Raw genomic sequence first — 140,157 nt, 5'->3', positions numbered from 1 at the left:
TCCACCTTTTGTGAATCGTTAAAAAATAATAATAAATTTAATTGTATAAGATAAAGAAGTAATAAAATAATCGATATTTCTTTCCAGCCATGTGTTGATCTTCATTCTCATTCATTCATTTTGTACAAAAAGGTAAAAAAGTACAAGTATAGAATTAATTATACCTACAATAGTCCACTTAGATTAGGAAACCTTTATTACAATAATGTTTATTAAAAAAAAAAGGTATTTCCAAATCAACTCAATACACGTTCTTTTAGTAAAATAAACTTTTTTTCCTTTTGAGTATCGTGTATATATATTTAGTAAAAATTTCAACAGGAATGATGTTGTCTAATGGAATCCTAGGCATTTCAAAATTAATATTCAACATAAGTGGTTGGAAATGAGAAAATCATATGCTATTTTAATAGAAAAATACAAATTTAATTGAATGGATGAGGTTTTGGATGTAGTTGATTACATATTTAAGCAACTACACAAATAGAAGTGACAGGTTGTAAAAATATTGGTTCTGAAGATATGAAAACAAAAAAAGGATTCAAAGAAGAGCTTTATTTTTTGCAGTACCTGTTTGCCCAATTAACTACGCCTGAATGAGCTTAATGTCTAAGGCCGACTTTGCTGCCAGCATGAACACTTTAATACCTTCCTCGACAGTATCATCTTAATTAGTTCCACTAACTCTTAACTCTTATTTCAGAATGTAAAATATATATTCCAAATTATTACTATATTCATTTCCTAACTCGTTTTATTTTTTTTATTATTCTTTAATTTAGAAGTAGTGTTAGATCTGTTTTTTTTTTAATCTTTACAAGATTCTGTATTTTCTCCGTTGTGTTCACTTGGGAGTAATTATTGGTTTGGGTTTCTTTCAAAAAAGGACTCCAGACTCATGGAGTACTTTCAAGATTGTCAAACTAATCACTTCCCTAAATCCTTGATTTGAGATAGATACTTCGATCGAAATTCCGGCCGTACTTCTAAATTAAACAATTATAAAATAAAAGATAAAGAGAGTTGGGAAATAATGATGGAGGCCGAAATATCAATATAGTAATAATTTGGAATATATATTTATGTTTGTGAAATAATGCAGTTTGCCTGTAGAAAGGAAAATATATAAGTATTCATACTAGAAGCAAAAGCAGAAGAGCAGCCTTTGAGAATAAACTCATCTCAAATGTTATTTGGCAAACCGGTGCTGCAAAATAAGGCTTCTTTTGAATCTTTCTTTTTTTTTCCATATCATCAAAACCAATATTTTACGACATATCACTTTTGTGTGTATAGTTTTTTAAGTATATAATTCTGCTATACTCAGAATTGAATTGAATTGAACCGATTTTTGTACAAAATTAAAAAAAAATGCAGTTTGTTTTGATCTCAAATAGTTCAAAACGGTTTTATTTTTATCTTGAAAACAGCTTTTAAAATCAAACCAAACCGAACTGTTTTTAAAAAAATAAAATCCAGAAGTTGCTACGGAGGGCAGGCAGGAGGTTAGTACTGAAATTACTGAAATTTGAAAGATTTACAGAATAGGGCTGGGTATAGTCTTCCTGAAAATTTGAAAGTTCTTTTAGAACTGGGTTAAGCGTTTTTAGACCCAGTTTAAGGTAAATTAATTCCTCTGCGTCCTCTTTATCTTTGATACATTCACAGTTGCACACAAGAATAGGCTGGTTAAAAAACTTTGAGAGAGAGAAAAAAAAAATCAAAGATGATAATAACGATAAAGTAGATTCTAGAGAAAAAATTTGAAATTTAAATAAACAATAACAATAGAAATAATCGTGCAGGTGAAATGCATAATGATTCATTTGAAAATTCTCCCTTTCCCATGTTTCACAGAGTTCTTGGCATTATCATCTACATAAGGTTTCTATAATTTTGGAAAAAAAAAAAAAGCCAATTTCGAAATCTGGTTCGGTTCGAGCAGCACAGTCGTTGTGGTTTGGTTTTGTATACAATTTGTAAAAAAATTTCAGCCTGACGGAACCAAACCGTATCTACCCCTACCTCTCATGTCTGAGTATTAATTTTGTTCAGTAATACTCTTCTAAGTTGTTTTGTAATTGAAGTGCATTATTGTAGGTATAATTCTATATTTATTTTCATGAAACCTAAGGATGAAGATGGAAATATTACAATTTTACAAAATTTGTTTTGTAAATATATATTTTGGGAGCAAATCTCTCCTCCCCAATTGAAGTCGCCACCGACTGATTTAAGAAAAATCAAGATCACTCGGCTGAATAAAAAGATCAGTTTTTTTCCTTCTTCTTTTATCTTATTTAAGCTTTTATACGAACAATTCTCAAATCAAAGGTGGATAGGAATTAGTCTTGGATAATTATATATATATATATATATATATATATATATATATATATATATATATTATATATATATATATATATCTTCATTATTCATGAAACTTTTTGCTAACAAATTGGAGGCATTGGATCTTCACATTTCTCTTTGGACAAATTGAAACCTCTGTGATATAAATGAGACCAATAATTGAAGTTGGATGAGTTATAAAATAGAGCTTTTTCTCACGAGAGACCTCTATATTTTTCAATAATAAAAAAATAAAGTTTGTCACATATATTAAAATGTTGTGAATTATTATTTATGGGTTTGAAAATGGTAAAAATTGAAGAGAGGTTTCAAATAAGGTCAAAAACTGCAAACACCAATGCAAATAAGGTCATTAGCATTTTCAAAAGCTTATTCTTCTCCAGACATTCAACATTCGAGCAAGTCGGTTTGATTGCTCTGTTCAGAAAACATTCTATCTTTCCGGTGTGTTTTTTTTCTTATCTAAAATTAAAGGGGGCATATATGGGATCAAAAGTAATGCATGTTGTATATATTGAATGATTAAACCTCTAGTTTGAAGTTTGTATATATTGAAGTCTTGATTTAGTGTTTAAACAACCAATTTTAAGTGCAGATTCTCTCTTATAAATATATATATTTATTTAAACCATTATTCTCTCTTATAAATATATATCTTTTTCGTCCAATCAAAATCAACCATCTCTCTCTTCATGGATTATTTTCTTTTTCAAATAAATATAATTATATTCCATAATATAATTAACTACACTTTTCCAAATTATTAATTAAATATATATATCCATATATATATACTCAATTAATTACAATTCCACCAAAACTAACTTTTCCCTCCAAAATCTCAAATTAACTTAAGTCCTCAATTAATTTAATCAATCAAATCTTTTCCAATAAATCACTTATAACTTCCAACATGAATTATCTTAACTCAACCATAACAACTTCACTCCATAAACAATATTTATCTTTCTACATAATAATTAATTATCTTCCACAATAACTAATTATTATTTATCTTTCTCCAAAGTAATTATCCTTTTACAAAATAATCGTATTTTTCCAAAATATAACTATTTTACTTTTTCTTCTTACTAAATATTCTTTCTCCAAAATACAATTATCTTTTCCTTAAATAATTATACTCCAACAAATATAATTATCTTTTCCTTTAACATAATAATTATATATATATATATATATATATTTCCACATATACATATAATTATTAAATCTCCAACAAACTTTTCACCCCGCAATTTAATTAAATAACATCTATAATTATTTAATTAAATTCAACTTCAACAACACTAAAAATCCACAACTTTACTTAATTCTCTTAACTTACCATCTAATCAAAATCTCAACAAACAACACATGCTAAAAGCTCTAATTAATTAAATATTCATCCAAGAAATATTTAATTAATTTCAATTCCCACATAAATCAAATAATTATCATTAAATGGATTCAAAATAAGCCCAATAACTTATCTAAATTTTTGGGGCGTTACACTCCAGAAGCAAAAATGACAAAAAACAACAAAGGAAAACAATTTAAAACAGTAAGTATATGTTATATTTACTGATGTATATATTTTATATGATATATGCTGATGATTTAATTATATTTGTTTGTAGATTAATGAAGGAGAAACATTGTATGATGTACCACTAAACTTCTCATCGGAGTCTGATGATATTTATTTATGATCTGTACAAATTGAAAAATGCTTTTTGTACAAATGATATTTAATTTTATATATGACTAGAAACTAACGTTAATGATAATCGACTATCTGCAGGACAATGTACCAATAGCCAAAAGGAGATTATTCGAACTTGTGTTGAAGGGAAAAGCGAAGGAAACTCAAACTAAAAATATACGTATATATGAAATGTAGGTATATAAGAAACTATCGTTACATTGCTATAAGCTTTTTATTATACCACAATACCTTGGTGTAGGGTCCAATACCTTCATTTTCATTCATTCACTTTGTAAAAAAAGGAAAAAAAAATAAAATAAAATAAAATTGTACCAATAGTGCACTTAATTACATTTGGAAACATTTATTACAACCTTGTTTAGGAAAAAATAATAAGTATTTCCTATCAACTTAATAGGCTTTCTTCTTTTTTCAGTAAAATAAACTTTTTTTCTTTTTTTAGTTTCATATATTTAGTAAAAACCTAACAAAATAATATTCTACAAGCACGTATAATATACCAACTTAGTCAAATCACCAACCGCTCAACAAAAATAAATGTATAGCTTACTATTAATAATTTATTTATTTTATTCCACGAATCCTGTGAAGTTCTAAATACTAAATTGTATTATATATAGTGTGTGGAAATTATATTATGTTATACTATATTAATTTTGAATTTAGTTTGACTCTTCCATCGGATGGATGCTTATGGAGCGGACGTTAACTTCACGTCAACAACTATTGGTGTTGCCGCTTTCAATTGTTGTTCCACCTCTACATTTCTTCTTTGTGGTTTTACTAATTACTCTAAAAAGTTACTGAGAGATCCACTTTTTAAAGCAAAAAAAAAAAAAAAAATCTGCTAATGTCTTAAGTTTAGAAGAGGACATAAATGAACTGATATTTTATATATGAATGTGATTGATCTTGAGAAAATGAAAGCAAGTTAAAAAAGACTTTAAAAAAAATAGTAGTTAGTACTTGTACTAACAAGATGCACCTCCTATAAATATTTTTATGATGTTTGTCGTAGATAGCACATATTTTACGTAATACTTTGATTTTTAAATAATGTAAATATATTTTTGTGGTTAAAAATTAGAAATGTGATCAGAAATTTACATGAAATTTATTGAAAAATATATATTGAAAAAAGATCTATTTTTGTATGAAATTTACGTGAAAGGGCAAATTACACGGCTGATCAGCCTCCTAACATGGACCCAACATCCTAACATCCAACAATGTTAATAATGGATGATCTCGGCAAAAAAAGCCATATAAATGATACTAGCTTGGACGGACACATTATATTAAATTAAAAGAAAAAAAAGAAAGATAAAGACAACCAAATGTATTATTAAAGTTAAAACTGTTACCCAATTGCATTTTATTTATTTTGTTATTGTTGTTTTTTTAGAAAGAAAACAATGGAGATCTTTAGAGCTACCTCAGCAAAGAGCCTTGGTAACTCTAAAGTATGCATCCAACCCATAATTTATTCATATAAAAAGGGGCATCAAGAGTTACAAATTAAAAAGAAGGCTTAGGATAAGCCAATTAAGAACTAAAAATAGCTTTTAGATTTAAAGCTATTGTAGAAGAAGAGTAGCTTTTGAACATCTTATCTTTTGCAAGCTAAGTAGCTGTTTGGTTACAGATAGAGTCCCATATGGAGTCTGTCTTTGTCGTTGATTCCTTGAAAATCCTTCTATTTCTTTCCAACCAAATAAACCATATGAGAGCCACCAAAAATATTGGAAGACCTCTATATTTTTCAATAATAAAAATAAATTAAATGATGAGGGTATTTGGAAGAGAAAGGATGGAGATGAAAAGGTTGGAGGGAAAGTTTTAATAAAACAATTTATTTTAATAAATTTGTTTATTAAAATAATTTTTAATAAGTTTATTTTAATAAATTTATCTAATGAAAGGATGGAAATAAATAGTATTTTTATACTTTTTATTTTTTATATTTGATCTTTCGAAACATTTTTAAATAAAAATGTTAACTATACTTGACGTCATTTTCATGTCAAGTAAATATTAACCATACTTGACGCGAACACAACGTCAAGTAAACTCTGCACTATACTTGATGTTAATAAACCGTCAAGTAAAATCTCTATTATACTTGACGCGAAATAAAACGTCAAGTAAAGCTAATGTAAAATAATTCGATAATTTTATTTTTCTTCAAAACTATACTTGACGCGTTTTTCGCATCAAGTAAATGTCCATTATACTTAACACGAATAAAAAATCAAGTTAAAGCCAACGTAAAATAATTCAAAAATTTTCGTGAAAACTTCACTTTTTTTAGACTATACTTGACGTTTTTCTTCTAAAATGGTCAATACTTATCTAATAAATCACGTAATAGAAGTAGATTAAACAATGGTATATAAATGTATATATTGTTCATGAAAACTTTAGTAAACAAAAATATGAATAAGGCGATTGGAACATGCTGTAATTATTGAATATACGCAATAATATATAAATTGAGTAAGAAAAAATTACAAAACATGAGAAAAAAATCTGTATTATTGAATATATGCAGTATTATATATGTAACAAATCACAAAACATAAATGTATTATTCAGTAGCATATGTATAGATTAAAATATGAGGAAAACTACTGGAATATATGCTACGAAATGGAAGAAGAAAGAATAATTTTTTAAAGAAAGAAATATATGCTACGAACGGAAGAAGAAAGAACAAAATTTTTAAAGAAAAGAAATATATGCTACGAAATGGAAGAATAAATAACATAGGAAAAAAAAAGACTAGCCGTATCACAAGAAGCAAACCGGAAGGGAAGAAGAAAGAACATTTTTTTTTTTTTTTTTTTTGTAATAGAAATCGAAGAAGAATGTCTGCCCCGAAATTGATGATCGTGAGAAAATAATTTTTGGTTGGACATGAAATTCAAAGTATTTATTTTGTAGGATAATTAAAAATATTATTACTGTTATGAATATTCAATATTAAAGTCAAATATTATTAAATGTCCATAATCTCCTTAGGTTACAAATTCATCCAATAACCTCCCCATCAATATCCATAACTTTCTTGTCTCCTATTTATGTTTGGTTTTGTAACCATTGTTCTCACAACCCTATAAATAGAGGTTGTAGAGATCATTTGTATACACACCACAATTGAATTCAATTGTCTTCTCTTCTCCCTCTCTTCTCTATTCTTCTTTTGTGTTCTTATCTAGTTTTTGGTTCTTTATTTCATAACACGTTATCAGCACGAGTCTCTACTAATTTGAAGGTTTTCTAGCAATTGATTTTGATTCTTGTTAAAGACCGACTAGAATTATTTTCATAGTTTTTGAGGTATTTAGAATTTCGTCCAAATATGGTGAGTATTTTGATTTTGATGATTTTGTCATATATGTATGTATTTGGTGTATTCATCATTGATCTTTTCATCACCATCATTCATATTTCTTGATAACTAAGTATGAAATATATGTTAATTGTGAAATTGTTTGCTAGGATACATTTGTTATTAGTTTTATAATTTGATTTGATCGAATCGAAAAACTTTATTCATATTTTCATATGTTCGACAAAAATTGCATGTACTTTATCCTCATACTTTGGTAGAATGACTAAATAAAAAAAAATTGCGATTGCATAGATTTAATGAAAAACTATCCTTAATTTGGTTTCAAGTTATGTATGACATTTCATGGTAAAATTTTGTGATATTACATTTTGGGTGCATGAGATATGTATATCATGACATATGTGTTGAATAAGTATATATTCAAACTTAAATTCTATTTGAAGTATATACATGTGTGTGTGTGTGGTTACTATTTTAGACCATAAATAATTTTCATATTTGTTGAGGAATAAAATTTATGTTTGAGAAACTTAAATAACATTGTTTTTAGTGATCCAAAAATAGAAAAGATATTGAATAATCAAGTATTTCTTGACTTTAATTTTTTGGTTAAAACTTATAGATTTGTCAAATATGTTATATCATTTTAGATTTATGTTATAAATGTTATATGTTATATCATTTTAGATTTATGTTATAAATGTTCTAATGTTATTTAGATTAAGGTGGTAAATCATGCCTTATGTTTAAATATAATTCTTATATTTGAAATATTTGATTGAGATGTTTTTCTAATTAATTTATATAAAAGTTTAAATTAGAATATTTTATTTTCCTAATTGGATTTCATTTTACTTGACAAATATTTTGGTAATATTTATCTTCTATATATATACGTTAAGATTATATAATGTTAATGTTGTTTTTCAAATATGAGAATAAATTCTCAATGTTGTCTTTGAAACTTATTTGATTGTTAATATTTAAATTATTCTTATGAAAGCTATGTATAATAGCTAATTACTTCTTAAACTTAATGTTGATTTAATGCACCTGAAGTTGCATAAATCAATTAGTGCTCATTGTTTTTGTCGTACACCAGTAGTTGCACATATCAAAACATTTTTGCTCTTACAATAACAATTTGATAGAGAAAGTGTAACGACCCAACTTTCCGGACTAAGCTGAGGTCACTACCAAACACCAAAACTCGACCATTCAACATAAAATTTAAAACGGACCAGTTACGATTCATTAAAACATTAAAAATCTTACAAAAGAAAGTTTCGGGCCCTATTTTAAATAATCAAAAAGTCACAAAATAAAATATCAAGTCACCAGTACAAAATCACAAGTCAAAATATTCTGACAAAATACATAGCGGAAGCGATAAGAAAACCAGACGCGTCCATATGGCCTTCACGCATCCTTCCTGCCTCTCGTCGGTCTGCCCCTCGCTGTACCCCTACCTGAAAAGTTAAAGAAGAGAAAGGGTGAGTATAAACATACCCAGTAAGGGACCCACTACTGGGCCCGTTAGGGGACAACAGTTAACTTCCTATTCGGGGGTACCCTACATAACAGTCTAGTGCTCCCGAAAAATGCACATATCAGTCTAGTGCTCCCGAAGGATGCACACATCAGTCTAGTGCTCCCGAAGGATGCACACATCAGTCTAGTGCTCCCGAAGGATGCACACATCAGTCTAGTGCTCCCGAAGGACGCACAGATCAGTCTAGTGCTCCCGAAGGACGCACATATCAGTCTAGTGCTCCCGAACGACGCACATATCAGTCTAGTGCTCCCGAAGGACGCACATATCAGTCTAGTGCTCCCGAAGGGCGCACATATCCGTAAGGCACACTACCCCATAGATGAAGCTAACCGTTACCCCTCAGTCCAAACTAAACTGTCTACATCAGTCACATCCCAACGGCATTCATATCACAGTCCTGCCATAGGCTTTGTCAGTCAGATAGTATAGGTTTAAACATCTACACCCTCAGTTGCTATATGCATTACCGATTCGCACACCAATAGGGAAAACCCTAGGTCCAATCGACTAACCAACCAAAACCGGACTCACTGTCCATCCCCGTCCAAATTCCATGAACCACATCCAGACCAGTGTTTTACTACATACTGAACCGTAACTTCAAGGTCCCTCAACATAAAATCTCAATCCACAATTAACAGTCACAGTATATTTACATCAGACAAAATATAATATCAGTACTTAACAGTCAACACGCATACAGTTATTCAGTACAGTCACTAACGTGTAATCCCCTGTGGATTACTACGTTTTCAGCCTGGACTCGGGTCCAGTAGTAGGAAAACCCTTACCTGATACTCGGTTATGCCCCTCGATCGAAATCCACGCTCGACAGATCCACCTAACGAAACACGAAAGTTTTAGTTGATGACTTTAGTAGAAGTCGTTTAAAAAAAGGTCGGAAGCGACATCCGTTGACTTACCCAAGGAAAGGAAGCTATCTCCAACCAGGCCTGCCGCGGAACCCGAGAACTTAAGCGTCAACTCTGTACTATCTTCAAGGGAGAAAAGTAGGGCCATAACTTAATCCAACATTCAAACTCGAATCGGACGAGGTAACATTAGGGAATTCATCAAAACAATCCTTACCGAAGACTCACCGTGAACCGAAGTGGAGGAAGGAAGGCTTAGGTGGCTCGGCTCGGCTCGGCTTGGACTCGGCTCGGCTCGGCTCGGCTCGGCTCGGCTTAACTCGGCTTGGTTCTCGGCTCGGCTCGGCTCGGCTCGGCTCGGCTTGGTTCGGCTCGCGGCTCGGCTCACTCGGCTCGCGGCTCGGCTCACTCGGCTCGCGGCTCGGCTCGCTCGGCTAACTCGGCTCGGCTCACGCGGCTCGCCCGGCTCGGACTGGAAACGGATTATGGGTCGGGTCAGCTTGGAACCGGGTCGGGTCAGCTTCACCTCACGGCTCGTGTATCCTTTTTCCCTTCCGGCGACGACGGCGCTTCCCTCTGTGCTCTGTCGGCGTCGGAAACACGAGCTGATGACGGAGAGGAAGCCGGCGGTGGTAGAAACGAAGAGAGAGAGGTGGAGAAGCGTCGGCTGATGGAAGCGAAACGGAAATGGTTGGAGGCCGCGGCGAACGTCCGGCGGCGAGGCTACGCACACCGACGGAGATGGAGATAGGGCAGAGGACGGAGACGGAGATGATGGTGATGGTGGCGGTGCAGAGACGAGGAAGGAAGGGATGGAGGAAGAAGAGGAGATGGATGGGGCTCGGGGCGGTGGCGCGGCGTGAGGAAGGAGGAAACGGAAGAGAAGAAGAAAATTTGGATGGGGGGGGGCGGCGCGAATTAGGGTTTTAAAAAAAAAATTTATTATATGTATATATATATATATATAATTCTTAATAATTACATAAAATTAATAATTTAAATTAAATAATAATATATATATTAAATATAAATAATAATGATAATAATAAAGTAATAATAATAATATATTAATAATATTAATATTAAATAAATAATAATTTATTATTATGTAATAATAATGTTTATTGTTTTAGAAATAATAATATTTCTATAATATTAATTAATAATAATTATTATAATATTAATATTATAACAAATAAAATAAATATTAATAATAATAATATAATTAATATTATATTATTATTATATCAACTTGCACTTTACATAAAACGAGAAAAATTTTACCTTAAATTTTCGGAGCGTTACATTCTTCCCTCCTTAGGGAACTTTCGTCCTCGAAAGTTTTATTTCTCGAACAGTTCGGGATAACGGGATCTCATGTCGTCTTCACGCTCCCATGTAGCCTCTTCTACCCGGTGATTCCGCCATAAGACTTTAACTAGGGGAATTTGTTTATTTCTCAACGTCTTCACCTCTCTAGCAAGCACCTCAACAGGTTGTTCAACATAGCTCAAGTTTTCATCAATCTCTAGTGGCTCGTAATCCACTACATGGGATGGATCTGGCACGTACTTCCTCAACATGGAAACGTGAAACACATCATGGACTGTCGAGAGTGATGGAGGCAACGCCAAGCGATAAGCTACAGGGCCAATCCGCTCCAGAATCTCAAACGGCCCAACAAAACGGGGACTCAATTTTCCCCTCCTTTCAAAACGCAAGACACCTCTCATAGGTGCTACCTTTAAGAACACTTTATCCCCTACCTCAAACTCAAGGTCCTTCCGCCTCACATCTGCATAACTCTTCTGTCTACTCTGAGCGGTATGCATGCGTGATCTAATCTTCTGAATCGCTTCGTTAGTAGACTGAACTAACTCAGGACCCATCAATCTCTGCTCACCTACCTCACCCCAGCAAACCGGGGATCTACAACATTTGCCGTACAGGGCCTCAAACGGTGCCATGCCAATAGTAGCCTGATAACTGTTATTATAAGCAAATTCCATCAAATGTAAGTGGGAGTCCCAGCTACCTGGAAATTCCAATGCACACGCTCGCAACATATCCTCTAAAACCTGGTTCAGACGCTCAGTCTGACCGTCAGTCTGTGGATGGAAAGCCGTACTAAAGTCCAACCTCGTGCCCATAGCAGTCTGCAAACCCTTCCAAAATTTGGAAGTGAAACGGGCATCTCTATCAGAAACAATCGACATTGGCACTCCGTGTAATCTCACTATCTCAGACATGTACAACTGTGCCCACTTACTAGCAGTATAAGTGGATTTACCCGGAACGAAGTGCGCTGATTTAGTAAGTCTGTCCACCACAACCCAAATCACTGTAAATCCCCTCAGAGTTCTCGGTAGCCCTGTAATGAAATCCATGGACACGTTCTCCCACTTCCATTCCGGTATGCTCAAGGGTTGTAATAAACCCGCTGGTTTCTGCCTTGGGGCCTTAACCTGCTGACACACCAGGCATTTACTAACAAATTCTGCTACTTCCCTCTTCATGTTACGCCACCAATAAACCCGCTTCAGGTCCTGATACATCTTCGTACTACCTGGGTGCATGGAAAATGGGGAACTGTGCGCCTCAGATAATAATTCTGTCTTAACCGCACTATCTGACGGAACACAGAGGCGTCTCTCAAACAACAGTCCACCATCAGAGGATAACGAGAACTCAGTCGTTTGCCCTGCCTCTGCTAGGCCACGTTTCTCAACCAGATAAGGATCGTTACTCTGAGCATCAATGATCCTCTGCCTCAAAGTCGGCTGTACCGTCAACTGGGCTAACTGCATAGTAACTGCCCCCACTGACACTGCAATCTCAGCCCGCTCGAGATCCCGATGCAAAGGGGCCTGCCGGGTAATAAGTGCTGCTGAATGTGACACCTTCCTACTAAGAGCATCAGCTACCACATTTGCCTTGCCTGGATGATACAGTATCTCACAATCGTAATCCTTCACTAACTCAAGCCACCTTCGCTGTCTCATATTCAATTCTTTCTGAGTAAAGAAGTATTTCAAGCTCTTATGATCTGTGAATATCTGTATCTTTTCACCACATAAATAATGCCTCCATATTTTCAAAGCAAAAACCACTGCTGCCAACTCTAGATCATGTGTACGGTAGTTCTGCTCATGACTCTTCAACTGACGAGACGCATAAGCGACCACCTTATCCTGCTGCATCAAAACACAACCCAGACCCTTCTTGGAAGCATCACTATAAATCACGAAACTGCCAGAACCATCAGGTACAGTAAGAACCGGCGCGGTAACTAGCTTCTGTTTAAGGTTCTGGAAACTGTCCTCACATGCCTTTCTCCAAACAAAAGGAACTCCCTTTCTGGTCAACTGAGTAAGAGGAGTAGCTATACGAGAAAAGTTCTCCTCAAACCGTCGATAATAACCTGCTAAACCCAGAAAGCTACGAACCTCACTGACTGTGGAAGGTCGGGTCCAACCGGTGACTGCCTCTATCTTAGCTGGATCCACAGAGACTCCGGCCTTAGAAACCACGTGGCCCAGAAAGGACACCTGCTTCAGCCAAAACTCGCATTTCGAGAACTTTGCATATAACTTATTATCCCGAAGTGTTTGCAAAACCATACGTAAATGCTCCTCGTGTTCGGCCTCCGTCTTGGAGTATATCAAGATATCGTCGATAAACACAATCACAAAAGTATCTAGGAACTCCCTAAACACTCTGTTCATCAAGTCCATAAATACTGCCGGAGCATTCGTCAAACCAAAAGACATCACAATAAACTCGTAGTGTCCATATCTGGAGCGAAATGCTGTCTTCGGAACATCCTCTTCCTTAATTCTCACCTGATGGTATCCCGACCGAAGATCAACCTTAGAGAACACTGTGGCTCCCTGTAACTGGTCAAATAGATCGTCAATCCTGGGCAAGGGATATCTTTTCTTTACGGTTACTTTGTTCAACTCCCTATAGTCAATGCACAGACGCATCGATCCGTTCTTCTTCTTAACGAATAAGACTGGCGCACCCCAAGGTGACACGCTCGGTCGAATGAATCCCTTATTAAGCAATTCCTGTAACTGTACCTTCAGTTCTTTCAATTCTGCGGGGGCCATTCTGTAAGGGGCTCTGGATATAGGAACCGTGCCCGGTTCCAACTCTATGGCAAACTCAACCTCTCTGTGCGGAGGTAACCCTGGAAGTTCCTCAGGAAAAACGTCCGGATAGTCCCTCACTACTGGTTCTGATGACAGTGATACATCGACCTCTCTAGTATCCACCACGCTTGCCAAGATACCCCAAGTACCCTGACTGAGCAGTTTACTGGCCCTGATGGCTGAGATTACCTGAGGCAACGACTTTGACCCTCCTCCCTTAAATTTAAAACTGGCCATCAAGGGAGGGTTAAACGTTACCTCCTTACGTGAACAATCTATGCTGGCGTGGTTAGCGGCCAACCAATCCATACCCAGGATTACATCAAAGTCCAGCATATCCAGAACTATCAGCATTACTTCAATCACATGGCCTGCTATCTCAATCTGACATGCCTTCACCTTTTCCTTCGACAACATACATTCCCCGGAAGGAGTAGATACTGACAGAACATGGTGTAAGGGCTCTACCTCTAAGCGGGCATGCGACACAAATGCGGACGAGATAAAAGAATGCGACGAACCCGAATCAAACAAAACTAAGGCGTAATGCCCCAACACTGGGAGCGTACCTGTCACTACTGTGCCTGCCTTCTCAGCCTCAGTCCTGTTGGTAGCAAAGACTCTACCCTGATGTGGAGCACCTGCTCCCTGATTCTGCGCGATCCCCGTGAGTCTCAACGGGCATCTATCAGCTGTATGACCCTCTTGCCTGCACTTAAAGCAGGTCCTGGTCCCGAATAAGCAACGGCCCAGATGGTGCTTCCCACAAGTGGTACACAACGGCTTTCCTCTGGCAGCCTCCCCTGCCTCAAAAGGTTTCTGCTGGAAGCTGCGAAACTCATCACCTGATCTGAAATTCCGCTGTGGTACTGGAACAGGCTGCTGCTCAGCCTTCCTTTTCTGTCCCGACGTCGAACCTCTACCAGCGGTCTTAGACGAGTTGGCCCTCTCCTGTAAACTGAGATCCACTGCCAGGCGCAGTGCATCGGCATGAGTAGCGGGTCTGAAAGCTCGGACCAAGCCCTGAATGTCCAGTCTGAGGCCTCTAACAAACTTATCAGCTCTAGCCGCCTCGGTCGCTATCATCTCGGGAGCGAAGCGGGATAACATGTCAAACTCCGCATCATACTGCTCCACTGTCATGTCACCCTGCTCTAAGTTCAGGAACTCCTGCCGCTTGGCATCTCTCAAACTGGCAGAGAAGAATTTCGCATAGAAACTCTCCTTGAACTGCTGCCACGTGATCTGACTCACATCACCACCTAGCATTCTCTCTGTAGTCTCCCACCATGCAGTACCTCTGTCAGTCAACATAAAAACAGCACACTGAACCTTCTGATCCTCAGGGCATTTCATGTAACGGAATATGGTCTCCAAGGAAGATAACCACATCTGAGCCCTGGTGGGGTCCTCCAAGGACCCATCGAACGTCGTGGGATTATACTTCCTGAAATCCCTCAGATGCTTAGCCTCTGCTGACAACTGATCCGGCACAAACTGGGGTGCAACTGGTACCGGATCCGGAGCTGGAGCAGGAACTGGTGCTGGAGCTGGCGCCGGAGTTGGCGAGGCAGGCTTCTGCTGCTCCCGCATCTGCATAATCAAATCTCTAAACCTCTGCTCCATAGCGGCTAGGTCCGCATGAGTAACTGGCGCAGCCGGGTCAGGGGCTTGGGCTACAGGCTGCACCTCAGGCTGAACGCGTCCTGCTCCCCTTCCTCGGCCTCCTCGGCCACCCCTACGTGCACCTCTCCTTGGTGGCATTCCCCTAACAACCACCAAACGATTCCTTTAGTCATAAATGGTAATTGAATTTGCAGTTTAACTTAGGTAAGGTAATGCGTGTAGAGTTATACATATACTTTCATGAGAGCGTACCTGACGAGCGGCAAGGATCGTTTCAGCCATAGGGACACAAAACACAGACTCACATTATAAGTCAGTCTACAGAACCTAAAACTTAGGCTCTGATACCAACTGTAACGACCCAACTTTCCGGACTAAGCTGAGGTCACTACCAAACACCAAAACTCGACCATTCAACATAAAATTTAAAACGGACCAGTTACGATTCATTAAAACATTAAAAATATTACAAAAGAAAGTTTCGGGCCCTATTTTAAATAATCAAAAAGTCACAAAATAAAATATCAAGTCACCAGTACAAAATCACAAGTCAAAATATTCTGACAAAATACATAGCAGAAGCGATAAGAAAACCAGACGCGTCCATATGGCCTTCACGCATCCTTCCTGCCTCTCGTCGGTCTGCCCCTCGCTGTACCCCTACCTGAAAAGTTAAAGAAGAGAAAGGGTGAGTATAAACATACCCAGTAAGGGACCCACTACTGGGCCCGTTAGGGGACAACAGTTAACTTCCTATTCGGGGGTACCCTACATAACAGTCTAGTGCTCCCGAAGGATGCACATATCAGTCTAGTGCTCCCGAAGGGTGCACACATCAGTCTAGTGCTCCCGAAGGATGCACACATCAGTCTAGTGCTCCCGAAGGACGCACAGATCAGTCTAGTGCTCCCGAAGGACGCACATATCAGTCTAGTGCTCCCGAAGGACGCACATATCAGTCTAGTGCTCCCGAAGGACGCACATATCAGTCTAGTGCTCCCGAAGGACGCACATATCAGTCTAGTGCTCCCGAAGGACGCACATATCAGTCTAGTGCTCCCGAAGGACGCACATATCAGTCTAGTGCTCCCGAAGGGCGCACATATCCGTAAGGCACACTACCCCATAGATGAAGCTAACCGTTACCCCTCAGTCCAAACTAAACTGTCTACATCAGTCACATCCCAACGGCATTCATATCACAGTCCCGCCATAGGCTTTGTCAGTCAGATAGTATAGGTTTAAACATCTACACCCTCAGTTGCTATATGCATTACCGATTCGCACACCAATAGGGAAAACCCTAGGTCCAATCGACTAACCAACCAAAACCGGACTCACTGTCCATCCCCGTCCAAATTCCATGAACCACATCCAGACCAGTGTTTTACTACATACTGAACCGTAACTTCAAGGTCCCTCAACATAAAATCTCAATCCACAATTAACAGTCACAGTATATTTACATCAGACAAAATATAATATCAGTACTTAACAGTCAACACGCATACAGTTATTCAGTACAGTCACTAACGTGTAATCCCCTGTGGATTACTACGTTTTCAGCCTGGACTCGGGTCCAGTAGTAGGAAAACCCTTACCTGATACTCGGTTATGCCCCTCGATCGAAATCCACGCTCGACAGATCCACCTAACGAAACACGAAAGTTTTAGTTGATGACTTTAGTAGAAGTCGTTTAAAAAAAGGTCGGAAGCGACATCCGTTGACTTACCCAAGGAAAGGAAGCTATCTCCAACCAGGCTTGCCGCGGAACCCGAGAACTTAAGCGTCAACTCTGTACTATCTTCAAGGGAGAAAAGTAGGGCCATAACTTAATCCAACATTCAAACTCGAATCGGACGAGGTAACATTAGGGAATTCATCAAAACAATCCTTACCGAAGACTCACCGTGAACCGAAGTGGAGGAAGGAAGGCTTAGGTGGCTCGGCTCGGCTCGGCTCGGCTTAACTCGGCTTGGTTCTCGGCTCGGCTCGGCTCGGCTCGGCTCGGCTTGGTTCGGCTCGCGGCTCGGCTCACTCGGCTCGCGGCTCGGCTCACTCGGCTCGCGGCTCGGCTCGCTCGGCTAACTCGGCTCGGCTCACTCGGCTCGGCTCACGCGGCTCGCCCGGCTCGGACTGGAAACGGATTATGGGTCGGGTCAGCTTGGAACCGGGTCGGGTCAGCTTCACCTCACGGCTCGTGTATCCTTTTTCCCTTCCGGCGACGACGGCGCTTCCCTCTGTGCTCTGTCGGCGTCGGAAACACGAGCTGATGACGGAGAGGAAGCCGGCGGTGGTAGAAACGAAGAGAGAGAGGTGGAGAAGCGTCGGCTGATGGAAGCGAAACGGAAATGGTTGGAGGCCGCGGCGAACGTCCGGCGGCGAGGCTACGCACACCGACGGAGATGGAGATAGGGCAGAGGACGGAGACGGAGATGATGGTGATGGTGGCGGTGCAGAGACGAGGAAGGAAGGGATGGAGGAAGAAGAGGAGATGGATGGGGCTCGGGGCGGTGGCGCGGCGTGAGGAAGGAGGAAACGGAAGAGAAGAAGAAAATTTGGATGGGGGGGGGCGGCGCGAATTAGGGTTTTAAAAAAAAAATTTATTATATGTATATATATATATATATATATATAATTCTTAATAATTACATAATATTAATAATTTAAATTAAATAATAATATATATATTAAATATAAATAATAATGATAATAATAAAGTAATAATAATAATATATTAATAATATTAATATTAAATAAATAATAATTTATTATTATGTAATAATAATGTTTATTGTTTTAGAAATAATAATATTTCTATAATATTAATTAATAATAATAATTATAATATTAATATTATAACAAATAAAATAAATATTAATAATAATAATATAATTATTATTATATTATTATTATATCAACTTGCACTTTACATAAAACGAGAAAAATTTTACCTTAAATTTTCGAAGCGTTACAGAAAGTTTGAAACATTATATATTGAGCATATGTTTCTATAAAAAAAATGGTAAATTTTGATCAAATAATTTAATAGCATTCCCTGAAGTGAATGTTACAATATTTAGTAAGATCGAAATTATGTTAATAGAGAATAAGGGTTTATTTGATTAGAACCATATGAGAATTTTATTTTCCAAATATGTTTGGAAAAGATACAATAATCTTGTACTTGTCGTACATTAAGAGTCTATTTGAAAAATTAAAATCCTTAACGATGAAAAGGAGAACGATGTATGAAAGCAAACTTTGATAAATTATTTGTATCTCTCGAAGAGATCATAGCTTTTATTTTAACCTTATAAATATGATATTATTCGGATATCACAGATTACTTACAATCTCTTGAAGAGATGATTATTCTTTTTGCCCCTTTATATATGAATGAAATATTTAGATTTCCTTTTAATCTCTTGGAGACAATAAGAATAATCTCTTGATATTTATGTGTTGCATATAGTACATCTATGCATATTATACTTAAAACTAAACAATACACCTTCAAGATTTGATAGTCTCTATATACCTTACTATCTTTGTAAATCTATCAAAGAGAAGTTTAAGTAAACTGAAAAAGTATATGTTGTAATCGATATCATATCTAGAGAGATTGACTATAAGAATAATATACGATATGCATATATTATATATAATCTTCTACGGGTAGTGCATAGAAAATTTGTCTACTTTTACTTCTCAATTATATTACACACACATTCGTGTAATTGATATATATGCAACAACGAACCTGAAGTTCATTGATCCAAACATAATTTTATTTGACATTAGAGTCATTTTGGGTCAATAATGAAATTAATGTATGATTGGAAATATACATTGACATCCATTGAAGAACTAGAAGATTCTTTCATGTAATAAATTGTCAAGGAGTCTCTTGTTCTCAAGAGGTTAATTATCAAACTCTCACTAGCGAAATTTGAAATTGAAACTCTCATGCTTTTGGGAAGAGATTCATGGTTTATTGATTCTTGTTGGCGCATTCTATTGTTGGCGCATTCTATTATTTTGATTTAAGAATGTTAGTGAGTTTGCATCCCAAACATTTGATAATTGATTGAGATAAGTGAACGAACATATTGTAGCATATGTTTGAATAGAAAAGCTTCTAAATTTGTATGAGACCATGTTTAAGATGATGAAAGAATTAAATTCCGGATGGATGATATATTTACTATGCAATTTACTAGTTCTCATTAATGAGACATTTTTTTCCAGCATTAGGGGGAGAAATTAAGAAAATGTTGAAAAAAAAAATTGAATGAAATGCATAAATATTGTCTCATTTTGATCATCATACAAATTATTTTGAACTAGAGGTTCAAAAGATATCTCATTTGGAATAAAATGATATCAAATCAAATGTAGATGCATTTACAAAACATTTATAATTGTAAGAAAGTGACCGAGTTATAATGGTTACAAAGATACCATCTAAGAATGATATCCTAGTGCAACAAGTTGTCAATACTACACACTTGAAGCGTGATAGACAAATGTGAGTTCCAAAGAGAAAGATCCTTAAAGAAGAAATAGTCGATTAATGATCAGTTAAGAATATGGATATTCTAGAAGAAATCTTGAATATGAGTACTCATAAGAATCTTGAAGTAAAAAAAAATGGTAAAGAGATCTTGATAAAATTATATGTCATGACAAGAAATGGAACCATACTTAAATAACTTGACAACATTTTTGCATACAATATTGCTCACGATATTATTTATGAAAATAAGTAATATGTACTTAGACATATTCAATGTTGCGACAACACAAAAATGATTGGCTTATGTGAAAAGAAACAATCCAATCAAAATAAACTTATATGTTTCAAATCGTGAGAACTAGTTAGACGTTTAGAGAATGTCGAACATGATGAATACAAGTAAAGTGTTTGTAAGAAAAACAAATAGAAAGTTGGACGAGTTCCACACAAAGAATTGGTATTGGTTATATGAGAGATACATATTCTCCTATGGTGGATACAATACCATGAGATATCTTACATATCTTAGTGTGTATGCAAAGCTTAACATACACCTTATGGATGTAGTCATTATACATTGGTATAAACTTATGAATAATTATATCCCTGAAGGATTAAAGGTTATGAAATCATATGATTCAGTAATAAGAGAGTTATAAAATATTTCAGACGAATATCATCATCTCTTATTACATTTTTGTTGATAAGAGGATATAAACATAACCCCTATTTGTCCAATTTGATGATTTGAGTAGAAACTCCTGAAGAGATTTCAAAAACAATAGAATTTCTTTAAAAAAAATTGAGATTATATGTTTTATCTTAACTTGCAAATAAAGCATAAAGCAAATGAAATTAGACTAGTTATATCATTGAACTTTCCTAGGGTGATTCACTCACTTGGCCATGTGAAAAATAAAAAAATTTATATCATTTTGTATCAGAAAGATAAAGAAGAACTTGAGGTCGTGAAGAACCATATTTTTTAGAAATAAGTACACTTGTATCTTTACTAGTTTATCCACTAACTGTTATAATATTTTTAGTAATTTTGTTACATAAAAATAATATTTCTCCAAAAATATTGAAATAGAATTAAACTATGTTATGTTTAATTTAATAATTAATAGCTTACAATAATTTATTCTAATAGATCTAATTGTGATCTAGTTGATTATGAAGATACAGGTTATTTATCTAACTCATGCGAGCTAGATCTTACACGAATTACTCAATACATACAAAAGAATTTTTTCTATATTATTGCAGCTTATGAAGCAGATCTGAACAACTACTTTAAATCATGCAGCGATATTGATGATGTACAAAACTAGCCAATAGTGTTCTTATGTAAGCATCAAATGATGACATCAATATTCAACAAAATTCTTCAAAAGACAACATGACAAACTTATTTACAAAGGCAATTACCAACTCCGCCATTTGAAAAGCTTAAGCACAACATTGAAATGTGAAAACTTGGAGAATTCAAGTGATGTACTCATGAGGGGGAGTAAAAATATTGTATTCTTTTCTTGATTATGGTTTTTCCAATTGAGTCTTCCTAGCAATGTGCAATTATTAAAGTATATAAAATGATGTACTCTTCTTCCTTCACTAGGATTTTTTCCCACTGGGTTTTTCCTAGTAAGGTTTTAACGAGACATTTATTTTATATAATATGGACATCTAAAGGGGGAGTGTTATGAATATTCAATATTAAAGTCAAATATTATTAGATGTCCATAACCTCCTTAGGTTACAAATTCATCCAATAACCTCCCCATCAATATCCATAACTTTCTTGTCCCCTATTTATGTTTGGTTTTGTAACCATTGTTCTCACAACCCTATAAATAGAGGTTGTAGAGATCATTTGTATACACACCACAATTGAATTCAATTGTCTTCTCTTCTCCCTCTCTTTTCTATTCTTCTTTTGTGTTCTTATCTAGTTTTTGGTTCTTTATTTCATAACAATTACCATATAAGATAATAATATAATTTATACCATATTCAAATCATTCAAAAGATAATAAATATTACATTAATAAATACAAATATATATGTAATAATTAAGAAAGTTACAATTGATATAATAAATATGATTGTTGATAATTAAGAAAAATATTGTTCAAGATTAATGAAATTTTGGTAATAAGGTAAATTGACCAATTCTTTTGTGAAAAATGTTAGTCCATTTAGGACTTTTATGAAATATATTAGAAAGAAAGGTTTATTGTGTAATATCATATGACAATTTAAACTATTCTAATTGAAAGTCCTTTTCATTACGATGATGTTAAAAAAATAGGACCATTTGAGAAGTATCTAAATTAAAAGAACATTTTAGACAAATAATCCTATTTTCAACTTTAAAAAAGTTAATACCATTTTATAATCTAATCCAACAAAATCGAAAAAAAAATGTAAAAGACGCTGAAAATATTAAACTTTTTTTAATGAAAATAAAAAAAAAGTTGTGGAGTGTTTTTAAGAGTTAAAATTAATTTTAAAAAATATATAATCATTTCAAATTGATTTTCGAGGAATTAGGTTATATTTGATTTTTGTTATGTAATTCTTCGTTCAATCACCTCCCAAATAGTTGATAGTTTCTCCAAATTTGAATTATAAAGTAAAAGTTGATGTAAAACATGAATATCTCTTGTTATTTTCTTTCTTTTACTTCACTTACTAACTTTAGGTAATTGAAAAACGTCATAAAAAGTTGAATCGTATAAAGAGTTCCTAAAAATTAAAACCGAGAAATGATGGGTAGTAGGTAGCCTATCTTATTTTGTTGGCTAATTAGGCAAGTAGCTCAAATACTATATGCTGATTAATTAGGCTTTATGGAGTTTCAATCTCCATTCATATAATAAAAAATTTAATTCAAAATTTAAAAACTGAAATCATTATTATGACACACAAGAATAAAAAATAGAAACATATAGAGAAGTTCAACACACTTATGCCCTCATTTGATGTTGTATAAAGCATGAATCTACATTTTTTTTTCTTATTTTATTCCTACAACAAAAAAAATATTTGGAAGTCATTCTCATATTTTTCATTGTCACTTGTTTGCTCATGCCTCAACAATTTAGAGTGAAAAATGTGATGTTTGAGCAACATATATATACGATACAAGAATAGACAGAATAACATTAATCAAATTCTTACTTTCAAAAGTAAAAAAAGATAGAATATCTTTTAAAAATTCACATCAAATGAAAAAATGACGTAATTTACTTAGAATATTAAATAAAATAGAATTCAATATTTCAATTGGATTAAAAAAAATAATATCTCCAACTATGTAATTTGGTGCATATATATTATTTTCCTGAAAAGAATGCAACATTACGCATGGGATAAAAATAGAAAGTTTTTATTCACAACCAGCTCTTCTTTTAACAATTCGTGCATAATAATGCTAATCTTTCTGTAACGACCCAACTCCTTATGCTGAATCGAAGTCATTACTAAATATAGAACAAGTGGTTTAAGTCTAAAAATTTTATTAAAAGCATACGGTTCAAGAAATTCATTTATAAAAACATAAACAAGGTAGTCATGCAAAAATGTAAAAACGTTCTGAAATCCTACTCGGGCCCTATCTACATAAAAGATAGTGAAAAATAAAAAGTACTCAAACTCAAATGCTAAAATCTGAAATAAGAAATAAGCGGAAGCGGTAGTCCCTATGGCCCTCCTCGGCCTCACTTCGGGTCGCTCGCCAGCTTGCCCTTGCCTTTGCCTCGTCCTCTACCTGAAAACATAAAGTGGAGAGAATGAGTATAAAAATACTCAGTAAGGGACCCACTACTAGTCCCACTAGGTGCCTGTTAACTTCCTGTTAGAGTCCTGATAACTGGTACCCAATCTCTGGCACGTTCCCGAACACGTGCAATCATGCGCTCCCGTAGGAACGTAACTCTGGTCTTCGGTGCCCGGGGACACCTAGGACAGTCGGGATGCGAGGACCCCGTCGAGTCACTCGAGTCATGTCTATATCATGCTAGACTGGCGTCCCGTCGGACCACACAGTCCTCAATAGGTGGTGATCCCGAAGGACACCCATGCAGGTACGACTCTAACAGAATCAAGCTAACAGGTACCCTAATTTGCAGTATACATACACATGGCATCAGCATATAACATGTCACATAAATCATTTCTACACTCTCCGCCCCGACATTCGTCGTAACCATAATAAATCTTGCCACGCATAACAGGCTATAGCACAACTATATCGTCATTTGCATCATACTAACATTTATTTCAGGCATCATACTGTCAAACTCTCAATATGCAACATAGGGCATACACAGTCTCATACTTCAAACATGAAACTAGTAGTAGAATCTCTTACCTGGAGATCTACTTGTCGAGTCCTAACCGCGAGGCAGTACGCTTTCCAAGCGACGAAGTCCTAACTGTTTAATAAGTCAAAATTCGTAAACAGGTCGCCAACGACCAACGGTTCGAGACTCAATTGAATTTAACTTACCCTAGAAGGAGGTTGCAGTGCTCGAGCCCCTACTGAAGGAAATCCCGCGCTGCAGTAATTTCTTGGTCCAAGACGTCCCTTGAGGAAAATAATATAATTTAGATCCAAATTAATTTAACTAACGTCCGAGCATGGAGTCTTACCGGAAAAACCACAATAATTAATTAGCTTACCAAAATATAGGTGGATGGAGCCAATTTAGTCCTGGCGGCTCGGCTGGAAGAAGACAGGACCGGCTCGGCTTGGGCAGACGCGGCTCGGCTCGGTACAGGGATTTCGCGTGCGGCTCGGCTTGCAACAGGGGGAGACGCGGCTCGGCTTGCAACAGGGAGACGCGGCTCGGCTACACAAAAGCGCGCGGCGCGGCTTCACACGCGGGCGCGGCTTCACACGCGGGCGCGGCTCACGCACGGGTGCACGCGGCGCGGGTCGGGTTTCCGGAGGGTGGCGCGCGTCGGTTCGGGTCGCGGGGCGGGTCTTCGGTCGGACCTTTGCGCGCGAGGCTTCGGCTTCCGGATCTCGGGTGGCGCGGCGGCTGCTGGTGGTCCGGCTACCGCGGCTTCGCTCGGCGACGGCTACGACTGGCGTTTCGGCTGCGCTTGCGTCGGATCGGAGCGGCGCGCCTCGGCTGGCTGACGGGTTGGCTGCGGACGCACGGAGGCGGCTTCGACTCGGCTTCGGCGTCCGACGGGCGCTCGGCTGCGCAGATCGGCTTGGACGATCTCCCGGCGCGGCTGGAAACTCGGCGACGGCTCGGTCGCGATTGCGGCTCGGCTGCGCTGCTGAACAGAGAAGGATGCTTGGCGGCTCGGGTTCGCGGCGGCGGCGGCGGCGGCGGCGGCGGCGGCGGCGGCGTGCGGCGGCTAGGGTTTCAAAAGGAAAATTTTTTTTTTTTTCTCCCTTTTTCTTTCTTTGAAAATTTTCCTCTTCCTCTTTACGCACGAGTCCCAAGGCCTCTTTTTAAAAGAAATAAAAATAATAAAAATAATAAAAGAATCTTTAAAACCCTCTTTCCTCTCTCCTCCAATAACCACTTTTGACCCTTTCCAAGGCCATTTATTTGTTAAGCCAATAATTTATTTCACCCCCCTAACTTCATAATTAAACCATAAAAACTTTAGTTTAATACCAATAATAAACACACTTAGGATTAATATTATTAGTGGTCCAAAATAACAAAGGAAACCGAAAATGTTGGGCGTTACAATCTTCCCTCCAAAAAAAAAACTTTCGTCCTCGAAAGTTCTAATCCTCGAACAGCTCGGGGTGCTGGGCTCTCATATCCTCTTCTTTCTCCCACGTTGCCTCTTCCACTCCATGGTTTTGCCAAAGGATTTTAACCAGTGGGATTTCTCGACTGCGAAGCTTCTTGACCTCCCTTGCCAGGACCTCGACAGGCTGCTCCTCGTAGCTCAGGTTCTCGCTAACCTGCAGTGGCTCGAAGTCCACCACATGTGTTGGGTCTGCGACATATTTCCTCAGCATGGAGATATGGAATACGTCGTGCACTGCAGCAAACGATGGGGGTAGCGCCAAGCGGTAAGCCACGGGGCCAATCCGCTCCAATATCTCGAACGGCCCTACGAAGCGTGGGCTCAGCTTCCCCTTCTTCGCGAACCTCAGAACACCCTTCAGGCACTACCTTCAGAAAGACCATATCTCCCACTTTAAACTCGAGGTCCTTACGTCGTACATCAGCGTAACTCTTCTGTCTGCTCTGGGCTGTCAGCATACGAGCTCGGATCTTCTGTATGGCTGCGTTGGTCGTCTGTACTAACTCGGGGCCTAGCATCCTCTGCTCTCCAACCTCGCCCCAGCAGACAGGGGATCTACAGCACTTGCCATACAGAGCCTCGAACGGTGCCATACCGATAGTAGCCTGGTAGCTGTTGTTATAGGCAAACTCCATCAGATGCAGATGGGAGTCCCAACTTCCTGAAAACTCTAGTACGCAGGCTCGCAGCATGTCTTCTAAAATCTGGTTCAATCTCTCTGTCTGACCATCAGTCTGAGGGTGGAATGCCGTGCTGAAGTCCAACCTTGTACCTAATGCAAGTTGAAGTCCTTTCCAGAACTTCGATGTGAAACGGGCGTCTCTGTCTGAAATGATGGATACGGGTACTCCATGTAGTCTCACAATCTCTGTCATATATAGCTGCCCCCACTTACTGGCAGTGTAAGTGGATTTCCCTGGCACGAAATGGGCCGACTTCGTGAGTCTGTCGACCACGACCCAGATCACCGTGTAGCCCCTTAGGGTCTTGGGCAGTCCCGTAATAAAATCCATCGACACACTCTCCCACTTCCACCCTGGCACACTCAAGGGTTGCAACAACCCTGCTGGATGCTGCCTAGGTGCCTTCACCTGCTGGCACACCAAGCATCTACTGACAAAGTCTGCCACATCCCTCTTCATGCCCCTCCACCAATAGACACTCCTTAAGTCCTGGTACATCTTCGTACTCCCAGGGTGCATGGTAAACGGGGAACTGTGAGCCTCAGTCAAAAGCTCCGTCTTAACTGCGCTGTCTTCCGGCACACAGAGGCGTCCTTCAAACATAAGGCCATCGTCAGAGGATATGGAGAAGCCTTCACCTTGCTCTGTCTCTACCACGCGACGCTTCTCTGCCAGATAAGGATCATTCAGCTGAGCAGCAATGATCTTTTGCCTCAAGGTTGGCTGGACTGTCAACTGAGCCAACTGTGCGGTAACCTCACCTACTGAGACTGCAATCTCTGCCCTCTCAAAGTCCCTGAGTAAGGGGGTCTCTTGGTGATTAGCGCTGCTGAATGTGCAACTTTCCTACTTAGCGCATCAGCCACTACATTCGCTTTACCTGGGTGGTATAGGATCTCGCAGTCGTAGTCTTTCACCAACTCAAGCCACCTCCTCTGCCTCATGTTCAACTCCTTCTGGGTGAAGAAGTACTTCAGGCTCTTATGATCGGTGTAAATCTGAATCTTCTCACCGTACAGATAGTGCCTCCATATCTTCAGTGCAAAGACTACAGCTGCCAACTCCAAGTCATGGGTAGGGTAGTTCTGCTCATGGATCTTCAACTGGCGGGAGGCATAAGCAACTACCTTACCCTGCTGCATCAGGACACAACCTAGTCCCTTCTTGGAGGCGTCACTATAGATTACAAAGTTTCCCGAACCATCGGGCACTGTCAGGACCGGTGCAGTCACTAGCTTCTGTTTGAGCTCCTGAAAGCTCCTCTCGCAAGCTGGGCTCCAGACAAAAGGGGTTCCCTTCTTGGTCAACTGGGTCAACGGGCTGGCTATACGTGAGAAGTCTTCCACGAACCTCCTGTAGTAACCTGCCAAGCCCAGAAAACTTCGAATTTCACTAACCGTGGACGGTCGGGTCCAGTTGGTCACCGCTTCAATCTTTGCGGGATCTACTGAAACTCCCTCACTGGAAACCACGTGGCCAAGAAACGTCACCTTCCTTAACCAGAATTCACACTTGGAGAACTTGGCATACAACTTGTTGGCTCGAAGGGTCTCCAGAACTTGGTGTAAGTGCTCCTCGTGCTCAGCCTCAGTTTTTGAGTAAATGAGGATGTCGTCAATGAAGACTATGACGAACGAGTCTAGAAACTCCTTAAACACCCTGTTCATCAGATCCATGAATACTGCAGGAGCGTTAGTCAAGCCGAAAGACATCACAACGAATTCGTAATGTCCGTACCTCGATCGAAAGGCCGTCTTGGGGATGTCACCGTCCCTAATCCTCAACTGGTGATAGCCTGATCGCAGGTCGATCTTGGAGAAGACGGTGGCTCCCTGCAACTGATCGAACAGGTCATCAATCCTGGGCAAGGGGTAGCGGTTTTTGACTGTCACCTTGTTCAGCTCTCGGTAGTCAATACAAAGGCGCATTGACCCATCCTTCTTCTTCACGAACAATACTGGGGCTCCCCAAGGCGACACACTGGGCCGGATGAAGCCTTTGTCCAGCAACTCCTGTAACTGGACCTTCAACTCCTTTAGTTCGGCTGGAGCCATTCTGTAAGGGGCCCTCGAGATTGGGGCAGTGCCCGGCTCTAACTCGATAGCGAAGTCTACTTCTCTGGGAGGCGGAAGTCCTGGAAGTTCGTCTGGAAAAACATCGGGGTACTCTCTTACCACTGGTTCGGAAGATAGGGAAACTTCCGGCTCTCTCACATCCACTACGCTTGCCAAAATACCCCAAGTACCCTGGCTGAGTAGTTTACTAGCCTTCATGGCTGAGATGACCTTGGGTATACATACCATGCCTGCCCCCCTGAATTTGAAACTAGCCTCGGAGGGAGGGTTGAAGACAACTTCCTTGCCATAACAGTCTATATTTGCATGGTTGGCTGATAGCCAATCCATGCCTAGTATCACATCAAAATCCTGCATGTCTAACACTAGCAAGGTCACGTCTAACATACGATTCGCTATCTCTACCCGACATGCCTTTATTTGTTCTTTGGATAACAGGACCTCCCCAGATGGAGTAGAGACCGACAAAACACTACCCAAAGGCTCTACCTCTAAACCCACATGCTGAACGAAAACGGAGGATATAAACGAGTGGGATGACCCAGAGTCAAATAGCACAAAAGCATAGTGCCCCAAAATTGGGAGCGTACCTGTCACCACAGTGCCAGCTCGCTCGGCCTCCTGCCGGGTAGTGGCGAAAACTCTCCCCTGCTGGGCCGCAGAAGGCTGGGGCGGTGTCGCCTCAAAGGGTTTCCGAGGACACATATCAGCAGTGTGCCCCGGCTGTCTGCACCTGAAGCAGACTCCACTCCCAGCCAAGCAACGACCTCCGTGGACTCTCCCGCAGGTAGTACAAGCAGGTAGCTCTCTCAGAGTCCTCCCGGCTGCTGCAAGCTCCCGTCGGTGTCTCTGGAAGACACCTCCTGACCTCAGTGTTCGCTGCGGTGCTACGTCAGGCTGCGTCTCAACCTTTCTCTTCTGTCCCAAGGCTGACCCTCTGCCGGCAGCCTTAGACGCATCGGCTCTCTCAGGCAGGCTCAAATCCAGTGCTATACGTAGTGCATCAGCATGCGTGGCTGGGCGGAGGGCTCTGACAATGCCCTGAAGGTCTAGCCTGAGTCCTCTAACGAATTTCTCCGTCCTGGCAGCCTCGTCCCTTACCATATCGGGAGCAAAGCGGGACAACATATCGAACTCGGCGTCGTACTGCTCCACCGTCATGTCGCCTTGCTCCAAGTTTAGGAACTCTTGCAGCTTGGCGTGCTTCACATTGGCGGAGAAAAACTTAGCATAGAAGTTCTCCTTGAACTGCTCCCATGTTATTTTGCTTACATCGCCCCCTAGCATTCTCTCCGCGGTCTCCCACCAGGCGGTGCCCCTGTCCTCCAAGAAGAAGACTGCACACTGCACCTTCTGGTCTTCTGGGCACTTCATGTACCGGAAAATGGTCTCTATGGACGTCAACCACATTTGGGCCTTTGTGGGGTTGTCCATGGATCCGTCAAAGGTCTTGGGATTATACTTCCTGAAATCCCGTAAGTGTTTCGCCTCGGCCGACAGTTGAACTGGTACTGGTTGAGCTTCCTCAGGGGCTGGAGGAGCGACGGCCTGAGCCTGAACAGGGGCGGCCTGGGCCTGAGCAGGGGCGGCCTCGGCCTGAACAGGGGCGGCCTGGTTCTGCTGGGCGGCAAGGAAAGGCGCCAAAGCGGCTTGCAGCATGTCCTGATAACGCTGCTCCATTGCGGCGAGATCCGCCTGGGTGACCGGTGCGTTTGGGTCGACTGCCGGTGCAACAGGTGGCGCCTCCGGCTGGCCACGACCGGCTCCTCTGCCTCCCCTACCACCTCCTCGGCGTGTACCTCTACGTGGCGGCATTCTCCCTAAAATTCACCAACAAACTTTTCACCACAAGAACTTAACACCCTATATCTAGGTCTTAGACTATTCAGGCAAAATTGTAATCTTAACATTAGCAAGGCTTCAGACATACCTGGCGAGTGCCGAAGGACCGTATAGCCATAGGGTGAAGTAAAACCAAACAAAATGACTTACATCGTAGGTCAGTCTACAGAACCTAAAACACTGTGCTCTGATACCAACTGTAACGACCCAACTCCTTATGCTGAATCGAAGTCATTACTAAATATAGAACAAGTGGTTTAAGTCTAAAAATTTTATTAAAAGCATACGGTTCAAGAAATTCATTTATAAAAACATAAACAAGGTAGTCATGCAAAAATGTAAAAACGTTCTGAAATCCTACTCGGGCCCTATCTACATAAAAGATAGTGAAAAATAAAAAGTACTCAAACTCAAATGCTAAAATCTGAAATAAGAAATAAGCGGAAGCGGTAGTCCCTATGGCCCTCCTCGGCCTCACTTCGGGTCGCTCGCCAGCTTGCCCTTGCCTTTGCCTCGTCCTCTACCTGAAAACATAAAGTGGAGAGAATGAGTATAAAAATACTCAGTAAGGGACCCACTACTAGTCCCACTAGGTGCCTGTTAACTTCCTGTTAGAGTCCTGATAACTGGTACCCAATCTCTGGCACGTTCCCGAACACGTGCAATCATGCGCTCCCGTAGGAACGTAACTCTGGTCTTCGGTGCCCGGGGACACCTAGGACAGTCGGGATGCGAGGACCCCGTCGAGTCACTCGAGTCATGTCTATATCATGCTAGACTGGCGTCCCGTCGGACCACACAGTCCTCAATAGGTGGTGATCCCGAAGGACACCCATGCAGGTACGACTCTAACAGAATCAAGCTAACAGGTACCCTAATTTGCAGTATACATACACATGGCATCAGCATATAACATGTCACATAAATCATTTCTACACTCTCCGCCCCGACATTCGTCGTAACCATAATAAATCTTGCCACGCATAACAGGCTATAGCACAACTATATCGTCATTTGCATCATACTAACATTTATTTCAGGCATCATACTGTCAAACTCTCAATATGCAACATAGGGCATACACAGTCTCATACTTCAAACATGAAACTAGTAGTAGAATCTCTTACCTGGAGATCTACTTGTCGAGTCCTAACCGCGAGGCAGTACGCTTTCCAAGCGACGAAGTCCTAACTGTTTAATAAGTCAAAATTCGTAAACAGGTCGCCAACGACCAACGGTTCGAGACTCAATTGAATTTAACTTACCCTAGAAGGAGGTTGCAGTGCTCGAGCCCCTACTGAAGGAAATCCCGCGCTGCAGTAATTTCTTGGTCCAAGACGTCCCTTGAGGAAAATAATATAATTTAGATCCAAATTAATTTAACTAACGTCCGAGCATGGAGTCTTACCGGAAAAACCACAATAATTAATTAGCTTACCAAAATATAGGTGGATGGAGCCAATTTAGTCCTGGCGGCTCGGCTGGAAGAAGACAGGACCGGCTCGGCTTGGGCAGACGCGGCTCGGCTCGGTACAGGGATTTCGCGTGCGGCTCGGCTTGCAACAGGGGGAGACGCGGCTCGGCTTGCAACAGGGAGACGCGGCTCGGCTACACAAAAGCGCGCGGCGCGGCTTCACACGCGGGCGCGGCTTCACACGCGGGCGCGGCTTCACACGCGGGCGCGGCTCACGCACGGGTGCACGCGGCGCGGGTCGGGTTTCCGGAGGGTGGCGCGCGTCGGTTCGGGTCGCGGGGCGGGTCTTCGGTCGGACCTTTGCGCGCGAGGCTTCGGCTTCCGGATCTCGGGTGGCGCGGCGGCTGCTGGTGGTCCGGCTACCGCGGCTTCGCTCGGCGACGGCTACGACTGGCGTTTCGGCTGCGCTTGCGTCGGATCGGAGCGGCGCGCCTCGGCTGGCTGACGGGTTGGCTGCGGACGCACGGAGGCGGCTTCGACTCGGCTTCGGCGTCCGACGGGCGCTCGGCTGCGCAGATCGGCTTGGACGATCTCCCGGCGCGGCTGGAAACTCGGCGACGGCTCGGTCGCGATTGCGGCTCGGCTGCGCTGCTGAACAGAGAAGGATGCTTGGCGGCTCGGGTTCGCGGCGGCGGCGGCGGCGGCGGCGTGCGGCGGCTAGGGTTTCAAAAGGAAAATTTTTTTTTTTTTCTCCCTTTTTCTTTCTTTGAAAATTTTCCTCTTCCTCTTTACGCACGAGTCCCAAGGCCTCTTTTTAAAAGAAATAAAAATAATAAAAATAATAAAAGAATCTTTAAAACCCTCTTTCCTCTCTCCTCCAATAACCACTTTTGACCCTTTCCAAGGCCATTTATTTGTTAAGCCAATAATTTATTTCACCCCCCTAACTTCATAATTAAACCATAAAAACTTTAGTTTAATACCAATAATAAACACACTTAGGATTAATATTATTAGTGGTCCAAAATAACAAAGGAAACCGAAAATGTTGGGCGTTACAATCTTCCCTCCAAAAAAAAAACTTTCGTCCTCGAAAGTTCTAATCCTCGAACAGCTCGGGGTGCTGGGCTCTCATATCCTCTTCTTTCTCCCACGTTGCCTCTTCCACTCCATGGTTTTGCCAAAGGATTTTAACCAGTGGGATTTCTCGACTGCGAAGCTTCTTGACCTCCCTTGCCAGGACCTCGACAGGCTGCTCCTCGTAGCTCAGGTTCTCGCTAACCTGCAGTGGCTCGAAGTCCACCACATGTGTTGGGTCTGCGACATATTTCCTCAGCATGGAGATATGGAATACGTCGTGCACTGCAGCAAACGATGGGGGTAGCGCCAAGCGGTAAGCCACGGGGCCAATCCGCTCCAATATCTCGAACGGCCCTACGAAGCGTGGGCTCAGCTTCCCCTTCTTCGCGAACCTCAGAACACCCTTCATAGGCACTACCTTCAGAAAGACCATATCTCCCACTTTAAACTCGAGGTCCTTACGTCGTACATCAGCGTAACTCTTCTGTCTGCTCTGGGCTGTCAGCATACGAGCTCGGATCTTCTGTATGGCTGCGTTGGTCGTCTGTACTAACTCGGGGCCTAGCATCCTCTGCTCTCCAACCTCGCCCCAGCAGACAGGGGATCTACAGCACTTGCCATACAGAGCCTCGAACGGTGCCATACCGATAGTAGCCTGGTAGCTGTTGTTATAGGCAAACTCCATCAGATGCAGATGGGAGTCCCAACTTCCTGAAAACTCTAGTACGCAGGCTCGCAGCATGTCTTCTAAAATCTGGTTCAATCTCTCTGTCTGACCATCAGTCTGAGGGTGGAATGCCGTGCTGAAGTCCAACCTTGTACCTAATGCAAGTTGAAGTCCTTTCCAGAACTTCGATGTGAAACGGGCGTCTCTGTCTGAAATGATGGATACGGGTACTCCATGTAGTCTCACAATCTCTGTCATATATAGCTGCCCCCACTTACTGGCAGTGTAAGTGGATTTCCCTGGCACGAAATGGGCCGACTTCGTGAGTCTGTCGACCACGACCCAGATCACCGTGTAGCCCCTTAGGGTCTTGGGCAGTCCCGTAATAAAATCCATCGACACACTCTCCCACTTCCACCCTGGCACACTCAAGGGTTGCAACAACCCTGCTGGATGCTGCCTAGGTGCCTTCACCTGCTGGCACACCAAGCATCTACTGACAAAGTCTGCCACATCCCTCTTCATGCCCCTCCACCAATAGACACTCCTTAAGTCCTGGTACATCTTCGTACTCCCAGGGTGCATGGTAAACGGGGAACTGTGAGCCTCAGTCAAAAGCTCCGTCTTAACTGCGCTGTCTTCCGGCACACAGAGGCGTCCTTCAAACATAAGGCCATCGTCAGAGGATATGGAGAAGCCTTCACCTTGCTCTGTCTCTACCACGCGACGCTTCTCTGCCAGATAAGGATCATTCAGCTGAGCAGCAATGATCTTTTGCCTCAAGGTTGGCTGGACTGTCAACTGAGCCAACTGTGCGGTAACCTCACCTACTGAGACTGCAATCTCTGCCCTCTCAAAGTCCCTGAGTAAGGGGGTCTGCTTGGTGATTAGCGCTGCTGAATGTGCAACTTTCCTACTTAGCGCATCAGCCACTACATTCGCTTTACCTGGGTGGTATAGGATCTCGCAGTCGTAGTCTTTCACCAACTCAAGCCACCTCCTCTGCCTCATGTTCAACTCCTTCTGGGTGAAGAAGTACTTCAGGCTCTTATGATCGGTGTAAATCTGAATCTTCTCACCGTACAGATAGTGCCTCCATATCTTCAGTGCAAAGACTACAGCTGCCAACTCCAAGTCATGGGTAGGGTAGTTCTGCTCATGGATCTTCAACTGGCGGGAGGCATAAGCAACTACCTTACCCTGCTGCATCAGGACACAACCTAGTCCCTTCTTGGAGGCGTCACTATAGATTACAAAGTTTCCCGAACCATCGGGCACTGTCAGGACCGGTGCAGTCACTAGCTTCTGTTTGAGCTCCTGAAAGCTCCTCTCGCAAGCTGGGCTCCAGACAAAAGGGGTTCCCTTCTTGGTCAACTGGGTCAACGGGCTGGCTATACGTGAGAAGTCTTCCACGAACCTCCTGTAGTAACCTGCCAAGCCCAGAAAACTTCGAATTTCACTAACCGTGGACGGTCGGGTCCAGTTGGTCACCGCTTCAATCTTTGCGGGATCTACTGAAACTCCCTCACTGGAAACCACGTGGCCAAGAAACGTCACCTTCCTTAACCAGAATTCACACTTGGAGAACTTGGCATACAACTTGTTGGCTCGAAGGGTCTCCAGAACTTGGTGTAAGTGCTCCTCGTGCTCAGCCTCAGTTTTTGAGTAAATGAGGATGTCGTCAATGAAGACTATGACGAACGAGTCTAGAAACTCCTTAAACACCCTGTTCATCAGATCCATGAATACTGCAGGAGCGTTAGTCAAGCCGAAAGACATCACAACGAATTCGTAATGTCCGTACCTCGATCGAAAGGCCGTCTTGGGGATGTCACCGTCCCTAATCCTCAACTGGTGATAGCCTGATCGCAGGTCGATCTTGGAGAAGACGGTGGCTCCCTGCAACTGATCGAACAGGTCATCAATCCTGGGCAAGGGGTAGCGGTTTTTGACTGTCACCTTGTTCAGCTCTCGGTAGTCAATACAAAGGCGCATTGACCCATCCTTCTTCTTCACGAACAATACTGGGGCTCCCCAAGGCGACACACTGGGCCGGATGAAGCCTTTGTCCAGCAACTCCTGTAACTGGACCTTCAACTCCTTTAGTTCGGCTGGAGCCATTCTGTAAGGGGCCCTCGAGATTGGGGCAGTGCCCGGCTCTAACTCGATAGCGAAGTCTACTTCTCTGGGAGGCGGAAGTCCTGGAAGTTCGTCTGGAAAAACATCGGGGTACTCTCTTACCACTGGTTCGGAAGATAGGGAAACTTCCGGCTCTCTCACATCCACTACGCTTGCCAAAATACCCCAAGTACCCTGGCTGAGTAGTTTACTAGCCTTCATGGCTGAGATGACCTTGGGTATACATACCATGCCTGCCCCCCTGAATTTGAAACTAGCCTCGGAGGGAGGGTTGAAGACAACTTCCTTGCCATAACAGTCTATATTTGCATGGTTGGCTGATAGCCAATCCATGCCTAGTATCACATCAAAATCCTGCATGTCTAACACTAGCAAGGTCACGTCTAACATACGATTCGCTATCTCTACCCGACATGCCTTTATTTGTTCTTTGGATAACAGGACCTCCCCAGATGGAGTAGAGACCGACAAAACACTACCCAAAGGCTCTACCTCTAAACCCACATGCTGAACGAAAACGGAGGATATAAACGAGTGGGATGACCCAGAGTCAAATAGCACAAAAGCATAGTGCCCCAAAATTGGGAGCGTACCTGTCACCACAGTGCCAGCTCGCTCGGCCTCCTGCCGGGTAGTGGCGAAAACTCTCCCCTGCTGGGCCGCAGAAGGCTGGGGCGGTGTCGCCTCAAAGGGTTTCCGAGGACACATATCAGCAGTGTGCCCCGGCTGTCTGCACCTGAAGCAGACTCCACTCCCAGCCAAGCAACGACCTCCGTGGACTCTCCCGCAGGTAGTACAAGCAGGTAGCTCTCTCAGAGTCCTCCCGGCTGCTGCAAGCTCCCGTCGGTGTCTCTGGAAGACACCTCCTGACCTCAGTGTTCGCTGCGGTGCTACGTCAGGCTGCGTCTCAACCTTTCTCTTCTGTCCCAAGGCTGACCCTCTGCCGGCAGCCTTAGACGCATCGGCTCTCTCAGGCAGGCTCAAATCCAGTGCTATACGTAGTGCATCAGCATGCGTGGCTGGGCGGAGGGCTCTGACAATGCCCTGAAGGTCTAGCCTGAGTCCTCTAACGAATTTCTCCGTCCTGGCAGCCTCGTCCCTTACCATATCGGGAGCAAAGCGGGACAACATATCGAACTCGGCGTCGTACTGCTCCACCGTCATGTCGCCTTGCTCCAAGTTTAGGAACTCTTGCAGCTTGGCGTGCTTCACATTGGCGGAGAAAAACTTAGCATAGAAGTTCTCCTTGAACTGCTCCCATGTTATTTTGCTTACATCGCCCCCTAGCATTCTCTCCGCGGTCTCCCACCAGGCGGTGCCCCTGTCCTCCAAGAAGAAGACTGCACACTGCACCTTCTGGTCTTCTGGGCACTTCATGTACCGGAAAATGGTCTCTATGGACGTCAACCACATTTGGGCCTTTGTGGGGTTGTCCATGGATCCGTCAAAGGTCTTGGGATTATACTTCCTGAAATCCCGTAAGTGTTTCGCCTCGGCCGACAGTTGAACTGGTACTGGTTGAGCTTCCTCAGGGGCTGGAGGAGCGACGGCCTGAGCCTGAACAGGGGCGGCCTGGGCCTGAGCAGGGGCGGCCTCGGCCTGAACAGGGGCGGCCTGGTTCTGCTGGGCGGCAAGGAAAGGCGCCAAAGCGGCTTGCAGCATGTCCTGATAACGCTGCTCCATTGCGGCGAGATCCGCCTGGGTGACCGGTGCGTTTGGGTCGACTGCCGGTGCAACAGGTGGCGCCTCCGGCTGGCCACGACCGGCTCCTCTGCCTCCCCTACCACCTCCTCGGCGTGTACCTCTACGTGGCGGCATTCTCCCTAAAATTCACCAACAAAACTTTTCACCACAAGAACTTAACACCCTATATCTAGGTCTTAGACTATTCAGGCAAAATTGTAATCTTAACATTAGCAAGGCTTCAGACATACCTGGCGAGTGCCGAAGGACCGTATAGCCATAGGGTGAAGTAAAACCAAACAAAATGACTTACATCGTAGGTCAGTCTACAGAACCTAAAACACTGTGCTCTGATACCAACTGTAACGACCCAACTCCTTATGCTGAATCGAAGTCATTACTAAATATAGAACAAGTGGTTTAAGTCTAAAAATTTTATTAAAAGCATACGGTTCAAGAAATTCATTTATAAAAACATAAACAAGGTAGTCATGCAAAAATGTAAAAACGTTCTGAAATCCTACTCGGGCCCTATCTACATAAAAGATAGTGAAAAATAAAAAGTACTCAAACTCAAATGCTAAAATCTGAAATAAGAAATAAGCGGAAGCGGTAGTCCCTATGGCCCTCCTCGGCCTCACTTCGGGTCGCTCGCCAGCTTGCCCTTGCCTTTGCCTCGTCCTCTACCTGAAAACATAAAGTGGAGAGAATGAGTATAAAAATACTCAGTAAGGGACCCACTACTAGTCCCACTAGGTGCCTGTTAACTTCCTGTTAGAGTCCTGATAACTGGTACCCAATCTCTGGCACGTTCCCGAACACGTGCAATCATGCGCTCCCGTAGGAACGTAACTCTGGTCTTCGGTGCCCGGGGACACCTAGGACAGTCGGGATGTGAGGACCCCGTCGAGTCACTCGAGTCATGTCTATATCATGCTAGACTGGCGTCCCGTCGGACCACACAGTCCTCAATAGGTGGTGATCCCGAAGGACACCCATGCAGGTACGACTCTAACAGAATCAAGCTAACAGGTACCCTAATTTGCAGTATACATACACATGGCATCAGCATATAACATGTCACATAAATCATTTCTACACTCTCCGCCCCGACATTCGTCGTAACCATAATAAATCTTGCCACGCATAACAGGCTATAGCACAACTATATCGTCATTTGCATCATACTAACATTTATTTCAGGCATCATACTGTCAAACTCTCAATATGCAACATAGGGCATACACAGTCTCATACTTCAAACATGAAACTAGTAGTAGAATCTCTTACCTGGAGATCTACTTGTCGAGTCCTAACCGCGAGGCAGTACGCTTTCCAAGCGACGAAGTCCTAACTGTTTAATAAGTCAAAATTCGTAAACAGGTCGCCAACGACCAACGGTTCGAGACTCAATTGAATTTAACTTACCCTAGAAGGAGGTTGCAGTGCTCGAGCCCCTACTGAAGGAAATCCCGCGCTGCAGTAATTTCTTGGTCCAAGACGTCCCTTGAGGAAAATAATATAATTTAGATCCAAATTAATTTAACTAACGTCCGAGCATGGAGTCTTACCGGAAAAACCACAATAATTAATTAGCTTACCAAAATATAGGTGGATGGAGCCAATTTAGTCCTGGCGGCTCGGCTGGAAGAAGACAGGACCGGCTCGGCTTGGGCAGACGCGGCTCGGCTCGGTACAGGGATTTCGCGTGCGGCTCGGCTTGCAACAGGGGGAGACGCGGCTCGGCTTGCAACAGGGAGACGCGGCTCGGCTACACAAAAGCGCGCGGCGCGGCTTCACACGCGGGCGCGGCTTCACACGCGGGCGCGGCTCACGCACGGGTGCACGCGGCGCGGGTCGGGTTTCCGGAGGGTGGCGCGCGTCGGTTCGGGTCGCGGGGCGGGTCTTCGGTCGGACCTTTGCGCGCGAGGCTTCGGCTTCCGGATCTCGGGTGGCGCGGCGGCTGCTGGTGGTCCGGCTACCGCGGCTTCGCTCGGCGACGGCTACGACTGGCGTTTCGGCTGCGCTTGCGTCGGATCGGAGCGGCGCGCCTCGGCTGGCTGACGGGTTGGCTGCGGACGCACGGAGGCGGCTTCGACTCGGCTTCGGCGTCCGACGGGCGCTCGGCTGCGCAGATCGGCTTGGACGATCTCCCGGCGCGGCTGGAAACTCGGCGACGGCTCGGTCGCGATTGCGGCTCGGCTGCGCTGCTGAACAGAGAAGGATGCTTGGCGGCTCGGGTTCGCGGCGGCGGCGGCGGCGGCGGCGGCGGCGGCGGCGGCGTGCGGCGGCTAGGGTTTCAAAAGGAAAATTTTTTTTTTTTTCTCCCTTTTTCTTTCTTTGAAAATTTTCCTCTTCCTCTTTACGCACGAGTCCCAAGGCCTCTTTTTAAAAGAAATAAAAATAATAAAAATAATAAAAGAATCTTTAAAACCCTCTTTCCTCTCTCCTCCAATAACCACTTTTGACCCTTTCCAAGGCCATTTATTTGTTAAGCCAATAATTTATTTCACCCCCCTAACTTCATAATTAAACCATAAAAACTTTAGTTTAATACCAATAATAAACACACTTAGGATTAATATTATTAGTGGTCCAAAATAACAAAGGAAACCGAAAATGTTGGGCGTTACACTTTCTATGAGAAAAATGGGCCAAAAAGTTTTCTGATTTAGATAAAATTTTTCAATTATTTTAAATAGTAATCTTCACCGATCTCAAACTATAATTGATGGGTTATTGGATAAATTATATTGGATCAATGATATGCAGCATCCCAACAAGAATTGCCAAAAGATTAACAAAGATTTTATAAATTTTAAATAATGCTTTCTAACCAAGTAATTATATGTTTTGAATTTTTAACTTTACTATATATTAGTATGGATAATCATGTTTAGTACATTTTTTATGTATTTCATCAAGCTCCCCTCAACCTATCCAAAATTCGTTATTGATGAATACAAGACATATAATTTTAGACTATCGTGGAGTCAACTTGAGAACGATTGGTGGGCTCTTTAGCCTCTTTTTGTGGTAGAGGATTGGGAGACGATGGTGGATCTTGGTTGGTAGGAGTAACCACAAGCTCTTTGCTTTTTCCCCATAAAACACTGTAAAGACTTGTGACTAGCAAAATTGCACCGATTACACTGTAAAGTCCATGAACACACAACGTATGTTACAATCAAATATTTTTAAAAACAGCAGAGTGAAGAATATATGAAAATACCTTCCCAAGTAGATTCCTTCGGCCAAAAATAACTGAGAACCAATGATGGTTGCAACTAAATTCAATGGCATCATCATGGCTTGGAAGACTGGACCCTTTTCTTTGATTACCCAACATTGTGCATTATTTGCAATTCCAATCACCAAAATGCCCTGCATCACGTCACCACATCATTACTATAAGCCTTGGTACAAAATTCCATTTAGAAAAGCAACTGGTTTATACGTTTATTTTTATTTTTGTTTTATTTTGAAGGGACCAAAATGTTTACTTAAAAAACCAAAATCAACTAAGTTATTAATTTATTTAAATCATGCACTCTCGAATTTAGTTTATTTTAGTTTTTATATTTTTTAAAGTACTCAATCTGATATTTCTATCTTTAAAATCTAATCATTTCGGTTTTCTAATTTATTAAAAGATTATTGAAAATATTTACAAAATATAACAAATTTTCATTTTATATCGATAAGAGACAATTATAAACAGTGTATTAGTACATTGGTAGAAACTAATAAAATTCTATGAGTATCTATCGAAAATTTAAATTTTTTATAATATTTTGTAAATATTTTAATTTATTTTACCTATTTATAAATGTTATTAATTTTGTTTTCATTTTCACTTTTTCAGCGAAGAAAATGGTTTTTTAACCAAATTACCGAAATAATCTAAATATTTCAAAAGTACAGAAAGCAAAGTAATATTTAAACTTAAAATTCTCAAATTAAAAGTTTCATCAGCTCCAACTCTAAACAAATCATATGAACCATTTCATTTATTATTTTAAAATTCCTTATACAATTGTACATTATAAATTTTGACAAAATATTTACATTTTATCGGAAAAATAAGTGTAATAAATTTTTTCTTTTAATTGTTTCTTCTGTAGAATGTAAATAGTTTATTTTTTAAAAAAAAATCAAATTTAAATATATTTTAATTTAGATAAAGTGTTTTAAATGACAAAATTGTTAAAAATATTTATAAATATACAAAATGTCACAGTTTATCAACGATACACGTCTATTGTGTTCTATCGCATGGATAATAAAATTTTGCTATATTTGTAAACATTTTATGATTCATTTTACTATATTAAAAACGAGCTTTATTTTAATTAATTAAATCTTTTAACAGACAATTAAAATTAAAAAAATATATATATCATCTCTTGTTGAAACTTATTTAAGATTTGTGGAGGGAGAAAGATACTTACACAATAGAGAACAGCATAGAGTCTAACATTCCAACCCAATTTCCATTCCGAAGGATCTCTTTGCACAATAATAGCCACAACAAAGCACTGAACCACACTCATCACCGTTTGGACGCACATGAGTTCAACTGGGTGAGGGTAACCCATCAAGAACTTAGCTTGAAGCACGAACCAAATCCCCCACCCCACTGTAGCCACTAGCAGAAAGAAGCACCCTAACAACCATGACTTTTGAGATGTTGTGGTAATGTCGGTTTCAGATTTGTCAATGTGAAAAAGTGGATGTGATATTATTGGCTTTAGATATGGTCCTTTGTAGAATGCAAGTATTGTTGCCCCTCCCACACATATCATCATTCCTGCCACTTTTGCTATCCCTGCTGCTTTCTGTAAGTTCACTTTTTCCATTCTGTATATATATTTTTATCGAGCATAGTTCAATTAGTTTAGGTTCATTTTCTCCATTCTATTGAATCTTTTTAATTAACTTTAGATTTCAAGATTTTTGAAAAAATAATATACAAGATTGATTCTAAATAGTGTAATAGTCATCCAAGGAAGATTATCAAAGTCATGATTAGGTGTAACTATTAGTAATTCAATTTCTTTAAAAAAAAACTATATATATCTTTCGTTTAACAATTTTTTATTAAACGATCAAGTGAAACATACAAAAATATGTGCAGTCCAGCTAATACTATATAAGTTATATATATTGTCAAAGCTATGTGTCATATCATTATAACTGTATTGTTCCATGAGAAAGGGGATGTTAACCTTGGAACTGTTTGAATGGGAAATGGGAAATGAGGAAAATAAATACTTTGCTTTCTGTTTTTATTTTTTTTTTCAATTCTTATTTATAAACTATATAATAAAAATTAATGATTTACATTTTTAAAAACTAGTAATCTTTTTGTTTCGAATTAACAAAAAAAAAAAAAGTTATACTATCTGAATTTGCATTTTTTGAGAAAATAATTGTCTATTTTTCAAAAACTGTTTTTTAAGTTTAGCTATTTATCTAATAGACAATAATTTTTCATAATAATAAACTAATATTTCAAATTCACAAAAACAAAATCACCTAAATAAGACGGCGAAGATGAAGGTTGAGACAGGAAGGCAGTTGAAGGCTACACTTCCAAGAGTTGCTGACGTGTGATCAACGGCCACTCCATAAGCATTCATTGTAAGTGTTATCCTAAAACCCCAATTCATTAAATTATGATCATTTTCATCCTACAATATTATATATTTGAAACTATAATAATTTTCACTTGATAACATAAGCAATTAGTAAATTAAACCATACCATTTTTTAATAGGTTAATACGTTATTATAATTATTAAACATTAATTAAATACACACCCTATCAATGAAATGAAGAAAACATGGCAGAGCTGTTTTAGAGACAATGGCCTCTTCTCTTTCCTGAAACATAGCATAAAAATATAACAAATGAGCTTGGTTTATATTAAGTTATGCTCGTATATTGACAGCTTGAACAACAACAAAAAAACATTTTGAAAGAAATGAGACGTACGTACCCCTTTAAAAGTAAAGTTAGTGGTACTAAGATGAGACTGCCAGCAACTTGACGATAGAAGAGGAAGATATACGTATTCATACCGGTAGCGAAGGCAGCCTTCGACAATAAACTCATTCCGGCTTCAATAATTTGAATGAAAATGGCAACAACGTAAGGCTTCTTGGCAACCATTTTTACAAATGTGAAGAATGATAATTTAGTGCACAATTTGGGGTCTTTGGCTGTCCTTTATATAAGGGCAAGAGGCTCCTATAGAGAATATAAGGGAAGCTGAATGAAAAAGAAAAATAATGATAATGATAAACACATACAAAAACACAAAAGTACGATATTCTTTGCATAGAAATGAGTTGTTCATATAACATTATATGTGGTTATTAATGAGATAAGACATTGGTAGTTGAAGTTTTACCATTAAGTGACTCCAACATGAGTGGTTGGATTACCATATTTCGTAAAATTGTTGGATTACCATATAACATTAAATGTACAGCACATTTTGATTAATATATTTGGTAAAAATCTCAACAAAAATGATTTTGTATATCAAATATACTATGAATTTCCAACATGAGTGGTGTTCAATATAATTTGTAGTAACCCTTCTTCAAAGATGGGTTGTTGGAGTCTTCTTCAATTGGGGAGGAGATTCCCTTCCCCAAGATATATATATTAACACAAAACCAATTTTGGTTTAGAATAATTGTAATATTCTCATTCATTTTTTTTTTCTTAATTAGGTTATACAAGCAAATAAATATATGCCATTATACCTACAATGATGCACTTAAATTAGAAAAAATTTATTGTAATAATGTTTATGCAACAAAAAAGGTATTTCTAAATCAATTCAATACAACTCATATCTCCTCAAATAAACTTCTTTTCTTTTTCATTTTGATTACCATATTTCGTAAAAAGCTCATCAAAAATGATTTTGTATGACCAAATATACTATGCATTTTTAAATTAGTACTCCAATTTGAGTGGATGCAAATGGGAAAATCATATGCTATTTTGATATATAAAAACAAATTTAATTGAATGGGTGAGGGTTTTGAACAGACTTGATTATATATATACTTAAGCATCTGCACGCACATAAGTGAAGTTTGTAAAATATTTGTCTCGATGATATGGAAAAAAAAAATGAATTCAAAGATGCCTTATTTTGTGCACTTGTTTGTCAAACAACATTTGCTGGGATGAGTTTCCTCTTAAACGCTTCCTTTTCTTCTGGTATGAATACTATTCTGCACCTAAAATTGTTGGCACTATCTTCTTACTTTACCTCCCCATTTATTTCACAAGGTAAAAATACTCCATATTATTACTAATTTCATTTACTAACTCTTTTGGTTTTTATTTTATTATCAGAAAAAACCAAAGCCAATAATCACGCACAGTGTCCTTCCATCGCGATTTCTTTCATCGTCTTCCTCCTGCAATTTCTTTCAACATCTTTCTCTTCTTTTTTACTGCTATGATTTTTTTTATCGTCTTTCTTCTTTTTTTATTCTTTTTTATGTCGTTTAAATTTGGATAATTTAAACGACCATATACAAAAAAATAACAAAATCTAAAAGATCGTATATAAAAAATTTTGAAAAAAAATCATTTAGATTGGAGTAGCCAAATGTAAACGATCGTGTAAAAAAAGTAAACGACTGTGTAAAAAAAATAAAAGATCGTGTATAAAGAATCTTTAAAAAATCATTTAGATTAGGGTAACTAAATGTAAACGATCGTGTAAAAAGAAATAAACGATCGTGTAAAAAAAAGTAAACGATCGTGTATAAAGAATTTTGAAAAAAAAAAATCATTTAGATTGGAGTAACCAAATATAAACGATCGTGTACCAAATTTTGAAAAAAAAAATCGTTTACGGTCAAATCTAAACGATCGTGTAAGTAAATTTAAACATAACCAAATTAAAGTCTAACAAAATTAAACAGATATAATTGAAAAGATAAATTGTAATCATATATAAACGATCGCGTATCAAACAATAATGAAATCTAAACAATCGCAAATATATTATGCCCATTGTTGACGGCGTGATTGACGGGACATTTTTTATATTTTACACGGTGGGTCTCTGGATTTTTTCCATTTTCAAAATTGTTTTATACAGTGTAAATACTTCGCCGCTTTGTTATAATTTTTAAAATATCCCATATATATATATTCTCTTACTTTTGAAATTTTTTTTAATCCACCCTTATTAAGATATTTCAAATTTTAAAGTATAAGTTCTGTAAATTACAAAGAGTTTGTAATTTCTTTTGTATTTTTCAAATTAATTAAGAAATCAAATGCTACTAAAAATAATATGAAAATTATAATATAAAGAAGCGTGAGAAAATAGGCATAATTTTTAAAATGAAAATGATTAAAAAGTGGAATTTAAATACCTATATTTCTAAATTTAAATTTTAGAATTTGGTTATAGGATTCAAATGTTTACATATGAAGGATGAAAACTAAGATCTATAAACCAAACTTTTATATTATTAAATCGAAACAATAAAATATATATTTTTTTTGGTAATATAGTATTGTTTACATATATCTCTCTTAATTTCATGTTCACTGATAATAGACAATTTGGTCATTTTTTAATAGTGATTTTTAATTGTTACCCTAGCAAATCATATTGGTAAAAAATAGTAAACCTGATTAACGATTCAAAATGGGTAAGACATTTATACCAAATGCACTACTTTAATTGAACCAATAATTATTTATAAATTGCTAATTGAAGTGAAAACCAATATTAGTAAGACGATAATATCGAAGAAAATTGAACTTAAAATTTCTAATATGGGCTAATTAATATCACTAATTGATCCAAATGGAAGTTGAGTTAATGGAAGTTGACTTGGAACATTGTCCTACTAGCTGCTGTATGATTCTTTTTTAATGTTAAATGGAGATTAGGGATTTGAACCTCTATCTATTAATTTGAGTTATTCAAATATATAGATAGTACGTATCAATTATTTTTGAGCTACAATCTTCTTTTCTCTTCAGGTAGTTTTTATTGTTTCCATTGCAAACTATTTGTCAAGTTGGGTGGTTAAAAAGAAGGATTCAGTTTTCCAAGCTGTTACCACACCCTTCAATCTCGTTGTCACATTCATTGGTTCAGAATTTCAAGTTTTCTTAATTTTGAATGGACACCTACATCGAATCAACAAAGTCTGACATGGAAATTTACCAAAAATAAAAGAGCAAAAGTACAGGAAAATCATCTCATTATCACCTTCAAATTTACATATAGAATCGTATATAGTGAAATAAATAAATAAATATGAATTTTAACAAATCAATGTAAATACCTTATTATCATAATGTCTTGGGAATGCCACGAAATCCTATCCAAATATATTGATTATTTGTTTTTCTACGATAATCAAATGAAAATGAGAATAGAAATTATTCATCGAAAAATATAATCAAATAAAAAATTGTTAATAAAAAAAACACAAAAAGGTGCATCTAACAAACAAACATCAACAATCAAATTTGTGACTTCAACGCTTTCTAAAACATTTACAATTGTTGTCTCTCAACACCTATACAACCTAAATTTAATTCAAGTAAAAATTCAAAGACCATTAACATTTTCTCCAAAAATAATTCGAACATGAATAAAAGGAATATATATATATATATATATATATATATATATATATATATATATCAAGTCATTGCTTTAAAAGCCATGTGGTGATGTTCAGTGACCACTGACCCTTCCTGGGTTGGTGGTGCTTTCAATTGGGTTGGTGGTGGCTTCCAATTGGGGAAGGCATTTCCTTCCCCCAAAATATATATTTAAACAAAACCAATTTTGGCTTTAATTAATACCAACGTAAACATTGTAATATTTTCATTTAATTTTTTTCTTAGTTAGGTTGTACAAGACAATAAATATATACAAGTATACCTACACCAATGCACTTATATTAGGAAACATTTATTATAACCATGTTTAAGAAAAAGTTATATTTATTGAACCATTCATATGTCCTAAAATAAACATTTTTCTTTCCTTTTTTACTACCATATTTGTAAAATTCTCAAAAGAAACAATATTGTATTAAAAACTAATTTAATCGAATGAGCCGAGGGTTTTTATTATAATTGATTATATACTTAAGCAACTACACACATGGAAATGATAGATTGTAAATTACTGGTTTTAAGATAGGGAAGAACAAAATGATTCAAAGAAGCTTTATTTTGCAGTACCTATGGGTATAAGTTGAATTCGAATAACCCAATAATCCTACTACCCAATGGATTGGGTTAATTAAAAATATATATTGTTTAATAAAAATAAAGTTAGGAGTATTTTGTTAAACGATCGTAATCATGTAAGAATTAAATGATTATTTGAAGGTAGAAAATCAAATGGTCTAAGAGAGTAAATAATTGTTTAGCTCGTTGGGTTGGAAATGAAAAAACAAAAAAACAATACAACTTGACAACACAATCCAAAGAATCGTAGGTTCGGTTGGATTGGGAAATTAATTCGATTGCCAACCCAAACAAATTTGAAAATATAGGTTGGGTTGAGAATGTCTCTTAATTCAACTCAACCCAACTCGTTTATACCCTTATGTAGCACGTGTTTGCCAAATTACCTTCGCTAGAATGAGCTTAATGTCAAAGACCAGCTTTGCCGTGAGCATGAACACTCAAAACCTTCCTCTTCTCTCGTAAAGTTGTTGGCAGTATCATCTTAATTCCACCGACTCTTATCTTAAAAGGTAAAATATATATTCCAAATTATTACTATATTCATTTCCTAACTCTTTTTATTTTATTATTCTTTAATTTTATAAGTACCATTGGATTTGTTTTTTTTTTTATTACCTCTACAAAACTCTGTATTCTTTTCAGTTTTTTTTTTTTTTTTTTTTTTTTTTTTTTTTTTTTTTTTGCACTTAGGAGCAATTATTGGTTTTGGTTTCTTTTAAAAAATGGACTCCAAACTCATGAAGTATTTTCAAGATTGTCAACAGAACACTTTCCTAAACCCTTGATTTAAGATAGAAACTTTAATTGTAGTTTTGATCGTACATATAAATTAAACAATTATAAAATAGAAAATATGGAGAGTTGGGAAATAATGATGGAGGAAATGAATAGAGCAATAATTTGGGATATATATTCACCTTTGTGAACTAGATTGGTGATGGGAAGTAAGAAGATAGATAGTGTCAAAGCCGATTGAATCGATTTTTGTACAAAATCGAAAAAATTGGTTTGTTGTGGTCTCAAATAGTTCAAAATTGAAATTTTTCGATTTGGTTCTGTTTTTATCTCGAAAACAACTTTCATAAATTGAACCAAACCGAACCGTTTTTAAATAAATGAGATTTTATATATAATTTTATTTAAAAAATATATGTATATAAGTTTAGTTTAGGGTTTGTCTGTGTGCTTCAACCCAGCCTTTTCCATCCTCTTCCCTCCATCTCTCGCATCTCTCATCTCCATCCCTCGCATCTCTCATCTCCATCTCGCATATTCTCTGACCTCTTTTGTCTCCTCTTCTTCCACCTCTTCGATCTCCACCACCACGCCGGCCGGCGTACGAGACACTACCCAAGATCAACCCTTCCCAACATCAATTCAAAATCCAGAAGGCGTAAGATCCATCTCTTCGATCTCCACCACCACGCATCTCTCATAAAACTTCAATCTTAAAAATTAGAAGAGGAGATGGGAACAACTCCAGCAGGCGTACGAGAGCAGAGAGGTGACTACGGAGGGCAGGCGGGAGGTTAGTAACAAAATTAGTGAAATTTGAAAATTCTTTTAGAACTGGATTAAGCGTTTTTAGACCCAATTTAAGGTAAATTAATTCCTCTAGTTCCTCTTTATCTTTGATACATTGCACACAAGAATAGGCGGGTAACCAAAACGTGAGAGAAAAAAAAATGAAAATCAAAGATGATAATAACAATAAAGTAGATTCTACATAACAAATTTTGAAATTTAAATAAACAATAACAATAGAAAACAATCGTTCGGTGAAAATATTCATTAGAAAATTCACAGAATTTGAAAATTCTCCCTTTCCCATGTTCACAGAGTTCTTGCCATTATCATCTACGTAAGGAAATGAGAATTTTGGAAAAGAAAACAAATTTTGAAATCGAACGGTTTATCGAGCCGCACAATTGTTGTGGTTTGGTTTTCCGTACAATTTTTAAAAAAATTTCGGCCCTACCGAACCAAACCGTATCTAACCCTACCCTCATGTCTGAGTATTAATTTTGTTCAGAAATACTCTTTTTTGTTTCAAATTGTTTTGTAATTGAAGTGCATTATTGTAGGTATAATTCTATATCTATTTTCATGGAACCTAAGGATGAAGATGGAAATATTATAATTTTTCAAAATTTGTTTTGTAAATATATATTTTGGGAGCAAATCTCTCCTCCCCAATCGAAGCCACCCAAAGAACGGCCACCGACTAATTCAAGAACTAAGATCACTTGGCTGAATAAAAAGATTAGTTTTTTTCTTTCATCTTTTGTCTTATAGAAGCTTTTATCTTACGTGGATAATTATATATAAAGAATATCTTCCTTATTCATGAAACTTTTTCTAATAAATTGTTTTACATTTTTGTTAGGACCAATTAGAACCATTGAATTTATTTAGTGGCCAAGTATCTTTGTAATATATAATAAAGATCCATAATTGTTTAATTATTCCAAAATCGGATAAAGTTGGATAAGTTATAAAATAGATATTTTTTTCAAAAGAGACCTCTTTATTTTTCCATAAGAAAAAAAGCTCGTCACTTATATTAAAATATTGTGAATTATTATTTTTGGGTTTGAAAATAGTGAAAATTCAGAGTTAGTTTCAAAAAGGGTAAAAAAAGAAAATGCAACACCGATGCACACTCTCCTGCCTCCAACATTTGCCTTCCTTATATTTAATTTCTCCATCCAAACAATATAAATATATAATTGTTAGAAGGTATAATCAAATTAGTTTATGTTTATCCATAAACTTAGGTTTTTGAATTAGAGGAGATTAGTTCATAAAGACATCTTGTGTATAGTAAATTCTCCTATCTTTGTTTGTTTTTTTTATTATTATTTTTTTTTAATGAACAATATAATTAGTACTATATTTATGGTTTTAAACCTTTACCTTGTATGAGATATTATTCAATTGTGTTTTTTCTTCAACTAAAAGTTTTATATTTTGTTTGTTAGTGAAAGTTTCATCCAACTTTTTTAGTTAATTTTAATCTGAGTCAACCTAGCTATTTTTCATTAATGATATAATGGATGTTTATGGTTTGGTTCGTGTACTCTAGTTGAATAAGTATAATAAAGAAGAAGGAAAGAATAAATCACGAGCAAAGATAGAAAAATGAGTGACAAATTTTCTTTCTTTTGTCTCTTATAAGAAAAAAACCTTCCATATTTATATACTTCAACCACTTATCAAGATTTTGGGATAGTTCAACAAACTATGGGTCTCATTTATAAGACAAAGAATACTTCTCTATCAAGCAAATCCAATGGTTCCAATTTGTAGAAAGATATGAAGAATACAATGACTTCAAATATTCTAAAAGGATATGAGGGCCACAAATATATTAATTTGAACTAAGCGTAAGATCTAATGGCTCAAATTTATTAGAAAAAATTCATGAATATATATATATATATATATATATATATATATATCCAACATGAATCTCTATCCAAACATTTGTGAAGGGTTGAAAAAAAGATATTTGCTTCTCTAGGATAAAAAGAAACAGGTTTTTGTTTTTTAGCTATGGTGATATTCTTCAATATAATTAGTGTGCTAGCTTCTTCAATTGGGGAGAGATTCTCTTCCCCCTTAGTTTATATATTTACACAAAATAAAATATGCTTTAATGCCAACATAAGATTCATTTTTTTTTAATTAGGTTGTACAAGCAAATAAGTAGATACAATTATATCTACACTTAAATTAGGAAACATTTATTACAAGAATGTTTATGCAACAAAAAAGTATTTCTTAATCAACTCAGTACAATTCATTTGTTCTTGAATAAGTCCTTTTTATCTTTTCGAATACCATATTTCATAAAAATCTCAATAAACAAATGATTTTGTCTGATGAAATGTACTATGAATTTTTAAATCAATTCTCAAATGGTGCATTTTTGTCTGGTATGAATACTTGCCAACCGCTTGCCTGTAGAAAAAGAAAATACATACCAGACGAAAATGCACCCTTTGAGAGTAAATTCATCCCAACAAAGGTTATTTGACAAAGAGTGGAGCAAAATAAGGCTTCATTGAATTGATCTTTTCTTTAATATTATCAAAACGAATATTTTACAAACATCACTTATGTTTGGAGTTCGTCAAGTGCTATTTCAAATGGTTCCCATTTCCATCCACTCATGTTGGAGTATTTATTTAAAGATGCATGGTATATTTCATTAGGTAAAATCATTTGTTTGTTGAAGTTTTTGGTACTCAAAAAGATAAAAAAAGGGTTTATCTAAGGACATATGAGTTGTATTGAGTATTAAGAAATACTTTTTCTTTTGTTGCATAAATATTATTGTAATGTAAATGTTTCTTAATAAGTGCAGTTATAATTGTATTTCCTTATTTGCTTACAACCAAATTAAGAAAAAATGAATCCTACATTCACGTTAAAGCCACATTTTATTTTGTGTAAATATATATATTAAGGGTGAAGGGAATCTCCTCCCCAATTGAAGAAGCGACCACCAAACTAATTATATTGAAGAACACCATAACGCCTATAAAACAAAATTAGTTTCTTTTTATCCTATAGAAGCAAATTTATCTTTTTTTTCAAGAATTCACTAATGGTTGGATAGAGATTGAAGTTGGATAATTAGATAAATAGCTAAACTTAAAAACCAGTTTTTGAAAAATAGACAATTATTTTTTCAAAAAATTTAAATTCAGATAGTATAACTTTTTTTTTTTTTGTTAATTCGAAACAAAAAGATTACTAGTTTTTAAAAATGTAAATCATTAATTTTTATTATATAGTTTATAAATAAGAATTGAAAAAAAACTTAAAAAAAAAGCAGAAAGCAAAGTATTTATTTTCCTCATTTTCCATTCAAACAGTTCCAAGGTCAACATCCCCTTTCTCATGGAACAATACAGTTATAATGATATGACACATAACTTTGACAATATATATAACTTATATAGTATTAGCTGGACTGCACATATTTTGGTATGTTTCACTTGATCGTTTAATAAAAAATTGTTAAACGAAAGATATATATAGTTTTTTTTAAAGAAATTGACTTACTAATAGTTACACCTAATCATGACTTTGATAATCCTCCTTGGATGACTATTACACTATTTAGAATCAATCTTGTATATTGTTTTTCCAAAAATCTTGAAATCTCAAGTTAATTAAAAAGGTTCAATAGAATGGAGAAAATGAACCTAAACTAATTGAACTATGCTCGATAAAAATATATATACAGAATGGAAAAAGTGAACTTACAGAAAGCAGCAGGGATAGTAAAGGTGGCAGAAATAATGATATGTGTGGGAGGGGCAACAATACTTGCATTCTACAAAGGACCATATCTAAAGCCTGTCGCCACGTACCCGAGACGACGCGGAGCGGCCAACGTCCTTAAAAAGGTTTTTTTTAAGAAAAAAAAAAAGAGGAGTCGCCACCAATCTTTTTTACGGTGTGATTGGACACCGAAATAAAGTGAATCATTTTAAATAAAATAAAAACTGGTCTACGAAAAAAAACTAGAGTTGAGTTCGGGAGTCATTTGAGTACGGGGAAGGTGTTAGCACCCCATAACACCCGTTTTAGAAAACGCAGGCCAAATTTAATGTCTTGAATAAAATTTATTTGTTTAAAAAGAACTATGTCTTATTTCATTGCTCACCACTCCAATATTTGGAGCCATCATCCCATAAAATAAGTGGGATACACCCATTAATTAGACTATATTGGGGAAAAATTCCTCACCTTAAGAGAATAAGAAATTGTTACAATTTCTCAAATTCTATCATAGGCTAGTCTTCGAATAAAGTTTTTTTTAAAACATTGATTAAATATATTTTCTCTTGGGATCAAATCTCGGACTCCCTAAGATATTGATCCCTCACCTCAAGAGTCTAGAAATAACAGACTTCCAAAAATTTCTAGATTTCTTTGTAGGATTTTTTTTATAGAAATCGGCGTGGTTATTATAAAAAAATGTAGATTAGGAAACCTTATGAAATATCTATTTAATTTTGAGTTTTAAAATAAATAATTTTAAAGCAAAAAAAAAATTCTAAATGGTCTAAAGAGAAAAAAATTTAAAAAAAGATTTCAAAATTAAATACAATTATGGTTAAAAGTATTTTAAAATTTTCAAGAAATTTTTAATGAAAGTCAAATAGAAATAACAAATATACCACACAATAAATTAGGCAAATAATTTATGATATCAATGTATAAATATATGTATTTAAGGTCATATACATAATAATTATCATTATGGTGGTAATGAGAATGAGTTAAAAAAAAATAAAAAAGAAAGGAAAGATACATAATAACGATAAATAAAATAAGAGAAAAAAAATGTAAAAGGAACTAAAATGAAATAATAAACAAATAAATATGTAAAAAAGAAATTAAATAAATAAGGGAAGAAAAGAGGACATAGGAGTGATAGTAAGTTAAAAGAGATAAAAAAACAATTATAAAAGGAAATGATAATGGTATAAGAATAAAAATAGCAAAAAATGTTTTTAAAAAAATCATAAATATAAAAAATAAATAATAATAATAATAATAATAATAATAATAAAATAATAATAAAATAATAATAATAATAAAATTACAAATTAAATTAAATTTAAATAAGTAAGTAAAAAAATTAAAAAAAGAAACATAGGGGTGACGACAAGGTTTGCTGCCACCCTAAAAGAAAAAAAAATATAATAATAATAATAATAATAATAATAATAATAATAATTAATAATAATAATAATAAAAATGATAATAATAGAAATTTTTTTGTTTATAACTTTTTCTTTTTCTCTATTGTTTTAGAGGGAAGAAAAATGTTAAATGACTTTTTCTTTTTTCTTTTAGCATGATGATAAAGAGGTAGTAAAAATGAAAAAAAAAATTCCTTATACATTTTTTTTCTCTCTACATTTGGAAAGAGAAGAACAAAAATAAGGATTCAATCCCGAAGAAAATTACTTGTTGTATGAGGTGCGGATCATTGGGAGTAAACCCTACCTAATGCAACCTCCAACTAAGTTTTTCCTTCCTTATGGGATTAGAATTAGGGTAAAAAAAGACGATATGAAGATAAAAATAAAAACAATAAAGCGAAAAAGCTAATGACCCACCTTTTTGCAAAGGAATACGTTTCTTCAAATTCTCTCTAAACACTTTTCTTTCCGTAGAGATTCTCTCTAAAACAATTTTTTTCCTCCAGAATTTCTCTAAAACAATTTCTTCCCCCTTTTTTCAAATGACAAAGGATCCTATTTATAGACCCGGGGTGTGCCACAAATTAGGAAAATTTAATAAGTATAAAATCAAATTAGATATTATGTAATTTTATTAATTTTCTTTTTTCTAAAATAGTAAAAATATGATATTGAAAGATTTTGTCCAAAATAAATTTTTTCTTTTTTCCTAAAGTGATAAAGATAAGTCAAATATGGTATTAAATTTTTTTGTATAAAATAAATTATCTTGCTTTTCCTAATATGATAAATCAAAAGAGATTTTGTATAAATAAATTAATTTGTTTTTTTTTTCCTAAAGTGATAAGTAAAAAAAATGATTTAAATTTTTTTAAATAATAGATATTCTCATTAATGACTTTATTTTTCATTTTAATAAAAAGATAAAAAAAAACATAAGATTTCATATTATTACAAAAAGATTTTATCTTTTTCTTTTTTTAACAAAATAAATTGATGAAATATCTTAACCATTGCTACAATTAATAATTTAAAGAATAATAAAAAAATGTATGATAAAATTAGGTGGCTACAGCATGCCCCCCTTCGTGCATCCTTATAGAATTAGAAGGTGGACGAAGGTGTAGCCACTAACTCATCAAACTAAGATATTTTAAATAAAATAACGACGTTAGGGGCCATGGATAAAACAAGCGCCTCATGACAAAAGAATGAATAAGCTGGAGGCTAGGGATAAACCAAACGCCATCCAGCAACATGGTGTCAAGGGCCAGGGATAAAACAAGCGCCTCATGACAAAAGAATGGATAATCAAACTAAAGGTCATATATTAAATTATCATATCAATAATGTATACCATGCCACCTATGGAAATGCAGACAATGTGAAAAGTCATGTATGCATGAACAATGTTAAAAAAATTGAATCATTGTTTACTTTCCTCAAGAAATAAAACCAAAACATGCTTAATAGCCCAATAACGTTCATGAGTACTAAAACCTCAAGTACAAGCCCATATCCTTGAAATATTAGTGACTTGACGAGAAAACGCTAGAACCAAAAGTTAATCGTCGCTCCATGCATAGTATTTCTTCACATAGTTTGCACTTATCGAGTTAGACAAGTCATCTCCGTCCATATTTGTCAAAATTAAAGCTCCTTCTGAGAAAGCCTTTTTTACTATATATGGTCCCTCGTAATTAGAAGTCCATTTTCCTTTGTGATCCTTTTGAAAAGGCAGGATCCTTTTTAACACTAGATCTCCTTCTTGGAAATGGTGATGTCGAACTTTTTTGTTGTATGTTCGTGCTATTTTCTTTTGGTACAACTGTCCTTTACATAGTGCAGTCAGTCTCCTTTCTTCTATGAAATTCAGTTGCTCGTACCTTACTTGAGCCCACTTTGCTTCATCTAGTTCTACCTCTTGGATTACCCTGGCACATCAACTTCAACAGGTAAAACTGCTTCGAAACCATACACTAGTGAAAGGGGAGTTGTCCCTGATATTCTATATCCATATAATGAGAAAGGCAGCATTTTATGCCAATCTCTATAAGTGACCGACATTTTCTCAAGAATCTTTTTGATATTTTTGTTGGCTGCTTCCACTGCCCTATTTATCTTAGGGTGATAAGGAGTGGAAGTAACCTTGAACTGACTGCATAACTCCTTCATTAATTTATTATTTAGGTTTTTTCATTATCGGTGATGATGCGCTCAGGTAAACCATACCGACATATAATGTCCTTTCGTATGAACTTGACAACAGCCTGCTTGGTGACACTTTTGTATGAAGCAAGCCTCTACCCATTTCGTGAAATAATCTATGGCTACCAAAATGAATCGATGACCATTTGATACCTTTAGCTCAACTTGTTAAGCTTTTGCCGTATAGGTTTACATTCTAGTTTAAGTGGTAATCAATGTGTTACAATCTCTGTATCAAAACCAGGCATATTTCGATGAGACCATGCAAAATATCTTTGAACTCGAGTAGCAAGGTCACCAGATCTGATTGGTCCTACTCTAGAGCTAAAGTGTCAATTCACACTTCTTTTACTTCTTTTGGTACCTTCAAAATCTGTTGATATGACATAGTCTTTTTTTTTCTTGCTCTATCAATCTTAGTAATTCAGGAGATAGATCATATCCATCCACTTCAATATTCTGCTTTAGATTACAGATTGAAACCTCAAAATCAATAACGTCATCGATGTCACTTTCAACTTTGGTGCCCTTGTTACAGATACTAAATTGCACCGGTAAAAAGCAAAAAAGGAGAGACAAGAGAAATAGACACGGTATTTGGGATAGAATCAACATTCATCATTTCTAAAAAAAAAAATAAAGGAAGTACATAATGACTAGGGTATTAAAAGTGCAACTTTGTAAAAACAAGGAATGATGCCCTTATTACAAAAAGAAAAGAAATCTTGTGACCTTAGGCATAATCAGAGGGTGCATAAAACGCTATTACTTTTGTGATCCTTTAGAAACTTTTAGCGTCCTCTTGATCTCCCAATTGTTCAACTCAAATTTTGGTGGACACTGATAAACCAATAGATTAGGCGAAATAGTATTCTCGGAGATAATTGTAATTGAGGTATCATTTGAAGTTTCCTTATCAATAATCATATCGACCTCGATTTCTTTCATGCTCACTTGTCCTACCAAGAGAATCTTTGCATCCATCAACTTTTGTACCTTATTCTTGAGCTCACAACAATCTTCAATGAAATGGTCATCTATCTCAGGGTGGAATAAACACTGCTTCTCGTTGGCGCATCCAAACTTCTCCCCCTCATCATTGTTAAACCTTGGTGACAAATATCCAGCTCTACGAAGGATTTGGAAAAGTGTATTCATTGAAGTAGTCACATCACACACCTTATTCTTGTATCTTTTCGTGAATGTGTCAACAATATTTATGGTGGGTCCCTCATGATTTGGTAAAGGGTTCTGGTTAATGTTAGACTCTTCTCCTGGCTTCTTGAATTTTAACCATCCAGCCTTGACTAGACTTTACACTTTAGCTTTCAAAGGAAAAACAGTTCTCCGTAGAATGTCCAACTGCCCCAGCATGATATTCACATTTTACGTTAGGGTCATACCACTTAGGATATGGTGATTGCAAAGGCTCTTGTGGTACGATAGCCACTTGGTGACTCATTAAAAGTTGAGGTAAAAGCTCTGCATATGACATTGGTATGGGATCAAAATGAGTTTGCTTCCAATTGTTCCTTGCGTTTCTCTGAGTTGCCTGACCGGATGGGCTTTTACCTCTATTCTAATAACTATGAGAAGTAATTTGTCTGCCCCACAGTTGGTGAGGATACATGCACTACTCTTTGAATCGAGCTCAACTCATGTATTCCTTCTTCTTTTTTCTTTGGGGTCATCATTCTTCTTATCTCTGAAGCGGGATCAGAGATCCTTCCATTCTTCACTCAAAATTCAATCCTCTTCCCAATGGTTATGATGTCTGAGAAATTAGTTGAAGCACTTCCAACCATTCTATCATAGTATGGGGCCCGAAGAGTGTTTATGAACATAGCCATCAATTCTTTGTCGGTCAGGGGAGGTTGCACTTGTGCAGCTAACTCTCTCCATCGCTGTGCATATTCCTTAAAAGTTTCAGCATTCTTTTTTTCCATTCTCTAAAGATCCAGACGATCGGGTGCCATATCAATGTTGTACTTATATTGTTTTAAAAAAGAATCAGCAAGATCCTTCCACCTATGCACTTGTGAACCATCCAGTTGCATGTACCAGCGAGAAGCCGGGCCGACTAAGCTGTCTTGGAAGCAATGAATCAACAATGAGCGTAAGCTGACATTTTCTGACAGTACATAACTAGATGACTTTTTGGGCACGTGGTTCCATTGTACTTCTCAAAATTTGGAGTCTTGAATTTGGGAGGGATCACCACATCTGATATCCAACATAGTTGTGTTGCGTCGATACTCCCATACATGTCTGCACCTTCAACGGCGCGTAATCTTTCTTCTAGAAATTCCAGTCTTTTTCTACTATCCTGCTCTTCCGAAGTTTTCTTACCAATTTCTGTAATTGGAGTAGACATTGGATCACTCACATGGTTTTCCTGTTGGGTGATCGGATTAGGATTTTGTGTAGGATAAGTCATGCGAGGACTAGACGACCTTTGCAGAGTAAAATCTGAAGGGTATGCAGGCATGTCTTCTAGCACCTGGTTCAGATCTACTTCCACTTGTGATGAAATCCCCGCAACACTCTTTCCTCTTCCAGTAGTGAGCAGTTCTAAGATCTTTGCCAATTGATCTTTCAATCCTTCAACGTCTTGACAAACTGCTTGAACCTGATCATTGGTTTGCTCATCCATTATTCGAGTCTTTCTTCTTGTCCAATATGAATGCTGAGGAGGTGAACCTTAAGCTATTTTGCAAGTTTTGGCTTTAATCTTTTCCAAAAAGAGAATAATGATTCAATTAGGATGAGTCTAGATGTAAATGCTAAATGTGAGAAAGAAAACCATCAAATAATGCAATGGCTCAAACAAACTTAGTGGAGTTAATGCTAGTATCCTATCTGACACAGGCCCTCAAAATGGTGTATAGTCTACAACCAAATTGAGTGAGAATTTTTCGTGTGCCTGCACGGGAGCAACAACTCCTCGAAGGTTAAACACTACTACATCCTCGAATCTAATCCTACAGGTACAACCCGGGTAGAGGGCTTGTGCTAGTGTGTGAGAATAATATAATAAGATAAAAAAATTAAAATTCTAAAACATATGAATTAACATGATATGAGAATCATAATGAGTGAAGCTGAATATAAGTCCTAAAAGATTTCAAAAGTACAAAAAGCAAAGTAATATTTAAACTTAAATATTATTTAGGTTAATCCTCACCTTAAGAGAATGAGAAATTGTTACAATTTCTCAAATTCTATCATAGGCTAGTCTTCAAATAAAGTTTTTTTTAAAAAACATTGATTAAATATATTTTCTCTTGAGATCAAATCTCGGACTCCCTAAGATATTGATCCCTAAACTAAATATTTCAAAAGTACAAAAAGCAAAGTAATATTTAAACTTAAAATTTGCAAATTAAAAGTTTCATCAGCTCCAACTCTAAACAAATCATATGAACCATTTCATTTATTATTTTAAAATTCCTTATACAATTGTACATTATAAATTTTGACAAAATATTTACATTTTATCGAAAAAATAAGTGTAATAAATTTTTTCTTTTAATTGTTTCTTTTGTGGAATGTAAATAGTTTATTTTTTAAAAAAAATTCAAATTTAAATATATTTTAATTTAGATAAAGTGTTTTAAATGACAAAATTGTTAAAAATATTTATAAATATACAAAATGTCATAGTTTATCAACGATACACGTCTATTGTGTTCTATCGCATGGATAATAAAATTTTGCTATATTTGTAAACATTTTATGATTCATTTTACTATGTTAAAAACGAGCTTTATTTTAATTAATTAAATCTTTTAACAAACAATTAAAATTAAAAAAAATATATATATCATCTCTTGTTGAAACTTATTTAAGATTTGTGGAGGGAGAAAGATACTTACACAATAGAGAACAACATAGAGTCTAACATTCCAACCCAATTTCCATTCCAAAGGATCTCTTTCCACAATAATAGCCACAACAAAGCACTGAACCACACTCATCACCGTTTGGACGCACATGAGTTCAACTGGGTGAGGGTAACCCATCAAGAACTTAGCCTGAAGCACGAACCAAATCCCCCACCCTACTGTAGCCACTAGCAGGAAGAAGCACCCTAACAACCATGACTTTTGAGATGTTGTGGTAATGTCAGTTTCAGATTCGTCAATGTGAAAAAGTGGATGTGATATTATTGGCTTTAGATATGGTCCTTTGTAGAATGCAAGTATTGTTGCCCCTCCCACACATATCATCATTCCTGCCACCTTTGCTATCCCTGCTGCTTTCTGTAAGTTCACTTTTTCCATTCTGTATATATAATTTTTATCGAGCATAGTTCACTTAGTTTAGGTTCATTTTCCCCATTCTATTGAACCTTTTTAATTAACTTGAGATTTCAAGATTTTTGAAAAAACAATATACAAGATTGATTCTAATAAGTGTAATAGTCATCCAAGGAGGATTATCAAAGTCATGATTAGGTGTAACTATTAGTAATTCAATTTCTTTAAAACAAAACTATATATATCTTTCGTTTAACAATTTTTTATTAAACGATCAAGTGAAACATGCAAAAATATGTGCAATCCAGCTAATACTATACAAGTTATATATATTGTCAAAGTTATGTGTCATATCATTATAACTGAATTGTTCCATGAGAAAAGGGATGTTGACCTTGGAACTGTTTGAATGGGAAATGAGGAAAATAAATACTTTGCTTTCTGCTTTTTTTTTAATTTTTTTTTCAATTCTTATTTATAAACTATATAATAAAAATTAATGATTTACATTTTTAAAAACTGGTAATCTTTTTGTTTCGAATTAACAAAAAAAAAAGTTAATACTATCTGAATTTTCATTTTTTGAGAAAATAATTGTCTAATTTTCAAAAACTGTTTTTTAAGTTTAGCTATTTATCTAATAGACAATAATTTTTCATAATACTTTTATTATAAGATTTATAAATAAACTAATACTTCAAATGCACAAAAAAAATCACCTAAATAAGACGGCGAAGATGAAGGTTGAGACAAGAAGGCAGTTGAAGGCTACAGCTCCAAGAGTTGTTGACGTGTGATCAACGGCCACTCCATAAGCATTCATTGTAAGTGTTATCCTAAAACCCCAATTCATTAAATGATGATCATTTTCATCCTACAATATTATATATTTGAAACTATAATAATTTTCACTTGATAACATAAGCAATTAGTAAATTAAACCATACCATTTTTTAATAGGTTAATACGTTATTATAATTATTAAACATTAATTAAATACACACCCTATCAAAAAAATGAAGAAAACATGGCAGAGCTGTTTAAGAGACAATGGCCTCTTCTCTTTCCTGAAACATAGCATAAAAATATAACAAATGAGCTTGGTTTATATTAAGTTATGCTCGTATATTGACAGTTTGAACAACAACAAAAAAAAAACATTTTGAAAGAAATGAGACATACGTACCCTTTTAAAAGTAAAGTTAGTGGTACTAAGATGAGACTGCCAGCAACTTGACGATAGAAGAGGAAGATATACGTATTCATACCGGTAGCGAAGGCAGCCTTCGACAATAAGCTCATTCCGGCTTCAGTAATTTGAATGAAAATGGCAACAATGTAAGGCTTCTTGGCATCCATTTTTACAAATGTGAAGAATGATAATTTAGTGCACAATTTGGGGTCTCTGGCTGTCCTTTATATAAGGGCAAGAGGCTCCTGATAGAGAATATAAGGGAAGCTAAATGAAAAAGAAAAAGAATGATAATGATAAACACATAGAAAAACACAAAAATAGGATATTCTTTGCATAGAAATGAGTTGTTCATATAACATTATATGTGGTTATTAATGAGATAAGACATTGGTAGTTGATGTTTTACCATTAAGTGACTCCAACATGAGTGGTTGGATTACCATATTTCGTAAAATTGTTGGATTACCATATAACATTAAATGTACAGCACATTTTGATTAACATATTTGGTAAAAATCTCAACAAAAATGATTTTGTATATCAAATATACTATGAATTTCCAACATGAGTGGTGTTCAATATAATTTGTAGTGACCCTTCTTCAAAGATGGGTTGTTGGGGTCTTCTTCAATTGGGGAGGAGATTCCCTTCCCCAAGATATATATATATTTACACAAAACCAATTTTGGTTTAGAATAATTGTAATATTCTCATTCATTTTTTTTTCTTAATTAGGTTATACAATCAAATAAATATATGCCATTATACCTACAATGATGCACTTAAATTAGAAAAAGTTTATTGTAATAATGTTTATGCAACAAAAAAGTATTTCTAAATCAATCCAATACAACTCATATCTCCTAAAATAAACTTCTTTTCTTTTTCATTTTGATTACCATATTTCGTAAAAAGCTCATCAAAATGATTTTGTATGACCAAATATACTATGCATTTTTAAATTAGTACTCCAACTTGAGTGGATGCAAATGGGAAAACCATATGCTATTTTGATATATAAAAACAAATTTAATTGAATGGGTGAGGGTTTTGAACAGACTTGATTATATATATACTTAAGCATCTGCACACACATAAGTGAAGTTTGTAAAATATTTGTCTCGATGATATGGAAAAAAAATGAATTCAAAGATGCCTTATTTTGTGCACTTGTTTGTCAAACAACATTTGCTGGGATGAGTTTCCTCTTAAACGCTTCCTTTTCTTCTGGTATGAATACTATTCTGCACCTAAAATTGTTGGCACTATCTTCTTACTTTCCCTCCCCATTTATTTCACAAGGTAAAAATACTCCATATTATTACTAATTTCATTTACTAACTCTTTTGGTTTTTATTTTATTATCAGAAAAAACCAAAGCCAATAATCACGCACAGTGTCCTTCCATCACGATTTCTTTCATCGTCAATTACATAGTCCTATAAAATTTAAATGTAATCTAACATTTTCCATTAGAACAAAATTAGTTGTGTTCTGTATTATGGAAACTTCTTTTTTATAAATGTTTAAAACTAGCAATATAAAATCAATTATGTTGTTCAATCACAAATATATATATCGACGAAGATAGAAGAATTCACTATACATAAGATCTCTAATAAAATAACCTACTGTGGTATTATCTTAAATCACTAACGGACTCAAAAACATAACTTCTTCTAACTATTATATAACTTCGTATTGTTTGGATGGAGAAAGTAAATATAAGGAAAGCTGGTAGAATGACGAAGGTTGGAGGCTTAATATTGTGCAATGCTGGTGTTGCCGTTCTTGTATTTTACAAAGGCCCTTTATGTGAAACCACTCTTCAATTTTCACCTTTTTCAAACCCAACAATAATAATCCACAATATGAAATATGAATGACAAATTTTTTTTATTGAGAAATATAAAGCTCTCATAACAAAAAAATCTATTTTATACCTCACCTTACTCGATCCACATTTGAGAATAGTTTGACAACCATGAGTTTTCATTTATAGCACGAATCATGGTTCCTATTCTAAAGGATCCAATAACTCTAAATGTCTCAAAGAGATGTGAGAGTCTAAGGACCAATTTATATTGGTCTTGGTGAATGTAAGATCCAATGACATAAACTTGTTAGCAAAAAATTTCACGAAAAATAAATATATTTACATTTATAATTATCATTAATCCCTATCCAACTCTTTGTGAATTGTTGAAAAAAAAAAGATAAATTTGCTTATATAGGATAAAAAGAAATTGATTTTTGTTTTTTCCAGCCATTGTGGTGTTGTTCAATATAATTAGTAGTGACCCTTCTTCAATTCTGGCTTATAATAATTATAATATTTTCATTCATTTTTTTTCTTAATTAGGTTGTACATGCAAATAAATATATATACAATATACTTACAATAATGCACTTAAATTAGGAAACATTTATTACAATAATGTTTATGCAACAAAAATGGTATTTCTTAATCAACTCAATACAACTCATAAGTCCTAAAATTAACTTCTTTTTTTCATTTTGATAATTACCATATTTCATAAACATCTCAACAAAAATGATTTTGTATGATCAAATATACTATGCATTTTTAAATTAGTACTCTAACATGAGTGGTTGGAAATGAGAAAACCATATGCTATTTTGATATATAAAAACAATTTTAATTGAATGGGTGAGGGTTTTGAACATACTCGATTATATATATACTCTTAAGCATCTTCCAACATAAGTGAAGTTTGTAAAATATTTGATTTGATGATATGGAAGAAAAAATGAATTCAAAGATGCCTTATTTTGCTGCACTTGTTTGTCAAACAACATTTGCTGGGATGAGTTTACTCTCAAAGGCTTCCTTTTCTTCTGGTATGAATACCTATATTTTCTTTTTCTACCGGCAAATTGTTGGTACTATCTTCTTACTTCCCCTCACCATTTATTTCACGAGGTAAAGTACTCCATATCATTACTAAATTCATTTCCTAACTCTTTTTATTTTTATTTTATTATCCTTTAATCAAATACAGTTGTGTACTCCATGAGTCTGAATTTTGTTCTTTTTTTGGAGAAACCAAAGCCAATAATCACTCTCAAGTGAACACAGTTGAGAAAATACAGAGTTTGTAGAGGAAAAAAAAACAGATCTCTAACTGTGATTTGTTTGTTTGTTTTTTTTTTTTTCATGGATTATGACTGTAGAAAGGAAATGGCTAGTTTATCAAAAGGAGATGTGTTGATAATTTTCATGCAAGCCATTTTGGGGTTTGTACAAACTAATTATATTGCAAAGTAGTTGAATGCTCTTAACTTAATTCAGATTATATTTACTTTGATGGTTTTCTTTTTATTTTTTGTGTGTAAATGAAATTAAAAATGCAGGTCTACATTTGGTTGGAATGCTTATGGGGTAGGGGTTAAGTATACATCAGCAACTTTAGGAGCTGCAGCCTTCAATTGTATTCCTGTCACCACTTTCTTATTTGCTCTTATTTTAAGGTACATTCACATTTTATTATCTTAATTTATTTACCTTTTCCCTAAATAAATTAAACAAACAGTTCAAAACTATATTTTAGCGAAAGTCGTCATTGGCCACATAAAAAACTCATCATCATGTTGGATTTTTGAAAATTAAGTATCTTTGTCTATATTTTAATTATATATATATATATATATATATATATATATACACATATATATTAAGATATTTCAAAATTTCAAAATATACACAGAGTAAGTTTGTAATAACTTTTTTTTTTTAATTTAATTAAGAAATCAAATGCTACTTAAAAAAATGAAATTCATGATATTTAAAATTAGATTTCAGAATTGTTAAAGAATTCAAATGTTTACATATCAAGGATGAAAACTAAGATCTATAAAGGAAACCAACCAAACTTTTATATTATTAAATTGGAAGAATAAAATATATATTCTTTGATAATATAATATTGTTTGCATATATCTCTCTTAATTTCATGTTCAACGTAAATTTAATTATATCATTATTTGTATCGATAGGGTGGAGAAAGTAAACATAAGGAAAGCAAGTGGAAAGGCAAAGGTTGGAGGCATAATGTTGTGCATTGTTGGTGTTGCAGTTATTACATTTTACAAAGGCCCTTATTTGAAACCGGTCTTTAATTTTCACTTTTTTCAAACCCAACAATCCCATGTCTCTTCCAAAAAAGAATGGATTCTTGGCTGTTGCTTGCTCCTCCTTTCTTCCCTTGCGGCGGGTTTGTGGTTTGTTCTTCAGGTTAATTTTCAACATTACATCAATCATGTGTTGTTTATGTTATTGTTGTATAAGTAATGTTGTTGTATATTTCAAGTTGCAACCATCCATCTTTTGTTTGAGCAATATTTGTTCAGAACATGAGTGGACTATAAAAATAATTATTGCAACTCATAATTTACTTTTATTTTTAGGCTTGGGTTCTGAGAAGTTGTCCATCTCCACTTGTAGTAACCTTTGGACAAACATTTTCAAGTGCCATTCAGTCATTTGTTGTGGCTATTGCAATTGAAAGAAACCCTTCTCAATGGAAGCTGGCTTGGAACATTTCTCTTGCTGCTATTCTTTATTGCGTATGATTTTTTCTTAATTAATGAATAATGGAGAAGGGAGATTTCAACCTCTAATTATTAATTTAAGTTATTCAAATAGATTGTACGTGTCAATTACTCTTAGTTACAATTTTTTTTTTCCATCTCCAGGGAGTTTTTGTAGTTTCCATTGGAAACTATTTGTCAAGCTGGGTGGTTAAAAAGAAGGGTCCAGTTTTCCAAGCTGTTACCACACCCTTCAATCTCATCATCACACTCATTGGTTCAGAATTTCTTTTAAAGGATGGAATTAGCTTGGGAAGGTAATCTGGAAAATAATTAATTAATTGTTGGATTATTTTATTAATAATGATAAAATTGTTTAAACAAAATGTATGATTGTTTTCTTTTCATGTGTGGTGAACAGTACCATCGGGGCACTATTGCTAGTTTTGAGTCTTTATAGTGTTTTATGGGGAAAAAAGAAGGAAGCAAGTTGTCATGATGCATCAAACAACAACATTAGTTCTGTTCCAATGGAAAGGAAAACATTAAATAACATTTAAATTTTTTTTAGGAAATGTATGTATAATTGTTGATGTTTTTGTCAATTGACTTGTACTAAATGGACTATTGTTGTCAATACATGTTATTCTATTGTGATTTTTGTTCATAAAATTTTTTATATTTTGTTTGTTAGTGAAAGTTTCATCTAACTTGTTTAACATAGATGTAATGTAGATGTTAGAGTTAATTATAATCTTAGGTTGTGTTTTAATGGTTGTTTGAGCTATTTTGTTTTACCTATTTCTCATTTTTAGTACAGTAGATGTTTATGGTTTGATTCAGTTTGATTTTATGTGTACTTCCACGCATTCATGAAAATCGATTATCAAGTCGTGTAAAATTTAATTTAAACATAATTTTTTATGGACATTTCTTATGCTTTAATTATTAGTCTAATTTCAATACTATTTTGTTGTTTCTTATCTAAAATGTTTAAATTGTATCTAAATTTACTCAGGTTCTATTTTATGTTTTCAATTCAATTAAACAAACTCAATGAATATCCTAGTTTAAATTTAAAATTTATTTAAAAATTTATGAGAAAATTGGTTTATAAATAAAAGTAGAAAATTTATCTTAAAATTTATGATACAAATAGTGAAAATTGGTATATAAATAAATGTAAAAAAAATTGTAGTGGCCGACAATTTGAGTTTAAAAATTTATAAACTTGTCACACACGTTTTTCATTTTGTAAATAAGACCAAAAAAGACACAAATTCAATCCAAATAATACATATGATACATCTAATATAAACTCGATACATCTGATATACTTAATATACATTTGATACACTTTACAAACATATTTATATGTTGAGTATATAAAACAAAGTGATATTTTTGTAAATAAATTAATATTTTAACTTTAAGATCCAACTACATGAAATACATTTTAGGAAATTCTCGAGGCAAGCAATAAGTTATTAGAGTTTGAGTTATAATAGTTTATATTGAATTTAAGCCATAAAAATAGCAATCATGTTTATTCATCTATAGTTTATGTTTTTTCAAATGGACTTGTTTACCTAAAAAGTTGAGCATCAAAATTTTGTCGAGGCCCGTGACATACACCCTCTCGCATAAAACGCCATTGTAGCCCCAAAATATTATAGAAAACAAAAAGCTAACTCAAAGCATATTTAATTTTCTTTTTCTTTTTTTTTAGAAAAAAAAAACCAAAGATTTAACTCATCAACTTTTTATTGATATTTTGTAAATTAGTTAAAGCAGCAGATTTGTGATTTATAATAATTTTCCCATTAAAAGAATAGTATTCTTTTTTAATTTTTATATTAGAAAACTTTAGATAAAACTCATATTAAAAATTACTCCTTTAAAATATAGTTTTCATAAAGGAAATAATTTGATCTCCAAACTCCATTCTTACAAAATTAAATGAGAATGGTAAAATTAGTTAAAATTTGTCGGGGGGGGAAAAAAAATCTCAACTAATCCAAATATCCTTCACAGATTCGTCGGATCCCCCTTTTCTTGTTTCTCACTTCCCACTTCACATCCCATTTTTACTCCAAACCAAACCTTCTTCATCAATGGCGGATATTGAAACCCAGATTCGGCAACACCCATCAATCTCCAAAGAAACAGCTCTCCAAGCTCTCAACACCATAATCCAACTCCATTTCGAGAAGACCCTCGAGAAGAAACGCGCCATAGATCTCCAAAAGAAAGAGCTTCACAAGCTTTTCCAGCTCTTCTTCATATTCCTCGCTCTCATTTTCCTGACCCAATCTCTTTCCCCTCGCCTCGAATGCCGCCATTGCTGGATCCCCATTGCTCTTCTCTCCGTTTCCCATCTCAGTTTCTATGTCTCTGTTGCTCAGACCCTCCGTTGCATCAATGGCTTCAAGTATCAGCGCCGTTGCCATAAGCTTACTCTGGGTTTCGCAACTGAACGCCTCAGAGAAATGAAGATGAAGATTTCCGCCGCCGTCGATGGAGGGTTTGATGGAGGCGTGACGGATGAGGAATTTGAGATTCATTATCAGGAACCACCGGAGAGTTATTTGGGTAAGTTTAAAAGGAATTGGGCTCTGCATTTTGGGTTCTTGATCTTCATTTATCTCTTCATGATTTCTTCCTCTGTTGTTCTTCTCTGTTCTTGATTCTTTATTTTATCCCTTTTTAGCAATTTTTGGATTGGGATTGTTCATTCTTTGTTGTTTGATTTTACCCCATTTTTAATAGTTTCATTTTTCTTTCCCTCTTTTTGCCATTTTTATTTTGTTCCTCACTTGATTTATAGCTTGTGCTTTGGAAGTTGGTATTGTAGTGAAATCAATTTAATGTAAATAGTTAAAATTTGATCTTGGGGTATTTAAATATATATTTGAAAAAAAATTGAAGATTATAGGAAATATATGTATGGTGTGACTAATTTTATTGGGAAGTCAAATTTAAAAAATGGTTACATTTCTCAAAATATTGGAGAAAGGGTTAGTCAAAGTGATGAAGGTTGAAAAAGAATAGTTGATCGAAATTCCAGCACTTTATGAATTATAATAATGTGATATTTATTATTATTATTATTATATCATATGATGTTTGTTAATGTGAACTTTATGACTTTGAAGAAGGCTTTTCAGAGTAAAGGGGGTGTCATTTCAAATTTTCCTTTTAGGTTAAATTTTCATTTTTAGCTTTTCACTTTTTATGATTGACCTACAACATAATTCCTCTCCTTTCTTTTTATTTAGCTTTCTTTTAATATTTTATATAGCTTTATAGCTATTATGGTCATTTTAATTTAATCTTTGATTGATGACTACTACTAATATACTATGCTCTCTTTTTAGTCCTAGGATTTGATTCTAATAACTTCAAATGTTTCTGTTACTGATAAAAATATATTATAGAATTTGTTTAGTCTAACTTCAAGATTTATTAAAAGTATATAGATTTAAACTGGATACATCACTTCAAAGTTACACACCAAAATGGTATATTGTAACCATTGTCTACACCAAGTGAGTGGGTTATATGCTTAGACATTGACTATGAAAAATAGTTTGACTTTGAAGTTAGATTTGATAGTATTACAACCCATTTGAATCATATGCTATCAAGTATCAAGATGATTTGGCACACAATTCAATATTATATGATGACTAAGACACAACACAATATAGTTTTAAATTCAATAATAGTGTGAAGATGGAGATTAGAATATTTGACTTTATCTTAAGTGACATATATGTTTATCTTATATATAAATATTGAGAGTCATTTGTAAATACCTTAAACATTTATTTTTAATTAAAACTCTTTTCAATCTCATCTTTAACAAATGGAAGAATTAGCATCAATCAAAAGAGACCTGTTCATCTCTAGAATGTGATACCTTCATTTTTATTATAAAAAGAAAAAAGAAAAGGAAATTGAAATGATTATTAATTCACATTTATTTATTTAGAAGTTTGGGATTTTATGAAGAAATAAAATATTATGGAGTTTGTTGGATGAATTATTATTTTTCTGTCTTGGACGAATATATTGATTAATAATCAATCATATGATAATGGCGATCCACTATTTTAATTAGAAGCTGCCCACAAACTTTGCTTCTATGCCTTTATGAGCCCAACACAACCAAATTATAATAATGATATAGTGAATGTGTTTGTATATAAGAATGGTAATATAATAAATGTGTCCACTTTATATTTTTATCTTTAAAGCCGGCCTTGGATTTGATACATTGCCCTAAGTTTTTTTCCATTTCATTTTAATTTATTGATTCTCCCTTTAGTTATATTTGATTCCATTATTCTTGTATTTTTCTTTTAAATTATTATCGATATTTTTTCAAAAATAGAAAACAAAATATATATTCACACCCAATAGTAAATCAATTTATTATATTTCATTTTTCTATGAAACGTAAAGATTTTTAATAGGAAACATCAAGAAATAATTATGGAAGAGTTTAAATTCGTAAATAATAATAAAATTAAAATACTATCTGATACGAGTTGTTTTCAATTTTGTTTCATCTTAATTTCTATATTTTAAAATGTGAATGAAAATTACCTTTCGTCGTAAATTAAAAAGTTTTATGGTACTATTTATTGTACCACTACTCTTATTTACAATTTAACATGAGATATTTTTAGATACAACAAAATAAATTAAAATATTTATAATATTTATAAAATATAACAAATTTTTATATCCAAAAGTCTATCATCGATGAAGGGTACAGAATATTCCAAAGATTTTTAATCTTTGGACCGTTGGGGATGGAGTTACTTTTTTGGTTTGTACAAGTATTTTTGTTTCACTAATGACTGGAATCTAAAATTTATTTAGATTTAAAAATATTTTCAATAATTTTACTTTAAATTTCAAAATTTGATTACATAACCACCAAATTTTTTGGTACTCTAAAGATAGAAGTAGGAAGTCATGTGAAGAAGATATCAGAGTTAGATGAGATGGCAGAGGACAATGTAAATTAATTTTGTATTTATTTATGTACTTTTGATGAATAAAATTCAGAGTTTGTTGGTAACCGAAAAAAAGAAGAAGAAGAAGATAGGTATAATGAAAAATTTCGCATCCCAAAATAATTGTAGCAAAACCAATTAATTGAATCTTTGGATTAGCACAAATAAATAGAAAAAATTTGGCCCAACTATATATTAACACTTTCAAACAAATTAACACTGTAAACATAAGTAACGAGACTCTGTTATTACAAGAAAATTTCTCCCACAAATTATCAAAATTTTACATGTAATAAACTCCCTAAAATAGTTATTAGCACTTAAGCATTTTTCATATTATAAACATGTAAATTAAAAGTTTTGTATTAATCACAATCTTTCAAACATAATTAAGTTTATTATAGACTATTATTTATTTTTGTGTAGTTCATTCAATTATATAATCTCCTTTATATGAATTTTTTTTTTTAAAATACATTTGATTTTTCTTGTTAGGAAATATTTTCTTTTCCAATAAGCCAACCTGTAATTTGTTAACATTACACAACACAACAAAACCGATTGCTGAAAATGCTATAATAATATTCCCAAAACTCCTCATCTTTCCTCCGTTGTTCTTGTCACCTGGCCACTACTACTTCTTATTAAAAACTAATCCATGTTTTTTTTTTCTAAATAAAAGCATTTAGTTTATGGAATAAAGTAAACAAACAAATTACGACAGGCTGTGAGAGTATACAATTTTATTATATATTTTTGTACACATTACATACGTTCTAACCATAAACAATAATGTTTGAGTATTTGTTTTGTTTTTATTAACAATTAATTTTTATTTTAGCAATTTCGTTGTTTCTGACCAATTGTCCCAATCCCAAATTGCCGAAAATCCCTCTTTATAAATTATTAAACCCATTTTCTCTTTGTTTCTCACTTTCATTCATTCATTCACACACACACACACAACGACAACAGAAGAAAAAAAAAGAAAAGATGGGAGCTTGTGCCACTAAGCCGAAGGGTATGAAGGCGGAGTCCGGCGAGGCTCCGGAGGAGTTGCCGGCCGAAACCAAACCGGATCATGTCGGTGATGAAAAGGCGAAGGAGATCGTGGTCGACGATGACAAGGTGGATTCTAAGCCTCGTTCTCTTAGTAATTTGTTGATTGATGATCAGGTAGTTTCTTTTTCAAAAAAAGTTACCCAATTAATTTAATATTTTGTTTCTTAAAAAAATTATTTATATGGGTATTTCAAAAAAAAAAAAAAGAAATCTTTTGAAAAGTTGATGTGGGTGTGTGTTGATGATGGTGTGATTTAATTATTTGAAGATCTTCTTGAATGTGTTTGGATGGTGAGAAAATTTGAGAGAAAAATAATAGGAAAAAAAATGTAGATGAATATTATTGAAAATGTATAGTGGGTTGTCTTTTTCCTTTCATTTGGTTTGTTTTTTTCTCTTAAATTATTTTGTTGGACATTTCTCTGTAGAACAATTAGACAGCAAATTTTGCCCTTTTTTTTTCCTCTGGGTAAAAGCTGATTAATCATTGACAAATATAAAAAAGTTCAATTATAAATTTAGTTTTCTTTCTAATTGTGTGTTTATAATCAGTTAACATTAAGATTAGTGTCTGATACGTTTGGGTTTTATTAGACCTAAGAGTTTAATTATTTATACAAACCTTTCTAGTAAGTTTGAACCATTTACATACCTATCAAACATAAAAGTAAGAAAACAATTATTAAGAAAATAGAGATTAAAATTGTATGGATAATTTTAAAGAAAAATTTGGTTGAGTTTCTAAATCCATTCACATATGAAAGCGTGAGAGAAGTGATTAAACAATTATTAAGTGAGTTCTATGATGCCCATGTTTATCCATATGTGTGCAAAAGTCTATGAAAAATTTTATTAAACACTTGAAAGTTATCGTAGAGGAAATCCAATTGACACAAAATTAAAAGAAGCAAAAACAAGTTGAACTCAGTACACACTTACAATTTATAAGGTTAAAAGGTAAAAAGTAAATTGTGAAGGAGAGAAAAGGTTAAATTAAAAGAAAGGTGTGGAATGGGTTTGGAGTATTATGAGGAGAAGCAGTGGCAGTAGATGGGGTGTTGTGTTGTGGTGGAAGACAAAATGAAAAAGAAGAGAGATTCCATAATTTTGTTTTGTTTTCCATCGTTGCTTTCTATAATATGGTTTCCTCGTTGTCACCTAATTAAATAAATGCTGTCTGCCCTTTTCTTTTTTTCTCATCAAACTCCTTTGTCTATTGGGATGTAAATTAGATAGACAAAGATAATTTTACTTAAAAGTTCATAAATTGTAGATTTAGTTTCATGGATTTGGTCCTTAGCATTGAAGCTTCTTAATAAATTTAAGTTAAATTCTAAATATTTTTAATAATTTTTCATCACTAGTAAAATTATTTTTTAATTTTTTAGTCATAATTATTTTAAAACAATTTTCTAAAAGTTAACATAAATGACACAAGAAATGCAAAAATTCATAAAATATCAAAACTTAACGATGAAATAAAAATTAAATTGTCTAAATTTTTAAAATTTAGAAATCAATGGAAAATAAAGTAACGAATAGGAAGAACCAACCAAATATATTTTTAAATAATAATTACAATGGATAGTAATTTTTAAAATAATTATAAAGCATATAGAAATATTTTTTAAAAAAATTATAAATATAGCAAAGTCTATCTGCAATAGACTTCTATCGTTAATATACCCATAGACCGACATTTGCTATATGATCTCAATAATATACTGGCAAACTTTATCGTATTTATAAATTTAAAAAAATGTTGTAATATACTCGATTATTTTAAATATAATTGTTGTATCTGTAATTTTTTTTTTTTAATATTTTAGGCCAAAGAAAAATATGATCGAGTTAAATTAAAGGCCTAGCCCAATAGATTCACTTTTGGTTGGACTCAAGTTGGGCCAGCCGAACATATTGTCTGTCTCTCTCTTAAGCTTTGACATTCTTATAATTATAAATCGAGGATTAAGTTCATTGTTTGGTTTGTTGTGGGAAAGATTGATCCTTCATCGACGAAGATTATATCAATTTAAAAAATATATATAAAATCATTCATATAATAAGTTTTTTCATGTCAAAATATGTCTTTCAGTCTCTATCTAATTTTAACGATAAATAATGCTTTTCCACAATTGTTTCTGGACAAATTTTAAAATTCTAAAGTAAATCTAAAAAATTTCTGAAAAGTTCATAACATCGTTTTGTATATATTAACTAGTAGTTTCCGGAACTAATATTTCAAACAAAGAAAAAATAGTCTATAAACATAAATATCATGAGGAAGCTTAATTTTCGAAATGGGTAAGATGCATATTTTGTCGTTGAGATTTAACGTTGGTGTCTACGTTTTTCTTTTCATATACATATAATTATTTGAATAATATTTGAATTTAAAGAGTTGGATGTCATTAATTTGGAATTCTTTTTGGATTTGTACAGAAAGAAGGTAATAAGGAGAAGACAGAAGGTGCAGATCCACCGGAGAAGCAAGCGACCAACCCACCGGAAACTGAAAAGCAAATAGACCCACTACCGGAGGAGAAGCCGTCCGAAAACAACCCACCGGAGCCAGCAGTTTCGGACTCTGTTACAGAAAACAACACTGTAATCTCATCAGAGAAATTAATGGAAACCCCAAATGAGGAAAACAAAGAAATTGACCCGAAAAATGAAGACAAGATCAAAGTGGAAGTTACCACTGAAAATGATGTTCCTCCGGAGAAGACAGAGTCATCGGAGAAACCAACTGAAACAGAGAAAGAAGTGAAGGTAATTAATTAATAAATAATTTTCAAAACAAAAATCCCTTCATTAGTTAATTACGCTGAGGAACCAATATCCAAATTGTTTCATTTTCGTCTTCCTTTTTTCCTTTTAGGTATGTTATGAATTATGGGGAAAAATACATACCTTCATCTTTACTTCTCTCTTAACTACGTACTCTTTGTTTCTACTTTATGTTTCTGTCTCTGTTTCATAGCCCAAAAAGTACCTCTAAAGATGCGCGCACACACATATATACATATATATAATTCAATTTAGACTCGTATACCATAGTTAATCGATAATTTAATATATATCGAATATTTTTTTCAAATAATTACGATTGTCATAACATATATCATACTTCAAAACTAATATCATTTATGTCTTAACTTACATTGAATTGTGGGGTATAGAATTGGAATAGGGGAGATGTGAAATAAATTGACATGTAGTTAAGATAACTAATACTGTTAGGTTTAGATTTGATAAACAATTTGGTTAGATTTATAGCAATATATAGTTGTACCCATGATACAAAATAAATATTGTATACTTAGGTTATGAAATATCGTGAACACAGGTAAACAAATCTATTCATATTTCTTAGCAATATATAATAATTATAATCTCTAGACATACTCTAATTCAGGCTAATAAGTTAGGATTATAGTATATACAATTTCAAATACATGTGAACACATAAAATATTTTATAAAATCTACGAGACAAAATCTTCATACTTTTAAAGGCACACACAAGTTCATGAAATGGGTGCAACTTAGTATTAAATGCATAATGACTCACAAAGTGCAACATTATATTTCAGTCTTAAAAGAACCCAATAAGTCTGGTACCCCTTATGCACTACCAAACTGATTTTAAAGGTATGATCGTCTAATTATTATATATATTGTATATATTTAATTGCCTTCTAGAAATAGTTTAAATTCAACCTAAAATAAATCAATAATAATGTTCTTGTAAACTTTGACATGTGTTATTTCAAAACAAAATGTTTAAATATCAAGTGAAGAAATGTAGCTTATAATAATTGTTCCATATATTATTATTCATCAAATATGAAGTGTTAGTACTTAGTAGTGGGAAACACTTCATAGACCATAGTGGATGAAGTCCCATCTTGAAAAAAATGGATAACATTCAATAATTTTAACATAATTTCCTTGTTGGTGCCACAACTTTACAATAATGAATCAACTAAAAAATATTTATGGTAGGGCTGAAATGGTATATACACATTTATATATTGTGGATTTTATCTCATAGTTGTGTACCCTTGTTTGGTGGATTTTTTTTTTTTTTTTAAAATCAAAATCTGTATGATTATTAATTTAATTACTTCCACTTACTATAGCTAATTTTGACTGTTTTGTTAAAAATAATAATTTGTTTTATTATCAACCCACAATAGAGTACCATTATTTGTCCAAAACATTTCTTTTTCTACTTTTGCTCCTAATGTGTAGACTTTACAATTATGTTATGATTCATGAAATGAATTCTTTTTCATATTTATATGTTACAAGTTGTGTCACTTGCAAGTATCCATTTAAGTGTTCTTCTTTTAAAAGGAGTCTACAAGCTAAACGATATATATATATATATATATATATATATATATATATATATATATATATATATATATATATATATATATATATATATATATATATTAAGGTAGTTAGAAACTTTGGAATGCTTATAAATTCACCACATATTCTTTTTGATTGATCTTTTAAATATAAAAGAATGAACCTTTATTTGAATCTAAAACATATCAATAAATTAAAAAATCAAGTTCTATCCTTCGGGATGTCTAATTAAAGTTCATAAGATAAGAAGAAAAATAAAATTAGTGGGGACGAAGCTTTGAAAAGTGGAAGAAAATTTTTTATGTTCGATTTAATTAATCAATGTTTCTTTTTATTTCTTTTACTTTAATTTTAATTTATGAGAGATGAAACTAATATTAATTTTTCCAAAGTTAGTATATAACAATAATCGTAACGAACCAAGATAAATTGCAGGATTGAATATAGTAAATTAATAATAATTGACAGTTGCAAAATCTATTATCGATAAGCTTCTATTAGTACTAGATTCTATCGTAATAAACTTTTGTTAGCGATATGATTTTTCATTCATAAGTTCTTAACTGTTTAAATTTTATTTTATTTATAAATTCTTTTAAATTGTATTATATACGCTCGTTCTGGTCTATTTTCGTCATCTAATTAATAAATAACCTAATTCGGTCGAGAAAGTGATAACTTTAATTTTCTGGAAGCTGCTTCGTAGTTCGTAGTTTTCTACCTAGACATTAAAATTAAAGTTTTGCTCCTCCTTTTCTTTGGGTACATATAAGTAGGGTTTGTGATTTGATTGACTACACATTAAAAAGTTAAAATTTAGGCCATTCCTTTGAACTTTAAAAAAGGTGAGGTTGTGTTTCTGCTGCATGGTCCGAAAATTTTCCATCTCAATTATTTGTTCAAAAGTTGACGAACCTATCTGGATAGGTTGATAGATTTGTTTGGATTGATTAAAGATTTTTTAAAGAAAAAATTATTTTGATCAAAGGTGGTTTGAAATATACATAAAAAAATCAAAATTATTGTCAAACATTTCAATTTCTCTCTTCAAAAAACGGTTTATCGACAAAATTAAGCAGTTAAATTATAAACACATGCTAATCATATCTATTAATATGGACAAACTTATTAAGGAGTGTGTAATGTGTCCTTACTTTTCAGTTAATATATGAAAGTGACGGTTTTAAACGTCTCTATTAATAATATTAATAAACACTAATAGAAATGTATGGTTGATCTGTCTTTTTTATAATATGTGCAAAATAATTTTGCAAACTTTATCCTCATTTATAATAAGTCTCTGTATGAAAACTGCCCAACCTATTTTTCATATTATTTTCAACGAAATGAAGGGCATATGGTGAGACAAATACTTTTGTCACTTCTTGAAAAAGTTTGAAGGAAAAAAAAAAAGAAGAAGAAAAATGTCTTAATCGTGTGGATTATGGAATCTCTCTTTTCAATGAAGTTTCAAGTCCTTTCCTACCAATTTCTATTTTTAAAATTAATTAAGGAAGTATTAACCCTAAAGTCAATTATGGATTTCGAGTGAATTTTTGGCCTTTTAACTCTAACCGACTCTATGAATTGATGATGGTCAAAATTTTCAACTCACTTCACAATCTAATAATTTTTATTATAATTAATGAAGTTGGTAGCATAAGCCTAAGTAAAGTATAATTCTTAAACACTTTTCTTTATAATTTCCCCCACGGATAATCTAATATCAATTAATTAAAAATAGGATCGAAACAATAATTGTATAATTCCATGCCACCAACCCAATCAATAGTCTTCTTTTTCATTTCTTTTTAATAAATTTGTGATTCACATGTATATGATATATTTAATACTTTTACCATTAAACCTAATCAAATCCAACATTAATTATTTATTCCATTTGCTTATATTTTTAATTTTGTTTCTCGAATAATTATAACTCTTCGAATATATCTTACTCAATCCTCAATTTCTCGTTTTGTTTTCCACAATTTATCAATGTTTTTCAAAATCTAACTCAATTTTATTATTATTCTCTTTTAAGTTTAACCAATAATTCAACTAGCGACTTATTTTTTAAAATAAAATGATGTTAAAAGATAGATGATATAAATAAAAATTGCGAGTAAGTTTGGTTACTCTAACCATATCAATATTTGATGTTTCAAAGAAAAAAAAAGATCATGTATTAATCTTGTCAAGGCAAAGTTGTTGGACAACAAAACAACTATTATATATGAGATTTAACCCCACTTTTCTATTAAATATACATAGATGATACAACTTTGAAAAACTACAGTTACTTTTAATAATTAAAGGATTTTAATTTTGATGCATATTAGGAAATAGTAAACAAAAATTTCAAAGATTTGAAGAAGAAACCACATTATTTGCTAAACAAAAAAAAAAAAAAAAAAAAAAAACTATATAGTGTACATGTGTGTATATATATCTATGGTTCAGCCGTTGGTCTCATCTCTGACAAATCTTTTGGTAATTGAGGTGAAACAAATACATTTGTTTGGATGTTACTATCTGAATCAACCATGTTGAGCTCTTTGCTTTTTCCCCATAATACACTGTAGAGACTTATCACCAACAAAATGGCACCAATAAGACTGCATTAACATGAAATAACAAAATAATATATTAGCTAATTAGGATTCTAATAAGGCTGATGTGATATATTTGTTGTTCGTGGTAAGAAGTTAATTTTATGAGAACCAGATGTTAAAAAGTTGTCTTGTTTCCTTCTTAGGATTTGACACTTTATGTTAGTTTTAACAAAATTTTATCTCAAACAAAAGATGTGTGGTAGAACAGTACCAGGGGGGGTAACTTCACTGTACCCATCTTTATCCCCCCCTGTTCTCATCCATGTGAATTTCTCATTTAATTTTGTTGAGATTAGATGGAGATTTTTCTCCACACAGAGAAAAAAAAACAAGCATATAGCGTTCTTCAAAACATTATTTTAGTCTCGTGTAGCATGCTTTATTCTTAAAGTTGCTATGAGCCATAAATTGAAAGAACAGATTATATATTAAATATTTAAAGACAAAAGAAGCAAAAGATAGAGAGAAGCAAATGGGGTAAGGAATGCTTTTCCCATTCTCGTCCAACTAGTCCCTTATCCCCACAAGATGGCGTATATTTGGAGCTCACCGTTCTTTAATCGAATTCTTTTTTCTTTAACATAAGAAAGTTATTTGTTTCATGGAACCATAATTCAATGCTAGACCTGATAAAAACTCCATCTCAAAATAACGAAGATAAGCAAATCGTGTTTCTAAATTGTGAGTTCTTCCACCTTTCTAAAACTTTCTAGAGTGGGGCCGATCATCCTCTCATGAATTATTCTCATAATAGTTCTTAAAGTTTGCAATAAGCCAATGTTTAAAAGAACATACAAAATTCAAAAACAAAAGCATTACCCACACTCACGTTCATAGAAATTTCCAAACGTCTCTTTTGTTTTTGCTTTTTTTTTTTTCCTCGAAGGACTACATAAAAGCATTTTCAATAACTTTTTCTTACAAATGGGAATCGAATTAAAAGAAGATTAAAAGATAGCATTTAATATATTTTAATGAAAAGATCAAACTAATATAAAGTAGAAGAAGAATTAATTAGACATATCTATATATTAATTAATTAATAAGAAGAAAAAGACAAACCTTCCCAAGTTGATTCCTTCACCCAAAAGCAATTCAGAGCCAATAATAGTGGCAATGACATTCAATGGTGTTGTCATGGCTTGAAAAACTGGCCCCTTCTCTTTTATTACCCAACATTGCAAGAAATTCGAAACAACTGTTACAAGAACTCCCTATTGTGTGTGTTAAGAGAGACAACAGAAAAAAAGAAAAATAAATTAAATAAACTTTCTGTATGTTTGATAAATCTCCTATTTCTAGTTTCATGTTCTTCGATTTTTTAGTTTTTTGAAAAAATATAGAAACTTTGTCCGTTCCTATTTGTTGCTTTTTAAAATAGAAAAATAGTTAACTGAAATTAAAAGATTCCTTAAATCAGAACAATAATGAGATTCAGAGTTTAATTTATTTTTTTTAACATGAAGGAAAAAGAAACACCAAGAAATTTAGAGTAAACAATTGAAAAGCATATATAAAAAAGGTAATGAGTGTGTTCTTACACAATAAACGACAGCAAGAAGCCTAATGTTCCAACCCAATTTCCACTCAGAAGGGTCTCTTTCCATTGCAATAGCAATCACAAAAGATTGGGCTGCGCTTAATAATGTTTGGTAACTTATAAACTCCAAAGGTGATGGGTATGTCTTGAGAAAATAAGCCTGCAGCACTTAAACAATCAAAATCATCCCACATTATTCAAAACTTAATCATGTGAGAACCCACCCAAAATTAAAACATAAATTATCATCAATCTTTTCGATCGTTCTCAAATCAACCAATTGACCTAAAAGCTTAAACCGACGATGGATAAAGATGAACTTAATTATATATTATTTGACGTAGCACTCAGTACTCATTCGTAGACTTAAAATATGAAGAAGATCCAACAAATAGAAATCAATATTAATTGGTAAAGAAAATGATGCATAAGTTTAAATGAAACTACTTTGATATCATTCTAAAATCATTGAAATTCACTCAAAATCTCAACTAAAAGGGTAGGTATAAAAAAAGAAAAACCACTTTGGATAGATACAATATAGATGAGATGAGAGATGGCGTTACTTTAAGATTAATTAGTAAAATGTGTGTGTGTTTTTTCAAAAAAAGTAGTCAGTAAATTACTTTATTTTTAGGTACTCCACATTATTAATGATTACGGTATAATTTTTTTTAATTAATTTACTAAAAACAAAAAAGATATTAAAAAAAAAAAAAGAACTTCACGAATCTATTTGTTTAGTCTGTACACTTTGAAATAAAATTTAATAAACTCCAAACTTTTAACCTAATGGATGATGTTATTGTGATGTCTCATCAAACACTAAAATTTGATCAAAATTATCCTGCCCCCACTCTAGCAAGACACATCACTTAATTAAATAATAAATTAAAGGAGTACTTAGCAAACAGTAACCAGTAATAAAAAAAATTTAAAAGTAAAGAAAGAGAGAAAATAATAATATATAATTAAAAAAAAAAAAAAAAAGGTTAAACAACCTGAAGAACAAACCACAAACCCCAAGAGATGCTGGAGACGAAGAGAAGGAAACAGCCAATAATCCAAGTTTTAGAAGAGGAAGAATGAGGAATATTATGTGATGATTTGTGAAGTTTCAAAAGGTGATGGTCGATGAGTGGCTTCAAATATGGACCTTTGTAGAATGCAAGTGTTATCACTCCTCCAATGCATATTAATATTCCAAAAGCTTTTGCAATTCCTGCCACTTTTCTTAAATTTACTTTCTCCATCCTATGCATCATTGAAAAGAAGAAAAATGAATAAGTGATCACTTTCATGTATAATTCAAGTTTTCCATGTGAAAAAGAAAGAACAATAACATTAACCTCTTTTCTTTTCAACTTTATTGTTTTCTACTTTTTCAAAAACAGGCATGCTACATCATAATTAAATTGTCAAATAACAGTTTACTTCTCTTTAAAAACGTCTTTTCTATAAAGTGAATGTATAAAGATAGATGCAGACTAGATAATATATATGGATTTCGAGATTGAAAGAGAATTGTACCTCAATAAAACAGCGAAAAGAAATGTTGTGACAGGGAGGCAATTAAATGCAGCAGCACCCAAGTTTGCAGATGTATAATCAACAGCAACACCATAGGCATTAAATCCAACAGTCATCCTAATTTTATTTTTAAATTCCAAAAATATGAACTTCGTGAGAACGTAAAGTCTTTCTCATGATTATTCAAAATGTTGACGATCAAAAAGGAAAAAAGAACACCATACCCTATTAACGAAATCACGAAAATTTTCAAGAAATCTTTAAGTGAAAGTGATCGGCTTTCTTTTCTGAAACACCCAAAAAAAAAAAAAAAGATAGTGATTAGAACATAGCTCCAAAAGGGAAAAAAAATAGAAAAAGGAGTTATTACCTTCTTAAAAAAAACAGAAGAGGAAGGAAAAAAACAGCTCCAGCAGCTTGTCTATAGAACACAAACACGAAGGTATTCATTCCCGAAGCAAAAGCTGCTTTAGAAAGAAGACTCATTCCAGCAAGAAATACTTGTGTTGCTATTGCTACAAAATAGGGTTTTTTTGAACCCATAATTCCTTTTTTTTTTTTCAAATAAGAAGAACACCAAAAAAAGAAAATAAAAAATGAAGGAAGTGAGAGAGAGAGAGAGAGAGAGAGAGAGAGAGAATGAATGAGGTTTTGCTTAAGTGTGAGAGATGTAAATAAATGAAAGAATTTATAGAAGGAAAGAAATAAAAAAAATAAGTGTTGACCCATAAAAGCATAATCCTTGGGTTTGGTCATGTCCATATGGCTTTTTCTTTTTGGTAAGCAAACATTTCCATGTTATTCACGAATAAGGATTGTATACTTTGGCAACTAACCAGAATTTGTGGATTTATTACAAAAACAAAATTTCACCCCCTTTTATTTCTACTATTTGCTTTCTATTTTATTATTAAATTAACTTTTTATCTTAGCTTATTCTGAATTTTTTTCAATAATTTAGTTATATGGGCATATTCTAAACATAATGAAATCCTAACATTTTACTTATACCGTTATAGTGGACGACTCAGAAGTTAAATTCTCTTTAAAGTCTATTCATGATTTTGGGTTTTGGTTCACACCCTTCATGAATTAATTAGATGTTTGAATATAGTTTTACTGTGCTTTGCAATTTTTAGAAAATTATCAAATTTTTTCCCATTTATTAAAATTTTGTGATTTTTTATCTTTCTCTAGAGTGAAACCATGTTTTGGGTCTCATCGATTTGTAACGGATATATTGACACATATGATTGGGCTTAGGTAATTTAAAGTTGGTTAGTACTTTGTATTATAAACAAAAAACTTAGTATTTATTCTTTAAAAAATTTGAGTCATTTGACATGTACGAAATAAAATTTGGATTGTTGGTAGAAAGGAAGGTAATTAAATGTAGCTCTGTGTATAAGTATAAGTTAAAAGTTAAGTAATGGGACACATTTTTCTACTTTTAAGTCTCACTAAATGCGACATTCTTCGGTGTACCCATGACATCATTTTTATGTCGTCCTTTTTCTTTTCTTTTTTTTCCTGGAAAAAATCCACAATTATATCTTTTTCTTTTGCCAATTTCTAATTTAAAAATAGGGCAGTGCAATGAATTTGGAAATGAAAATCGTTTTTTTTTTTTTCTCTTTTCAAAAAAATAGAAAAAAAGAAGGATACGAATGTGTGAAGAAATTAAGAAATGAAGCACGTGTAGGGTAAGAGAAATAGAGCTAGAAAAAGTAAAGACTAAGAAGTGTGAAAATTGAAAAAGGATATACAAATTAGGACAAAATAGAGATCAATAAAAAAAATATTTGAATTCAAACTTTTCATTTGATTTTTTTTTTTTAAAAAAAAAAGAAGATGAGAAAAGAAGATTAAAAATTAATCAAATATTTACAAATAGATTAGTCGAAAAGATAGTGATCTAAGATCCTAAAATTTGTAAAAATATGATTATTTAAAGAAGTTTTGTCAAGTGAAAATTCTTTGTTTACAACACGAGGAATGGTATATATTATTTTCCCATTGAGTTTGATGGATGAGGACTATATAATAAAGAAATTAAATACATTTGGAAGGACGAATGTGTATTAGCGTTTGACTTTCAAGTTAATTAATTCTTAATTTATTTTTTTAAAATTTGTGTGCTTAATTTTGTAAACAAGGTATTTTGGAAATTTTGGAGTATTTAGTCCTTATTTATAATAACTGTACATTTTCTGCAACATTGGTCACCACGTATTCGAGACGATGCGTAGCGATCAACATCTTCAATTAAGAGGTTAGTTTTGAAACAAAATGAAAAAAAAAAAAAAAAAAAAAGTCTCCACCATTTTTTTACGGTGTGATTGGACAATGAAATTAAATAGACAATTTTTTAAATAAAATTATTAGAAAAATGGTTAGCGAAAACTAAAATTGAGTTTAGGAGTCATTTGTGTATGAGAAAGATGTTAGCACTCCACAACACCTCTTTTAAAAATGGTAGCGAAATTTCAAATTTCGGATTGAAAATATTATTTATTTATTTTTAAACTTAACGTCTTATTTTACCTCTCGTTACTCAAATATTTGAAATAATAATCTCATAAAATAAGTGGATATCATTTCATCAATTAAACTATATTAAAGAAAATTTTCTCACCTAAAAAAAGTGAAAAATTAATACAATTTCTCAAAATGTGTCATAAGAATAGCCTTTTAATAAAAAAAATGTCTTAAAAACATTAATTAGAATCATTTTTTCTTGAGATCAAATCTTGGATTCCCAAATATGTGATCCTTCGTCTAAAAAATTCTAGCAAATCGAACTTCCAAATTTTCTAGATTTCATCTTAGAATTTCGTTTAAGAAAAATGATATAAGTTATTAAAAAATATTAAGTAGGAAACCTTAAAAATCATATATTTAATTTTGAATATTTGGAAAAACATAAATCATAGAAAAAAATCATTGATTAAATTTTCTGAAGTTGGAGGGTTTTCTAGACCCTCCAACTCCAAGAAATTAGCTAAAGAAAAACTTTTTAAAAAAATTATATTTCACTTTGAAATTCTTTTATAGGGTTTAAAAATTTATAACTCTATGTTTTAATAGGCTTAACTTTCCTTTTCAAAGCCAAAAAAACCTCCCTTTCAATGTGAAAAACACATTGTTTATAAAGGCAAAATAACTATGAGATAAAGGGTATACTCTCTTTTTTCGACCTAATTTGAAAAACTTTCCCAAAATTAAAGAGGTAAAGGATGGAGGAAAAAAAGTAAAATTTGGGTTTTTTTTAATCTATAATCCAAAATCCAGAATTATATAAATATTTATTTTTACTTTTTAACTCTCCATCATTTTATCAATTTGAAAAAATACAAATACAAAAAATAAATGAAAATAAATAGCTAAGTAAATAGAAAACAAAAATTAGCATCAAAACTAAGCGGTGGCTATATTAGCAATTGAAATAATTTTAAATAAAAAGAGGAAAAATTCATGTGCATACAATATTTATCAAAAGAATTTAAATAAAAGACACGTTTGAATTTAAACAAAGGTTCGTAAAGAAATTTCATAGAAAAATAATTAAAAATAGAAAAATTGACAAACTATTTACACTTACAAGAAAAATCAACTCTAATGAATTTTATCTTTTAGTAGTTTTCTCTATGGGCGTAAATAAACATTCTTTTTTTGTTTTTGAAAAAACTCGAAGAATTTATTCTCTTTAATTAAAAAAAAAAAGACATGTAAATTTTAAGTGAAAAATATATAAAAAAAAAAAGTCATACGATTAGATTGACGTATGTAGTTTAGAATAATTATTTTAAATAGTAAATGTTTTAAAAGATATTTACAAATATAACGAAATACTATAATTTAATTATGATGTACTATTATCTGTATGTACCATGGGAGATAGATATATTTTATTGTGCTATATTAAAAAATAGTTGTATAAATTGGTACAAACTTTTGTAAAATGAAAACTAATTTTTTGGTGGAATATGCGTGGTTGGAATGGGAGGGTTGGTTCATATAATTTGATAGGAGTATTCATATAGTTTATTATTAACTGAAGTGGAGAATCTATTCGAATCGAGATCATTATAGAGACAATATATCATTGAATTTTAGTGACGTGGATACTTCATAAATACACATTTTAATTAATCCCCACAAAGTATATGGTCCCTATATGTTTTAAGTATAAAACTTATTTACGTAATGTAGTGTGTATCAATGTTTTAAGTTCTTAACAACCATAAAATCTACTTCACATCTCTCCTTTACTAAATATTTAAAATACTTGTTTTTGCCTTCAAATAAAATAATACCTGTTTTAGTGACACCAAGTTTGTTTTTTCTTTTTTCTTTTTCTTTTTTTTTTTTTAATTTTCTAAATTGATTTATTTATCTATTTTTTATTGGTGATTTATAAAAACAAATCAAATTTTAAAAACTAAAAAATATAGCTTTAAAATTTTTACTTTTAGTTTCTTTTGCTAAGAATTCAATCACTCTAATTACAAAGCATTTTAAGAAATGAGTAGAAAATGAATATAACTTTTAGAAATATAATATAAAATAGTTACTAAACCTAGCCTCGACAATTCGTCTAATAGATTCATGTTGATTTATTGGTTCGGTTAGATTTTTTTAAAGGAATTTTTATAGATAGAAAAAATTGAAACTATTTACAAAATATAACAAAGAAAAACTAATATATATCAATAGGAATTTGATAGATTTTAATATGTTTTGTCAAATTTTTTTTTATAAATTTGAAAATGCTTTTTTTTTTTAATGTAAAGTTAGACATATTAGTTTGAATTTAGAGAACAAAAATTATTGGTTTGATTTGATATTATTGGGAAAAACAGTCAACACATACATACCATTTAGATGTAACTATTTGATGTGATTTCAACCAAACATTAAAAACACATTTTCTATCTATCTATATATATACCTAGTTTATTTCAAAATATAGTTTCTAAAATAATCTAATTAAGTTCTACATGTTGAGTTTTATTATATATATATATATATATATATATATATATATGTTTTTGATTAGATAAATTCATTTAATAAGCTATAGTAGTCTCACTCTAAATTTATTACTATGAGAAAATAGTTGGCATTCCTTTTAAATTGGTGATAGCAAGTTAATTCTAACAGCTCATTTAATTTAAAATGAATGAATATGTTAAATTAATTCTTTCTAAAACTATTCCCTTTTTAGTTAGGTATGTGCTTTCTTTATCTTAAAATAAACAAAAGCTTTCCTATTTGGTGACCTTTAATTCTTACTATTAATCTTCTGATTTTATGATTCCAAATTAACATTAAGTTTTATATAATATCATATCATTCCAATCTTATAAATATTTTCTTATAGTTTAATTATCCTTTTTTTTTAAAAAGAAAGTTATTCCACATCACTTATTTTAATTTATATACTATTCATTTATGTACTTCTAAGAACCTGAAAAAGAAGTTGGACGATTTGAGTAATATGTTAAAAAAAAAAACAAAGTAAGAATATTAATGAAATTTAATATAAATTATTTCATTCTTAATTTATTATTAAAATTATAAAAGTCCAAGAAAACAATTAATTCTTTTTGTGGATACATTCAAAATGAAGCTTAGTTTTTCTTTGTTGCAAATTTGGAGATGGAGACGTAAAGGTACGTGTCTTCTTTCCACTCTTTTATTTTTACATTTTTAATATAAATTTATAAATAATTATAAGAATTAGATCCACAACAATATAATTTCAATTCTCAAACTTATATATAATCAATATTAAATCTTGGATAAGTTCGAGGACTCGAGTATATTTACAACCACATTATATTTTAGGGATGATTTTTACAATTTGTCTTTTTGCTAACATGTTCATATGTCAGTATCATATAGTTGTTTTGACGATATTAGATGATTTGAATATTACTTTGGTACGTGTATATATGAACTTGTATGTCTTACCTAAAATTCAAACTTTGGTGGTGAACGATTATTTGAAAATAGAATTTTCTTTCTGGTCTCGAAGTATGGGATTTGTGACATTAATATGTAAGGTTGGCACTTGAGGTAATGCTGATTTTATGCATTTTTGTTGCGTCACATATGTCCTTTTATGTAACTATTTTTGTATTTTTGTATTTTCTTTTTTTGCGCGTATAAAGTTTATAAATTATGGAAACTTGTTTTAGCTCTACAAATACAATTTACAGTTGATAAGATATGAGAAAATATTATTCTAAATATTAATATGGGTTAAAATATTTATAAATATAGTAAAATTTAAGAATTTATCACTAAAATATTTATTTTTGTTATATTTTATAAATATTTTAGTTGAAAATTTTCTTATTTGGATGCATTTCTTTATCATAAAATACTGAAATGTTGTGTTAGTTTGTTGAAAAGAGAAGATTAAAACTGTATTACCATATCTCACTAAGGAACCAAATATGCTCGAAATTGACTTTATATAAAGGACACGACATAATAATAAAAACCATTCCTGCTTTTTGAGTGCTTAAAATTCTATATGAATATATGAATAAAGTAGTATTTTATTGAATTAACCTTCCCATATTTGTACAACACACAAGCCTTATTTTCAACCACTTTCATACAAATAAATAATCAAACCAAAAAAAATAAAAAATAAAAAACAACAACAACAACAAATAAGAAAAAGTGACGATCCTTTTTTTTTTTTTTTTTGGTATTTATCATTATTATTATTATTATTATTTTGCTTTGTATTTATTTACACTTTCCCATTAATTGAAGATATTTTAAATGGCGGAAGTGTTTACAAGAATATTATTGCAAGTTTAAAAGGATGGCATGGAGTCTGTTTACCTTTTTCTCTAAAATGCCACTTTTGTTCTTTTCCATTTTCATTTTGTATTACTTCTCAACTACAACAGTATTATAATAGTAAATATATTATGCTATTTGAATTTTAATAATAATAATAATAATAATAATAATAATAATAATAATAATAATAATAAAAAGGAGAACAAACTCTAAAATATATTCCTGATTCCAAATGACCATATTAATAGGAAATTTTGAAGGTATACAAGTCATCCTTTCTAACACAACCATATTTATAAATTATTAAAAAGCCTCGCAAACACATTTAAAACTTGGTCCACCTCAAAAACTTGAAATGATTAGGAGTCGGACTCATTTTAAATCATATTTGAATTAGATAATCGTATTAAGTAAATCTAATAACGTTTTATATATTAAGCAATAAAACTTTTTAATATCTTTCAAATACATTTTAATAATTTAAATATAATATCTGTTAGTTGATATAAATTTCAAAAAAAAGTTTTAAGAACTATTTAAAATTTTTAATGAATAAAGTACTAAATAAAGTATGTTCTCGTAAAACAACAACAGAATAGACAAGTCCTAAAAGAGGCCCAATAACAATTTATATACAGGCCCAGCTTTATCTTATCTCTTCTTCGGCCCAATTATGTCAACCCAGCCCACTTTAATTTACAAAAAGAGATGAAAAGTATTTAATCGTATTTATAAATTGAAACCGATAAGGTGCAAATTATTGCATATAGTAACAAAATGCAAAATAAGAAAGAACTAAAACCTAATTAATTAATTAAGCATCAAAAGCTAAACATTGAACAACAAATGAGACAAAATGTAGCTAATATTAAACTAACGAGGAGTTGACTTCTGTACGACGTGTCGATTGATCTGTCTCTTTTTGTGGAGGAGATAGTTGAACGTCATTTGAAGGTGTAACAAGTTCTTTGCTTTTTCCCCACAAAACGCAGTAAAGACTCGTTACCAACAAGAACGCACCTATTATACTGTGAATTCAACAACCCAACAATATTACTTTTTATATTTTGAAAAAAAAAAAAAGATGTAATATAAATACAAATTACGAATGAATTACCTTCCCAAGTAAGTTCCATCGGGAAAGAGAAACTGGGAACCGATTATTGTTGCAATTAAATTCAACGGTGTCGTCATGGCTTGAAAAACTGGACCTTTCTCTCTTATTACCCAACATTGGGCATTATTTGCAATTCCAATTACCAAAATACCCTGCACCACATCGTAACATAATTACTTCTAAGTTTGAGAATTAATTTCATTACTTTTTCTAAGAAAAATTATCAAAATAGAACATTATATTTGATAGAATATTTACACTTCTTTGAAAAGTTAAGTTTAAATAAATTTTATCTTTTAGTGGAACTTGTTCCACGAAGTATAAGTAATTTGTCGTTGTTTTCTATTTTTTAAAACTCCTTTTTAATCCACTAATTATTATTTCAAAAAAAATAGACCATTAAATTATTTGAAAATTTATAACAATTGGTCCATTAGGAAAACTCTCCTGTCAATTTATTTATGAACAAACTGATTTGTTATCGATTCATCGATCTACATCGATAAAAGTTTTCATTAAAATTCAAGAACCAAATTGTTACTAACTAAAGTCTATGGACTTAATTGAAAAGTTTTTTTTTAAAACATAATTATATATTTTTATCATGAAAAAGTGTGAGTGAGATTAAAGTACGAAAGTGGGAGATTGAAGGAACAAAATCTAATGATTAGTTGAAATGAAAGTATAAAGTTAGAAAAAGGAAAATTAATGATAATAATGTTGTTATTAGAGAGAGAGAGAGAGGGCTTACACAATAGAGTACAGCAAAGAGTCTAATGTTGAAACCCAATTTCCACTCTAAAGGATCTCTTTCCATTACAATGGCTACAATAAAGCTCTGAACCATACTCATCAATGTTTGCATGCACATGAACTCCATTGGGTGAGGATACCCCTTCAAGAATCGAGCCTACACCCACCCATTTTCAAATCGTTAGAATCCTTATCGAATATGTTTTTTTTTTTATATATATTTAATATTTCATTTCACATTTTTAAATACATCTTTCACATCATCCAAATTGTTTACGTAAATCATTCGTCATCGTTTAGATATTTTTAATGATAAAAGTAATAATGTTACAAGCCAAAAAAGATCCTTATTATATTCTTTTTGTATTGTTTTGTTGTTTTCATTAATACTCATAATGGTACAATAATAAGTCGAATATGAGTCAATTAATGACAACGATAACTTGTTATGGTAATCTTGAATTTGACAATTTATAACTATTAGTAATAGTTTATTGTTAGACAATTGATTATTTTCATTAAAAAGATAAATAAAGATATCTTTCTAAAGTGTCATTGATCATATTTTGATAAGCAAGACAATTGTTGAATCTAATTGTCATAAATTTTAAGTATAATAGTTTTTAAATATCATGGAATCATAGATTTATCGCAACATCGAATCAAGTTGATGGAGTGGATCACTGGCTACGCCATGTATTTATATCTCCTAGGACAATATTACTATTTAAAATCTCTTTTGGTAATATTATTTCTTATTTATTCTTTTCTTTTTCCTTTTTTTTGTAGTCTTCAATAATTAATTTCTATAAAATTTAAATAGTTTGCATTTCAAATAAAGATTAACTATATGTAATAGCAATCAATTTAATATTGATTAACGTTTTTGAAAACATATTTAATTTTATAGTGATTTTAACGATTTTAAAATATGGTACCTGAAGAACAAACCAAATGCCCCAAGAAACACTAGTGATGAGGAGGAAGAAACAACCAATCATCCATTTGTTGTGGGAATTAAGAGAATGGTGAGATTGAGAATGGATATGGTGGAAAAGTTGGTGAGTGAAAAGTGGCTTCAAATAGGGTCCTTTGTACAAAGCAAGAATGGATGCACCCGCTATGCATATCATTATCCCCACTACCTTTGCTATACCTGCTGCTTTTTTTAGATTCACCTTCTCCATTCTATATATTCACAACAATATGAGCATAATTCAATTAGTATACATAGATATATATATATATATATATATATATATATATATATATATATATATATATATTCTGATCATCATGAACATATCAGAAAGTTTCTACTCTCCTTCAACTTTTAGGTCGTATTTGAACATTTTCTTCATTTTAAATCTATTGTTGGATGGAATAATGGAATTAAAGCTAAAATTAGTGAAGTTGCAAACAAAGTTATTTAAATGCTAATTACTTATAAATTTTACAAATTTTTATGAATTGATATTTTCTTAAAATTAAAGTCCATGAGCTAATTGTCAAATATTAAATTAGAGCATAGAAAGAATTACAACATTTAGCAAATTAAGTCCCCCGTGAAAGTTTTAAAGTTTAAAAGATAAAATGAAAATGGGTGAAATTAAATTTTGTGTTTTAATTTCTTTCTTCTCCATTAAAAAGTGGATTTTTTTTTAACTTTCTCAAGTAATTAATAAAAAGTTAAAGAAAAAAATGAAATTAGAAAAAGTAAACACACGATTAGTTTAATTAAATATGATTGCAAAGATTAAAAAATGACCTTAGTAAAACAGCAAAGAAGAATGTAGTGACAGGAACACAATTGAAAGCGGCAGCACCGATTGTTGCTGATGTATAATTAATGGCCACTCCATAAGCATCCAAGGCAAAAGTAATCCTAAACAATCCCAAATTTATAACTCAAATTAATATAATATAATTAATATATTTTCCACATTATATATATATATATATATATATATATATATATATATATATATTCCATATTCCCATACAATTTAATAATTGAAATTTCATAAGATTCATGGAATAAAATAAATTAACTATTAATAGTAAGCTACACTTTTTTGTTCTTATTGGTGCCTGATTTGACTAAGTTGGTATATTGCACTTTTTTCTTTTTTTTGCATCATATAACATTCTTTTTCAAATCACAGTGATTTCATTTATAATAGTAATGATGACAACAAAACATTGATACACACCCTATCAAAGAAATGACAAAAATTTGGCAGAGATGCTTTAAGGTCAATGGCCTCTTCTCTTTCCTGCAAGTATACAATGAACAATCGTTTATATGTTTATATTGATAACTTAAAAAGACGTTTGGAAAGAAACAAAACATACCCTTTTAAGATTAGAGTCAGTGGAACTAGGATGATGCTGCCAGCAGCTTGACGATAGAAGAGAAAGATATAAGTGTTCATACCAGCAGCAAAAGCAGCCTTCGACATTAAACTCATTCCGGCGAAGGTAATTTGAATGAAAACCGCAACAATGTAAGGCTTGTTAGAACCCATCTTCTTTTCTTCTCTTTTTTTTTTTTTTTTTCCTGTGAATGTGTGAAGAATGATAATTTGGAGAGTCTGATATTTGGGTGGCTTTAAATAGAGGAATAAGAGAGGCTGCTGAAGAGGGAAAAAGGGGATCAGTTGAATGAATAGATTTTTTTTTTTTGGAAAAAACACACAAACACAAAGTATTGCACTTTATCTTTATTTACAAATGAGTTCAGATACATTAATATCTAAATCATAATGTGGGTGTGTGACAGCAATGGTTGGCATTTAAAGTGCTTTATAATTTATTCTACAAAAAGGATTTTGAGCACAATTTAATTGGGTTTTGCTTTTCTTTTTTTTAGATATGTTGTTTAGTTGTTATTATATGCCAATTAGCTTCTTTCCTTTCACCTGTATTTGCAATTCTTTTGGTTTGTTTTGTAGGTAGCCACTTGTTTTCTTCCCTTTGCTACCCACAGTGCCTAAGTTATTTATAATTAAATTTTATGAAAAATATTGATTTTGTATTCGTGAGTTTCTGTTTTATCAACTAAAGGCTTGAATCCATAATTATTGTATCAATTTAAATAACTTTGCAAACATATCCGCATACGTTTTTTAATATATTTCTATTAAAAAATATAACGTAAAACTTTTAATTATATCAAATAAATTCATACACCAAAAATAAAATTGGGCATTTAAGTGTAGAAGAATAATCCAACTTTTTCTACGATATTCGTAATGGAAGAAACAAAGTTATTATAAAAAAAAAAAATTGCGAAACCCCGACAATATAATGAACTACCCATATGAGCAACTCGATCCCTTAATTCTTTGTGTTACCTCATTCATGTTGGGTTGTTATGAAATTTATATCCGATAAAAGATAATTAAACTTGCAAACATGTTCATAAATGAATTATTTTTAACTGTTTAGACATAATTTTAAAAAAGTATTCATATATATTACACATGTTTAAAACATTAATGCATAGATTATTTCCAAAGATAATGGGTCTAGGATGATTATTTTATGAAAACTTAGGAGTTTAATTAATCCTAACTACAAGTTTCATATGATATCGATCAATCAAAATTTGTAAAAAAGTATAATATGATACGTCCACTTATGATTATGAAAGTTTATAATTTAAAATTAATCCAATTAATTATCAAATAAAAGTATGAACCGATACAATTCAAAATTTTAGAAATATAAATTGATATTTAGAATCTAATAACTTTATTGGTGTAATTTTGATTTTGAATGATGGTGGGATTACTAAGTTTACTATTAGTGGGGGGATTGAGTTTAATTTTACATAAACTTCATTAGTCCAAACTCTAAAAAGGTACATAATGAATGAATCATTTAATCATGATTAAGGCTGTACCGTAAGTAGGTTTGAAAAGTGGAAGGTAAAGCATGAGACTTCTTCATTTGTCATGTTATAATGTGTTCAATATATATGTATTAACACAAAATTTCAACTAATTAATTCTCATAATGACAGCCAACTAGCACAACTAGGTTTGGAGATAAATAAACTTATCAATTAAGATGTGACCATTCAAATCTCCAATTGCTTCTTTTTCTTTTTCTTTTTTTTCTTTTTTCTTTTTTCCTTTTTAGCAAATATTGAAATTCAAATTCCTAATATTCAAACTCTTTTGAAAACATATTTTAAAGTTAAACCTTTAATTTGTTGAAATTATGATTGATTTTTTCGTTCAATTTCTATCTTTTTTTTTTAATTAAACGTTTGAAAGTTTTTAGCTAAATTTTACAAATAAAACAAGTTTTGAAAAAAATACTTTTTTTAGGAATTGTTTGGTAGGTGAGAATCAAATGTCTGATAATTAAATGTATGTGAACTTATATGATGGGATTTTGATGCTTCGAAAATGATAGATACTTATATTTGAAATGCAAGATTTGAAAATCTAGGTTTCTGATACTTGTGTTTGTAGCGCTCATTTTACATTCATGGATTTAGTTAGTCTATTTAGTCTTTTTTTTTTTGAATTTTACGTCCTACATTTTTTATCATGTATTAATCTTTGAATTGAAATGTTTTTTTTTTATATATTTTATACTTTTAATTCAATTTCTAAAAACAAAAAAATTTAAAATTTGATAACAATAAAAATTGTAAAAGATCCTTTGCAACTCCTTTTGATAATAAAATTTGTGACAGGGAAGCTCTTCTCTAGCTGCCTTCACTGGTATCTTTTCAAAAATATTTGATAACAATAATTTAGATTTTAAATTTTTGTTTGGTTTTGGAAAAAAAAATATTGTATTAATTATCTTATTTTCAAAAATCTTTATCATGTTTATTTCTGTATATATTTTCTTAAATTGTGTTTTTTATATATATAATTTCTTACCATCATTTTTATATTTTCTATCTAATTATTTGAATTTGTAACCATTTTTTTTTTAAATTTTTTTTTTTGAAAACCACTTTAAAAAGACGATGAATAGTATTTTAAAATGCATGATTACACACTACTTTTTTAAAATTTATAAACTCACTTTCTCTTCAAAATTATAAGGGTATATAAAACTCACTTCATTGTTTTACATTAAAAATTAAAATATGTATCAAAAAACTATATTATAAATTTTTAACTAAATGTTTAATTTGGTCAATATCTAACAACTACTTTTATTGTTTATGATAAATAGGTTATCAAATACATTTTGAACAACTTAAGTTGAGTCCCAAAACTTTATCACTCTTGAATTGCTCTCAATTGGTATGCGTTCTAATAATTTCTTTTGTTATATGTTTCTTGCATAACAAAAGTTATATGTATCCTATATATGACATGTTAGCTTTAGTATATTATTGTAATATTCTTTTTGATGGTATACACATTAACTTTGTGATCACTTTGCTTTGTTGTATTTTGGAGTATGATTGGTGCCATATATATATATATATATATATATATATACATCTTGCTGGTTTTCAAAGCTTTACAGAGTTTTTGTTTGGAAAAAAGAAAGATATGAGATTTTGTAATAAAGATTGTGATAAGATATGTCCAATAATCAAATCAATAAAAACTAATGTTAGGGTATGTTTGGGAGTGATAGTTGGAGTAGTGATTTTAGAAAAAAAGATTTAGGTAGAATTGATTTTGTAAAATTGATTTCTAAACAATCAAATTTATGTTCGGTAACAAATTCTTAAAATTGATTTTCAATCATTATGTTTGATATTAAGAGTGATTTTAAAACTATTAAATTACCTAAAAAATATGGTATTTTAGGCATTTCAAAAACTATATAAAATAAGATGGTGATTCTCGGTTTAATCACTTTGCCACAATCACTAGATAGGCGATGCTTCAAAAATCAAATTTGAGTGATTTTTTATTTTTCTAAAATCACTTTCTTTAAATTACCAAACATCATATTTTTCTGCAAAAGTGATTCTAACTAGTAAAAAAAAGATTTTGTCTATGTCCTCCCTACCAAACATACACTCAAATTCATCTAAAAAATATCAAATAGTTGGGTGCATCTAAATTTCATACAATAAGAATATATATATCAAATATTTGGCAAGAATATATATGATGAAAAAATAGTTATTCGACAAGATTACTATAAAGATAATTTATCAAGGGAACGTTAATAGGACTAAAGTTTTTCCTTTCCTAAAATAATTCTTAAAAAAAAAGTAATTGAAGGACTCATTTTAGATTTGAAGACAAAATTGAATATTCGAAATAAAAGACATTAATGAAACAAAACCTAAGATTCAAAAACTAAAATAATATTTTAACTCGTATATAAATTAGTATCTGTGGTATTTTCCATCAAAGTCTTAATTTTGAACGTGTATTTATCTATTTTATTTTTCTTTTTGAAAATAAGGTCAACTATTTTAAGTACTTAAAAAAGGAGTTCATCGATGGAAAAGCTAACCAATATTTCATTTTCGTTCAAAAACATTGTTTTTAAAATGGAATTCCAAGTCAATTTTGGCCATCAAAAAGGCATAAAACCCCATTCAACAGTTATTTTCTAGCTTTGTCGATTGTTGGAACTTCAATGAAATATCACCTTCGTTATCTTTTTTAAGTTTGCATTTGAAATATAGCACGTAGAAACCTCCATACATGTTATAAATATAACTCAATGATTCAAACACATCTTGTTCTTTTCTTTTTCTTTTTTTTTTTTTGAACAGTCACTCCCACCATTGTTAACCTAAAAGAAAGCTAAAGTATCGACATCTAGCTCTAGTATAGAGTTGTGACTTATTAATTAGATGTAATAGAATTAATAGTTTATGAGAATTACCTTTATTAGTTGGCTCCAGTTATTAAAGTTTTAATTGTTTTAAAGTTCACTTCAGGATTCAAATCTTCTTTTATAGAATGAGTCATGCAATAATAAAATGCTTTAATTAGTTTTAATGTATGAGAGAGAGAATCATAGAGATTCGCATCTACTAAAAACTAAACTAAAAAGAAAAAAGAAAGTTAAAAGTCAATTAATTTTATGAAACATATATTTTGACTAGCTAGTTAGGGATTGTATTTGAGCAAAGATATATATATATATATAATACAAAGAGAGAAACATAAATTAAAACTAAACCAAATTCAAAGCAGTTGGGCTAATGCCAATTATGAGGGGAAGGGGGGGCTCCCCCATAAATTGGTATATACCTGATTTCTTGTCTTTTCTTTTTCAAATGATTCCTATACCTTTCTCCCCCTCACTATTTTGCTTTCATCCTTTTTTTTCTTTTTTTATTAATGTTCAAATCCTATATAACTTTCATCTTTATTTCATTTTCTTTCCCTAACTTGAATAGATGTTATAATTTTGTTGTAATTTACAAAGAGAGTACATACATGAATTGAAATCATATCCGATCCGAATAAGAGAGATATCAAAGATAAGTATGGTTGGGAAAGATTTTTAAAAATTGAAATTTGATACTTATACCTACATGATGCATCTTTCTTTTTAATAGCTCAATTTTGTAAAAAAAAATATAAATTAGAAAATGAAAGTCACGTACTTATACATATATACAACGTGTATGTTTCTTATTCCTTTATGGTGTACCTTCCTATGTTGTGTGATCTTTTGAAAAAATTCTTAAAAATTAAGTGAGGGGAAAAAACATGAAAGAATATGAGTGTTGGTTTGTGATAATAGTTTGCATACTCTATAAATATTTCAAGATAAATAAGAATGACGTTGATAAGTCATAAGTCATAGAAGAATGTTGAATGTCATTGGGAGTCAAATTTAAATTTTGAATCCTTACACTACAAGAAATTTGGCCTTTAATGTCGGTTTAAAACCGACATTAAAGGCCTTTAATGTCACTTGGCGACCGACATCTTTGCGAGCGTTATTAAAGGGCTTTAATGTCGGTTGGGCTTCAATGTCGGTTTATAACCGACATTAAAGATGTCTTTAATGTCGGTTATAAACCGACATTAAAGGCCTTCAATGTCGGTTATAAACCGACATCTTTGAAAGTGTTATTGAAGGCCTTTAATGTCGGTTTATCTTTAATGTTGGTGGATAACCGACATTAAAGATGTCTTTAATTTTTTTTAACCGACATTAAAGCTGTCTTTAATGTCGTTTTTTCAAATTTATTTTTATTAAATCCTTGCATTATTGTCCATTTTGTATGACACCAAATAGTTAAAAATGAAATCTTTTACTTGTACATATACAAAATGAAATCTTAATAATGTGTACATTTATATACAACTTCGCTCCAAATACAAAGAAATTATGAAGCTTAATTATTATACACTGATCATCCTTTGGAAAAAAAAAGAAAGAAAGAAAGAAAAAGAATATATTGAGAGAGCAATAACTAAAATTGCAACTAATAGCAAACTAGAACGCTTCACAAATGACCATCTTCAAGATCTTGTCACAAAGATAAGGGTCTGGCTAATTGTACTCACTTGCAACCATTTCCTCTATTGCAGTCATTTGTTTAGTGATATCTCCCTGTAAAAGACATCAAGATGGTTGAATTGATAAGTAACAATTTTATGACCTAGTTATAATTGCAAGTCTCGCAACCGAAACCTACGTAACTAAGTATCCATATCACAAACAAAACAAAAATGTAAAAAACAGAAACCAACTTATTTAAGAGAAAAAAAGGTCGTTCAAAGCAAGCAAACCACATATCACAAAGATTTTTTTTTTTAATCTTCAAAAGAAAAAACACCACACCAGGGCCAGCGGTATTTCCTCCTTGCCATAACCTAACTGAAAAATATGACAACAAACTAGAAACAACAATGAACTTTGTGAATAAATAATAAATATGGCATCCTGTTGGTTGTTACATGAAAAATATTTCCTACACCTACCTTTTAGATATACATACATCATATCCTCTGAGAATTGTGATGAAGAGCAATTCTACAACACCTTTATTGCTCCATCAAGAAAGCCAATGCCAAAGAGCCTTGAACAGGCAAGTTACAGTACAATGAACCAACCACCAATGACTAAATCTTCACCACAAACACAAACTATATAGTCAGACTAAAATAGCCTACACCCCAAAGTCAAACTATTCTAACTCCACAAAACTATTATATAATCCCACAAATTACAATAACCACAAACTACGGCAACTCTGAACCCAAACAACTCCAAAGACTCTATGTTAGCAAATGCTTCAAATCTTATAATGCCGTCTAGACGTAACTTCAAAGTATAATGAACCCAAGAATAAGATTGACTAATGCCTAGAAGATGCTTCATTTTCTCTCCCTCCTATAGAGTCTATTCAGAAAGAAATTGCCATCTTTATTAGTATAATAGTATTAGCTTCCTTTCTAATTACCATATATCTCATCTGAGTTAGAAACAAATGAACATTTATCATGAATGACTCAATGAGAACACGCATAAATTAAACTATAAAATGCCAGCATCAATCGTACAAAAATTCCTCCTTTCTCAATTGCTCATCATAGTCTCTTTTCTTCACAGAGTCAGAAAGAACCTAATTTCCCATGCAAACATGAGTAAGAGATGATAATGGCCATAGATTTGAAAGCCACTCAACTCTCCGGCAGATATGATTGAAGAAACAGAAAGCTAAGACAAAAAATGAAAATTACCTCATATGCACATTGAAGCTTCTTAAATGACTCACTCGCCAATGGGCTTCCCATATTTTTATCAGGATGCACAAGCACAACCTAAAAGAAAAGACAAACATTAGTACAATTTTTCCTCAAGAGATTCTAGGAGTGACTAAATACTAGAATGTTGGCATCAAAAGAAAATGGAAAGGAATTTCATTAGCCTCTAACATCATTTTACTTTAATATTTTCTTTCGAGAAAAAAAAAGCAGTATACCAGTGTACCAAAATATATAGAAAGACACCCGACCATCCAACACGAACTTTAACACAATATATAGCATATACAGTTGCCATCAAGACCACCAACCGTGCATGATTAAGAGAGAACAAATAACCTGCAAATAAGAAAGGATAACCAAAAACCCAAATCAACTGACAGAATTTCAAGATTCATATAGCAATCTGATTGAAGTGGAGTACAGATTCATCAAGAAAATTTACTCTTATGGGAAACGGATATTAAAGTGGGCATAAGGGTGAATAGTCGTGTGTAGAAGTATAAAAAGTTCATATAGATCTTCATTGCAACCACCACAAGCAGTGTGCAGTAAATTTGGAAAATATTAGAAACATCTATCTTCTCTACTTGTCATTTCTAAATTTAAAATAATTATATTAGAGATAATATGCCCATAAACATCTTCCCTCCCAGTATTATGGACATTTTATTCGTACATGTAACTCCATACAAAAGGAGAAATTAATTGATACTCTTTGTAACACCTTCGTGACAATTCACAGATGGGATATCAATCTTGGAAGATGCACAGACGACATTTGTATGCAAAATAGCACTTGTTCAGTCAACATAACATCTAATATGGTGAAAATTTTGCCATACTTCCCCTTCCCCCACTATCTCCAATAGACTTATTTATGAAATACATGTGGAAGATGCTTTTATTTTTTCCTTTTTACCCCGCTGATTACAGAAAAAGTTATGGCATTGTGGAAAGCCATACCACAGATTGGAACATTGAACCTTCAATCACAAAAAAATAGAAGTAAACTATGGTTATCGGCTACTATGAAGACACACAAACCACAACCATGGAAAAGATCTAGTAGTCAACTCTGTACCACAGTTTTAATTATTAATATGTGTCTGTGTAGGAAACCGAGAACGAGAAGTGTGAAAAGAAACATGTATCATAGGGAGGGAAAAGAAATGGAGTCTCAACCCTATCAACAAGAATAGACCCTAATCTAAATGAATTTATGAGACTAAACTGGTAATTACAAAGAGCCCAATTTATGGAAAGAAGTTTGTACCTCCAACTATAAACAACGTCCCTGTAATCCAAAAGTTAGCATACATCCACAAGACTAGAATAGCAAAGAGCCCCACAATAAAAAGTCCAGGAGTGTAACCGGGATATTGAACAGCAACTCCTGTAGCTCCCTGAAACAGTGGACTAAGCTATAAATATAATGAAATGAAATTTCATTTTATTGACGTATTACACTATTAAACTAAAATAGAAGGAACCTTGTAAAGCAACTTAACAAATAATTCTATGAAAGTAACTTGAAAATATATCGACTATTGCCCACTTCCATGACATTGTAAATCTACTGGGATCGTAATTCAAAGAACAGGACTATACGCTAGAGAAGGGAACAGGAGAGAATTCTCGAGTCAAAGATGCACTTTTACAAACGGCTATCAATACCAAAGAGTCAGCTATTAACAGAACAATAAACCTCAAAGTACCTCTACAGTGATGTTTTCAACAAACTTACATCATGAAAATAAAATCTAAATCATTCATCGTAACCCTAACTCAACCACGAGTAGCAAAACAACGGCACCACCAAGGATTATATGGAAAAGTAAGGTAGTTGAATACTAGTATGAACCTTTGTGGATGGAATGTTAAACATCTCTAGCTTCTCAATTGTCAAATTTATAACAGTGAAGATCCAATGTAAAGTTTTAGCCACAAGTCAATCATTTAACCAATTGTTGCCGTTGGGAACTTAACTTCAGAAATCTCGTTATCATTTCAAGCAACATCCAGATCCTAATTCTGAAATAACCCAAAATAACATAAAAAAAAACTTTTTATCGGGTATCAGAGAGGAATATACCATACTAAGAAGAACGTAAACCAGGCAGGACATGGAGGTTAAACTAAGAAAGCAACTCCACATTATAAGAAGCAATGCAGCAGAGCCTAATCCAATAAGCGATCTGAAGCCTTTTATAATGCAGTCCCACCATTGAAGCACTGCTAAACGTAGTAAACTCCCCATCCAGGCACAGCCACGGCACACTGTTGGCCAATGTCTCTCAATAAACATCCCAACTTTGTCTCTGAAACTAAAAAACGCAGTTCGAGCACGCGATTAAGTGTGTTTCTGCGACTGAAACCATTTCCATCCTTGCTTGAAAAGACCTATATCCTCCATGGTAGCTAAAAACCAAAGCCAAACCCTTTATTGAAATACCCTAGAAGAGAAGCTACTGCTATTGCTCATTAAAATCGAAACAGAAACTCAAAGGAAGGAAACCCAATGAAAATCGAAAATCAAAATCAAAGATGAAGAATGGAAAATGTAAAATACGAATTTACCTCTACAGAAAGTGGATGAGCATGCCTTTGGATGAATATGGGAAGGATTCAGAAAAAGAAAAGAAGATGAGAAAAACAATGAGAAATCTGTGATCTTCCTCAATCACTTTCTCTCTGCCAAACCAACGCCAAGGATGCCGATTGACTTTTGAAGAAGGTTTCCAAAACCAATGCCAAATCACAATAGTGGCGACAAGCTCAATGGTGGCAGTGATTGTTATTCGGAGAAGGAACGGGCATCGGAAAAGAAAAAGTCGCCGAAGAAGAAATGGACGAATTCATTTGGAGAAGAAAAAGGATTGCGCGAGTAGGAGAGGGTCGAAAGAGTAAAGTAAGAGAGACTGTTATTTTTTCACAAAATAAAATTATTAAAAAAAAAAAATTAAATGGACCTTTAATGTCGGTTTTCAAAATGGCGGACCTTTAATGTCGGTTTAAAACCGACATTAAAGCTTAGTCTTTAATGTCGGTGGAAAACCGACATTAAACATCCGCCTTTTCAAAACCGACATTAATGTTCATTTTCCATTTTTCCCGACCGACATTAAAGCCTATATTTATTCTAGTGTTAATCTGAATCTTGAACCTCCCAATGTTACGTTATTAATCCTAAAATTTTTATAAACTATTTTACTTCTTTCTAGTTTTACTTTTTCAAAGCTCTAAAATAGAAAACAAATTGACTTATATTTTGTTTCCATTAATATCGAATGACACAAAATCTTTTCAATATTACATTTTTCAAAAAAAAGGAAAATAGGCCAATACATAAGGAATAATATTAGGTCTACAAATGTTAGAAGCATATATCGAGAAAATGAAGAATTATACAATGAATGAAGTGGGTTGCATCATGACTTTACAAGTCAAATTCAATGTCTAGAGATATAAATATATATAGCTTTTTCACTAATGGGATTGATCTCATGATGTTCCAAAACTTATCTTCTTGTGTCTTCTTTCTGGTTGCTCTCACTTAGATTCAAATTGGATAGAATGAGAGTGTGTGAATTTAAAGGGGTTTCTACTTCCCACTTGGCTTGAAATTGCCTATATACCTTTTGTCTCACGAAAATGGAATTCATTATTGAGGGATTGTATCCATTCAAATAGAGAAAACACACATCATTTGTCCCAAAAACAAGAACAAAAGCTCACCCTCCATAATTGTTTGTCTTCTCACACATTCTCTCCTCTCTATTGGAGAGAACCTAAGTGAATTAGACCCCTACAAAGACAATGTTTTCTCCCCCCCCCCCCCCCCCTTCCTTTTTTTATTGTCCTTTTTACTATTCTTTTATTCTTTTAAGATTGTGATTACCCAATACTTCAAAATGCCCATCACTTATATCATCAGGGTATCCAATACATTGGAATATAATCTATGTATATATAAAGTTGAGTGTGTGCTGTGTATGTGTATAACGACCAATAATTTATATGTTCGTTTTAGTTTTTAAAATTGTTATTGAAAATATTGACTTTAGATTTGACAAGCTTTACACTAATAACCGTTCATTCGTTTTTAGTACACTCGAGAAGGACACGGTGAAACTACGAAAAAGAAATAGGGTTTAGGGTTTAATCATATAGATTTTAATCTTCTTCCATTCTTTGCAAGATTATTAAAACATATATAAAATACATTACTTACAATACTTTTATAGAAGAAAATTTTGTTTTAGTTGAAAATAATGCTAAAAATATAAAGCAATTATAGTAAAATTTTATAGTCAATTGGTGATAAATTAATATTCATAAATATCTATTAATATCTTTCGTTTATCACCGTCTATCAATATATATCTATAAGTGATATATTTTACTATACTAGTAAACATTTCAATTATATTCATTTTGATATATTTAAAAATAATAACCATTTTTATACGACATGAAAATGATTGAAAAAGAACTAATAATGTTGTCTAAACAAGTGGTTACACCACTCCGATGAAAATTAAACATCACCAAAATATATTATAATAAATAAAGGATTAAAGTTGTTAAGTAGTAAGTTTTGTAAGAGACATTGATAATAAAACATGGGGAAGACAGCAAAAAACAGGGGAAGGTCATATTGTTAAGAGGTTGCTAATATAATATTAATCCATACCACCTAACTTTGCTTTAGTTAGTGACACATATTGGAAAATAAATTACAACTTTTTTGTTTGGTCAAATATGTTGTTCATGTTTTAGACATATGATATTGTGCATGCATATATATATGTGTGTGTATGTATATCTAGTAATAAAAAACACATGGTGGCACCATTAATTTACTAAGTTATTTCTTGGATAGTGAAAGGTTTTCTTCTTTAGCTTTAAAATTTTATATACATATATATGTGTGTGTGTGTGTTTCTTAAGTGCTTGGTTTTAATTTTAGATTCCCTTATTATAGTTATTATTATTTGCAAAGTAAATTTTGTTTTATTTTAGTTCTTTGATTATTGAAAAAGATTTTATTGTTGTCCCTTACATATTGGAATGAAAATTCATACAAAATAGGAAGTTTACTTAATTATTTTTTCTCTTATTAATTCAATTTAGAGTACGTCATGACCGGATCTATTAAATTTTCTTAAATAGAATTCAATAATGTATTGTGTATATAAAGGCCCAATTTATAAAATCTGCAAAAACAAACAAACAAATACATAAATACATAAATTATGTGGGATTCAATTATTACTTGATCAATAATCGATCTTAGAATTACTTTTTAGATCATAATCAAACTTTAATAAAAAAAAATTTATTAGGACTTTAATCTGATTATCTTAGCATTGCTTTTTACATCATATAATCAAAACTATGAAGTCTTCTTTTTTAATAAAAAATTTTGATTTTTCCAAAAGTATAATTTTTTTTTATTTTTATAAATATAAAAATAAAATACAAAACTAAAATACCTTCCGAAACCACTTAAAAAGAAGTTATTTTATACAATTTACATGACCATGGTGAAATTAATTTGTTAAAAACAATATTCATAGAGTTTATATTTTTTCTATAATAAAATTAATGAAATTGTCGGGTTATTTCAGTTAATTATTTCAGATAGTAGTTTATCGAGAATAGATTATAATGTTTTATTATATTTATAAATCTTTTCTAATCTTATTTTTATTCTTTTAAAATAATTTTCCTAATATAATTTTTTTTCTTCTTTTTCTGTATGCAATTGGAATGTATAATAAGAGCCATTCTAAGTCCAATTATTTTGCACCCTTTACACATATCCTTGCTTTTGCTTAATTTGATTATCCAAAGCAGCAACCCACTAAGGAGACACATTAATTCATAATAATAATAATAATGCATGTTTTATAAAATCAATTTAAAAGAGTTTTGTTCTTAATAAAAGTTATAATTATAAAAGATTAAACAAATACTCCTATTTCTTTTTTTAAGTTACAATATATTCTTATACACGAAGAAATCGTTTAAGATTTTGTAGAAAAAATGGACAATTTTTATCCAAAAGGAGTTTTGAAATGTTTATGAAATTAGCTCAAAAGTAATATTATTACATCTAAGAGAAGGGTTAGTTTAAAGAAAAAGATTCCATAAACAGAACCAATCAATTCCATTCTATACAAACATCTCATAGACCCAACAAGTTAATTTGATTTCAAAAAGATGAGATTGAAATTGCTTTTCATATCAAATATATCAAATATAAAGACATATATATATATATATATATATATATATATATATATATCCCATCAAACTACTTATTGATTCCCAAATAAACTCCCAACTTTTAATTTAGCTTCAAATTAGGGGAGAGACGACTTTGGTTTATGTTTTTCAGTGTTTATAAGCTATTTTTTCCTTAAAGTATTCAAATGATATGATGCTTTCAGTCATGTATTTGTTAGGCATATCTTTTTAGAAGTGCTTTCAATAACAATTTCATTTCATTGTCCTATATTCTTTCCAAAGTGATTATATTCTACATTTCTACTCATGCTACAAATCAAGTACTACTCTTCTTTTTATTCTTTTTCCTTACAACAAAAAGGTAAAACTTTCAGTAACCACAATTAATCCTAATATTTTTTACTATTATTATTTAGGTAAGAAAAGCACTTCTTATAATAAGAAGTGCTCAACAATTTTATATATGAAAACCATCGTTGTATTTTGAAGTAAATTCAAAATAATCATCAATCCAAAATAATAGTTAAGAGAATGAAAATGGTGAGAATGTACCTCAATTCTATCAAGCAAGTTAGCAGATCAATATTGAACTTGTTCTAAGGATAAAGTTCTTTTTAGTTATCTTCTAGTTTAACCTACATATTGGAGCTCTAGAAAATATATATCATATTCAAGTTGGCCCATCCAAAAATAGAGTTGCATAGTAATTAAAATTGGGCAAGTGGCTGTAAGAAAACATAGTTTTAAATTTCAATATTGGCTACTAGCTTGAGCAAAATTATGAACATACATACACACTTTGGCTTAATGGGTTGCAACCAAAGTACACCAATAAAATTATTGATGCTATTATTAGCCACTTGGGATATTTATCACATGCATTAAAAAATCCAGGTGCAGTCTTTTTTTCTTAAAAGTTAAAAATAGTATAATTAAATTGGAAATTTTGAACTAAGTTTGTTAATACACATTAATGAATATGTGAATCAAACTAAATTGAGATTAGTATATATATAATTCTAACATTTTGAACCATAGCGATTGATTAATATATTTAAATTATAATCAATCCACCCTATTGTCCTCATAAATGAACAATTCACATCCAAGTTGGGGTCGTATTTATCCACGTAAATGTATGGTAACTATGATTTTTCAATAAAAAATTATAATTAACTTTTCATAATCTTACTATTTCACTCCATAATTCAGTTGATTTTTTCGTCATCAAAAGCTTAATTTAATTAGCATTGGTATGTAACTGAGAACCAAGAAATCTCAAATTTGAATCTTTCACTCTCAACCTGTTTTTGAAAAAAAAACATTATCTTTTTTCTTAGTTTGGTGCAACAATGCTCAATCAAATGATAATTATGTTAGATCGGGATGAATGATAATCTTGCCAGAAATTAATTAGATTAAAAACCAAAAGAGAATCTGAATGCATTTAATTTAGCAAAAGTTAAAAGGGAGAGAAAGATTATGAATCATCCAAAACCTGCAATATCATATGTGTAAAGGGGGCAAAAAGAAACTCTTAACTAATTCTCAATTCTTCAGATTCAAGTTGTTCCAAAGATTTGAAGGAAAAAAAGAATACCCAAAATCACAGAAAGATATTGCAGTACACAGATATCACAACCCCAAGTTTATATGTTTGATAATAATTAAAAGTTCGTATATATATATATATATATATATATATAAAGACATGAAAAGAGAACAAAATCAAAGATACAAAAGAACATCCATTATGATACAGATTTTATTATATAAAAAAAATACAATTATATATAATTAAAACATCATTTATATTTTCTATGTATCGCATGATGAAGTTGATGTCATTGTATAAGTAGTAGACAGTTTTCATTTTAATTATATGGAAGTCAAAAACATTCTTCCATTTACAAAGATTAAGATCACTAAACAATATACTTTTTAAAACACAAAAGATAAACTTTTTTAAAAAATGTTAGAACTAGAAGGTTGAACATGAACTTAAACTACTTTAAGAACTAAAAGCATTATTTAAAAAGACATTTTAAAAAAAGAAAAGTAAGCCCACTTGAAACAGGAACCATACAAACCTTAAAAAAAAAAAAGGCAAATTAAGAAGCAAAACAGGCCCTTTACCACTATTCTCCATTGGTTAGAAAAAGTGAAAATTCAAAAAAAAAAAAAAAGAAGAAAAAAAAGACTACGGTTTTGACTTATTATTAACACATGCTTAAGAAAATGTAGTGATATTTATTGAGAAATTGAAAATACTTAAATGAAATCTTACCTTTTACCATTCATTTTCTAAGAAATATCTTATTCAATTGTTTAATCATAGTTACTTACTTTTGTTATGATCTTACTTTTGTTATGATGATGATTAGTGGAATGCACTAAATTATTGCTTAGATACCAATTTTTTTCTATTTTGTCGACATACCAATTATATGTCTGTATCTGTATAGCATTGATAAGAGAGTAAAAAAATGGGTTAAGTTTTGCAATGTAGTATATAATAGTGCTAATTAAATTTTATAAAAGGACTGGTGAGGAATTAAAGTAAAGGGTAGTGTTCTAGAAGATGACTCTCACACCATTTTCAAATAATATATATATATATATATATATATATATATATATATATATATGTAGATGTCTCTCTCTTGATTGGTTTTCCTCAAGCTAAAGTATGAAGGCTGGTCGGAGCTCTAAAAAAAACCAAAAAAATTAAAAAGGTCGATTGGTCCAAGAAATAGTCATATATATGTATGTATGTATGTTGGTAAAGGGTAATATAGGTATAACGACCCGAAGTTAATATGAGGTTTTTCTAATGATGTTTGAGTAGATGAAGGAGATGTATGCATGACAATTAAGGGGAAAGTCACGTATATATTCATAATGTTATGTTTGTGCACTCATCTCGATAAGATGCATCTTCTTTTTCAATGATCCAATCATAAAAACTCTAAAACTACTTTAATATATTTGATTTGGAGCAATCATATGTCTAAGGTGAACTTCTTGAAATTTATACATGTGAGTGAGGATAAGAATGTGAAGAAAGTTCGTTTTGTTGTTAATTTGGAATCCTCATGTGCAAACAAAAAAGAAAAACTTCCGAAGAAATAATCATTTGTATATATATAATTGTGGGTGAATTAATATTTTTCTATGACGAACAAATTTGGTTAGTTCATAGAAGGAATCATCAATGCAACAAAAAATGATTTTACATTTGTTATGATATTGGTGATTAAACTCTGTCAAACAAATAATGTATGATATCTTTAGAAAAATGTGTGTTCTTCTTTTAGTACCAAAAAAAAAAAATGTAAGTTGATTTTAGATAACTAATAAGTAGACAATGGAATAACCGTTGGTTGGAGTGAGCATGTCTCAATTTCGAAGTGAGATGTTTGATTTCCTCCCTCGGTTAGACTTTGTCAAATGTGACGATTAAAACTTAAAGTTTGGTTAGAAAAAAAAGTCTTTTATTATTGTGGGATCAGATTAAAGAAAAAGCAGAAGTAAAAATTGTTCTTTAGTTAACAATTAGATGAAGAGAAGTTAGTAATGCAACTTCGTGTGTTAGCTTTTTCATTAAAATTTTCCTCTCTTAATAATAATAATAAAGAAATGATTTTAAGAAAATGCAAAGTAAGAAGAAAGCAATATAAAGGAAAAGATGATAATAAAACGTGGAAAGTGTTTTATTTGGAAATTTTTTCTAATGGAATTACCTTTTCTATTTATATTTTCTTTAAAGAAAGTTTAATTAAATCAGTTGCCCACCAACTTTTAGATTCTTATAAAATCATATTTTACTTTTTAATAAATTTTTTGAAAAAAAAATCAATTTTCTGTTTCCTATTTCAAATATCTAATGCTTTTTTTTTCACATAACAAAATTTTTATATAATATTGATTTTTTAGAAAGAGAATTAAAGTTTTTTCCCCTTAATACTTAACCATTAATATACTTAAAAAATAACATTTTAAATAATTATTTAAAGATTTTAAACAATAAATAATTCAAAATAGTAGGTTTATTTAGACCTATTATTTCAAATAGAAACTGAGTGGTTCAAATTATGGTGCCTCTTAACTAATTTTTCTTGAATTCTATAATATCGTGGCATTTAAGTTGATATGTAATGGTTTAATTATGACAAGATTTAAGTTGATTTATACGATATTAGTTTTTTATATAATATTATATAACAAACGTAAAGTTTAGGGAAGACTCGAGTACCTACACGTACGCTAAATTTATTAGTGCTTGCGTTGTGAACATAATAGCTTAAAGTCTTTAAATTCAAGTTAATTGTGTGGTCACTCAATAATAATTCTTGTAATAAATTCTTTCTAAAATTTTGACATTAGTTGACATAGGTTAATAGACGTCGATTTCAATCTAATTGGAAGTTGAAATCTCTAATCAAAATATGTATTTATTGACATATGTCTAATTTTTTTTCTTCTTCTTTAGGTTTTTTGAACTTCATACTCTTTTACTGTAAATGTAAGTTTACTAATATGAGCTTAATTTAATTAGTACTTGTATATATTCGTGAACAAGTGATCTCGGATTCAAATCCCTACGCTTGTAAAAAAAAATAAAGTTTATATGGGCCTCCTTCTTAGAGCACAAGCATGGGCCGACAATTTGGGCCTAGTAATGATGGAAGCTTATTAAAAAAATTCTAGACTGGGTCTATTTTTAAAATGCGAGACGGTGTACTTTCGTTTAAAGCAAAAGTCAAACTCAAATGAACACAATATCCTCCTTAATTTATAATTATTTTTCAATTTTATTTTAAAAAGTAAGAAATCTTGGAGACAAATATTAAAAAAAATGAAAACGAATTCCTTATTTAGTTAATTTGAAATGTGACTGTGAGTATTTATTATTTATTTTAGTTTTCAGCCTTTAATGTATAATATATTTTTTTTAATTGTATAAAATTTGATTTATTTAACGTTAGATAGTTTTTTTTTTCTTTTCTAAATAAATTCCATTTATTTTTATTTTTTATTATTAATGTTAAATGGTTTTTTACATAAATTTTTTCTCTCTCACTCTTATATTTACATTTATATGTTTTATGTTGCACAAGTAACCTAAAAACATATTGAAAAATAAAAATACTTTTTTACTCTACAAATTTATAGTTTTTTGAAAATATACCATGGTTTAATTTTTGTGTTGATAAACATATTGAAAAATGGAAGTATACATCTAAGTGTATAAGAAGATATATTGTAAAATTGTTATAAAGAATGTCTAGTTTTCAAAAGTTATCTTTGAATTTAACCATTTATCTAATGGACTATAATTTTTTTAATATAAGATCTATAAATAAACTAAACTAGTAGTTGAGTCTAAACAACTTTACACCTCACTTTGGTGAAAACACAAAACATCACCTAAATAAGACCGCGAAGATGAATGTTATTGTAGCTACAAGAGTTGGTAATGTGTAATCAATAGCCGCTCCATAAGCATTCATAGTAAGAATTATCCTAAAAACTCAATTAATTAATATAATAAAATTATGATCACTTTCATTGTATAACATATTATGTTTTACACTATAATAAATTTTACTTGATAACATTAATGATTAGCAAATTAAACAATACTATTTTTTAATACGTTATATTATTATTAAACATTATTTAAATACACACCCTATCAACGAAGTGAAAAAAAACTTTGAAGAGTTGTTTGAAAGACAATGACCTCTTCTCCTCTCCTTCCTAAAACATAGTATAAAATTATAACGTATTAAGTTAGACTTGTATTCACAATTTGAAGGGAAAAAAAAAAGATATTTTAAAAGAAATGGGATATACCCTTTTTAAAAATAAAGTTAGTGGGACTAAGATAAGACTTCCGGTAGTTTGGCGATAGAAGAGGAAAATATACGTGTTCATACTAGTAGTGATCAAGACAACCTTCGATAATAAGCTTATTCCAGCAAAAGTAATTTGAATGAAAATTGCAACAATACAGGACTTCTTGGAAGCCATTATTAGAAATGTGAAACAATGATAATTTGGTGTACACTTTTAGGTTTTTGGCTCTCCTTTGTCTGCTGATGGGAGAATAAGGGAAAGCTGAATGAAATAATAATAACAATAATAATAACAATAATAATAATAATGATACCTCATACCTCATACTAAAACACAAAGGTATTTTAGACAATATTCTTTGTTTAGAAATGAGCCGCTGATGTACATTACATGTGGTTAATAATGCTATAAGCTAAGTGATGTCAATAGTTGGAATTTGAAGTACATATTATATTCCAACAAATTTTGTACGTACACAAAAGAATGATAAATACCGATAAACATCGATATTTATTATTGATATATTCTAAAATTTTATTATATTTATAAATATGTTAATACATTTTTTTATATTTAAAAGTAACTATTTATTATTTTGCTAATATTGTTGGAGTTTTATTTTTACATGTCATTTATAATTAAGTTTCTTTTTTCTTTCACTTTGTGAACCATTGTGTCTAAGATAAGGTGGGAAAGCTCGACTTCTAACTCCATCCTTTCTTATGTTCTAATGTTAATGTGTGCAATAAATTAAATATAAAAACAACCTTTCTTTGATTTGCCAATTCCATCTTTCTTTTTTAAAAAATATATTGGAATTTCTTTGACACACTTTAAAAAAAAAAAATAAATAAATAGGTCACTTTGATTTTTCAAAGATATACTAATTTTCTTGTAATTTTTAATGGATTCTAGTTTACGTTTCAAAAACAAAAACATATTTGAAAAAATATTTTTTATTTTTTTTTACTTTTCAACATGTGTTCTCTGTTTTTTTTTTTATAAAAAAAATAGTATTTATAAATGAATGTTTGGGATTGGTTTTGAAATTGTTAAAATTATATTCATCATGTTAAATAATAACTCCAAAACACATTTTTAACCACCTAAAATTAATATATTATTTAATTTTCACTTTTAAAAGCAATTTTTATATCATTAAGAATCATTTTTTTAATATAATTAAAAACATGCCCAAAGTGATTTTAGCTATTTTAGTATTTTATAATCACTCTCAAATATGTCCTTAAATGTAGATGATAAAACAAAAGAAAACAAGACGTGTTAACCAAATCTAATTAAGATCAAAAGTTCGGTGAGTTATAAAAGAACAACTTGAAGTTTAAAAACATCCCAAAAAGCTAGTTAATGAAGAAAAAAAATGGTAAGTCGTTGCATAGGTTCACATGCTCATAGCATCAAAAAAAAATTTCTTTATATCAAAAGATAAAAGATACCAAATTTAGTTCTAACTTTAGAAGTTGTCTAACACGTAGATTATCACCTTCACTTAGGATCAAAAGAAATTCAATATATAAATTTCATTAAAAAAAAAAAAAAAACTAAAAACTCAAGTCCCCAGATCTATACTAAGTACCACAAAATTATAAAGCCTCTTAACTAAGTACCACAAAATTATAAAGCCTCTTAACTAATTTTTCTTGAATTCTAGAAATATTTAATATATAATGGTTTAATTATGGCAAGATCTCAATATTAGTTAATTTGATTTATACAATATTAGTTTTGTATATAATATTATATAACGAGCATAAAATTGAAGAAAAACTCAAATCCCCAGATCTATACTAAGTTTGTTAAATAGCTTGAAGTCCTTAAAGTTAATATGTATTTATAGATATGTGTGTGTATTTTTTTTTTTTTTTTTCTTTTGAAAGTTCATACTCTTTTACTTGAAGGGCATAAGCATGGGCCGACGGTTTGGGCCTAGTAATGATTGGAAAAACTATACATTGGGCCTACTGTTAACTAATGTCTACGGTTCTTCATTACGATCATGTTAAAAATAGGTCCATTTGAAAAGTATCTAAATTAAAAGAACATTTTAGAGAAATGTATAATCCTATTTTTAACTTTAAAAATGTATACCTACTTCTATTCTTTAATATATTTAATTTAAATATGGACCAATATACCCCTCCTCAAAGTTAATATCATTTTAAAATCAAATTCAACGAAATAAAAAAAAAAAAAAAACGCTGAAAATACTAAACTGTTTTTTAAAATGAAAAGAGTGGTTGGGAGTTCAAATTGATTTTAGAAAAATATAAAATCATTTTAAGGTTACAAGTGATTTCTGTGATGTAATTCTCAACCAATCACTTCCAAGATAGTCAGTAGTTTCTTCAAATTTGAATTTTAAAATAAAAGTTTACGTAGTTAAAACGTGAATACCTCTTGCTATTTTCTTTCTTTCATTTTACTTACTAACTTTGAGTGATTGAGAAACGTCATAAAAAGTTGAATTGTACAAAAGAGTTCCTAAAAATTAAAACCTAAGATGGTAGTAGTAGCAGCACATGTTATTTTGTTGGCCAATCATACAAGTAGCTCAAATACTATATGCTGATTAATTAAGCTTTGTGGAGTTTCAATCTCCATTCATATAATAAAAAATTTAATTAAAAATTTTAAAACTGAAATCATAATTTATGGCACACACAAGAAATTAAAAAAAAAATAGAAACATTAAAGAAAAAAAAGTCCAACACAGTTATGCCCACATTTGATTTTGTATAAAACATGAATCTACACTCTTTTTTGCTTATTTCATTCCTACAACAAAAAAGAATATTTGAAAGCAATTCTTATATTTTTCCATTATCACTTGTTGCTCATGCTTCAACAATATAAAGTAAAAAATATGATATTTGAGCAACATATGTACACACGATATGAGGATAGGCAGAATAACAATAATCAAATCCTTACTTTCAAAAGTCAAATAAGATAGAATATCTTTTTTTAAAAAAATCACATGAAATTAAATAATTACGTAAGTTATTTAGAATGGTAAATAAAAAAAGAATCTAACTTTTTAATTAGACTAAAAAATAATATCCCGACTATAAAATTTGAGGCATATTATTTTTTCTAAAAACAAATGCAACATTACACATGGGTTAAAATAAGAAATTCCTACTCACTACTAGCTCTTCTTTAACAATTCGTTAACATTTTATAAGTTATTTCTATAGACATTTTTCATAATTTCTCTTAGAAATTAAAATGGGCCAAAAGGTTTTCTCATTTTAGATAAATTTTGTCAATTATTTAAAATAGTAATCTCCACCAATCTCAAACTAGAACTTATGGGTATTGGATCAATTATATGCATCATGCAATCCCAACAAGAATCGCCAAGATTTTATAAATTTTAAATAATGCTTTCTAACTATGTATTTAAATGTTTTGAATTATATTTTTAACTTACTTCACTATACATTAGTATTTTATTGATAATTATGTTTATTGTTGTATATATTTTTAAAATTTAAAAAATTGACTATCTAATTATAAGACAACATTTTTAACTTGAAGGATAGACAATGCTTGAATTTCATCATTTTTTTTTTACAAAAGATTGAACCTCTAACGAGAAGTATTGAAAGTACATTCTTTATGTATTTCATCGAACTATATTAACTGCATATTACTGCATGCATGGATCAAAAATAAAATTAAAAAAGGGAGTGAGAAAAACTAATTTAATATAGCATGAAAAAGAATTAAGGAGTACAAGACATATAATTTTAGACTATCGTGGGGTCAACTTGAGAACGATTGGTGGGCTCTTTAGGCTCTTTTTGTGGTAGAGGATCGGGAGACGATGGTGGATCTTGGTTAGTAGGAGTAACCACAAGCTCTTTGCTTTTTCCCCATAAAACACTGTAAAGACTTGTGACTAGCAAAATTGCACCGATTACACTGTAAAATTCATGAACACACAACATATGTTACAATCAAATATTTTTAAAAACAGTAGAGTGAAGAATATATGAAAATACCTTCCCAAGTAGATTCCTTCGGCCAAAAATAACTGAGAACCAATGATGGTTGCAACTAAATTCAATGGCATCATCATGGCTTGGAAGACTGGACCCTTTTCTTTGATTACCCAACATTGTGCATTATTTGCAATTCCAATCACCAAAATGCCCTGCACCACCTCACCACATTAGTTTAATCCCAATGTTTTCTATATTTCGAAATTTTTCTATTTTCGTACTTACATCTTTATTCTTTAAAAAACCTTCTGATTTGTTCCTTTCATTTTTATTTTGTTTTATCTTCAGGAGACCGGAATGTTTACTTAAAACCCAAATTCAACCAACGTAATTAAGTTATTGAAATCAGTGATTTTCGATTTTTGTTTATTTTAGTTTTTATATTTTCAAAATGTTCAATATAATATTTATATCTTTCAAAATTAGGATCGAAGAAACAATTATAGACAGTGTATTAGTATGTTGGTAGATAATAATAAAATTAAATTTTATGAGTATCTATCGATGATAAAATTTAAAATTTTTATAAATATTTTAATTTTTTTTTTTCCCGTATTTAAGAAGGTTGTTAATTTTGTTATGAAAGAAAAATGGTTTTTTACTTGAAGTACCGATATAAACTAAATATTCCAAAAATACAAAAAGCACAGTAATATTTAAACTTCAAATTTGCAAATTAAAAGTTTCATCAGCTCCGACTCAAAACAAATCATATAAACCATTTCATTTATTGCTTTTAAATTTTTTTAAAAATTCAAGAAAAATAAGTATAATAAATTTTTTCTTTTAATCGGTTCTTCTATGGTTTGTAAATAGTTTTTTTTTTTTTTTTTTTGAAAAAATTTAAAATTTAAATATATTTTAATTTAGGTAAAGTGTTTTAAATGACAAAATTGTTAGAAATATTTATAAATATACAAAATGTCACAGTTTATCAACGATACACGACTATCGTGTTCTATCGCATGGACAATGAAATTTTGCTATATTTGTAAACATTTGAGGATTTATTTTACTATATTAAAAACAAGCTTTATTTTAATTAAATAAATCTTTGAACAAACAATTAAAATTAAAAAATATATATCATCTCTTATTGAAATTTTATTTAAGATTTGTGGAGAGAGAGAGATGCTTACACAATAGAGAACAGCATAGAGTCTAACATTCCAACCCAATTTCCATTCCGAAGGATCTCTTTCCACAATAATAGCCACAACAAAGCACTGAACCACACTCATCACCGTTTGGGCGCACATGAATTCAACTGGGTGAGGGTAACCCTTCAAGAACTTAGCTTGAAGCACGAACCAAATCCCCCAACCCACTGTAGCCACCAGCAGGAAGAAGCACCCCAGCAACCATGACTTTTGAGAAGTTGCAGTAATGTCGGTTTCAGATTTCTCAATGTGAAAAAGTGGATGTGATATTATTGGCTTTAGATATGGTCCTTTGTAGAATGCAAGTATTGCTGCCCCTCCCACACATATCATCATTCCTGCCACCTTTGCTATCCCTGCTGCTTTCTTTAAGTTCACTTTCTCCATTCTGTGTATATGTTTATCCCAACGTAAGCATTGTTCAATTAGTTTAGATTTATTTTCTCCATTCTATTCCACCTTTTTAATTAACTTGAGATTATAAGATTTTTTGAAAGACGATATACAAGATTGATTTTAAAAAATGAAATAGTTGTAAAAGGAGGATTATTAGTTTCACTTTTGATATTGTGTAAAGGTAATGATTATGTGCAACTATTAGTAATTCAATTCCTTTGAAAAACTATATATATCTTTCATTTAGCAATTTTTGATTAAACGATTAAGTGAAACATGCAAAAATATGTGCAGTTATATATATATATATATATTGTCAAAGTTATGTGTCATATCATTATAACTGTATTGTTCCATGGAAAGGGGATGGTGACCTTGGAACTGTTTGAATAATGGGAAGTGTGGAAAATAAATACTTTGCTTTCTGCTTTTTTTTTTTTTTCAATTCTTATTTATAAACTATATAATAAAAATTAATGATTTACATTTTTAAAAACTAGTAATCTTTGTTTTTTTCGAATTAACAAAAAAAAAATAGTTATACTATCTGAATTTGCATTTTTTGAAAAAAATTGTCTATTTTTCAAAAGCTATTTATCTAATAGAGAGTAATTTTTCATAATCTTTTCATTATAAGATTTATAAATAAATTAATACTTCAAAAACACAAAAAATCACCTAAATAAGACGGCGAAGATGAAGGTTGAGACAGGAAGGCAGTTGAAGGCTGCAGCTCCAAGAGTTGCTGACGTGTAATCAACGGCCACTCCATAAGCATTCATTGCAAGTGTTATCCTAACAACCCAAATTTATTAAATTAGGATCACTTTTATCCTAACAATATAATAATTTTTATTTGATAACATAAATGATTAATAAATTAAACCATACTATTTTTTAATAGGTTAATACTTTGTTATAATTATTAAACATTAATTAAATACATACCCTATCAATGAAATGAAGAAAACATGGCAGAGCTGTTTGAGAGATAATGGCCTCTTCTCCTTCCTGAAGTATAAAAATATAACGAACGAGATTGGTTTCAATTAAGTTATGATCGTCTATTGACAGTTTGAGCAACAAAAAAAAAAAGCATTTTAAAAGAAATGAGGAATACGTACCCTTTTAAAAGAAAAGTTAGTGGGACTAAAATGAGACTTCCAGCAGCTTGACGATAGAAGAGGAAAATATATGTATTCATGCCGGTAGCGAAGGCAGCCTTTGACAATAAGCTCATTCCGGCAAAAGTAATTTGAATGAAAATTGCAACTATGTAAGGCTTCTTGGTATCCATTTTCATGAACGTGAAAGAATGATAATTTAGTGCAAAATTTTGAGTCTTTGGCTGTCCTTTATATAAGGGCAAGAAGCTGCTGATAGGAGAGGAGAATAAGGGGAAGCTGAATGAGATGAAAAATAATGATAACGATAAACACTCATACAAAAACAGAAAAGTATTTTAGACGATATTCTTTGCTTAGAAATGAGATGTTCATATAAACATTATATGTGGTTATTAATAAGATAAGTGACATTGGTGGTTGGAATTTTAAGTACATAATTTATTCCACCAAAAAGGATTTTGTGCTGATTTTTAGGTTTGCCTTTTATCTTTAGAAAAAATATATTTTTTGTTGCTGAAAATATATAATTGTACGACATAATTCTAGAAATTTTGTTAAACGATAAATATTAATATATCTATCAATATTCTTTAGTTTTTATCTTTGTATGTTACTTATAAGCTTCTTTTTCTTAATTTCACTTGTGCACCATTGTGTCTGAGATAAGTTGGGAAAGCTTGACTTCTAACTCATTTCCTATGTTCTAATATGAAGGTGTGTAAGAATTAAATATAAAAACAACCTTTCTTTAGTTGCCAATTCCATCTTTCTTTTTTTTTAAAAAAAAAAATGTATTGGAATCCTTAGACAAAGTTAAAAAAAAAAAAAAAAGAAAAAGAAAGAAAGAAAGAAAAATAGGCCCCTTTGGTTTTTCAAAGATATATAGTAATTTTTTCTTGTTCTGAATGGATACTAGTCAAGTTTTTAAAAACAAGAACATCTTTGAAAAACTAGTTTTTATCTTTTTACTTTTCAACATGTGTTCTCTGTTTTTCTTATTTTTACAAAAAAAAAATAATATTTCTAATTGAAAGGTTTTGAGATTGATTTTGAAATTGTTCATTTTTATGGCGTTAAACAAAAACACTCCAAAACATATCTTTAACTATTAAAAATCAATATATTATTTAATTTTTTTTTTAACAATTTTTAGATCATTAAGAATCATTTTTTAATAAAATTAAAAATATGTTCAAAATAATTTTAGCTATTTTAGTATTTTATAAGCACACTCTCAAACAAGTCTTTAAACCTAGATGATATAACAAAAGTAAAATAAGGTAATGCATTAGTCAAGTCTAATTAAAATTTTAAAAAAATCAATAAATTAAAAAAATAGTTAATGAAGGAAAACAAACGAACTCATAAGTCATGTATTGATTCACATGTTCATGATAGCATCGGTTCAACTTTAGAAGTTGTCTAATGTGTAAATCACCACCATAATTGAGGATCAAAAGAAATTAAATATATTAATTTTTCATCAAAAAGAATAAAAGAGTTTAGTATTTATTCACTAAAAGAAAAATCCTCCAAATTTTGTGTATAATTCTTCAAAACGACCGCTAAATAAAAAGTTGAAACAGTTATTTTTTTACTCTTTATTTGTCTCTTTCATGAACAATTTTGTACATATATATTTGCTTACGTCAACATTCTCTTCGTTTGAAAAATATATCTTCATAGGATGACTCTGATCCTCTATATATATATGTATAGATATATTATACAATTATTAATATTTTAAAATAAATAAATTAAATAAATAATGGTCAAAAGAAGGATGTGTTTTGCTTCAAAATATGATTGGACAAAGAGTACACCTTTCAAAATCCATGTTTACACTAAATATTAAAAAAAAAATGTAAATATAGTATTCTAATACCATAAACTCACTTCATGTTTTAAAGTTAAAATATGTATAGACTATTATATACTATAATAACTATGAAAATAAGTTGATAGAATGTGATTAAAATATTTAATCGGGAAATCTAACCAATTTTATCATTTGTAATAACATACACTACTGTAAATGGGTTACTAATTACATATTATTAAACATCAATATAACATAATAAATATAATATAACACTGACCTGATTTTTTTATATTGAATTTCTTGTTTTGGAATCTTTGTTTCAGCCTCTATCCTCCCTAGTTTCGACAACCACACCTGTAGATTTAAAGTTTTTTTACATTATTTTATAGTCTCTCCAATTTCAAACAACTGACAACCAAAATGTTCATCATCCATTGTGTTATTCTAAGCATAATTTTAAATAACACAAATGGTAGGATTTTGTTTTTTCTTCCATCCATATTGGCATTTTATTTTAGCTTTTACTATATATGATTTTTTGGCATTTGTGAATGGAATGGAGTGGAATGAAATGACCGCCTTCTTTACAACATTTCGAATATTCGAAACCGTCTATAAAAAGATCTCATCATTTAAAATAAATTTAATATATAACCATCTTGTAATGCACTAAATTGACATGCATTTAATTAACTTCTAGTTCATTTGTTCATACATTATCCTAATAATATTACTAACAATTAAAACATATGATGATGATGATGATGATGATGATCAAATAAAAGTTGCAGTATTGATATCAATGATAAGATATGAAAAGAAAAGAATACCTTAATGAATGAATGAATGAAACGAAATGAAATGCATATGAGAGAGAAAAAAGAAGAAAAAGAAGAAGAAGAGGAAGAAGAAATGGTGAGATGGATTGTAGGATAGAAGGAGAGAAATGGGGTTTTTATAAAGATGGAAAGAAAATAATAATAATAGAGTAAAAGAGAAGAGTGGTTTTTGGAGAAGTACTTTTCCGAAGAGTTTGGTTGCGTATTTTGACCGTCGTGTGTCCACTTTGCCGTCTGCTTTCGTCCGCTTGACTTGCTTCTATGCTGCCCATGCCATATTGCCAATACGAATCAAAACTTCATTGGCATATAATTGAAATTATTACATCTTTTGGTCAACATATACCCTATTAATTGTCTTGTCGGTTTATTTTCGATTTCATGAATTAACCAACAATAAGTATTGTTTCTTTAAAATCAACATAAAATCTAAGATGATGTGTCCCTCTCTCTCTCTCTCTCTCTCTCTCTATAGAAACAGAGTAGTCAATTTAGGGTTCGTGTGGAATTTTGCAACTTGGTTAACACGCTTTTGAAAGAAAGTAGTTTGGTCTAATGCTTCACACCATATGTAAATATCAGTGGATCCTATATTGATCTACTAGGTCATGTTATTGTATTGACATATGACAAATAAGTGATGGAATGGGTGTGTGAACACTTTCGGTTTAGTTACGAATTCGGTCTTTTCGTTTGGAAATGGCTGAAAAATGATTGGATATTAGTTCCCACAAAGTTTAAAAAAACGGAACTTATTTATTGTGTATGGTTTGATACAATCTCGTGAATACTTCATATGGTTTGATTAACTTAATATACGTCGTTCTTATCGTATGGCTTATTTAGGAAATGTTTAATCATCAAATCATACTGACTAAATACTAGTTTTCTTCGAACTAGATTTTCTTCCTTTATTTTTATTTTTTAAAACATTGAACTAGATTTTGTCGTGGCTTACCTATAATGGTCAAATTAGACAATTTTTATTATGATTATTTATATGTTGATAGTTTTTATAGTTTAAATTACAATTTGTTATTATGACATTTCTCTAACCACTTTTATATATTAATTCATGTATAAGATTTATGCTTTGATCAATTTGGATGGGTGTGGCGACAAGTGTGTTACTTTTAAAATTTGTATTCACATTGAGAGACAAATATATGTTTAATTACTTACGTCGTTATACATGAATTTGTGTGAAAATTTTGTCCTACATTTTCTTTAGTTGTAAACTTTTCTTGAGTTATTAGGCGCATCTTTTTTGCTTTTTATTTAAAATAATTAACACTAGCTAAATTAATATAACTTAATTAGTGTTTATGTTTGAACTTCCACTTATACTTTTTATTTCTGTTCATTTCTTTATTTATTTGTAAGTGAAGTCTAACAAAACTACTAGCTATTTTAAGTTCAAAGAGTCTCGAGGGGAAAGCTAACCCCATGTTCCATTCAAATGAAACAGGTTTGATCCAAATCGAATTTCAAGTCAATTTTGGCAACACACACAGTTGGAACAAATTGTTACCATTAATATGATTTTTCACTGTATAGTATGGTTTAATAATATTCCTATTCAAACTATTTATATATTTTTGTTCATTTTTTTCTCTCTCGATTTCCATTTTGTTTCTTTCTCTAGCTAGATCTTTCAATATTCTGTCTTTTTACTCTTTGCTTTTTTTCTCTAGAAATCTCTCTCTCTTCGACGATGACAACGAATGTAGGCGTTTTCTCTTTTCGTTCAACAATAACGTGCGACAGTCTCTCACTAGTAACCGATAGGAAAGTTTTTTCTAAACGTAAAATGAGCGGTAAAAGACAAAAGCGAGAAAGTGAACAAAAATGAAAGTAAAGAGTGATGAAATTAATTAGAGAAACCAGAAAGAAAAGATAATATTGAAAAGAAAAAAGAGAGAGAGAGAGATTTGGTGATGGCAACGAAAAGTTACGAAATTTTATTTGAAAAAGTTGGTAAAAGTTTACACACACATATAAAGAAATTATGTCATTCTTTAAAGAAAAATTCAATAAAAAAAGATATATCTTGCAAACAAGATGTTTAACTCAGTTGACATCATCGTACGTTGAAGATTAAAAGGTTCATGTTCAAATATCCCTAACCCTCAAATTCTAGTTTTAGCCTTCAATCATATATCACCTCTATAATCTTTTTTAATCATTTGTTTAAGTCTATCAAAGTATAAATAGAATAATTTCATTTGGTTTATTTAAAATATTTCATAACTTTATTTCATTTCTTTTATTTATTTAATTTTTAATTATTATTTAATTTCATTGAACACATCCAACATCTCAAAAATAAATTAACAGTGAAAATTCACTTCAAATAATTAAATTTTAAAAAAGAAAAAACAATTTATGGACATCTAATATTGAGTTGTGACATAATTATTATTTAAGGAAATCAATTTAGATATACCTGAATCAATGTAATCCTATATATGGATCATTATCAACTGGCTGATCGTTATTAAAAACTTAATTGTCTTAAAAGTAAAGTTAAAGAATTTGAACCCATCTTTATCTTATATACTATAAATATATATATATATATATAAACATCTGTATAGTCTAAGAAATGCAACAATAACATTGCTTTAATTAACTCCAATTTATATGAAAGAGAGAGATCAGATTCTCATCTAGAAATTAATTAAACTAAACAAATAATTAAATGAAAAGATAAGTTAATTTGTGAGACAATATTGTTGACTAAATTGTGTTTGAGCATATGCTATATATATAGAAGCATAAATTAAAGGTAATGAATCAAATTCAAAATAGATGGGCTAATTAATATGCAAATTGAAATGAGAAGATCAGGAAGGGGGGTTTCACCCAATATACATATAGTATATACTTGATTTCTTCTTTCTTTTTCAAATTATTCTTATACCTTTGAACTTTACATGGTTTCATGTCTTGGTTCAACTCCCATATTTAAATTATGATTTTTTTTTTTTAATCATCGTATTGTATAATTCCTTGGTTTTTCAAATATGTATGTTTATATAACATATTTTAATTTAGAATTTTAGAATTTTCAATATGTGGATCTCTTTATCAATTTTAATTTTAATTGTTTTATACGTTTGGATCCCATATACAATTTTTTTTAATATATAGATTTTGCATGAATATATTAAATAGCATATTTTCTTAACAATAAATTTCAGCTTTTTAAGTGGCTTAAAGTCTTGCATTTTTTGTCTTCAAATTCAATAAGAGATTCAATTTGAGCTATACCTCAACTACTGAAATATATTCTTCATATTGTAATATATATATATATATATTAAATATAGCCAACATTTTAAAAAATATATAGCTAGCATTTGTCCCTTTATTAAATATAATATAAATATGGGAAGAAAAAGAATATATATCATTAATTTCCTATACCTTCGTGGTTGTTGAAGGAGAAAAAAAATTAAAGGCCGCCGGTTAAGGAATAATATATTTAAGACCGAATATATATACATAGATTAATGAGCAGACAAATATGGGAAATTTTGAGAAATAATGTCTTTTTGTTTTATATTTTAAAAGCAGCGTAGTTTTGAAAATTCGTAATTTTGTTTTTCTCGAGGTCAATTTCGACTGCGAGATTTTAACCAAATTTTAGAAAATTATTTGAAGGCAATTTCTCGATCTCTCTGTCAAGTGTGTTACCGAGATAATGCTTTTTTTATAATTTTGAAAATAAAGACAAAGAAAACCAATAAACATAACTTTGGATATTCGAACAATTTTTGTTTGCAAACTTTTATTCTTTGAGAGCATCAGCAAGAATAACCTTAAAGAAATGAAGATTGTTCGACGCTTTACAAGGTTGTTTAACAATGTCGTTCTTCTGGTGATTGGAGGAAAAGCCACGAAGGGGAGCTTTTGTTTATGAAATTCAACTATTGGTCTTTGAGAACTAAAAATTGAATTTTAAATTACTAATATATATTTAAATTTTGGTAGTATATTAAAAAATTAGTTGAAGTGTAGAGATCGACAAAATCTTATTTATTAAATGTTGATAGAGGAAAAGATGGAATTGTGTAATTATTGAGAAGCTTGGGTGTAATTAATGGATTAAGGAAGACAAGTCACCTACTTCAAAGTGGTAATTTAGTGAGAAGCCTGTTGAAGAAATTTCACAATATTACCACAAGAAAACTAAAAATGGATTAAGGAAAACTCGAATACCTCACGGGACAACCTTAACTAGAGATCATATTACATGATACTTATGTTCTTTAGCTCGGGGCTATCTCAAGGCAATATTGTGGAATTTCTTAAACAAGAGCTCTCCTTCATGACTTCATCCAGTTACAGATAAAATGACATCGTCAAACGACCTTGTAAAATATCAGACTATCCCAATTTTTTTAAGTTTGTTCTTGTTGAGATCCTCTCATGAAACAAAAGTTTGTAACAAAAAATTATTCTAATATCCAAAGTCTCTTGTTAGGTTGTTTGACTTATTTGTCTCCATTTTTAAATTTTTAATAAAAAACGTACTATCTCGATGACGCACTCGGTCGACAGAGACCAAGAAATTTCCTTCAAAGAGTTTTTTAAAATTTAGGAAGAATCTCAGTTCTATCTTAACCGAAATTGACCCCAAAAAATATAAGATTACGAATTTTTTTAAACCGTGTTACTTTCGAAATATAAAATAAAAAAACGTTAGTTTTGTCAATTTTACGAAAATATAGGAAAGTACGAAGCTTAACGGTCATGGAAACTATTAACTCGTTTATCATTTGTATGAAAAAAGATAAAAGGTGAAGGAAACTACAATATTTGTTTATAATTCTTAAAAACCAAACAACAACAAACATGAAAATTAAAATAAACGGAAATGTAATTAATTATTAAATGAGCTCATAATGTTTAATTAAATCATGTTTTCATCTTTGCTTTCTTTTTTTTTTTTTTTTCTTTTTTACTTTCTTCCTCTTTTGTATAAACATTATATTCTACTCTTTAAATTAATTTTATAGAAAATTATTTTTAAATATGGTAAGATGAAGAAAAATATTTTATAAATATAGTAAATTTTATTTCTATCACGATAAGGTAATATTTTACTATATTTATAAATATTTTTACTAATTTGATGCGAGAGTAACGAGAAAACATTACAAAAATATTTATGTATCTCTTGCCCTTTTTTTTTTACTGTGACTCTAATTTTTTCACTCTATAACTTTTTTTACGTTTTATCTTTTTTTAGATAAAGTGTCATTTTTCTCTCTTTTTCCTGTTAGGTTGTTTTTAACTCTTTAATTTTTCTCTCACCACCATTCTTATCTCTAACTTTTTGCATTTGAATTTTTACCTTTGTCATTTTTAAATTGTATTTTCAAACCTAGCAAAATGAAATAAAATATTTATAAACATAATAAAAAATCAATCAAATCTACAATAAACATATATATTTATTTAAACTATCATTTTCTCTTTTAAATAAATATATATCTTTTTCGTCCAATCAAATCAACCATCTCTCTCCTTATGGATTATCTTCTTTTTCAAACAAATATAATTATATTCCAACATATAATTAACTTCACTTTTCCAAATTATTAATTAAATATATATATATATATATATATATCCATATATATATACTCAATTAAATCCAATTCCACCAAAACCAACTTTTCCCTCCAAAATCTCAAATTAACTTAAGTCCTCAATTCTTTTAATCAATCAAATCTTTTCCAATAAATCACTTATAACTTCCAACATGAATTATCTTAACCCAACAATAACAACTTTACTCTAGAATCAATATTTATCTTTCTGCAGAATAATTAATTATCATCCACAATAATTAATTATTATTTACCTTTCTTCCAAAATAATTAATTATCTTCCACAATAATTAATTATTATTTATCTTCTCCAAAAATAATTAATTATCTTCCGCAATAATTAATTATTATTTATCTTTCTCTAAAAATAATTATTAATTATCTTCCACAATAATTAATTATTATTTATCTTTCTCCAAAATAATTATCCTTTTACAAATAATTATATTTTCCCAAAATATAATTATTTTCCTTTTTCTCCCTTACCAAATATCTTTTCTCCAAAATACAATTACCTTTTCCTTAAATAATTATATTTTAACAAATATAATTATCTTTTCCTTTAACATAATAATTATATATATATAACTTTCAACATGAATTATCTTAACCCAACCATAGCAACTCCACTCCATAATCAAGAAGATTTATCTTTCTACAGAATAATTAATTATTTTCCACAATAATTAATTATTATTTATCTTCCTCCAAAATAATTAATTATCTTCTACAATAATTAATTATTATTTATCTTTCTCCAAAATAATTAATTATCTTCCACAATAATTAATTATTATTTATCTTCTCCAAAGTAATTAATTATCCTTTTACAAATAATTATATTTTCCCAAAATATAATTATTTTACTTTTTCTCCTTTAATAAATATCCTTTCTCCAAAATACAACTACCTTTTCCTTAAATAATTATATTTCAACAAATATAATTATCTTTTCCTTTAACATAATAATTATATATATATTTCCACGTATACATATAATTATCAAATCTCCAACAAACTTTCCACCCTACGGTTTAATTAAATAACGTCCATAATTATTTAATTAAATTCAACTTCAACAACACTAAAAATCCACAACTTTACTTAATCCTCTTAACCTACCATTTAATAAAAACTCAACAAACACCACGTGTCAAAACCTCTAATTAATTAAATATTCATCCAAGAAATATTTAATTAATTTTAATTCCCACTTAAATCAAATAATTCTCATTAAATGGATTCAAAATAACGCCCAATAAATTAAATCTAGATAAACAAAATTAAGATAACTGACTCCAAAATTATCTAAATTTTTGGGGCGTTACAATGTTATTCTCTTCCCTGTCAACTTGTGACACGTGATCCTCTATGGAAATTACTCTTAGATATCTCTAAAATTACTCTTAAATATATGTTGACCTTGACCTTGATTTTAGGTCTTTTTATTTCGTAGTTAAAAATTTCAAAAAAGAAAATTGAAAGAAACCAAAAAAAAAAAAAAGGAAAATTAGGCCAATATACATTATTCATGAAAAGGAATAATGCAACACAAAGTTGTGAAGGAAAAAAAGAAGTGGGTTGCATCATGACTATACAAAAGTAAATTCAATGCCTACAATTGCTTTCATTCACTAATGGGATTGATATCATGATGTACCAAACTTATCCATTCGAATAATACAGAGACACTATACACATATGTGTCCAAAACAAGAAGGAAAAGTTTTCACGAGGAGAATTAAAGAGAAAAGTGAAGTCCCCTACCAAGACAAGAGGTCGTCCCTCTTTTAATGATTTTTTTTTCTTTTGTCCATTTTACTATAAAACTATAAAGATGGGTGTTCTATAACCATTTTTAGTTAACATTAGTTGGATTATTACTCCCAAAACTGTAGTTCAAGACATTGTAATAGTTTCTTTGTTTAAAAGAGAAGACTTTATAATAGCTAAACCCATTATTAGATTGAAAAGAAAAGCTTTTAACGTGAGTAGTATTATTATGTCGTTCATTTTGACACTAATTTGAAGGTAGTGGACATGCGCGTTTTTGTAGGGATGATGTACATGTGTTCGGTTGAGAGTTGTTTGACACAAATATATTTTAATTAGTTGATCAAGAGTGACGAAATAGAAACTTATGAAATTTTAAAGGACAAAGAATGTGAATAATTAACGTAAGTCATTCAAACAATATTGTTGAATCATGACTTGTCAAATCTAGTTTTAAAGTTTTTTAACTTCTTAATTGTTTCTCTATACTTCTAAAACTTATATATCTATATGTATCAATACTATTAGTCGATTAAGTGATAAAGTAGTATTTTAGTTCCTTCATATCTCGGTTAAAACTTTGTGTTTTACATTTTTTTTTTTTAGTTATTTTTATTGAAATACAGAATTGTTGTCAACGAAATCTTTAAGAAGAAAAAGTAAAATTAAAAAAAGCACTTAAGTCAAATGTATCATCCATGACAAGATCTGTATATTTTAAATATAATTAAAGCTAAAGAGAAATCTTTGCTATCAGTATCCAAGAAAAAAAAAAGTATATATAATAATACTACCACACGTTTATAAACTTAATTAATTTTAATATATTTGCATGCACAGAATCGTTGTCGAAAACATAACAAGTTTGATTAATTTATTTTCAATTAGTTTCCATTCATGATCTTATATTAGTTAGACCAAAAAAAACATGATACTTTAATTTGATTGGTGTGTTACAAATAATAATAATAGCCATCCAAAGTTGGAAATTGAAATGAATCCATAGGGCATCCCTATTCCAAAGGTGAAATGGTGAGTCCAATTAATTATATTTGCATTTATGTACATATATCTATTTCCTTTTGATTTTTCTTTATTAAAACGCTGATAGATTCTCATTCTTATTATAAATAAGAATCCCCTGGAACACATCCAAAACACCCTTTATTCATAACATATTAAATGATCATGCATTTTTATTATAAATTTAATTCCTTAAATCGTAAAGTTTGTTCCATTTTAGTTTTCGAACTTTTGGTTGTCTAATTTTGATGCACGTTTTTTTAAAAAAATATTAAATCTGATATCAAAGACTAGTTTATTGTTGATTAAAAAAAACTATTTTAATCATCTGTAGCATTTTTTACTACAAAAATTTAAAAATATATTTGCATATTTTCTTTTCTTTCATGAAAATTATTGATATTATTTAATTAATTTTGGTACAAAAAATAAATTTGAAGAACTAAATTTAAGATATATTAAAAATATGGAACTAAAAATGGAGAATTGACAGTAAAGGGATTAAGATTGAAGAAAATTTAAAGTATGGGAACCACTGTTATTTTAAACCAAGAAAAATTATTCAAATGAGTTATTCGCTTAGTTGTTTTTTTAAAATTGATATGTGTATTTTGGTTCTTACGTTTTAGAGAATAATATATTTTCTTGAGTTTTAGAGAATAATATATTTTAATCCTTGAATTTTAAAAAAATAAATTTATTATGTCTTCGAATTTTCAAAATATGCTTTTTTTTTATTTATTTTTTTTAGTTCATCAACTTTTAAAAATAGATCTAAAAATTTGTGCAGTAACTACTTTTAAATGATTAGATATTTAAAATCATTTTTAAAAATTTAGAGAGAAGGTATCATTTTAATTTCTTTAAGAGGTCATTTTAAGTTTTCCTTTTTCTTTTTTTTTTCTTTTAAGGATACTTGCAAATATATATACAAATCAGCTTCAAAATATTTATAGGGTTTTTCTAAATGAGAAAGTTTGACAAACTATTTATACTCTATAGAACAAAACCACCAAAAGACAACATTTAGTACACTTGATTTTTCTATAAACTGTAAATATTTTGTCAAATGTTCTATTATTGAAAAATTTTCGTATATATAGCAATATTTTTTAAAAATTACAAATATAGTAAAATCTATCAAAGTCTATTAACTATAGGAGTTTACCATTGATAGACCATGTTCAAAATATTGAATTATCACTAATAGATCAGAAGAGTGATCTATCAACGATTAAAGTCTATCAATATAGATTCTGTTATATTTACAATTTTTTAAAAGAATGTTATATTGTTGTTAAATTAAAATTACACTCTATCATAATTACTTTGTAAATTTCTGGTTTAAATTTTCATATAATAATAACAACAACGACAACAAATTATTTGAGTGACCATTTAAAGTAAACACCTATTCTATACTATCTAAATTTAAAAGGTAAAGAGAGACATTTGTTTTTCTATTGAAATTTATTGTTGGTGATACAATGTAATTTTTAATTAAAACAATTAGATAAAAATAGTTAAATTTGAAGATTTTGGTAGTAAATTATATAAATTATATTTGAATGTTTTTGTATCATTAAACAAAATATAAAAATATATATCATTGATCACGTTATATTGGAAGATTTTGGTACAATTTGATCTTATTTGTTTAGAATTTGATCATACCATTTCATATCCAAAGTTTCTTTTCCTTCTTCTTTGAAAGAGTTTAATTAAGTCCAAGAAAAGAAATCACATCTCTCTTTTCTTTTCTATGTATGTTCTCCCATCCTTTTCAACTTTTTTCCTCTTTTTAATTTTATAAAATCATATATAGAGTGATTTAATCTATCTTTTTAATATGTTTGCGTAGTATTTTTTCAATAAATCAAAAGTTACCTACGAATATTGAATAGAGTGAAGAATACGATTTTGACGAATGTTTAAGAAATTAAGGGACCGACAACGTGACAAAATGACATAGAAAAGAGTGATCGATTTGTTTTGATGCTTATTTTTTCACTTTTTAATTTTTTATATAAACCAATTAGTATAAACATTAGCTATAGTTTTTACCATTTTATTGTCAAATTAGATTTTTAAAAAAGAGATGCAAGTTTCTAGGATTTTGATAGAAAAAGAATAATATTTTTTTGTTCAAACTAAAAACTTATACCATCTAGTATTCTTAAAAGCTTATTGAAAAATGTGTTGTTCTAAAATTCAAAGTCTAAATGTACCCACTCTTAAAAGTAATTTAATTAATTCCTAGAGTAACTTTATCAATTATTTTAAGGAAAAAAAAAATATCTATTCATATTTAAATTTAAAATATTTCTACCTCAACCATAGTTTTTGAAACATTTATAAAAAAAAAAAAGGAATAATATTACGTGAACATTTTAATTGTATGGGTAGCTTAAAAACTAAATTAAAGGCCACTCATTGAGTTTGGTTGGTGTAAGTATCAATTGCTACACTGAATCTATCTATCAATCTTTATGTCTTAACCAAAAAGGAGATTGATATGAAACCACAACCATCCATCCCATTCCCTATAAAACTTTTCAATAACCCAAAATTTATATATATATATATTATTTGATTGAAACTTATTTTTTTCTTTTTGAGAAAATTATTTGATTATACTTGTACGTAGAGGGGACTACTGGAACAAAATATTATGCTTCTTTAAAAGAAATGGTTGCTTTGATTAAATTCAAAATATTGAGATTGCATTTTTTAAAGAAAGTGTTAATTGGATATGTAACATGCCTATTCCGATGAAATGCTATTGATTTTAGGAGGAATATAGACTATAGTTCATATTATTAAGTGCTAAATAAAATAAATATTTGAATTATTTAAAGTATTATAAAAATTAAATAAGTTAAGAAAAATGAAAGTGTTGATCACTTATTTAAATTATAGATTTTCAATGTTGGTATTTGTTAGGACTTAAAAGATTAAATTAGCTTTTAATTCTTAAATTTTGTTATGATAATAAAGTATAGGTCGTTGTTTCAAATGGAAAATATTAAATGAAAAGATTTAGTGATAAATTAAAATTTTGAATTACTTAAAATTGTGAAAGAAATTCTATTATGATTAAATTGAGGAGCATTTACTTTAGATTATAGGATCAATAACCTCTTTTCTTTTTCTAATTATAAATTTTTTTTTTTAATTATCTTGGACGTAGCAAGTATTTAATTTAATTTTATACACTTTTTCTATTCTACTTTAAACTTTTGTGATAAATCACTCTTAGTTAAAAACAAATTTTCTTTAATTATTATTTGGATGATTTTGATTGTTTGGTTAATTTGTAGATTGATTTTATTTAGAACATTTTAAAGTATATCTAAAAATTGAAAAATTTTATAAAATCTATCCAATATTCTACAATCTTTTTTTTTTTTCTATTTAGGAAAAGAAATAGATGTAAGAAAATAAGACAACTAATCTTAACACGACGCAACGAACATACATATACTTATTTACAAGTAGACCAATAACTAAATAGGCGAAGTTTATCAACCATTTGTGACATTCATCGTCAAAGTCTATATATAGTTTCTGCTGGCATATATCACCCTAAAATTCTTAATAATTAATCTTCTTTCAAATATTAAACATGTGCATATATTCATTCAACTAATGTGCACGAGTACTTGCTCATATTAATTCATTACACACAAATCAAAAATAGTAGTTATAATGATTTTTTTAAAATAAAAAATTAAGACAATTTTTCATATTTGCGATTGCACTTTAATTAATTTGATTATCAGTTGTAAAACATTCTTTCCGTCATTTAATGTACCAATAATTAATCAATCAAATGTCATTATGTTATAATGGTATAATAATAATAATTAATAATTGTAGTGTCAGTCATATTGATGTGTATTAGAAGTTGTCGAATATAAATATATGCCTATGCGACGTTATTGTAAAGGTATAGTTATTGACATTCAAATAATTTGACTATCCGTTGATAATTTAGTGAGAAGAAAATAAGTGATTAAAACATAATTTATATTTTTCTAGGTATCATAATAAATTAAAGAAAGAGTTGTTAATACTAAGAAGTGTCATTTTATCTTTGTTTATACCTAGAAATCTATCTTTATTGATATTTTGATCCAACTTTATACTACTTTTAAATAACATAATCACAACTCTAAAATCCATGATTGATTTGTAATCCTTTTGTTTTTTTTTTCCTTATGTTTTTCTGTCTTTTTAAATTTTATTTATTAAAAAATAAAAACTATATATATTTGATAATCGATTTAGTTTTCTGTTTTTATGAAAAAAATCAAAAAAGTAAGATGTGTTTTACTTTAAAGAAAATATATTGGACCATAAAAAGGATTATATGTAAAAAAAAACGAAAAAAGATCCATTACGATGATGTTTTTAAGAGAAAAACTAGAAAACACAACAAAATATAGAGTATCCATTAGGATGATTTATTATATAAAACAACACATTTTATACGTTACTTTTGACAAAAAAATGCAATTTATATTTTTAGATATCAAGATGAAACAAAGAAAGATTTGTTAGAACTAAAGAATATCATATCGTCTTTATTTATATTTTAAGAATCTATCATAAATATTTTAATTGACCTTCTCCGCTATTTTAAAAAAATATGATGACATAATGATCGACGTTAAGATTAATTTTTGTCATTGTATAACGAAGACAAATCAGTCTACTTAATCAAGAAAACTATTTATTTGAGCCAATATTATTCTTTTAGAAAGAATATGAGGAAATGATATTTTAAAACACAAGAAACATTTGTAAAAATGTTAGAATGTTGAAAATGGACTGGAGTGATAGTATAATTTAAGAAGAAAAATTATAAAATAAAATGAATGAGACTGATGGGTTTTGACTTTTATTAATTAGGATCGATGTTCAAGGAAGGAAACAAATATTTTTTTTGACTGATGACTTTGACTTTAGAATATGTTCAAAAAAGGAAATAAATATGGCTTTGTACTCCAAACCACAGAGAAGGTTTTGGCCAATCCTTGTCACTCCCAAGTCTTTTGGTAATGTCATGTTTGTCCACTTTGGCTGCTGCCCATTGCATGTTCTGATTAATGGAATTTAATTTAATATGTACAGAAACTATAGTGCAACAATTTATTGTGTTCACATTTGGCTGTATAATAATGTTTTGTCTTTCTAAGAAAAATATCAAATGGAGTGATGAGGAAGTAATGTTAAGGGGTAGTTGTCTTCTAGAAGATGAAGATATACTAAGGATAGGATCTACATTTTCAAAGAAGATTTTCGCGTAGAACTCTATGTTTTATTTGTCAGTTTCATTGGTTGGACTAAAGTTTAAATGTCAATCAAAACCTGATTATAATTAGATTTCAAGAACAATCTAATGTGAGCAATTGACTTGTCCACTCTAATGTGACTTTGGTAGGTGGTGAGAGTTGGCAAGTGAAAAACCATCAATGAGATTAAAAGAACGAGAGAGGAAACTAAATATGTTTAGATTAGGGCGGGTGAGACTTGTGGAAAATCATCTAATCCCAATTTTAATCATATTTCTATCTAAAATTTTAGTTCAAAATTTATCCATCGTTTTTATATTTAAATTGTTCCCTCGTGTGTTTGAAACACGTTTGAAATCTTAAGTTTGAGAATATTAAATCACACCGGTTAGATGGAAATTTGAAATTTATAAATAAAAAATGCTTGAATACATATTCAAAAGGATTAAAATTAAAATGTATATTCATTTTACTAGGCTTGAATTTGTGAAATATTTTATTGTATTGAATTAATGTTTATAAATAGAATTAATTAGTTCACATCTATTATCTTAAGTAATCATTTTAATGTAATCAAAGTATAAGATAAAATGATTTTCATATTGTTAAAACATAATTGGTACATTAAAATGATCTACCTTAAATATGTAAAAAAATGACAAATTCTCCTTGAGTAAAACATTAAAAATAAAATATTTAACAAAATGTTTATCTTTCATATAAAAATCAAATATGATAAATTTTATCTTTTAATGATTTTGTTCTACTTTAAAAAAAAAAAAGTCTCTATTAAAATTCCTCGATTTAAAACAAAAACCAAACGGAAATAGTTGGTTTTTAATTAACACTTTTAATCTACTGCTTAATGGTTATTTTTTTTGTTTATACCTTCCTCATATGCATATTTATTTTCCCCTCACATATGTAATTTGTAAATGTCTAAGATTAAGGTGACTATTATACATAATATATTTGACCTTGAATAATTATAATGTGTAAACTAAATATTATTCAATATAACAGTTTGACTAACTTTTAGTCTAATAATTCAAAATCAACTCAATTTCAATTATTTTTCAAAATAAAATAACGTAATATTCCTTTTCATCAATTTTGAAATCAAAATTCACTAAATTCAGAAGAAAAACAAATTATACAATTTGGTTTCACTAGTTTGATATTTTAATTTTACTAATTAAGCAATCAAACAAATTAAGTAATTTATTGTTCATTCTCTTTCTAGATAACTAAATTAAAAAAATAAATGTATTTATTTAGAGATCCTTTGACCCTGCTTTAAACTAATACTTGTTCTCGTTGATTATTCACATTACATCATTCGAATCAATAAATGAAAAAAAAAAAAAGACAAATTCTCCTCGAAGTAAAACATTAATATTTTAATATGGCTAATAAAAAAAATTAAAAGCTACTGATCTTACTTTAACTAATTTAGAATAATGCTATCAATTTTATATTGTGGTATTTTTTATGGAACCTCATACTAATTTTTTCTTCACTAAAAGAAAAGAAAAGGTTTTAACTAATTTATTTGGACCGGTTGGGCAGATAATGGGCCGAGAATTTGGACGTAGCGGCCTTAGTTTGATGAAGTCTTCTTTTGGAAAATTACAAATTGGCCCCATTTACATATTCATGTTTCTATTTTGTCCAAAGTTTAGGGTGAATTTTGGAAAATAGAGAAAGTTTTCAAATTGCCCTTTTTCTTTCTTTAAAGAAAAAGAAAAAGAAACTCGATATAGTTGAAATTTTTTTTTGGAAATGCAATCAAAGTCTTGTATTAGAGATGTGGTCGTAGATATATAAGGTAAAACAATAATTTTCGATGGTATGAATTTTACTGGTGAAACCAAAAGGACCAAATTAGATAATAACTTATTATTTTAAAGATATTTGGAGGGTTGTTATAAATAAAAAGGAAAAAAAAAAGATCATTTATGTATTTTTCGACTAGAAAATGGTGGTTCGTAAAAGAGAAAACGAAAATACTTCGTTATATATGAAAAAAAAAATGGTCTAAAACTATAGTTAAATCAACCGGTAATACCTAAATCTCCAAATGTATTTTTTTTATGGTCTCTTATTAACTTTTTGAATTTTTTTCAATAAGATCTTCTTTATTTAGTACGACATAAAGCGGAAAGGTTAATCAAATTATTTATCGAAAAACTCTCTTTTACCTCATTTGAGTTCTGTCACTTCTAACGAATGATATTTATAGAAAATTCATCTATACAAAGTGTGAAATTCTTTTTCACATTCTCTTAGTTTAGTTTATTATATGTTATATCAACATTTTGAAAATACATGGAATCCACTAATGTCCACTAATATTTATAATACAAATGTATAATGTGAATAAAATAAATATGTTGATATACTCATTAGAAAATTTTTCGAATTTATTCATAACTTTTAAATAACATCTATTAGCATTTCTTACGCTATAATTTTACTTTCAGACAGGTGCTGTAAATGATTTCAATGGAAAAATATACAAACACATTTGGTCATACCGACTCATTAAGCTTGTATTAACAACATATCAAACTCGATTATTTTAGTGTAACTATGAAATTCTCCAATTTGTTAGGGTCAAAACTTTGAACTTTTTTTGCCTCCTAATATTTGATATGATATTATACTTTTATTCGATATTTATTGCTAAACATATTTTTCAAATTTAGGGTTAAAGTTTAGCAAATATTATTTCTCTCTTCTCAAAACTGGATTCAAACACTGCTACCATAAAATTGTTTTTAAAGTTGCAATAACAATTCTAAACAAAATATTAAATTTAAACTTAAGTGTGGGACAAAACTTGTAACATTTTTATAATTCAACTACTTAAATCATGTATTATTTTAACATCACCCAAACACATCAATGTTTCTTCCTTTTATTTTCTATTTTTTTTTCTTTTTGTTGACTTTGATTGCTCTTTTTAACTCTGACTGTGACATAACTTTGATTCTAATAGCATTTTTTTCAAAAAAAAAAAAAATCTAATATTTTCTAACATTCTTTCTTTATATTTTCACTTGTTATAAAAAGCAAAAAGATACGTAGGTTTTATCTGAACTGTATCTATGTTCTTGCAACTCAGATGACCAATAAAAGATTCTTCGTGTGACGTATTTTTCTTAAATATATATAAACATATATTAAACGGTAGAATTCGTGAGATTAGGGACAACTATCATTGCCTGTAAAAATAAAATCCGTTTCAACCAAACCTTACTACAAAATATTCTAACATAACCATTTTCTTCTTTAAAGTATATTCCGTTTCAACCAAACCTTACTACAAAGTATATAATTAAAGTGTTTGGGAACCATTTAAAATAGTTTTAGAATTGTATTTTAAACGGTTTTTATCAAGATAGTTTAAATAAATTAATCCAAAGTGTCATTAGTCTACTTTTTGCTCAAAAACCTTTTTTTTTTTTTTTTTTGTAATAAAAACAGGTTCATTTATTACTCTCAACAAATAATCTCTGCAACTTTCAGTCATTTTCTTAAAGATTTTCGTAATTTTCTTTCAAATTTTGTCAACATCAATGTTCTCAGCAACATATTCATAGCATAAAACCTCAATAGTCAATACCAACTAACATCAATTTACCCAAACCATATAATT

General features: G+C 31.5%; 7 protein-coding genes, 1 long non-coding RNA gene and 1 pseudogene across 10 annotated transcripts; 3 read left to right on the top strand and 6 right to left on the bottom strand.

Moving 5' to 3' along the window:
• Nucleotides 1-23,685: 23,685 nt before the first annotated feature.
• On the bottom strand, nt 23,686-25,099 carry LOC127150622 (uncharacterized). 2 transcript variants are annotated; one of them, XR_007823186.1, is made up of 3 exons: nt 24,868-25,099; nt 24,695-24,772; nt 23,686-24,620 (listed from the first exon to the last, which is right to left on the bottom strand). It is a non-coding gene; the product is annotated as an uncharacterized LOC127150622 (long non-coding RNA). The 2 variants fall into 2 exon arrangements; XR_007823185.1 differs by having other exon boundaries at nt 24,695-25,099.
• Nucleotides 25,100-40,337: 15,238 nt separating this feature from the next.
• Nucleotides 40,338-43,741, bottom strand: LOC127150621 (WAT1-related protein At5g64700-like). The gene is made up of 6 exons (XM_051089018.1): nt 43,554-43,741; nt 43,375-43,437; nt 43,090-43,206; nt 42,003-42,411; nt 40,784-40,935; nt 40,338-40,703 (listed from the first exon to the last, which is right to left on the bottom strand). Exons 1-6 carry the CDS (start codon nt 43,724-43,726, stop codon nt 40,529-40,531), a joined length of 1,089 nt encoding a protein of 362 aa, XP_050944975.1. The 5' UTR covers nt 43,727-43,741; the 3' UTR covers nt 40,338-40,528.
• A 21,672-nt stretch (nt 43,742-65,413) lies between these two features.
• LOC107990453 (WAT1-related protein At5g64700-like) lies at nt 65,414-67,322 on the top strand. The gene is made up of 6 exons (XM_051088421.1): nt 65,414-65,469; nt 65,587-65,703; nt 66,229-66,343; nt 66,640-66,798; nt 66,928-67,079; nt 67,184-67,322. The coding sequence occupies exons 1-6, from the start codon at nt 65,414-65,416 to the stop codon at nt 67,320-67,322; spliced, it is 738 nt and encodes a 245-aa protein (XP_050944378.1).
• Nucleotides 67,323-68,767: 1,445 nt separating this feature from the next.
• On the top strand, nt 68,768-69,546 carry LOC103485248 (uncharacterized). The gene has a single exon (XM_008442783.3). The coding sequence runs from the start codon at nt 68,877-68,879 to the stop codon at nt 69,447-69,449; it is 573 nt and encodes a 190-aa protein (XP_008441005.1). The 5' UTR covers nt 68,768-68,876; the 3' UTR covers nt 69,450-69,546.
• A 2,865-nt stretch (nt 69,547-72,411) lies between these two features.
• Nucleotides 72,412-75,775, top strand: LOC103485247 (uncharacterized). 2 transcript variants are annotated; one of them, XM_008442781.3, is made up of 2 exons: nt 72,412-72,917; nt 75,294-75,775. In XM_008442781.3, the coding sequence occupies exons 1-2, from the start codon at nt 72,783-72,785 to the stop codon at nt 75,633-75,635; spliced, it is 477 nt and encodes a 158-aa protein (XP_008441003.2). In that variant the 5' UTR covers nt 72,412-72,782; the 3' UTR covers nt 75,636-75,775. The 2 variants fall into 2 exon arrangements, with proteins under 2 accessions (XP_008441003.2, XP_008441002.2); XM_008442780.3 differs by having other exon boundaries at nt 72,657-72,965.
• A 3,742-nt stretch (nt 75,776-79,517) lies between these two features.
• On the bottom strand, nt 79,518-83,574 carry LOC103485246 (WAT1-related protein At5g64700-like). Its single transcript, XM_008442779.3, has 7 exons — nt 83,289-83,574; nt 83,143-83,205; nt 82,919-83,035; nt 82,390-82,642; nt 81,390-81,548; nt 80,911-81,062; nt 79,518-79,851 (listed from the first exon to the last, which is right to left on the bottom strand). The coding sequence occupies exons 1-7, from the start codon at nt 83,459-83,461 to the stop codon at nt 79,686-79,688; spliced, it is 1,083 nt and encodes a 360-aa protein (XP_008441001.2). The 5' UTR covers nt 83,462-83,574; the 3' UTR covers nt 79,518-79,685.
• Nucleotides 83,575-90,350: 6,776 nt separating this feature from the next.
• Nucleotides 90,351-94,368, bottom strand: LOC103485365 (WAT1-related protein At5g64700-like). The gene is made up of 7 exons (XM_051089020.1): nt 93,969-94,368; nt 93,827-93,889; nt 93,382-93,498; nt 92,552-92,801; nt 91,612-91,770; nt 90,861-91,012; nt 90,351-90,771 (listed from the first exon to the last, which is right to left on the bottom strand). Exons 1-7 carry the CDS (start codon nt 94,139-94,141, stop codon nt 90,612-90,614), a joined length of 1,074 nt encoding a protein of 357 aa, XP_050944977.1. The 5' UTR covers nt 94,142-94,368; the 3' UTR covers nt 90,351-90,611.
• Nucleotides 94,369-101,079: 6,711 nt separating this feature from the next.
• Nucleotides 101,080-103,709, bottom strand: LOC127150553 (uncharacterized; annotated as a pseudogene).
• A 13,248-nt stretch (nt 103,710-116,957) lies between these two features.
• On the bottom strand, nt 116,958-122,903 carry LOC103485245 (WAT1-related protein At5g64700-like). The gene is made up of 8 exons (XM_051089017.1): nt 122,774-122,903; nt 122,221-122,297; nt 120,119-120,397; nt 119,943-120,005; nt 119,673-119,789; nt 118,578-118,986; nt 117,439-117,590; nt 116,958-117,358 (listed from the first exon to the last, which is right to left on the bottom strand). The coding sequence occupies exons 3-8, from the start codon at nt 120,295-120,297 to the stop codon at nt 117,184-117,186; spliced, it is 1,095 nt and encodes a 364-aa protein (XP_050944974.1). The 5' UTR covers nt 120,298-120,397; nt 122,221-122,297; nt 122,774-122,903; the 3' UTR covers nt 116,958-117,183.
• Nucleotides 122,904-140,157: the final 17,254 nt, after the last annotated feature.

The sequence above is a fragment of the Cucumis melo genome, chromosome 8 (genome assembly GCF_025177605.1).
Source record: "Cucumis melo cultivar AY chromosome 8, USDA_Cmelo_AY_1.0, whole genome shotgun sequence".
NCBI lineage: Eukaryota > Viridiplantae > Streptophyta > Magnoliopsida > Cucurbitales > Cucurbitaceae > Cucumis > Cucumis melo.
The sequence above is the reverse complement of the archived record's forward strand: the minus strand, read 5'-3'. Positions and strand labels throughout refer to the sequence as shown.

What these genes read in the sequence shown, in the direction of transcription:
- LOC103485245 (XM_051089017.1), bottom strand. Translation starts at nt 120,297, where the DNA reads ATGAAAATGGATACCAAGAAGCCTTACATAGTTGCAATTTTCATTCAA. An exon ending in CTAACTTTTCTTTTAAAAGG is followed by an intron (nt 120,006 to 120,118) that starts GTACGTATTCCT and finishes TTTATACTTCAG; the next exon opens with GAAGGAGAAGAGGCCATTAT. An exon ending in GAAGGAATCTACTTGGGAAG is followed by an intron (nt 117,359 to 117,438) that starts GTATTTTCATAT and finishes TGAATTTTACAG; the next exon opens with TGTAATCGGTGCAATTTTGC.
- LOC127150621 (XM_051089018.1), bottom strand. Translation starts at nt 43,726, where the DNA reads ATGGTTGCCAAGAAGCCTTACGTTGTTGCCATTTTCATTCAAATTATT. An exon ending in CTAACTTTACTTTTAAAGGG is followed by an intron (nt 43,438 to 43,553) that starts GTACGTACGTCT and finishes GCTATGTTTCAG; the next exon opens with GAAAGAGAAGAGGCCATTGT. An exon ending in ATCTTCGCCGTCTTATTTAG is followed by an intron (nt 42,412 to 43,089) that starts GTGATTTTGTTT and finishes ATATATATACAG; the next exon opens with AATGGAAAAAGTGAACTTAC.
- LOC103485247 (XM_008442780.3), top strand. Translation starts at nt 72,783, where the DNA reads ATGGGAGCTTGTGCCACTAAGCCGAAGGGTATGAAGGCGGAGTCCGGC. An exon ending in ATTTGTTGATTGATGATCAG is followed by an intron (nt 72,966 to 75,293) that starts GTAGTTTCTTTT and finishes GGATTTGTACAG; the next exon opens with AAAGAAGGTAATAAGGAGAA.
- LOC107990453 (XM_051088421.1), top strand. Translation starts at nt 65,414, where the DNA reads ATGGCTAGTTTATCAAAAGGAGATGTGTTGATAATTTTCATGCAAGCC. An exon ending in TTCATGCAAGCCATTTTGGG is followed by an intron (nt 65,470 to 65,586) that starts GTTTGTACAAAC and finishes TTAAAAATGCAG; the next exon opens with GTCTACATTTGGTTGGAATG. An exon ending in TTATTTGCTCTTATTTTAAG is followed by an intron (nt 65,704 to 66,228) that starts GTACATTCACAT and finishes TTGTATCGATAG; the next exon opens with GGTGGAGAAAGTAAACATAA.
- LOC103485365 (XM_051089020.1), bottom strand. Translation starts at nt 94,141, where the DNA reads ATGGGTTCTAACAAGCCTTACATTGTTGCGGTTTTCATTCAAATTACC. An exon ending in TTTGTCATTTCTTTGATAGG is followed by an intron (nt 93,499 to 93,826) that starts GTGTGTATCAAT and finishes GGGATTGTTTAG; the next exon opens with GATTACTTTTGCCTTGGATG. An exon ending in TTCTTTGCTGTTTTACTAAG is followed by an intron (nt 92,802 to 93,381) that starts GTCATTTTTTAA and finishes GTGAATATATAG; the next exon opens with AATGGAGAAGGTGAATCTAA.
- LOC103485246 (XM_008442779.3), bottom strand. Translation starts at nt 83,461, where the DNA reads ATGGGTTCAAAAAAACCCTATTTTGTAGCAATAGCAACACAAGTATTT. An exon ending in CTTCTGTTTTTTTTAAGAAG is followed by an intron (nt 83,206 to 83,288) that starts GTAATAACTCCT and finishes TGGGTGTTTCAG; the next exon opens with AAAAGAAAGCCGATCACTTT. An exon ending in GAAGGAATCAACTTGGGAAG is followed by an intron (nt 79,852 to 80,910) that starts GTTTGTCTTTTT and finishes ATGTTAATGCAG; the next exon opens with TCTTATTGGTGCCATTTTGT.
- LOC103485248 (XM_008442783.3), top strand. Translation starts at nt 68,877, where the DNA reads ATGGCGGATATTGAAACCCAGATTCGGCAACACCCATCAATCTCCAAA.